General features: G+C 48.3%; 1 protein-coding gene across 1 annotated transcript; it reads right to left on the minus strand.

Annotated features, from left to right (window-relative positions):
• Nucleotides 1–3,229: 3,229 nt before the first annotated feature.
• On the minus strand, nt 3,230–65,150 carry LOC140431003 (plakophilin-3-like). Its single transcript, XM_072518893.1, has 13 exons — nt 64,727–65,150; nt 53,026–53,105; nt 49,766–50,583; nt 45,206–45,329; nt 37,577–37,781; nt 27,741–27,909; nt 24,217–24,334; nt 21,008–21,175; nt 20,400–20,579; nt 14,853–15,006; nt 13,562–13,754; nt 12,244–12,328; nt 3,230–4,939 (listed from the first exon to the last, which is right to left on the minus strand). The coding sequence occupies exons 1-13, from the start codon at nt 64,959–64,961 to the stop codon at nt 4,904–4,906; spliced, it is 2,565 nt and encodes an 854-aa protein (XP_072374994.1). The 5' UTR covers nt 64,962–65,150; the 3' UTR covers nt 3,230–4,903.
• Nucleotides 65,151–144,179: the final 79,029 nt, after the last annotated feature.

Here is a 144,179-nt window from a genome sequence, read left to right on the forward strand (position 1 = left end):
CCATGTATTTTTGTTTTGTTTGAGATTAGGTTTATTAGGTTTTAATGGTTGCTCGCTGTACTGTTTTGAGTATGTATATCTGGGTGTAGTATGGTTTGAGGGTGGAGAGAAGGGGGTGGTAGTTTGTTGACAGTGACTGCAGAGTGTGCATTGTTTAGTCTTGCTAGTGGGTTTGGAGGTCATCTTGGGTGGATCAGGTTGCTGTACTTTCCATGGAACTGTTGGATAATCCCTCCATGTGGAAATGGCTGACTTTCAGATTGAGTGCGTCTGGGAGGCCCCCAACTTTTTTGGTCACCTGGAATGACAAGGGGTTGAATGGGCCAGTGAAAAGGGCAAGGGTACTCACTTCCCTTAAAAGTTTGAATACTGATATGGTTGTCTCTGCAGGATCAGGGACGAGACAAGGTTGCGGAACGGAAGGATAGGGCAAGTTTTTCTTTAATATCTTATAATAATCTTTATTATTATTGTCACAAGTAGGCTGACATTAACACTGCAATTAAGTTACGGTGAAAAGCCCCTAGTCACCACATTCCAGCCCGTTCGTGTACACAGTGGGAGAATTCAGAATGTCCAAATTACCTAACAGCACATCTTTCAGGACTTGTGGGAGGAAACCGGAGCACCCAGAGGAAATCCACGTAGACACAGGGAGAACGTGCAGACTCCACACAGACAGTAACCCAAGCAGGAGTCGAACCGGGGACCCTGGCGCTGTGAAGCAACAGTGTCAACCACTGTGCTACCATGCCGCCACATTTTTCACTCTGGCTTTGATGATGGGGCCCACGGCACAGCAATTTTAATTCATAAAAGGGTTAACTTTTCTGCCACTAAGATCTTGGTGGACCCCAATGGTAGACATATTATTGTTTGTGGGTCTTTGGCAGGCACCTCCGTGGTCCTGGTTAATGTCTACGCTCCAAACTGGAACGATACTGGTTTTATTAACAAACTGCTCGCCTCCATCCCCGATTTGGATTCACAGCAGCTAATCTTGGGGTGGATCCTGTGTGCTGGATCCTAGGATGAATCGTTCCATGCCCAAATCTGACTCCATCAGGCGTGACTAAGGTATTGGATAAAAGCAAATTACTGCAGATGCTGGAATATGAAAATATAGGGGCTGGTTTAGCACACTGGGCTAAATCGCTGGCTTTTAAAGCAGACCAAGGCAGGCCAGCAGCACGGTTCAATTCCCGTACCAGCCTCCCCGAATAGGCGCCGGAATGTGGCGACTAGGGGGCTTTTCACAGTAACTTAATTTGAAGCCTACTTGTGACAATAAGCGATTTTCATTTCATTTAAAGAGAAAGGCGCCGATCCATGTCATTTTTTTGGGAGGTGACCTGGATGATAAAGATTTTTCTTTTTTCTCCCATGTCCACCAGGTATACTCACGCATTGACTTTTCTGGTAGATAATCTCTCCTAACAGCACATCTTTCGTAGTGCACTCTCCATTCAGTGGAGAGATGGGGGGGGGGGGGTTACTTGGCGATTGTGATTTCAGGGCCAGATCCTATCAGTGGAGTCAGCTCCGTTGAATGAGGTAAAAGTAAAATGGGAAGGTGAATTGTGTCCTAGTCTGGATGAGGTGGTGTGGAACGAGACTCTTCGCAGGGTCAACTCCATGTCCACTTCTGCTTGGCTCAGTCTGATCCAATTCAAGGTGGTGCACACAGCTTATTTGACAAAGGTGAGCATGAGCGTTTTTTTTCTCTGGGGTGGAGGACAAGGGTGAGTGTTGTTCATAGAATCCCTATAGTGCAGAAGGAGGCCATTTGGCCCATCGAGTCTACACTGACCCAGAGCACATTACCCAGGCCCACTCCCCTGGCCTATCCCTGTAACACCACCTACCCATTGGAGACTAAGGGACAATTTATAATGGCCAATCCACCTAACCTGCACATCTTTAGACTGTGGAAGGAAACTGGAGAACCAGGAGGAAACCCACGTAGACACAGGGAGAATGTTTGTGCAAACTCCACACAAACAGTCACCCAACGCTGCAATTGAACTTGGGTCCCTGGTGCTGACAGTAGTGCTAACCATTTTGCCATATAGCACCCGTGTTCTTGGGGACTGGCTAACCACACACATGTTCTGGTCTTGCCCAAGGTGGTGAACTTCTTGGTCTCCTTCTTTAGCACCATGTCAAAGATACTTAATGTCGATCTGAAGCCATGTTCGTTGGTGGCCGTTTTGGGGGATCAACTAGCCAGTGCTGCAGGCGTGGATAATGGCAGATGTCCTCACCTTTTGTCTCATTAATAGCACGGAGGGGAGTTTTTGGCAGCACAATGGTTAGCACTGCTGCCTCAGTGCCAGGGACCGGGGGCCTTTCTAGCCTCAGGTGACTGTGTGGAGTTTGCATATTCTTCCCGTGTCTGCATGGGTTTCCTCCGGGTGCTCTGGTTTTGTCCCACAGTCCAACAATGTGCAGGTTAGGTGGATTGGCTATGCTAAATTGCCCCTTATTGTCCAAAGGTTAGGTGGGGTTACAGGGATAGGGTGGCCTAGTTAGGAGGCTCGACTCATTGGGCCAAATGGCCCCCTTCTGTACTGTAGAGATTCTATGATTCTGCTTGGGTGGAGGCCTCCTACTCTGCCCAGTGCCTTGGCTTGGTTGGGTGAACTCATGTTGTTCTTACATTTGGAGAAGGTCAAGTACTCCATTAGCAGCCTCCATTAGCAGCCATTTATTTCCTTTTTCAAAGAGTTAGTCATCCTTAAGTTGTTAAGGGGTTTAGCTTAATGTTGGGGGATGGGGAGAGGTTAAGTTAATTTGGTCTCTTGATTGTTTTCTTTTTTCATTGCAACTTAAACTAAATAATACAAAAGTTAATTCACAATTTTAAAATGTCAATAAAAATATTTTTTCAAAGATTTACTCTCCCCTCATGTCCATTTCATACTTGGTTCTGACTCAGGCCCTCACCCACTTTTGCATTTTTTTTGTCCTTCGCATCTGCCTCCTAATTTCCCAGTCTCAGCATTACATCTCCTGCTCTCCCTGACAGAAGATGCAGAACATCTGCCAATGGCAAAGCAGCCCCCACCCCCACCATCTGGGATCATGCATTTCAAATTCCCACAGTTCTCCAAATACAAACAATAAAGGAATGAGACTTGTTTGGGAAGTGATGGGAAAGAGACATTATTGGACAGATATACATTCAACATACAGCATTCACTCCAAAATAAATTTACTCTTAACGCTCTTTCTTAAAAAAGAAAATTATTTCAGTGATTTATTTATTTGAAAAGGGTAACAAATCCAAATACATTTAAAATCCCATTTCCCGGAATATATTTTATCTAAACATGATCTGTACAAATTCTGATCTGACAACCATCACCAAAGGTCTTAGCCTCCTATGACTTCCTGAACATACATCTTTATCTGTGTCCTATGTGGTTGTGCCACTTCAGCCCAAAGATCATAGCCCAGCAACTTAAAACTCTCACTCACTGTGGAATGAATACTCATGGGGTCTGTGTAAAGTTTGCATTTTCTCCCTGCGTTTGTATGGGTTTTCTTTGGTTGCTCCAGTTTCCTCCCACAGTCCAAAGAAGTGTGTGTCTGGTGGATTGGCCATACTAAATTTCCCCTTAGTGTACAAAGATGTGCAGGTTAGGTGGGGCTGCGGGGATAGGGTGGGAGAGTGGGCCTAGGTAGGGTGCTCTTTCGGAGGGTCGCTGCAGACTTGACGGACCAAATGGCCTCCTTCTGCACTGTAGAAATTCCATGGGGTGGGATTTTCTGGCCATTCCCATTGATGGCAACTCCCCTGCTGCGGATTCCCTGGCGGAGCAGGGCATGAACGGGAAACCCCGTTGACAGCAGCAGGAAGATCATGCAGCCAAACGGCAGGCCAATTCCATGACTGCAGCACATGCTGTGGTGGGGTGGGGCAGGAAATCCCACCCATGGTTTGTAAGAGCTTCCTCTGCTCTTTTGTAACTACCTAGCTGAAGGCCGGTGTTGGAATTGATGACATTGAACTCCCTGACAACTTACTAATGAATAAAGTGTAAGTAAATTTATGTATACTGCCCTAAGAATTTGACATTACCCTTTGGGATATTAGCATACGAGCCTTGCCATTAATGTTTTTTTTAGACGCTGTAATACTGCTTCATCTTGATCCTAGTTTACGGTCTGCATTTGGGGCCAATCCACATCACCTAATTACCCACATAGATAACAGATAGATGAGAAATCTAATAGATGCGAGGAAGAGAACAAAGCAAATAATTTTAAAAATTTGAACTTTGCATTGTCAACAAACTAGCTAAGTGAATCATGTATAACCAACAGTGTAATTTACAGAGGTTGGGGCACCTTGGAAGTTACAAAGATTTTATACCTCAGTTGTACAGAAAATGGCACTTGTTAGTTTGCTAAACAAATTGACCCATCGGTTAAAATGATTTAGAGCCTGTTAACCCAACTCAGCTTGTTGGAGTATCTGACTGCTCAGAGTCGAGACAAGACTTTGAGGTTTCACTGATAAAAGTAGTAAAATCATTTTTGGTGCAGTGTTACTTCGAAAATGAACAAAGTTAAAAGCGACTGACACATTTTGGAGCAGTGTAGACAAATCTTCTTCAGATAAAAGGAATAGGCTCGTCATACATATATAAACATTTTGATATATATACAAGTTTCACACAGCCAGTGTACCTCGATGTTGCTTGCGATGATGATCAGTTCCAATTGGTATATTCAGACACAAGCAGAGAGGTTTCCGTTAACACGAGAGCAGTTTACAACAATTATAAAGGAAAAGGGAATAGATAAAGTTTTTCTTTATTCTCTTTTTAGAGAGGTGCAGCCAGTAGAATCTACTTCTCTGCAGCTTTGATTGAAGCATGTGGTACCAGGATAGACCTCAGTTGGACAAAAAATCATATTTTTGGTAACCTTTCTGTAGAAAGAAAGAAGAAAATCACACAATTCGCATTTTGATTTTTTGAAAAGAAATTAGCAATGAAAACAGCTTGCATTAATGTGTCTTAAAAACATTCCACTTAGCAGTGGGTTAATCAGGTTAAAATGTACACAGGTTAAAAAGGACAGATATTAAAGGAGGGCCATAAAAGGAGAAGCAGGAGAGGGAGGAGGCTTTAGTGATTGTGAATGTGGGGTGTAGATAATTAAAGGTTTGGCTAATAATGGTGGGGTGGATGCACAAGGCGGCAGAATGGGAGCAATGGAGATTACTGGGCATGGTTGGGGAGGAAGAGGGAGAGACATGAAGGGATTTCAATGGGAGGTTGACAATTTAAAATCGGAGGCACTGGGACCACCAGAAAGAAAGGGATGGCGGTTGAGAGAAACATGGTACATGACAGCATAATTTTGGATGAAGTGAAAGTTAATTTTACTGCAGTGGCAGTCAGCATCGCCACCAGGGGTAGCGGCTTGGTTGGGTGACTTGTACAACTTCCTGCGGTTAGAGAAAATAAAGCACGAGTTAAGGGTCTCGGCAGGAGTGTTTGAGAAAAGGTGGGGGATGTTTGTGACCATGTTTGAGGAGCTGTTCATCGTGTGGGGGGAGGGGGGCGGGGAATCTGCACAGATGTATAGTTGATTGCTGGGAAGTATGCTTCCTGGGGTGTTTATCTGTTGTAACTTGTTTTGATACATGTTTGTAATAAAATACATCTTTTTTTTTAAAACTTGTGAAATGCTGCCCAACTGCCAATGTCAAGAATGTTTAACCGTTTCCAAAAATTTCTGGTGGTAGGTTTTCACATGCAGGATTGCAACAGATTTAAAAAAAAAATAAGATCATGGACAGGATTCTCCCTACCCGGCTGGGCGGGCCATACCGGGGCCGAGGAGTGGCATGAATCACTCCAGCGTCGGGCCGCCCTGAAGGTGCGGAATCCTCGCCACGCCGGCCATGACGGACCGTTACACCGTCCGACGCGGAGGGAAAGAGTGCCCCACGGCACAGGCCCACCCGTGGATCGGTGGGCCCCAATCGCCGGCTAGGCCACTGTGGGGGCCTCCCCCGGGGCCAGATCCCCAACGCCCCCCCCCCCCCCCCCCCCCCCAGGCCGCATGCTCGGCCCATCGCGGGTCGGAGAATCGCCGGGGGAGGCGCTGTCAACAGCCCCTGACCGGCACGTCGTGATTCCCGCTCCTGGAGTATCCGGCAGCAGGTGGTGGGGAGGGATTCACGGTGCCCCCCCGGCAATTCTCCGCCCGGCAGAGGGTCGCAGAATCCCGCCCCATTTCTATTCCCTTCCCTTGCTGAAATCATCTCATTACTGAGAGGAAGGTCCAGTAATCCATCAAAGTGGTATTTCGACCAAAACAGCCAAATCAAACAAAGTCATGAATATTTGCTCTACAGCAAAGCTCATTTTGATGTCAGTAAAGAATCTGATAGAAGTTTAGACTTGTTCTATGCACGCATGTACACACAAATACAAAACTCTAAAATGTCAAATATCCCCAGGTTGCTAAAGAGGAAGAATGATTCCGAGGGGGTGGGGGAACAGTTGACTGCATTGCACACACCCCGAATTTTTAAAAGCAGAAATGGACTAGTTTGGGATAGGATGACATAATTGCATACAAATGAATTACACTGGAGTGAGAGTTGGGATGAAAAGTTTTACGACTGTTGCAGAAAGTCAATCATCTGTATATTGAACAGAAGCTGGGAATTCTGCAGCATGTAACTCACTAACTCGCCACATCTACAAGGCATATGTCCAGGCTCTGAAGGGATAAAAACACTCAAATGCTCAACACCATCCAAACCAACTCAGATACTTTGCACCCTATCTGCCACCTTAAAACATTTGTTTCCTTCACCAACAGCGCACTGCGATAGCAATGTGTACCAACTACAAGAGCACTGCAGCAACTCACCAGGGTTCTTTCAACAGCACATTCCAAACCCCCAACCTCTACCACCTAGGAAAACAAGCGCAGCAGAAGCATGAGAACACCACCACCTCCAAGTTCACTCCATGTCACACACTATCCTAACTGAATCGTTGTTCCTTCACGGTCACTGGATCAAAAAGCTCGCTCCTGACAGCACTGTGGGCGTACCTACACCACATAGACTGCAGCGGTTCAAGAAGACCCCACCACCTTCTCAAGGAATTATGGATGCGCAATGAAGGCTGGCCTGAACAGCAATGCGCACATATGAGGAACGAATATTAGAACAATATGCACATTGAGGAATAATTAATCTGTAGCACATTGGTTTCAAATTCCTAAAATGCAAATTTTACTTACAAATCTTTGTTAGATGCAAAAGGTTACATTAACATGATTTGACAAAATTCGCCGTAGTTGTTTATTGAAGCAGCTAATTAGCAAGCAGCTAATTAGCAATCAACAAAAACATTGATAAATTATTTCATCTTTGTAAATTTAATTGCAGTGTTATGAAGGTAAATTAAGTACATTGTAGTTATAATCTGCAACTTCAAAATGGGCAATACAGTAATTTATGGGTCACACCGTGGAATGGTGGTTAGCACTGCAACCTCACAGCAGCAATGACCTGGGTTCAATTCCAGTCTTGGGTAGGCTATATGGAGTTTGTATGTTCTCGCAGTGTCCTTGTGGGTTTCCTCCGGGTGCTCCGGTTTCCTCCCACAGTCCAAAGATGTGCAGGTTAGATGGATTGGCCATACTAAAATTTCCGGCAGGGGGTCGGAGAATGACGCCCAGAGTGTTCGCGCCGTTGTGAACGCCGTCGAGGTTCACGACGGCGCCAAACGGACCCTTATCCTGACCGATTCAGGGCCCGAAAATGGGCTAGGAGCGGCGCCGCGTCATTTACGCACGCCAGGCCTTGGCACCGCGTAAAGGCAACGCCGCATACATGACGCGGCCAGCGCCGCATAACTGCCGTCACCCACACATGCGCGGGTTGGCCGGCGCCAACCTGCGCATGCGTGGCTGCCGTCCTCCCCGAGTCCTACCCGCAAGAAGATGTCCGACAGATCTTGCAGGGCTGCGGGCGGGGCTGCGGCAGAAAGAAGGTCCTCCTTCAGAGAGGATGGCCCGACGATCGGTGGGCACCGATCGCGGGCCAGACCCCATTTGAGGCCCCCCACCCGGTGCAGGATCCCCCCTCGCCCCGCCCCCCCCCCCCCCCCGCAGGCTGCCCCCCCCCCCCAGCGTTCCCGCGCTGTTCCTGCCGGCAGCAACCAAGTGTGGACGGCGCTGGGGGAACCCGCCGTTTTGGGCAGGCTGCTCAGCCCAACTGGCACTGAGAATCGCGGGGGGTACCGGTGAATTGCCATTTTGGCTGTCTCGGGCGATTCACTTGACCGCGCCGCACAAAACGCGATTGTGCCGATCTGGCCGCTTCCGTGAATCGCGGGAGGGCGTCGGGCCGACGTCGTGGGAAAATTTGGCAACCCAGGCGATTCTCCAAACCGGCGCGGGAGCGGAGAATCGCGCCCAGGAAGAGCAAACCTCTCAAAACCTTCTCATGAACCTCTGGTGGACCATGGATCCCTGGTCGAGAACCCCTGCAGTGCTGTCGGTCTTCAGCACTCCAACAATTCTTTTTGCAGAGGTAGATAGATTCTTGATTAACAAGTGTTATTGAGGGTCGGCAGAATGTGGAATTGATGCCACAATCCAATCAGCTGTGATCTCATTGAATGGTGCAACAGGGTTGCGGGGCCATATGACCTACTCCTACTCCTGGTTTGTAGGTTTGTACTTGCATTGATAAGCGCTGCACTTGCTTAAGTGGTTGACAAAAAGCTTTAATAACAGAACCGCACCCCTGACACTCCAATATAACAGCAGTAAAAATGCCTTTGGGCAAAAAGCAAGAGATTGTTTATCCATCAAATAAAACCAAACATCTGGAACAGGGCAGGGGAAGGAGGAGATCGAAGAAGCGAATGACCAGATTTTTCCACTTTGTTTCAGAGCAAAAAGCCGAAAATGAGAAGAAAAAAATATTTTTGTAGCTGCTCGCTGTATAAATTTGGATACGTGCACATTATTTGTCAGCCTGGGGATCAATTGATGTGACAGAAAGCCCTCAATCGCTGGACCTTGTAGACAAGCTTATACTTGCTGAGCCTTTAAAATGAGCTTCCCCACCTCACTGAGTGTGGGGTTACTATATTACGCTAAGCCTAAAAGCCTCCAGGAGGTAGTCTAGGGACACAGTCAGATTTGGGAGCATGGCTAAAATTCCAAAGTTCACTCTTTTAAAATTTAACTAAAATTCTGCAGATAATTAATATTTAATGTTAATTACATAAAACCAGGTTTCGGCTTTGAAACAAAATCAAAACGTGGCCACACAGTTTTTACATTCAGAAATATTTAAATGCCCCTCTCAAACACTTAAGTCACTGCGCATTAAGCCATCTCAAGTTATTGGGGCTGGCTGGCAACCTCTAACTCACCACCATGAGACATGGCAAAATGACTTGTGAGCTTATCTTCCTAATTTTCTTCCTCTGCCTTTTGTGGTGCCGTCCAGTGCCCATTCCGTGGGCGAGATTAGATTGATGATCATTCCATGCACTTCTTGTTGCATTTCTCAAATGCCGAGAGCTTTACAACTCACTCGTTGACTGTTATCTTTGATAACTTGTGAATTTATCGTCCAATAATGCCTTTTGAATTATTCAAATAAATATTGCCACCATTCTTCTTATTTATTGCTGAAAATAAACAGTACTGTGAACTGAAATTTCCTCTCCTTTAATTCCTCTCTACACAGTTGTGCTGGAGTATATATTGCCACCTTGAGGCTTCGCTCATCTCTATGTTTGTAGCTGAATATAGAGGGTCATTAGACTATTTGAGAATCAGGACCCAAGAATTCAAGCCACATCCTGCCACACCTGACACCTGAACATACAAGCTTCCAACAACTTCTGAGCCAGATCCAAGTTTTCTGGCTAATTTTATTCTACATCCTGCTTTTTTGTTAAGGCAGTCCATAGCGTCCCTTCATCTATTCTAATTAATCTCAAAGGACACAGCAGAAGCTGTGATAAAATCCCGAAGCCTGGGTAGTGTGTATGCCTGAGCACCACATCATTTCCTCACTGAACCAGGTGAAGACCCAGAGGAAGGGGTTAACCTATGGATTAACCTTGCTCCTACACTTGAAATAGCACCTTCCTGATCCAATAAATATACAGTGTGATCAGAACAAAGGAGCAGACAAAAAAATCTGAATGACTCTTTGACGATGCATCCCAATGACTAGAGAGGTCACATGACAATGCAGCTATTCTTTCCCCAAAAGGCAGAGAGCTACAAAATGACTGCTGGACACTTCAAATGAATACACACATTTATTTTACTTTTCTCAGTGGATCATTGCTGCTGGACCATTAACAGATTTGTTGGAAGCAATGCCATGATAAGTACATGATTTATACTCAAGGGTGGCAAGATAGCGCAGTGGTTATCAATGCTGCCTCACGCCGCTGAGGACCAGGGTTCAATCCCGACCCCAGGTCACTGTATGTGTGGAGTTTTCACATTCTCCCAGTATCTGCGTGGGTCTCACCCCTGTAACCAAAAGATGTGCAGGGCAGCTGAATTGACCACTCTAAATTGCCCCTTAGTTGGAAAAAGTTTAAAATCTTAAAGTTAAAAATGTTAAATTAAATTTTGTACTTCTGGGCACAACAAAGCCTTCCTTTGTGCAATCAGAACATTGAACACTTTCAGTAAAACCAAAAGGCGCAATTGAAGACTTGCCCTGGAGAGCAAAACAGCTCTCTTGCAATCAGCACAGCTTTAAAGAGAGTGTGACCATTTAAACATCACTTCTCGACATTTTGGCTAAGATCAGGGGTAGGATCACACGCGAGATTAGGTGCAATGCCTGTTCTCGTCAGCTAGGATCTTGTATGTCTCTCTTGTGGGGACCATGAATTGGATTCAATTTGAGTTGGTTTTGAAGCAAGCAAAGAGATGGATTACGGCTTGCCCCGTTCACTCTGCACATTGGCTTTGTAACGCTGGAGGAAGGAATAATTTTTAAAAAAAATTTTTAAAATCTGGACAACTTGCATTCATATAGCAACTTTAACACAGTAAAATACTCCAAAGTATTTCACAGGGACCAGACAAAAATCGATACCAAGGCAAGGGAGGGAATATTTGGAGAAATGGCTATAAGCTTGGGCAAAGAGGTAGATTTTAAGGAGCTTCTTAAACAAAAAAGGTAAGAGAGGTTTAAGCGGGTAATTTAAGCTAAGGCCATAGATGACTACAAGACCAATGGGGGAGTAAAGGAGTCAAGGGTGCACAGACGGTCAGAATTGATGGAACAAAGAGTTTTTGGAGGGTTATAGGGCTGGAGGAGGATCCAGATTCAGACAAGGGTGTCAGAAACTATTACGAGAGGGACATGAAAACATGAGAGGGATCTGTGGAAAACTGTATAAGGTCAATGCCCTTTAAGAGTCATGGAAAATTAAAATGCTCCACCAATGTGCAAAACTATATGACACTTTTGCAGAAAGCAAAAGATCTGGGGCGAAATTCGCCGGAAATGGCGCGAAGTCCGCCGACTGGCGCCCCGCCAGCTGGCGGAAACGGCCTTTGGTGCCCTGCCAGCTGGCGCAGAAATGACATCTCCGAGCGGCGCATGCGCGGGAGCATCAGCGGCCGCTGACAGCTTCCCACGCATGCGCAGTGGAGGGAGTCTCTTCTGCCTCCGCCGTGGAGGAGACCGTGGCGGAGGCGGAAGGGAAAGAGTGCCCCCATGGCACAGGCCCGCCCACGGATTGGTGGGCCCCGATCGCGGGCCAGGCCACCGTGGGGGCACCCCCCGGGGCCAGATCGCCCCGCGCCCCCCCCCCCCCCCCAAGACCCCGGAGCCCGCCCGCGCCGCCTTGTCCCGCCGGTAAGGTAGGTGGTTCAATTTACGCCGGCGGGACAGGCATTTTAGCGGCGGGACTTCTGCCCATCCGGGCCGGAGAATCGAGCGGGGGGGGCCCGCCAACTGGCGCGGCGCGATTCCCGCCCCCGCCGCATCTCCGGTGCTGGAGACTTCGGCAACCGGCGGGGGCAGGATTCACGCCAGCCCCCGGCGATTCTCCGACCCAGCGGGGGGGGGTCGGAGAATTTCGCCCCTGCTGTTAATTTGCTGCTTTGTTGCTGTCATCAAATACTTTGGCCAACGGGCTGAAGTGACAGAACTAGTAAAACTGGTCTGGGTGTATCCATTATTTTAATTGCACCGATACTTACCGATCTGTATTCACGATGCATGGACTTGTAATACCACATATTTCCCAAAAGACTGGAGGCAGCTTTCACAGCTTTCTCAGCTTCACTGAAAACAAAAAGTAAGCAGGTATGAGCCCATGTTTATTTATTTCTGGGAGTTGTTAGGAAAAAAAAACATCACTCTTATCATCATGGAAGTTTATTTTGGCCAAGCGCCATCTTCTCAAATCAACTGGAGTCAGAGTATAGGGTCAACAAAACTCCAGTTTATGCTCGTCATCAGGGGAGTGACCAAGGAAGCTAGTAGTTGTATTGCTGACAACCTCCTTTCACGTTAAGCTAAGAGGAGTGGCCAAATCTTAGTGGATCACTCAAGTGCAAATAACATGAAATTCCACACCCAGAAATTCATTGGAAGGTAACTGGTCTCCTTTTAAAATGAGATTCAGAAGCTTAAATGCTGCATATTTCTTGAGCTGCAACAGATCTTGATGTTCTGATTCAATGTTGATTCACCAAAGAAAAAAATGTAAATGTTGTACTCCAGTTGGTATTCTCAACATAGATTAGAACCAAGAAATAGGAGCTAGAGTAGGCCATTTGGGGTCCTTTGAGTCTGTTTTGCCATTCAACAACATCATGGCTGATCTTCTATCACAACGCCACCCTCCCGCATTGCCCCATACTGTACCCCTCAGTACTCGAACATTGAATGCCTCTGTCTTGAATAAACTCAATTAAATGAGCATTCACAACTCTCTGGGGTGGAGAATTCCAAAGATTCACAGTGAAGACATTTCTCCTCATCTTGGTCCTAAATGGCCGATCCCGTATTCTGAAAGCATGCCCCAAGACGATCCCTCAACAAGGGGAAATGTTTTCACAGCATCTATCCTGCCAAATGGCTTAAGAATTTTATGTTTCAATTGGATAACCTCCCATTCTTCTGAGGTGAATGGAATGTAGGCCTAGGCTACTCAACCTCTCCATATAGGACAACCCCCTCTTCCCAGAAACCATCACTGGGGAAAGTCCTTTCTTGGGCAAGTAGAGCAAAATTGGACTTGGTACTCCAGGCCTCATCGATCCCTGTATTGTAGCAAGACATTACATTACTCTTCTACTCCACTGATTCAGAAAACTATCTTGTATTCAAAGGCTATTGGACGTAGGCAGATTGTGGAGTTGAGGTCACAATTAGGTCAGCCATGAACGTATTGAATAGTGGAGGAGGCTCAAGGGACCGAAGGGCCTACTCCTGCTCCTAATTCCGACGTATATATTTATTCCATGAACTTTCTCGCCACACTATTAATGCAAATATACTTGACCCACTTACCTATCCCTCCTATTTTTAACGCTCATGAGTTTTGTTAATCCATTATGGTTTACAATTTGTCTGGGAGCTTCACTGGTCTCCACTACCAGATTGTTAAGTATCGAGCAAATGTTGGCGGCCACCTCACTTGATGGTGAAGAGGAGTAACTGTCCACTGGTAAGATTTGCAAGAGGGGACCAATGGCTTTGATTGCTAAGAAGAGGGGAAAAGGTATTTGTTAAAAGTTATTTTTAGAACAAATTTATAATTGTAATGATGTTCCACATTTATATAGTGCAAGACAGTACTTTTAGTGGAAGCATGCATCACATTTAAAACACAAACTTATGCGGGCAGAGAGCCAGCATGTCTCATTTGTGGCTCTTTTTTGAGAGGAGTGCAGAAAGAAGGGTTAAAGCTAGGTCAGCAATTTTTCAATGATTTCTGATAATAGTTCCTCTGAACCATGTTATTATGACTAAGTGATTACACAGGTAGCCACCTTGTAACTGTTTCCAGCAGCTAGCAGAGTAGGAGATCATCGCTTGTATTCTGTACCCAAACCTTATTACATGCTCTATCCCTCTTCTTTCTCTTCCATTCATCTCTTTTTCATTAAGACATTTGCTTATTCTGGTTCCATAAGTAACAGGGATGCTTTGGTAATTTGCCCATGTGTCTGAAGAGACAGCGTTGACGGACTATTTACTCATAGGGGATTCACACTAGTTACCTAGTAGTTCGAAAATTCCATGTGTAATACGGAGTCATAGGAAACAACAGGCAGGATTCTCCGGCCACGTCCACCCAGCAACAGGAGAACCCTGCCCGAGGTCAATGGAGCTCTCCACTGTATGCGGCTCGCCCGTGGCATTCTTGGGGTGGGCGGGGCAGGAGAATCTAGCCTAACATCTGCCATTCTGATTGAGAGACAGTATTACAAATTAACAAAATAGGGCTGGGAAAGGATTTTTAAACAACATTCTTGGAAGTTTCCTTAGCATAGGATTGTCCTCGGGGAATCCACCATATGGTATCTTCAATCAGGAAAAGGTTCAGTTGGCGGACAAATCCATCAGATTTCTCCCAAACTGGCTTCCATGTATCTACAGAAGCAGTGACATTTTTCTCCCTCTTCTCCTGCCACCTCCAACCTAGTCTCAAAAAAATGTTCCCCATTCTGCTCATGTTCAAGAATCAAAATTGGGAATGCAGGCCAAAGCCTAGCGAGACTGGAGGTGTTGGATAAATCATCAAACCCTCTTATTTATGTAAACAATGATTTCTATTTCAGGTGATCTGGTTACTTACAAACATCTTCCTTGTTCCTTGCATGAAGTGTAAGATTTCGAAGAAGGCCCGTCAAAGACTTTAATACATTATCATTACTGCTCTTTAGATAGCCCATGAGGATGTACCAAGTTCTATCCTGATCCATTGTCAATCGACTCATCACAGAGGCCCACTGGAAAACAGAGGTACAGATATAACCAGAGTTCACGACCAGAGATCTAGGGCGGGATTCTTCGGAAATCCTCCGCACCTTCAGGGGCTAGGCCGGCAGCGGAGTGGTTTGCGCCGCGCTGGTCGGCGCGGAGGAGCTTGGCGCCGCGCAGACCGGCGCGAAGGGCCTCTGCCCGCCGGCGTGCATTGGCGCATGCGCGGGAGTGCCAGCGTGTTCTGGCGTCATCCCAGTGCATGCGCAGGAGGGTTCTTCTCCGCACCGGCCATCATGGACCGTTACACCGGCCGGAGCAGAGGAATAGAGTGCCCCCACGGCACAGGCCCGCCTGCGGATCAGTGGGCCCCGATCGCGGGCCATGCCACCGTGGGGGCACCCCCTGGGGCCAAATCGCCCCCCCCCCCCGAGGCCGTCCACGGAGCCAGGTCCTGCCGGTAAATACCTGTCGGAACATACGCCGGCGGGATCCGCCGAAAACGGGTGGCCACTCGGCCCATCGCGGGCCGGAGAATGACCGGGAGGGGGCCGCCCCGACCGGCGCAGCGCGATCCCTGCCCCCGGCGGGGGCGGGATTCACGCCCCCCCCCCGGTGACTCTCCGACAGGGGGGGGGGGGGGGGGGCGGCGGCGGGGGGGGGCGGAGAATCCCGCCCCCAAGGTCCATTTGAACCAAGCACAAATTAATCTCCATTCTCAGAATAGAATCTTGCATCTGTTTTTTGGGGCCTGTTGTACACAGTTATGGTAAAAGTAAGCTCACGGTTTAACTATGAGGAGAAAGCAAAGAGAGCTATAATGCGAAGGGTAGTAACAGGAGACTTCCAGAATCCCAGCAGTAAATGAACCTTCAGTGATATGGGGAGGGATTTTCCGGCCGCGTTTGCCCGGCGACTGAAAAATCCTGCCAGGGGTCAATGGATTTTTCTACTCTTGGTATCTTGCCCATGGTGTTCTTGTCATGGGCAGGGCAGAAGAATCCAGCCCATAAGTGTAGCCTTGACTGCAGGAGTTGAGGGGAAGGCTTCAGGGTTAGGGGAAATAGCAGACAAGATAAGGAAAGAAAATAGAGCTTTGCATTTTGAGCAAATAAAGTAGAAAAAGAAAGAATTAGCCTTCATAGACAACGTAAAACCCATTTGTGGGTATACATGGATAGTCAAATCAGTATTAGTTGGGCAAAATGAGTCATTTTAGAGCTGAACAACAGAGGAAATAATCTCTCTCAACTAAATTTTGTAGAAAACCTGTAAGCTGGTTTATTTTCTGAAAAAAAAATGATGAACAAAAGTAGCCATACACCAAAAAAACCCATGTGATAGATAAGAGCTTAATATGTACCTTTGACTGGCTCTGTGCTCTGGCACTTGGAAACAGGCTTTTGCCGAATCTGCTTTTCCATGCCATGCCATGGCAAACCAGGGTCTGTGCTGCAACTGGTGGGGAATGGGGAAAGACGGGACCTAATCTCTCGGACAGGTCCCGCACCTCTTGATATCGGAGCGCCCTAAAGCTGCTGCAGCCCCACTCTAATCGCTGGCAAGTGCTCCCCACCCTCTGAATCCCCCCATTCCAGCTGCTCCCGTCTCCCCTGAATTCAGTACCCTCCTTTTGAGGCCCCATTCCCACTTCCCACCACGGATATAACCTAGCCGTATTTTGGGCTTCCCCACGGAAGTTCAATCTTCGTACCAGTCTAAAAATGGAAGCTGGGCAGGAAACGGCTCTAAACAGTCATTGATTGGTCACCGAGGGCCTCAACTGGGGCAAGGGCAGTCTCCCTATCAGAGGGCTTGCCCATCCCAACAGAAATTTGCTGTGTGGTCAGGGCGAGTGGGACCCCCAGAGGGAATCTGGGTTCAATTTCATCCTTCCCCATCCCCCAGCCTTAAATGCCACCTGTGATGGGACCATGAAATTCTGGTCCACCTTTCACTGATGAGGCTCAGCAGGTAGTTGTGACCATGAAATTCTGGTCCACCTTTCACTGATGGGCTCAGCAGGTAGTTGTAATCATTCATGTGGAATGATATATTCCCACTGGCTAGACTCCAATAGATACAGCAGCCAATTAACAGGTTAGTGGTTACAGAGAGAAAATGATGGGCCAACCATCACACCGCACAAACATAAAATTGTTAGATATACAAGGCTCTGGAACAAAGACCAAGATGTATTTACAAGAGCAGCAATAGGCATACCAAAAACTGACACTCCTGCATTATATTTCAAAACCTCCCAGGTCATAGGAATGGTGCCAGATTATTGGAAGACTGGCAACGTTATACTGTTCTTTACGGAAGGAAAAGATAATCCGACTAATTCCAGGCCAGTTAGCTCGACCCTAGCAGTGAGGAAATTATTGAATCAATGCTAAGGGACAGTATAACCCTTCATTTAAAAAGGCATTGATTGATCAAGGAACGTCAGCATTAATTTCTTAACAGCAGATTGTGTCAGGCTAACATGATTGTATATTTTTAGAAAAGGTGACAAGTAGGGCTGATAGGGGAAGTGGATGTGATCTACATAGAGCTTAGCAAGGTTTTTGACAAAGTTCCACTTGCCAGTCTGGTCAAAAACGTTAAAGCCCTTGGGATGCAAGGGAAAGTGGCAAATCGGACTTAGTGGTCGGAAACAAAAGATAATGGCTGAAGATTGTTTTTAAGATTGGACGGCTGCTGCTAATGGGGTTCTGTAGGGCTCATTACTTGGCCCCTTGTTCTTTGTAGTTTATAATAATAATTTAGATACAAAAGGAGACATGATAAAGAAGCTGGCAGATGGTACAAAAGTTGTTCATATGATTAGACAGTGAGGAAACATGCTCTAAACTGCAGGAAGGTATAGATAGCCGAGTCAGTTGAGTAGAAAAGGTGGAAAATGTAATTCAATCTGGAAGAAAATTAGCTACTGCATTTTGGGAGGAGCAACAGGACAAGAAAATACACAATAAATGTAGTGCAGAGGAACAGAGGGATCTCTCAGTGTAAATGGCCACAGCTTCTTAAAGATAGGGCGACAGGAGCGATTCTCCAGCCGTGTTGAGCTCTGGCTCACGGACGTAGGTCATAAACCTACTTACGACCTACCTGCGTGGGATCTGCCAGCCTCCCTGAATTCTTTGATAGCGTGAGGGAGGCTACAGCCATGCGCTGATCAGTGCTCTCCACATTTGGAACGGCACCCGTGGGGGGGGGGGGGGGCTCCCAGGCCACCTGAGACCCCAGGGTGGACAGGGTAAGTACAGGGTGGCCCCCGTGCCTGCTTCCTGGAATTTAGGCATCTTGGCAGTGCCAAGGTACCCAGATGGCACTGTAAAACCAGGAGCATTGCTTGCATGCCAGCACAAGGGTGCCCACATACCAGGGTGGCCCTGCTAGGTCGGCCATGCCCATGAAATGAAGGTGGAGAGGGGTTTCAAGGGTGGGGGTCCCTGAAGGCAGGGGGTGCTGTAAGAAGGCTTGGGGGCATGAAGAGGGGGAATCCCACAGGGGGTGGGGGGGGGGGGGGGGGGGGGGAGGAGACCCACAAGCTAACTTAAGAGATCGGGCACCCATTCAAAGTGGCAGCCCGATCACGGAGTTCAGCTCCCCAGTGCTAAAAAAAAATCCAAGGACAGGATTCTCCAGCTGCGCTTGCCCGGCGACTGGAGAATCCCACCCGAGGTCAATGGATTTTTCCATTGTCGGTGTCTCGTGCATGGCGCTCGTATGACAGGCAGAGTGCAAGAATCCAACTCCAAATGTGGACGAAACCGGTGACAAACTCCCCAGGGTCCAAAAACATTACTACGTGTCACTGAATAACGGTGGAAAAGTTGCCAGCAGAGCTGGTATGAAACTCCCTAAAAAACCCTCCACAAATTAATTTAGAAACTTTTTGGGAGAATCGCGCTTGACAGGTCGAGAAGACAGTCAAGGTAACACATGGCGCGCTTTCCTTTATCGGCCAAGGTATAGAATATAAGGGCAGGAGGTAATGCTAGAATGATTAAAAGACAGCTTGAGTACTGCATACAGTCCTGGTCACCACATTACAGGGAGGATACAAATACACTGGAGAAGACATTGCTTGGAAAATCTAATCGATTATGGAAGATTGGATAGTCTGGGTTCTTCTGCTTGAAACAGGGGAGGCTGAGGGGCGACTGAGTTACTGTAAAAAATGAAGGGCCTAGGTGTAGTAAATAGGGCTGCACTATTTACTTTTGCAGAGGGGTCAAAAAACAAGAGATTTTAAATAATTGGTGGAAAAATTTGACAGGAAATGAGTAAATATTTGTGTCATCCACAGGGTGGAAGGGACTTGCAACTCACTGCCTAAAAGGAACATTGGAACTAGGAACAGGAGTTGGCCATTCAGCCCATCAAGCCTGTTCTGCCATTCAATCACATCATGGCAGATCACCTACCTTTACACAATTTATCCCCCAATATCCCCATATCCCTTGATGTCATTACGAGACAGAAACCTATTGATTTTGTTCTTTAACAAGGTCTTCCACAGCCTTAGAGTAGTGTTTAACAGCACAAAAAGCGGCTCTTCGGACCATTGTGTCTGTGTCAGTCATCAAGAGCCATTAATAGGAACCTAGCATATCATTGCAAACGGCAAGGTTGGAGGACTTGCAACCAACTTCCGCCAAAAGTGCCGCGATGACAATCCATTTTATACTGAGGCCCCAGCATTTGAGGTTCAAGTCTTAAAACTAATTCTCGTCACTTCACATGATATTGTGAAATTGCTGAATGCCATAGAAATATATGGCTATAAAGCAGGTCAGAGGTTGGCAATTTTGCAGTGAGCATCTCATTTCCTCACTCCGTAAAACCTGTTCATCATTTACATGGTGCAAGTCAGGATTGTGACGGAATACTTTCTACATGGATGAGTGCGGCTTCAACAAAACTCAAAGAGGTTCAACACTATCCAGGAAAAAATTTAACTTGCTTGATCTGCCATCCATAACTTTCAACATTCACTCCTTTAACCCATCCGTGCACAGTGGTAGCAGTGTGCACCATTTACAAGATGAATGACAGCAACTTGCTCAGGCTCCTTGGACAGGACCTTTCAAACACATGGTCCCTACCACCTCCATGAACAAGGGCAGAAAAATGCATGGGAGCACACCACCTGCACGTTCCCCTCCAAGTCCCATTTTGACTGAGAAATCTTATCACTGTTCCTTCACTGTCACTGGGTCAAAAACCTGGAAGTCCCTTACCAGCATTATGGGTGCGCCAACAACACAAAAACTAAAGCAGTTCAAGAAGGTAGCACATTTAGGGATAGGCAATCAATGCTGGCCATGCCAGTAATACTCATATCCCACAAAACGAGACACAGGTTAGCTGTTAAATGGAATAATCGAGAACGCTCTAGGCGCTACCTTACCCGGAAGTCTCCTGCCGTAATATTTTGTAGTGCCCCCAAGGCAGCTTCAGTGGTCTGCTGGTTGGCCTCACTCTTATCCAAGAGCCTACTATACAACTTCACTATAGCTGGGTTCCACAGCCACTCAATTCCTTTAGGGTCTTTTGACACTTCTGAAAATATAGCTGAGTCTGTATTGACCTAAGAGAACAAGATATATAGTAAATGTGTAACATGCGCATGTTTAATCTAATACTTAGGCAGAAGGAAGTGAATTAAAATTTTTACCGTAGCAGTAAAACTTAGCACCAGTTGCATTGAAAAGAAATCTACTTCTGTTTATGTTATAGAATTAAAACCCATGGGAGACTTCAAACGATAACAGCACCCTGCTCTTTTAAACCTCATTGGTGAAGGTTCTTTCTCCCTTCTATGTGTAATAAAACCTTTTTGATAAACTGGTTAACATTTTAGTGCACCAGACAACAGCTGAAAAAAAAATTCACGCCTGCCATTCTCCCCAGTCATTACGTCCTGTCAGAAGTAGTTACATTTCTGTGAAAAGAGTATTGAATTATGTTACACAGGAATGGCTTCTGTTGACCTCCAGAATATAGGAAATGCCTTACCTCTTTAACCTTCCTGCCCTGAGGAGTGAAACATCCCACAACATCATCTTTCTTTATACTTCTATCATTCCTGCCAGGGCCCTCCAATCGATTCTGATAATATGATGGTATTTCTTCGTAAAGACGATAGGACAAGTTGCGCAGGATACAGGCGGAGTTCTCTACACTCTATTTGAGATGGAGAAGCAACACAAAATATAACGAGCTGAGTTTATGTCTACAGTGATACACCTTTAAGAAATCTTCTTCCTGGCAAATGCAATTTATTCTGATGGGGTGGAAACAGTGCTGCCTGTTGTGTGGTTAACATCTGTTCTTTCTCAATACCTCAGCTGGTTATCTGTGTTTACAAATGGAGGGAAAGGTCTTCCATAATATTATTAGCTCCCTGTCTGAAGACAATCACTGCCTTCCAGAGATAACCAAAACATTTTAGGTCAGCAATTCCATTAGCTGCCTTGCCCACAGAGAGGAAAGTCCCTGTTCATCGTCTTCAGTGAAATGGTGTATGATCTCAGGATTCAGGCCTGAAACGTCAACCAGGGATTCTCTTTTCCCGCCGGCAGCACCCCACTGCCTGTGGGTTTCACAGTGGCGCAGGGTGGTTTGAATGGGAAATCTCATTAATAAGGGGTGGAAACATAGAATCCAGCCTCCAGCGAATGGCCTGCGACCAAGAAACACATGGCTGGGGTCTGAAGAAGCCAGCCAAATGGCTCACCGTGTTAAGCAGCCGGATCTAGATTGGTTTCAAATTAATGGGATCAACAACAAAATAAACTGGATTGAAATTACATGTATGCCACTCCAAGCTAAAACTTAGCCTACACATGACATCATGCTCTATTCTCACTCCTAGTCGCCATTCTTCTATGACTATGGACTAGTGATGGGCAACCGTTCACTGCCTCTCCTTCACTAAAACAGAATGCATCATATAGAACATAGAACATTACAGCGCAGTACAGGCCTTTCGGCCCTCGATGTTGCGCCGACCTGTGAAACCACTCTAAAGCCCATCTATACTATTCCCTTATTGTCCATATGTCTATCCAATGACCATTTGAATGCCCTTGGTGTTGGCGAGTCCACTACTGTTGCAGGCAGGGCATTCCACGCCCTTACTATTCTCGGAGTAAAGAACCTACATCTGACACCTGTCTTATATCTATCTCCCCTCAATTTAAAGCTATGTCCCCCTCGTGCTAGACATCACCATCCGAGGAAAAAGGCTCTCACTGTCCACCCTATCCAATCCTCTGATCATCTTGCATGCCTCAATTAAGCCATCTCTTAACCTTCTTCTCTCTTAACGAAAACAGCCTCAAGTCCCTTAGCCTTTCCTCATAAGATCTTCCCTCCATACCAGGCAACATTCTGGTAAATCTCCTCTGCACCCTTTCCAATGCTTCCACATCCTTCCTATAATGCGGCGACCAGAACTGCACGCAATACTCCAAATGCGGCCGCACCAGAGTTTTGTACAGCTGCGACATGACCTCATGGCTCCGAAACTCAATCCCTCTACCAATAAAAGCTAACACACTGTACGCCTTCTTAACAACCCTCTCAACCTGGGTGGCAACTATCAGGGATCTATGTACATGGACATCTCTTCCTTGGCTGAATTTTTAAAATGGCGTCACTCATAACATGGATACAATGTTACGTAATCACAGAATAATACAGTACAGAAGAGGCCCTTTAGCCCATTCAGTCTGCGCCAATGCATGAAAACCACCTGACCTGCCTAGCTAATCCCCTTTGCCAGCATTTGGCCCCATAGCCTTGAATGTTATGCTAGCATTGCCAACTATGGTTTTAGTTACAATATGGAAGAATGAAGCCCATTTTGAATTTTTTAAAAATTAAAAAATTCAAGACAACCCCAAGATTTCTCAACATTTTGTATACAGTGCTTCATTACCAGATCGAGAGAAGCCAAGCTTTCTAATGAAAGCAATCCTTGTAGTTTTGAAGTGATCAACTCAGCATCCACCATTCAAAGTCAAAGGACATAGCTGTTTAACTTTTTTAATAAATTGGAATTGACAGCTCGCAGTTTAACCTTTGCCTGTCTGAGCCAATTGATTTGGGATTTTTAAATTTTTTTTAAAGTTCTTCACTACAAATAGATCCCAAAAATCCACCACAGCTTTACACCAAAAGATACTAATAAAAAATACACAAGCTCATAAGGACAGACTTATAGGCATGTGCATTTTTTAAAAACACATCCTTTAAATTACCTAGTTACTCAGCAACTGTTACTCAGCAACTGTGCAGTAGTTACTGATTGATGATAATACTGGAGACTGGCCCAAGGATCACCTCTACCCAGCCAATTATCCAAAGTATGTATACCCTTAAAGCTGCCAATCATAGTGTTCATTAGAACTCTAGATGGTCATACTGAAAGAAAGATACCACAAACCACTCCAGTGAAAAGCAGATGTATATTCCTCAAATTTAATACACAGTCACAAGGAAAGACAGAATAGAGACAGAACAGAGTTGGAAGAGAAAATCATGCAACTGCAGTTTTTAAACGTTCTATTGCAAAAGTGAAAAAAAAGTAATGCAGCTCGTCAATGGGGAGGCACTGTTAACACTTTTGGAATTTATGTTGTACTTATGATTTCTCATAACATGCTGTTGACAGACATGGTATTTAGTCTCCCTCCACCCCAGTACTAACAAACAACAAAGTCATCCGCACCACTGAGGAACTGCAGAAGAAGATACAAACACAAAATAGAACCAAAACACAACCTAGTATCTGTGGGATGTGTATTACAGCCATCCTTTTTGCATCCTGCAAAAGTTCTGATCCCAGTGAAATGAGGAAAAGAATCACAAACTGAATTAGCTGTTACATCTATCCGAACAACATTAGATGTAAAGGACATCCATGCATTTGTTGCAATCGGCAGTAATAAAAGGTCTGACGCACAGTGGCTTTAAATGACAAAGTGGTTTAATGCACAAAAAAACATTTTTGTTTAAACTGACAAAACTTCAAAAATGTATATACTTTTTAAAACAAAAACCAATGAGTGACAAATATAGAAATGCTTCAAGGACACAAAAATGGACTGGGGTTACAGTCCAAACAAGGGGTGCCTTGAAGTTTATTAAACGCAACCCAAAGATGGTTTGCACTCCCAGTTAAAGTATTTTTTCGCCAATGCAATACTGAGACTCCCTACCTTGCCAGCTCCATTGTTGTCATCCAGAGAGCGCTGGATGAAATAGACTAGCGAGTCCACTAAACCTTTACATTCCCGCATTTTCTGACGCGTTTCCTCTTTTGCAGAGCTCAAGTTTCTGTACAAAATATGGAATTAACATGAGGATTATTGTTCATACCAAAGCAAATATTGAGAAACAAAAAAAATATTGAAAAGGGACTATTGATTAAATACTGCCCAGTGACATTACTGTCACAGTATTTCCAGGTACCACATGGTAAAACATCGCTCAGTAACTCATCTTTCCTTACTACAATCAGTCTAATTGGGGCAGACAAGTTAGAGCTTCTATTTCTCTATAGCCAATTACCAATGGTATTCCCAGCTTTGGTTCACAAACCACACATTCTATAGAACCGGTCTGTTCATGTAAAGCTCCCTAAGTTTATAGCTCATCCACTGATTAATTTCACCATTCCAGAACAAGCTATCAAGTGCCCCCTCCGTCACCACAGGCTGCAAATTGTTGCATTGCTGGTTAAAGAGGAACTTAACGTAATAGTGAGTAAGGATATTAGCTGCGACAATGCAGAATCTGTATGGGCAGAGTTGAGAAACACCAAGGGACAAAAAATGTTTGTGGTGATATTGGGAATAGCATTAAAACAGGAAATTAGATGCATGCGATAAAAGGACCATCTGTAATAATGGGTGACTTTAATCTGCATATAGATTGGGCTAATCAAATTAGTAATAATGCCGTAGAGGAGGAATTCCTGGAGTGTATGTGGGATGGTTTTCTGGACCAATACATTGAGGAACCAACTACAGAACATGCCATCCAAGACTGGGTATTGTGTAACGAGAACGGAATAATTGACAATCTAGTTGTCTGAGGTTCCTTGGGGATGAGCGAATATAATATGACAGAATTCTTACCAAGATGAAGAGTGATGGAGTTGATTCTGAGATGTGGCTCCTGAATTTAAATAAAAGAAACTATGATGGTATGAGGTGTGAGTTGACTATGATGGATTGGGGAACATTTACTTAAAGGGATGATGGTGGGCAGGCAATAGCGAACATTCAAGGAGCACATGGGTGAAATGCAACAATTGTTCATTCCAGATTGTGAAAAAGTGTAACAGGAAAAGTGGCCAAATCATGGCTTACAAGGGAAATTATAGAGATAATATTAGCTCCAAGGAAGAGGCATACGCATTGGCCAGAAGAAACAGCAGACCCGAGGATTGGGAACAGTTTAGAATTCAGCAAAGGAAGACAAATGGCTTTATTAATTAGGGTGGTATGGCGGGTAGCACTGCTGCCTAACAGCACCAGGGATCCAGATCTGATTCCAGTCTTGGGTGACTGTCTGTGTGGATCTCACCTGTTCTCCCAGTGTATGTCTGTGTGGAGATTGCATGTTCTCCCAATGTCTGTGTGGGATTCCTCTGGGTGCTCCGGTTTTCTCCCACAGTCCAAAGATGTGCCGATTAGGTGGACTGACCTTGATCAATGCATGGGATTACAGGGATGGGGTGGAGGAGTGGGGCGAGGTGGAGTGGCTCTTTCAGAGGGCCGGTGCAGACTCAATGGGCCAAATAGCCTTTGTCTGTCACCATAGGGATTCTATGGATTAAGAAGGGGTAAATTGAGTATGAGTATAAGCCTGCGGGGAACTGATAACTGACTGTAAGAGTTTCTATTGGTATGCAAAGAGAAAAAGATTGGTGAACACAAACGTAGGTCCCTTACAGTCAGAAGCAGGGAAATTTAGAATCGGGAACAAAGAAATGGCTGACCAACTAAATACATACTTTGGTTTTCTTCACAAAGGAGGATCGAATAACGTACCAAAAATGTTGGGGACCACAGGGTTTAGGGAGAGGAAGGAACTGAAGGAAATCAATTGTGTTGGGAAAATTAATGGGATTGAAGGTCAATAAAACCCAGGGCCTGATAATCTCCTTAAGGATGTGGCCCTAGATGCATTGGTGGTCATTTCCCCAAGACTCTATACTCTAGAACAGTTTCTACAGATTTGAGGATAGCTAATGTAACCCCACTAATTAAAAAGGGAGTTGGAGAGAAAGCAAGGAATCATAGGCTAATCAGCCTGACATCGGTAGTGGAGAAAGTTCTAGAGTTCATCATAAAAGATTTAATAACAGAGCACTTGGAAACAGTGGAAGGATCAGACAGAGCATGAATTTACGAAAGGGAAATCCCATCTGATAAATCTACTGAAATTCTTTAGGAGGTAACTGGTAGATTAGATGAGGGGGAGTTAGTAGAAGTGGACTTACAAAAGGTTTTCAGCAAAGTCCCACGTAAGATATTACCATGTAAAATTAAAGCACATTGGAATGGGGTCTTGTATTCAGACAGATAGAAAACTGGTTGGCAGACAGGAAACAAAAACGGTTAGAATAAATTGGCCTTTTTCCAAATGGCAAACTGTGACTAGTGGTGTACTGTAGTGATGTACTGCAGGGATCAATGCTAGGACCCCAGCTATTCACAATATATATTAATAATTTAGATGAGGGAACTAAATGTAATATCTCCAAATTTACATGTGACACAAAGCTGGGAGGAAGGTGAACTGTTAGGAGGATGCAGAGATCCTTCAGTGTGATTTGGTAAGTGGAGTGAGTGGGCAAATGCATGGCAGATGCAGTATAATGTTGATAAGTGCCAAGTTAATCACTTAGGTAGCAAAATCAGGAAGACAGATTATTACCTGAATGGCGACAGATTGAGAGGGGGCAATGTGCAATGGGACCTGGGTGTCATCGTACACCAGTCGCTGAAGGTAAGCATGCAGGTGCAGCAGGTGGTAAAGATGACAAATGGTATGATGGCCTTCATAGCGAGCGGACTAGAGTACAGGAGCAGGGATGTCTTGCTGCAATTATACAAGGCCTTGGTGTGATCACACCTGGAATATTGTATGCGGTTTTGGTCTCCTTATCTGAGGAAGGATGTTCTTACTATAGAGAGAGTGCAGCGAAGGTTGACCAGACTGATTCGTGGGGTGGCAGGACTGATGTAGATCATAGAGTTGGTTAGAAATATATTTACTGGAGTTTAGAAGAATGACTTGGGGGGAGGGAGAAATAATTGTTTGATGATTTTGCAGTGGGTTGGTGGTCAAGACCTATGCCATAGATTGATATCCTCCAGATTTATGTCCACCATCATCAAACTTGGCTCCAGCTCTTGCTCAAGTTGTCAAAAACCTGATGTCTTAGTCGGAAGACATTTTCTTAGGAGGAAGAAGGATAATGGGGAATATATTTTGCCGTGGCTAGGATGGCAACCCAAGAGATTGTTGTCTGTCCTTTATAAATGGGGAAATGGGATGGGGATAGAAATTTAAAAGGCATAGAATTTTGTAAACTACTTGAATTTCTGCATTCAGTTCCAGAGATGTGAGAGTTTACAAATTTAAGCGCTTGATTTACATTAAAAATGCTTATGGCATTGGTGAAAGCAGCAAGTTATAAGTTCCAAAAATACACGCCATGAAACAGTACCGAACGTAGCCAGTGGTATTGTAGAAGATATCATCGTCAGATTGCTGGACATTCACATTACTACACCAGCCAGATGTTGGCGCAAGGATTTCTTCTGTAATTTCCTCTAATGTATCTTGAGCTAGACTTTTCTTCAGATTCTCACTGGAAGACAGATTCCACAGGATTCCTAAACAGAGAGAAATATTAAGGTCAACATATTAGTCCTCCCAAGTGCCTCATTTCACACTTGCCTACACGGAGGTCTATCTGCCATATTCTGCCTATTTGACCATCCTGAAGTGTACAATGATCCGCACCATGATCTACTGTGCTGCAAAGTTTCATATCATCTGCTCGATTAAGACCAATGAACACTGTATCCAGTTGGACAGCCTTTTCCAATTGTCTGCAGATCATTCTACGGAAATTCCAACTTGGCCTGACTGTGTTGGGGGTGGAAGTCAAAGATACCCATTTCTTGGCGGCACGGTGGCGCAGATGCTAGCACTGGTTCGATACTGTCCATATGGAGTTTGCACATTCTTCACATAGAATCTCTCTACAGTGCAGAAGGAGGCCATTCGGCCCATCGAGTCTGCACTGGCCCTCTAAAAGAGCACCCAACCTAGGCCCGCTTCACTGCCCCATAACTGCACCTATCCTGTACATCCCTGGACAATAAGGTGCACTTTTATCATGGCCAACCCATGTTACCTGTCCATTGATAACGTGGGAGGAAACTGGACCACCCGGAGGAAACCCACGCAGATACGGGGAGAAAGTGTAAACTTCACACAGTCACCCAAACCAGAATTGAACCCTGATTTCTGGCGCTATGAGGCAGCAATGCAAGGGGAAAGCAAACCTTGGTAAGGGTAAAGGATGCAAACCCATGGACTTAATTAGGTAACATTGGTATGTGCTGCAGACTCTTTTAAAAAAAATATATTTATTAAAGTTTTTTAACACAATTTTTCTCCCTTACAAACAATAACCCACCCCCCGTAACAAAATAACGAGAAATCGCACAGAGCATTGCTGCTGCTGACCGACCTTCCTCTAACGCTCCGCGAGATAGTCTAGGAACGGTTGCCACCGCCTGTAGAACCCCTGCGCAGACCCTCTCGAGGCAAACTTAATCCTCTCCAGCTTTATGAACCCAGCCATATCGTTTATCCAGGCCTCCACGCTGGGGGGCTTCGCCTCTTTCCACATTAGCAAGATCCTTCGCCGGGCTACTAGGGACGCAAAGGCCAGAATGCCGGCCTCTTTCGCCTCCTGCACCTCCGGTTTGTCCACTACTCCAAATATTGCTAGCCCCCAGCTTGGCTTGACCCAGACTTTCACCACCTGAGATATTGCTCCCACCACTCCTCTCCAGAACCCCTCCAGTGTCGGGCATGACCAAAACATATGGACATGGTTCGCCGGGCTCCCTGAGCACCTTCCACATCTGTCCTCTACCCCAAAGAACCTGCTCAACCTCGCCCCCGTCAAGTGAGCTCTGTGAACCACCTTAAATTATTTCAGGCTGAGCCTGGCACACGAGGAGGAGGAGTTAACCCTACCTAGGGCATCAGCCCACAGACTTTCCTCGATCTCCTCCCCAGCTCCTCCTCCCATTTACCCTTCAACTCTTCTACCAGCGCTTCCCCCTCTTCTTTCATCTCCTGGTGTATTGCCGACACCTTGCCCTCCCCAACCCATACACCCGAGATCACCGTCTTGAATTTCTTGTGCCGGGAGCAACGGCAATTCCCTCACCTGTCGCCTCACAAAAGCCCTCACCTGTATATATCTAAAGGCATTTCCCGGGGGTAACTCAAACTCCTCCTCCAGTGCCCCTAGGCTCGCAAACGTCCCGTCAATGAAATGAAATGAAATGAAAATCACTTATTGTCACAAGTAGACTTCAAATGAAGCTACTGTGAAATGCCCTTAGTCACCACATTCCGGCGCCTGTTCGGGGAGGCTGTTACGGGAATTGAACCGTGCTGCTGGCCTGCCTTGGTCTGCTTTCAAAGCCAGCGATTTAGCCCTGTGCTAAACAGCCCCTCGAACAGGTCCCCCATTCTTCTAATCCCTGCCCGATGCCAGTTCTGGAACCCCCCGTCCATCTTCCCCGGGACAAACCGGTGGTTACCCCTGACCGGGGACCACACCGATGCTCCCATTGCACTCCTGTGCCGTCTCCACTGGCCCCAGATCCTTAACGTTGCCGCCACCACCGGGCTCGTGGTATACTTTGACGGCGAGAGCGGCAGCGGTGCCGTCACCAACGCCCCCAGGCTCGTTCCTTTACAGGACGCCATCTCCATCCTCTTCCATGCCGCCCCCTCTCCCTCCATAACCCACTTGCGGATCATCGCCACATTTGCTGCCCAGTAGTAGCTCCCTAGGTTTGGCAGCGCCAACCCTCCTCGGTCCCTACTGCGTTCCAGGAACCCGCTCCTTACCCTCGGCCTTGGTGATCACGATGGGAAGGCACTGAAACACAAACAGAAACTTCGGAAGGACCACCATTTTGACCGACTGCACTCTACCCGCCAGCGAGAGCGGTAACATGTCCCATCTTTTGAAATCCTCCTCCATTTGCTCCACCAACCTCGTCAGATTCAGTTTATGTAGGGCCCCCCAACTCCTGGCTATCTGGATCCCCAGATACCGAAAGCTCCCCTCCGCCCTCCTCAGCGGTAGGTCCCCTATCTCTCTTTCTTGGTCCCCTGCCTGTAATACAAAGAGCTCACTCTTCCCTACATTGAGCTTATAGCCCGAAAACCTGCTGCAGACTCTTTTGAGACAGATGAACTGAGATGGGTGATATAGCGTTTCTAATGTAAGAATATGGTATAATATGTACTAAATGTGGTTGTATCATCTAAAGACAATTAAATCAAAATCGGTTGTGCAGCAACCATTTGATTTTATGGGATGGTTCTCTTGTTTAGATAACACACAAATCTTTCTCCTGTGGTACACAAGTAGAACTTCGGTTTTCTATTGGGCAATTCAGTTATGACTCTTTATTTAAAGTATCTTGTAGAGATGTAAATTGCTCATGTTTCCTGTAATTGCTTGAATGTCATGAGAAGCGAGAATTCAAATTTTATAAGCAACACCTGAACATGAATCGTGGAGCCTCAGATTAAAGTCCAATACTCCACATACTTAGCAACCCAGGCTCCTGTTCCTAGGTATACCAAAAATCATAGAGTCCAGTGCCGAATTCGACTCATTGAGTCCGTACCGACCCTCCGAAAGAGCCCCCTGCCTTGGCCCACTCCCCCACCCTATCCCACAACCCCATAACCTGCACATCCCTGAACACTAAGGGGCAGTTCAGCACCGAACCTGTACATCTTTGGACTATGGGAGGAAACCTCCGCAGGCACGGGGAGAATGTGCAAACTCCACAGTCACCTAAGAAGTAATCCCAGATCCATCGTGCCATGAGGCAGCAGTGCTACCACTGTGCCATCATGTCTCTTTTTGCCGTACCAATTGTGAAACCAATTAAGAGCATCATTTGAACAAGACACTACCACTCCATCTTGACAAAAAAAAAAAAATCAACCCCTTTAATCACCGTTTAAGTTTCCTTTGCGATTTATTTTTGTTTGGTGTAGTATCCATTTAAAGTGCTGCTGTTTCATTTTGTTCCTTGATTTGGTTTAACTAGTTGTCCAAAATGGGATAACTAAAAAAGCAACCCAAAACTTTAAAGGAAACTTAATAAATTAAAAGTAATTTCTGGGGTCGATAATGCACTCTGTACTCTCTCAATGCCCACCAGTTGCAGAAGGCCTCGAGCGTATCATTACATATTGCCTTTCCAGGGACACCCAAACATGGACACAATAATTCAGTTTATTGCTCAATCCATTAAATGATCCAGACAGATTTTTAGCTGATCCCTCACATACCATCTATCCTCAAACGGATCATTATAACTAGTCTGACCAACAATTTGCAAGTGCAACAAGAGACACAAACTGGACATAGATAGAACATGGATATCTGTTGCCTAATTGTGCATGATTAATGTTGGCACCCATATTCCAGTTATTAGAGCATACAGAAAAAGCACAATTTGGCAGAAAAACTATGAGGCTTTAGATGGCCGGCCTTCGCTAAAATTAATGTAAAATTGAAGCTCTTTGCACCACATTTCAACAGCCTCTCATACTGTGGTGTGTACAAGGTTGTTTTGCATTAACCTACATCTGCACATTGAAAATGCAAAACATTTACAGCATAGTAGTTCATTTGGCCTGTTCGGTCTGTGCCAGCTGAAAAAGAACTATCCAGCTTAATCCGACTTTTCAACTGGTCCATATCTCTGCAAGCATTTTTTTTAAAATGCTGTTGCATATAGGGAGCACATCTTGGGAAAAAGCTGTTTCACTGGTCTATGTGAAGCAAGCCATGGCACTTCAGAAACTCAAAACTACAGCCATCCATTTTTTAAAAATAAATTTGGCATATCCAATACTTTTATTCCCAATTCACCTACATCTTTGTGTTGTGGGGGTGAGACCCACGCAGAGACAGAGAGAATGTGCCAACTCCACACGGACAGTGACTCAGGGCCAGGATTGAACCTCCTCGGCGGCGTGAGACAGCAGTGCTAATCACTGCGTCACCATGTCGCCCTTCACGACTGCCATCCCTGAGGCAACTTGAAATTTACATTACTCGAAAGTTCAAGGCAAAGCTAACCCCTTTGCGAGCAGGTACTTCCTTAGAATACATGAGCAGCACCTTGTTTGCATTATCACATTGGAGCTACTGTTGAAGGGGCACAACAATACATGTGCACCCTAAAATGACATAGGGTTCATTACCAACAATCCCTAGCATGGAGAAAACACCCCATCCTGGGGTACCCAAGATCAGAGTTATCTTACAAGGAAAGACAGAGTGGGCCTGTATCCATTGGAGTTTAAACGATTGAGAGGTGATCTTATTGAGGCATACAAAATCCTGAGAGGACTTTAATCTTTATTCGTGTCACAAGTAGGCTTACATTAACACTGCAATGAAGTTACTGTGAAAATCCCCTCGTCGCCACACTCCAGTGCCTGTTCAGGCACACGGAGGGGGAATTCAAAATATCCAATTCAACTAACAAGCACGTTTTTCGGGACTTGTGGGAGAAAACCGGAGCACCCGGAGGAAGCCCACGCAGACACAGGGAGAATGTGCAAACTCCGCACAGACGGTGACCCAAGCAGGGAATCAAACCCGGATCCCTGGCACTGTGAAGCTTGTTACCACTGAAAGATATGTTACCACATGTGGAAAAGAATAGAACTGGGGACATGATTTAAAAATAATGGTTTTCCCCATTTAAGATGGCGATGAGAGGAAATGTTTTGAAACGCAAGCTAGAGGATTTTCAAGGGCTTTAAGGTGACATTGGAGGTGGCCAATGAGGCTAAGGGAAGGGTATAGAGACAGAGGGACAATTCCATAGAAGAGTCAAAATTTGGGCAAGCATCTTGGAGATTATAGAAACTCAAAAAAAGGCAGCCAAGATGGGATCTTCAGTAGGCCTATCCCACATTGGTTCCCGCCTTGGGTTAGATGATTGAGACAGAAGAGCCACTTTCGGGCACAAAGTGGGGCCTTCTACTGGGAAAGTCCCATTTCCCCACAGCCTGATGACAGAGACAGAATTGTGAATTAGTCAAGCCTCCCAATTCCCATCTCTGATGTGAAAATCTTGCCCTGAAAGTGTTTGACTGAAAATCGATTGATTAACACAAAAGAGGGGAAGGCAATCTAAGACTTAACCCCAATGCCATGCCATTTTTGTTGGCTTTGTAATGTTAGACTTATAAATACACCCGCCCCTCTACCTCATTGATATTTAAAGCAACCATCTACATATAGGTTTCTGTCATGTCTCAGTCGGCAATATCATAGGGATATCACCATATCCAACAGACTGAAGATGACCCAACTTTGATCCCTGGTCTGTGTACAGTTAACATCTATCAGCAGTGGGCCTGCTATTTGAAACTAGCGAGGTGGCAGGGGCGCCCTGGGTGGTTAGGGAAAGAATGGACAGTGAAAAGATCCAACTGTTTCAGAGATCACTTCCTTGAAAAGAGAAAAGTGATTACAAAGCAGTAACAATCTCAATTAGCAGGGACATAAACCAGAACAGAGAAACTTTAGCAATTTAAAAAAAATTCAATCTTAAGATTAGATTGGGTTCTTGAAATTTCTGAGCCTTCATGGTGAATAAGCAGTCCTGTACTGCTCAACACATTTAGTTTTCAAAGTGATAAAAAAAATTAGGGCATGAACATTAGTTTGCACAGTGAGGTCAAGACGAAGTCTGTGCGGGTCTCACAATGGAGGGCAGAACATTAGGCACAATCAGGCACTTCTTTCTTTCAGGCATAGCCGAAGATGATTGTGTTGACTCACCTGGCTCTAATAGTAAAAGAGATTGAAAGAAGCTTCCCTTACTCCTGTTCAATGCACACCCCACCCAGTGATTAAGGAACTGAATGAAGCTGCCACTGCTGTGTGTACAAAGTCTACTGATTTGCCCTCGCTGAGCAATTTTACTGGGACGCTGCCCAGAACAATTCAAGTTTCCACCCCCTCTCCCCACCACAACACAACTGGCACAAACAGTTGGAAGTACCGAAGAACACAAGGTGACAGAAAAGACTTTTCAATCTGACAAATAGATTCCTGGTTGAATTCATACTTCGGAATCTCATCCCTCAACTGGCTTCTCTCAACTGCTTCAGGCAGTTCTATATTATCAGCGTCCTCTCTGGTCTAGACATTACATATGACTAATATTGTCTACTGGGCAAGGTGGCATATTTGATGTTTTAGGGCACAAAGGTCAGAATTTTAACTGGCATGGGTGAAGGGAGGTTGGAGTTTAAACAGTGGGAGGGATTAAACAGAAACTCTGCCCCCCCACCCCCCCCCCCCCCAAAAGAAAAAATGGGAACCTGTCTGTAATCCTATTTATAGCCTTTACTCATCTTCCACTCTGGTAATGCCACTTTTCTCATGTCCTTATAGAAGAGGGAAGACAACAATGACCAGTGAACTAATTCACTTACATTTTCCAACACATTGATACGGTGACAATCTTATAAATCACCTAAGCGAATTCCTTGGCTCAACTAAAAAGTCTTTAATTTCTTTCTATTTGACACTACCTCTGACTTCAGCACAGCTAGAGACAAGCTGTGCATTCCCCTGCTCTAACAGTGGAGATGTCCATGGCGAACATCTTCTGGGATTTTTTTTAAGCCCAGGTGGTCCCTTGCCAAACAATGCCCCGTTCACATCAACACAGGGGGGCAGACTCAGTCACCGAGGACAGGGGGGCCAGCATGAGGGGACTGGAATGAGGAGTGGGTGGTCCTTGAAGCAGGTTCCACCTTCATGTGCCCTCTTCTCCACTTTCCCAGTCACGGCTCACTGACCGTTCCTTACCAGCCAAAAACTGGAAAGACACTTTGCTGCACTTCAGTGAGGTGCTGAACAACCATGACGAGACTCTCCTCAATTATCTGCAGGTCACTGGGTCAGTACAAACATGCACTCAGTTGTTTGCCTCCTCTGAGGTGTCCATGGGGGTGCGTATCAGCACAAAGGCCAAAGATGACATGGTGCTCAACGTTTGAGATGGATTCCCCACACTTTTTCCCAAGGGAACGCCAATGCCTCTGGAAACCATGATAGGACCGCACATTTTCTGTTACTGCTCCAGAATTGTCCTCTTTTTATCTGACCCCAGTGGCTCAGCATCTGCGAGTTTGCAGTGTGCCCTGCCAATTGACACAGACTCTCTTTTGCTATCAGTGTCTCCAAAAACTGCTCCTATGCACATTGGAGACACAATGGCTAACTACAGCACACCAACTTCTGCAGAGTTGAAACCAGACTCAAATTAGCTGTTCTGACCAAGTATATTTTAAATTAGAGTACATTGAGACAATTTCACAAACAAGGTACGTCTAACAACTCTGGGGTGAATAAAGAGTGACTGTTCCAGGGATTGAACCTCTCAACATCATTACTCAAACTGAAGATTCCTTAAATTATTTCTGAGACTTTTAATATATCTCTTTTCAAAGTGAATTAATCCTGGATTCTTTCCACTTTTACCAAGTTGCAGTGAAGTACTCATTCAGGAATTTTAGAAACCAAACATGTCCAATGTATGACTGCATCAATTGGCCTGAAGCTAAATACACCCCACCCACCCTCTCAATCTGTTACCTAACATAGTGCATGACCTTGAGAAAGCATTGCTCTGTTGTGACTGCAATGTTTTTGCAGCAGGATCCTGGCTGCTCTCATCAGTTTTCTTTGAACCTGCCTCCTCAATCTTCACAAACGAAACCCCAGCAGAATGACGGGATGGTTTACGAGGGTGCGATGTTTGCATTGATGTGCCTCTATGCAGAAGTAGCAGTATAACTCACGAGACGACCAAGAACACGAAAGCACCGAGGTGGGAGACCCTTCCAGAAGGCAGTCCCACCAGTAAAAGCTCCAACCCTGCCCAGTACAACTCCAGCCCGAGGTGCAATTCCTACTAAACAATTGCACACAGAGAGGAGTGTCATTCTGGAGAAATGTGATCTATTGCTGGCAAAAGATTCTCTTCTAACAGTATGATACTCAATACTGCTGTTACGATCACTACAATTAACAATTAAGGTGATTCAGGTCACATTACATAAAGAGAGAGAGAGAGAGAGAGAGAGAGAGTAGTGAAGTGTTGCTACAAGCTGTTTTGAAGAAGAGATAATGGTATATATTGGCGAGGAGAGGTTGCAGGGATGTAATAGGCTCGAAGGAAGGGGAGACTGTGGGCTATAGTTACAAACTAGAGAAAAGAGTATTTGGCAGTGGTGTAGTTAGAATGGATAAGTCACTAATTGGTGGTTGTCGTCCATGGCTAGAATGGAGGGATCATTATAGGTTAGAGTGGAGAGGGATTGGCAGGATGTAGTTATAGACTCAAGTGGAGGGAAGAAGGATGGAAGGTTACAGGCTAAAGAGGGAATAGGAAATATGAAGTTATAGGTCAGGCAGAGGAGACGGATGGGGGAGACTCGTGGGGGTATAATTACCAATTAGGGAAATAGACAATAGGGGATGTAGTTAATGCTAGGTGAGGAGCATTGATGCAGCATTGCTCTAATCTGGAGAGAAAAAGATTGGTGAAGATGCAGTTACAGACTATAAGAGGATGGAAGGTGGTTGGGCATATTTGCAGACGGGCTTGCTGGCCGCATGGTTACACATTAGAGACGAGAGTGGTGGAAAGGGTGTACTTTGCACACTAAAGCGACGGCAGTGTGGAATAACAAAAATGCACAACCAATCTTTACAAGCTACGGTTCAAAACAATAAAACCAAGAGGGTTATCGTTCCAGTTTCAACATTCCTTTTTTTTCTTGAAACCACATAAAATATGGAATGCAACTCCATACACAGCAATAAATTAAGCTAGTCAATGCGCATGAAAATTGGCACAGAAGGACCAAGAGATAACATGCAAATGTAATTACTTTTAATTTGTGCGAATGAAATAAATGTTTCTGACACCCACCCAGGGACATTGATCACACATGAAACACAACACATATGAAATCCGCAGGTTTTTAACCCTTTTCAATCCTTGGGCTGGCATTAGTAATTACAAACCTCTGGTGTTATTCCAGTCAGGCTCGTACAGATCCTCAACAGGTTTAGTTGCAAACGGTATTTGTACTTTGGCCATTGTTGCAATGCCCTTGACAGATTACCACTTATTTAGTCTGCGAGAAGCTAACAATCTTACAAAGGATTGAACGTACCAGTGATGTTTCCCTTCAGTTCTTCATCAATGCTTTTGATTGCCTGCATCATCTTGGGGACCCCATTCTGCTGTACCAGCTCCTGTTTATTTAAGGTGTTGTTGTAGATCAGGTTACGCATCGCTGCTGTGGCACTCCGCTGCACTTCCACAGAATCGTGGTTGAAGAGGTTCACAAGCTTACTGATGGCCTTCAAGCTATAGGCCTATTGGGAGGGAAATTTACAAATTTGGTAACTGCAATACTGAGCGCAGTAATCAGAACCCTCTAACTTTGTAAAATTCAGGGCTATTAATACACAAGAATTATGTACTCTACATCACCACTGCCCAGTTTCAATTATATCAGATTAAATCAAATGGAAAAGTGCCGAGTTTTGTGGTACAGTACTGAAGTACCTAATGCTCTCAGCCTGTTGGAACTCAGCCCCATTTTACAAATGGGGAGCTTTGCTCAGTGAATTGGACTAAAACTTCAACAGCAGAATTCCAGCCAGTATGTAGGCAAAACACAGGGAGACCATCTTTCCGGTTTGGTGACAGGTCATCAACTTACATCGACTGTTTCTCTCTCCACAGGTGCTAGCTGGGGCGCGATTCCCCGACACCCCACCGGGTTGGAGAATCGCCGGGGGCTGGCGTGAATCCCGCCCCCGCTGTGTCCCGAATTCTCCGCCACCAGAGATTCGGCGGGGCGGGATACGCGCTGCGCCGGTCGGCGGGCCCACCCCTGGAGATTCTCCGGCCCGCGATGGGACGAAGTCCCGCCGCTGTCAACCCTCTCCCGCCAGCATGGATTAAACCACCTTTTGAACGGCGGGACAAGGCGGCGCGGGCAGGCTCCGGGGTCCTGGAGGGGGCACGGGGCGATCTGGCCCTGTGGGGTGCCCTACAGTGGCCTGGCCCACAATCGGAGCCCATCGATCCACGGGCGGGCCTGTGCTGTGGGGGCACTCTTTTTCTTCCACCTTCGCCATGGTCTTCACTATGGCGGAGGTAGAAGAGACCCCCCTCCCCTGCGCATGCGCGGGGATGACGTCAGCAGCCGCTGACGCTCCCGCGCATGTGTCGCCCGCCGAAGACCTTTCGGCGCCGGCTGGCGTGGCGCCAAAGGCCTTTCCCGCCAGCCAGCGGAGCGGAAACCACTCCGGCGCTGGCCTTGCCCCTCAAGGTGAGGGCTTGGCCCCTAAAGGTGCGGAGACTTCCGCACCTTTGGGGCGGCCCGACACCGGAGTGGTTCCCGCCACTCCATTACGCCGGAACCCTCTGCCCCGCCGGGTAGGGGAGAAAGCAGCGCAACATTTGCTTCTGGACATCGCTCCACACCCTTGGAAGGATATTGTGTGGAAGGAAGTCAAAAAAACCCAGTTCAAATCATGAGAGGATACGACTGCTACACCCAATAACAATTGTGCTTTGAATAATGCAAATTATCCCCAGGAGCATTATCAGAAAATAAATTCAGACACGGAGTCACATGGAAGGCATTCAAGGAGATCCCAAAAACTTGTTCAAAGAGGCTGAGGGAGTGTCTTTAAGGAGGGAAGAGAGGTGGAGGGGTTAAAACAGGGAATGCCAGGAGCTTAAGGCCTAGGCAGCTGATGGCACGGCTTATCATGAAGCAATTAAAATCAGCAACGTTCCAGAGGCCAGAACTGGAGCAGCACGGATATTTTGGAGGATTATAGGACCTGCAGAAGTACGAATGAGTGAGACCACTGGAGAGATTTGAAAACAAGGATGAGAGTTTAAATGTTAGGGGGCGGGATCCTCTGTTTGCGGATGCCAGAATCGCCAAACGCGATTAGGCGGAGAATAGGTAGACACCAAAATTGCAGCGGGCACCGATTTGACACCAAATCACAATTCTCCATCACATCCCATTGCAGCGTCAATGCAATCCAGTGAATGCCGTCTGCATATTAGCGGGCCTGACCGGTATTCTCCAGGACCCCCGCGATTCTCTCCTCCGATGGGCGGAGTTCCCGATGGCGCGGTTCACTTGTGCTTTCAAAAATCGTGAAACCGGCATGATGACTGATGAAGGAGAGAGAGAGAGAGAGAAAGAGAAAGAGAGAGGGAGAGGGAGGAGAAGGAGGTAGGACACAGAGGCGTGACTGTGGGCTTCCGGCCAGGACACTGGCTAGAGTGGGGGGGTGGGGGGGCGTTGACGAGGAGGGACAAGCCGAGTGGCAGGGGTGAGCCCCAACGGGACTGGGGCAGTGCCCGGACACGGACCGTCATTACCACGGCCATCTTGCTGCAGTGACACTGGCCATATGGGGGCCCCTACCCCTGTAGCCTACTCTCCAGTCACCCCTCCCACCTGGCTGCCACCCACCGGCAGCCCATCCAGTCAACACCCATAGTAGTCATGGGGCCAGGCAAGGGCAGTGCCAGCCGATAGTACCTCTGGCATCAGGAATGGACGCCAGGGCCAAGGCCCCCATGGTGCTGGCCACCGACGGGGCCAAAGGGCAGGGTGGAGACATGCGGGGGCAGAGCCTGCAGTGCCAACTGGGAACACCATGTGGCCATTGGTAGTGCACAGGTATGCACCATGATAACAAATCAGTCTTTCAACCCCTGCAGACAATGGATATTGGAAACAATCAGCGATTGTGGCCTTCCTGCTAGACGCTGCAACCCTGTGGGGTGCCCTGCAGTTGTACGAGTGGGGGCTGCTCGGGGAGAAGGAAGAAGCTGCAGCAGTGGAGTGTGCTGCAAAAGGGACAGGTGGCAGCTGCCCAGGATGGAGAGCAAGCCGCCGGAGGAGGAGGAGATGCCGCATGAGGCCTCGTGTGTACCGGCATCGCCTATCATTCAAGGACCTGCAGGACCGGGCATGCCAAAGACTCTGGCTGAGCAAAGAGACAGTGCAACGTATCTGCCAGATGATGGCACATCTGGCATCGCAGGAGTATGGGGGAGAACACCTACTCCTGGTGGCCGTCAAGGTAACGGTCACCCTGAACCTTTATGCAATGGAGTCCTTTCAGGTGCCGAGTGGGGCCTGTCAGGGATCTCACAGAACTCGGTGCACAGGTACATCTGTGCCGTCATGTGAGCCGTGGATGCCCAGGCGGCTCAATACATCAATTTCAACGTGGACTGGGCCCACCAGGATGCCCAGGCAGAGGGGTTCACCGCATCCCCAGATGCCCTGGGTCTAGAGGGTGATCGACGAGATGCATGTCCTCCTGCAAGCACCTGCAGATAACAGGCCACTCTACACAAACCGAAAGGGATTCCACTCGATCAACGTGCAGCTGATATGTGACCATCAACTGCGCATCACAAACGTCAAATTTGAATGATGAATACAGGGTTAAAGGCAGGATTCTTGGAAGTGTGGAGGAACAGAAGGATCTTGGGGTCCATATACATAGATCCCTCAAAGTTGCCACCCAGGTTGATAGGGTTGTTAAGAAGGCGTATTGTGTGTTGGCTTTCATTAACAGCGGGATTGAGTTTAAGAGCCGCAAGGTTTTGCTGCGGCTTTATAAAACTCTAGTTAGACCACATTTGGAATATTTTGTCCAGTTCTGGTCGCCTCATTATAGGAAGGATGTGGATGCTTTGGAGAGGGTACAGGAGATTTACCAGGATGCTGCCTGGACTGGAGGGCATGTCTTATCATAGAATTTACAGTGCAGAAGGAGGCCATTCGGCCCATCGAGTCTGCACTGGCTCTTGGAAAGAGCGCCCCACCCAAGGTCAACACCTCCCCACAACCCAGTAACCCCACCCAACACCAAGGGCAATTTTGGACACTAAGGGCAATTTAGCATGGCCAATCCACCTAACCTGCACATCTTTGGACTGTGGGAGGAAACCGGAGCACCCGGAGAAAACCCACGCACACACGGGGAGGATGTGCAGACTCGACACAGACAGTGACCCAAGCCGGAATCGAACCTGGGACCCTGGAGCTGTGAAGCAATTGTGCTATCCACAATGCTACCGTGCTGCCCCGGTTATGAAGATTGGTTGAGGGAGCTAGGGCTTTTCTCACTGGAGCGAAGAAGGCAGAGAGGTGACTTGATAGAGGTGTACAAGGTGATGAGAGGCTTGGATAGAGTGGACAGCCGGAGACTTTTCCCCAGGGTGGAAATGGCTGTCACAAGGGGACATCATTTTAAAGGTGATTGGAGGAAGGTATAGGGGAGATGTCAGAGGTAGGTTCTTTACACAGAGTGGTGGGTGCGTGGAATGCACTGCCAATAGAGGTGCTGGAGTCAGAGTCATTAGGGACATTTAAACGACTCTTAGACAGGCACATGGACAGCAGTAAATTGAAGGGGTGTAGGTTAGGCTGATCTTAAGATTAGGATAAATGGTCGGCACAACATCGTGGGTTGAAGGGCCTGTACTGTGCTGTACTGTTCTATGTTCTATGTCTGTGCCCGATACCCGGGCAGTGTGCACGAGTGCTTCATTCTGGCACACTCAACGATTCCCGACATGTTCAAGATGCCCCTCCAGCTGAGGGGTTGGCTCCTGGGTGACAGGGGTTATTCACTGCGGTCGTGGCTGATGCCACCTATCCGGAGGCCACAGACCAACGTTGAGACCCGTTACACCATTACGTCGAAGCCCATGCAGTGTCCAGGAGTGTGACTGAGCGGTGTGGCGGCCTCCTGAAGGTGTGGTTCAAGTGCCTGGACCACTCAGGCGTGGCCCTCCAGTATGATGCAGAGGTGGTGGCCCGCACCGTAGAGGCCCTCTGCATCCTCCACAACATCACGCAGCAGAGGAACAATGTGCTGGAGGAGGAATGCAAGGCTCATCCGACAAGGAGAATGTGGGGCAGGGCAAGGATGGGTAGGACATGGGCCCAGGCAGGCAGGGGAGGCCGCATGGCGTGAGCGCCAGGGTCAACGCGTACAGAATGCTCTGATCGCCTCCAGGCTCACCGACTAGGGGGTGGGGGTGGAAGGGGGAGAATGGCCAGGGGCATGGACACCACAACCCAGTCCCACATCCCCTCCCACCGCCACCCCCCACCTGCAACTCCCTCTGTGATACATACCGGTCACATTACGAGGTGGGTCCCTGGGTTGGCAGTAACAGCGGGTCTGGTTCATGGAATGGAGGATGATGACAACCCGCTCTTCCATGAGCTCTGGTGCTCCCCATCGTTTGACAACGTCGGACTCCTGCCCACGGTAGCACTTTTCACCATCCACCTGTGTAATCCATGCATGCTAGCTAGCCGTTCCATCACACGGTCCCATCGAACCCTGGTGTGGCGATGATGGGGAAGGTCAGGGAGAGGGAGCACGGGCCACCCACAGGTGGCAACGTGTTCAATGTGAACGAATATTTACAGATTTGTGCCCTAGCCCTCATAACTAAACTGTTCCCTATACCCGTGCCAACTTAACTAGTGTCCAACTTCTTCACCTTACAGGCCCCAACGCTACGTCTTGGTGGTTCCCAGATGGCACAGCAGGAGTGGAGGCAGCCTGTTGTGATTTCTGCACTGCGACCTGGGTCCCCATTGTCGGGCGTCATCTGGGGCGACCGGGCCTGGATGGCCCAGCTAATCAGATATCCCAGATGGCATGGTACTGCCCAGTTCTGGCCGCTGCCCATCAGATGCATCAGGGACAGGAGGAGGGTGGGTGGGGAAAAGAGACAGAGTCTGAGGTGCTAAGTGTTCTGGCACCTCCCTCGCAGGAATCACTGGCATGGACCCATCACCTCCTCTTCACTCAGGGTACCCAATAGTCCCCGGTCTACTCCACGGCATTGCCAGACCTGGAGGCCCACTCTGGTCTCAACCAGGGTCTGTGTGCTGGTGGCTGTGGAGCACAGAGAGTGGACCACCTGCCTCTGGGACCGGGCCACTCACTCTGTGTCTGTGCCATGTCGGCCAGTTCCAAGCCATGGCCCGCTGTGACTGGCCCACACTCAAGAGCACAGCTGTAATTTCCAGGTGGCTCTGGGACATCTGTGAGGTGGCAACCCTGTCCTGTGCCTCGGCCAGCGCCTGCACAGAATGCCCCACCCACCGCCTCCCGATGCCTTCACCATGGACACATGTGTGGTGTTGGCCTGGGTGGCATGCATTGCCGGCACCACCTCCTGCTATTGCACACGGTTGGTCTCACTCCTCCAACTGCACCTGCAGGTGCTGCATGCTCATCAACAACCCCTCATGTAGTCCCTGGCTCTGCGACTGCTTTTCCGTGATTGATGGCACGGTTTGTTCCAGAAGCTAGAGACCTGTCTGGGTGGCAGCTAGCTCCTCGGGTTGGTCTGCCCTCCGACCATCCGCCTCCTCGGGGCTTTCCTCCCTCCACCTGCTGTACCGGATCAGCTATGTGGTGAGTCCACTGTGATAGCGTCCTAGAAGCCTCTTCACAAACATGTCCAACCAAGGCGGTTGTCTCTGGGATGGTGGAGGGTGTTGGACACAGCTGTGATGGACAATCACTGTCATCATCTGACCCGAGCTCGGGGTCTCCCGCGTCTCAGACAGAGGACTGGGGCCTGAGCTGTTTTCAGCGTTGGGCCCAGCTTACGGGAGAGTTCCAGCTGTGGCACAGGCTAGTGGCAGGGGACGCCTGATGGACCCGCACCATCCCCAGTAGACACAAGACAAGATGCGTGATTAGACCCCGGACCGGGGTTGAGGGTGGTGTGGGGGTGAGTGTTGACACACGTATCATGGGAACCGCAACTAAGCGGGGTTTCATTTCCTGGCCTGAGCTCCACCTCAGCGACCTCCCATTCTCTGGGCCACCAACCCTCCAGGACCCTCTGTTCGGCCACGGTGAGGGACCACAGATCCTGGGGTACCCCTCCTCTCTTCTCCTGCTCCCCGTGGTTGTGCACAGCCTTCTCCTGGGGCGGGGTGGGGAACAGAAAACAACAGTGTTAGGTAGTCCAACTCATGCAGCCCAGGAGGTGGGTGGCTGGTGGCCTGTGGCCAAGGCACCCAGCCATAGTGGCCGGCATGGGTGCAGACATGTGGGGTAGGGTGAGGCTGCCCTCTGGGCTGGGGAAGGGGTCGGATTAAGAGTGTGTGGGATGGGGATTGGTGCCCAGGGCACAGTGCTGCCTACACATCCTGGCTGCCCCGAGGAGGTCCTGCAGTTTCTCCCTGCACTGCTGGTCGGTCCGGACGATGTTGCTGGTGGCGCTGACAGCCTTTGCCACCTGCATCCAGGCGAGCAGCGGCAGCTGGTGCCTCCTTCCCGGGCCAGGGTTCAGGGTCATCCTCCTCTCCTCCACCACGTCCAGGAGGGTCTCCAGCTCAATGCCAGTGAATCTTGGGGCCGCTCATCTGGCTGCCATCTTGTTGGCTGGGATAGTGTGTGTGGGGAGTGAAGTGTGTATATACAGCTGTCACTATCAGCCGTGAAACCGGCGAATCCCGCATTGTTTCTCATTGGAATAGATAATGATTTGAATCGTGTAGGCAAACCTCCAAACACAAAGCCCCTGACTGCTTCTAGTAGTACACTGTTACATGCAAGAGAATATCCAGCAGAACTTGGAATTTAATACAAATGCATAGTATATCAGGATAATTAGTGAAATTAAGTTAAGGAAAATTCTGGAATGATTTCTATCTATTCTGCCTCTCCCACCCACCCTTCCATTTTCCCAATTCTCTTACATGCTTTTTAGCATCCGCATCATGGTAGCATTTATGTTGAATGTATCCAGCTCCAACCACTTGATTATTAACATCCAAGCTGCTCAGGAGATTGACGGCTGTCGGCAGGTCCAACTCTTCATTCCTAGAGAGAGCATTATCAAGAGTTCAGGATCATTAATGTATCTGCAAAAACATATCATTCTTAATCGAGGAACCATGGTGGGATTCTCCATCAACCGACGGCAGAATGATCGGGAAACACGGAGAATTGGTCGGGAGGCCAAAAACAAAAAGGATGCCATGTTCCGGTGCCTCGACAGTGGCGTCAATGCACGCACAGTAAACGCTGTTGGCAAATCATTAGCGGAACGGACCCGGTATTCTCCGGGGCTTCCACAATGCTCCGCCTCCAGCAGGGGCAATTACCAACTGTAAGTTTCCCAATTCAAATCGGAAATATGCGCCCTGGCTGTTGAGAGAGAGAGAGAGCGAGCGAGAGTGAGAACGGTAGGACATGCAGAGCTACGACCGGGGTTGGTGGACAATGTTACCTCGGGGGAAGGGGATGGGGGGGCGGGGGGGGGGGGGGGGGGGGGGGGGGGGGGGGATGACCACCCCACGGGACCGGGATCTCCATTGCTGCCGCCTGCAAGGCAGCCATCCTGTAGCACACCCCACTGACCACCCATCGTGGCTGCGCAGAGTGACACCGCTGTATGTGTGCATCCGCCACTTCACCCCCCCCCCCCCCCCCCCATCCACCACTTCACCCCCCCCCCTGCATTTTCCAACCAGGAATGGTGGCCTTCATCCTGGCCACCGCAGCTCTGCGGGATGCACTGAAGCTGTTCGAGCTAGAGCTGCTTGAGGAGGACCCAGCAGCAGCAGAGCCTGCCCGTGAGGAACAGGAGGCAGTCAGTGGGGATGGAAAGCTAGCTGCCCAACAGGCTGGGGGAGGGTGATGGGAAGGGGGTGCTGCATGAGGCCTTGTGTGTACCACAGCGCCTGTCAGTCGAGGCCCTTCCGAGGCGCTATGGTGTTCCGGCACGTCCCCTGCGGCAGTCACCGGCATAGGCCCCATCTCCTCCTCCTCCCTCAGGGTGCCCGATGACGCCCAAGCTACTCCTTGGGACAAGAGCGCGAGCAGAGCTAACCCCCGAGGGTATCCAGCCACCTGGCGCTGCCAGTTCCTCAAGCACGCTCCTAACTCGACCAGGGTCTCAATGCTCATGTCCATGGAGCACAAGGAATGGACCACCGATCTCAGGGACTGTGCCTCATCACCCAGTGACTGTGTCACCTCCCTCTGTGACTGGCTCAGCTCGGCCAGCGCCTGTACAATGCCGATGATGCCCTCAGCCATGGCCAGTTGCGACTGGGCCACGTTCTGGAGTGTCGCGACCATGTCCAGGTGGCTCAGTTACATGGCTGCCTATCATAGAATAGACGTGTCTTGTGCCTCGGCCACCGCCCGCACAGAGTTCCCCAGGCCTTGGGACATCCTGACCCATGGTCGCCACCAAGGCCTCCACCACGACGTTGACCTGGGTAGCATGCATGGTCGGCACCACCTCATGCCCCTGCAGGCAGTTGGACTCCAATTGGACCTGCAGGCGCTGGATAGTTGCTGACAACCCTTCATGCAGTCTCTGGCTCTGTGACTGTATTTCTACTATCGATGGGGCCGCTGCCCATCAGATGCGCCAGGGACTGGGGGGAGGAAAAGAAAAAAAAGAGTTTGTGGCGCTGTGGTGTTCTGCTACCTCCCCTGAGGGAGTCACTGGCATCTGCCCCATCACCCCCTCCTCCCTCCAAAAGCCCAAAACCCATTTGGACAGCAGCTAGTCCCTGGGGCCAGGTTGCCCTCTGACTATCCGCTCTCTTGGGGGTTCCTACCTCCACCTGCTAGATGTGTGTACTGCTAGATGTGTGTGGTGCGCACCAGATAGAAGGTGCCCAGCGGAGGGGAGTGTCTCTGGGTTGGTGGAGGGTGTTGGGGTCAGCTGTCAGTATAGTCCCTGGACTGGTACTCCGGGGTCTCTTGGGCTGCTCTCTGTAGGCTCTCATCACTGTCCGTGTCCTCTTCCTCGCTGCTATCGGCGTGGGGTTGGAGGTCACATGATTAGATTGCATGTTGAGTGGTGGCGACACACGTGCCATGGGGAATCACTATTCAGTGGGGTCTCACTTGCTCGCCCGATGCCAACCTCAGCCTCGGCGACAACCCTCTCTCTGGGCCCACCAGCCAGGACCAGTACCGGCTACAGTGAGGGGGCCACAGGTGTAGTGGTCCCACTCCAGTCTTTTCCCTCTCCCGGCGGTTGTCGGCCGCCTCTCCCGTTTGGTGTGTCGGCTGGGGGGTGGGGTAAGCGCACAGTGTTAGTCAGACAGACACATGCAGCACAGGGGATGGTTAGCTGGTGGTATTTGTGGCCAGGGCACCTGGCCATGGTGGCTGGTATGGGTGCTGGCATTTGGTGCAGAGTGGGGAGTGCACACACTGCTGGCGGGTGGGGTCCGGTCTACCTCTAGTTAGGGGATACGGGTGTGTGGGATAGGGGTTAGTGCCAGGTGCACGGTGCTGCCTGCTCACCCTGGCCAGCACTTAGTCTCTGAAATGGAGAATCCCACCCCATAGGCTAGATTTGGTGAAGCGGTGCTCAAAGAATGCAGAGTGTGCTATTGGGCATCTTTGGTCTTGATAGGATTTTGGCTCATTAAAAAAGTTAATGGGCAGGAAGATTCTGCAAGATGCATCGATTGTCCATAGTCCCAAAATGGGCTCTCAGCGAGCGTCGCACCTGGAGCTAGATTAATTCCTCTCTGTGTAGTCACATAAAAGCGTGCTTGCTATCAAGGAACAGGAGCAGACACTGTCCTTTCATAGACTAGAGGCACCGTGGCTGATTGCACATCTCCAAGATCTCCCTAAACAGGAGATCATTTAACTGATCATAGACCATCATCTGAAGCTAGGACTGGACAGGTTCCTGTACATCAGTGCAATTAAGTAAGTTATCTCACTAACATTCAGTTCGAGAGAGCAAAATGGCTTCTCTACCACTGTGACATTGCATGCCAACGTGCTAGAAATGGCATTACTGTAACACAGAATGGGTTAGCAAATGGATAGCATCACAACATGGCAGATTTTGAAAGTGGAAAAGAAGGCATCACTCTTTAACTGGCAAATGAATTCAAGAATACAGAATAGATTGAATGATATAGCATGATGTCACATTCCATGCCTCCCTCCCTTTCTCTTCACCCTCTGGTCGGTTGTTGAGCCAGGCCCTTTGCAACAACTTGGATACTTTGGTTGTAAAGAACCATGGATTTGTTCCAGTTCTTGAGAGATGGCAAATAATTTAGAAAGCAAAACAGTTTAATACCCAGCTTCTTGAAAAGGATCTACGAAGGATTATTTTAAAAAAAACAAGAGATGGGATTCGGTCCTCCAACTGCTTGTTCTTTGGTGGCACACCCTTGCCGGCATTGGGATTGTCTGTTCTCACCAGCTGCCAATGGGATACCCGCAAGCATGGGTACACTGCTGGTGGAACGGAGAATCCCGCCCATTACCTTATTCTGAGCTACATTAAAAATGGGAAATATACTTTGTTGCTTTCAAAACGAGAACTGAAACAATCAGTAATAAATAAAATCACAGAATGATAGTTTTTACAGGTGCTAATGGTACATTTCAGTGGGGGCAGCATTAAATGTTAATCAAGGAAGTTCTTTTTAAAGACTGACTTCTCTTTAAAGAACTAAATTTCACCAAAATGTACGCAAATGCTCCATAATAAATGAAAAGTAGCTTTAGAATATCTGGGAGAATTCACAGTAATAGATTCCCCATTCCACAGTCCCGAACTTGCAAATGATATACCTACTGATCCAACCAGAAATTGGGTCATATGAAATATCATGGGCTCAAAACATTAAACTATTGACGTGCTGAGTATTGCCAGCATTTTGTATTTATTTCAAATGCAAGCCAATAGGAAGGAAAGATTTATAAATGCCCCATTCATGTCTTTCACCACCAACAGTAAATCGACCACCTTAGTAATACAGTTGCAGTGTCTCAAAACCAGCTATCTGAAAACTGGCCATTTTTTACAAGCTGCTATGCATCAACTTCAATTGTTATTAAGTAAGTAAAATAATTTACTGGAACATTTCACCTAGGTGATGCAATTGTGTGATAGTGTGCTGCCCCCCGCTTATCAGCTTTTCGCACTGGTTGCTTCCCATGCTTAGAGTGGCCTGAGGAGCCCCATACCTCACCCAACCTGACTTCACTCGCATGACTGCATTTTGAATCCAGCACAGCCCAAGAGTCAGCATCATTTAACATTTTTGCAAACATTATTTCTTCACAGTTTTACATTTTTCCTCCAAACTTATTCACTGGATTTCATGTGTCTCCAATTAATTGAATTACGATTCTGATTTTTTTTTTTTCATTGAAAGCTGGCAAGATCCGAAATCCGCCAGGGACATGGTCCCATGCTTGCTGGTTTTGTGACACTGTACCTGTATACCCCCACTCAAGATCAATTTCAGACTTACTGTGCCATTGCAAACATGTCAAGCGGCATAGTTTGAAAATCTTGCGCTTGCAGGTTTCCCACTTCTTGGACACCAGCATCTACTTTGCCCAAGCTGCGAAGGGATGCAGTGCGTTGCATTTGCACCATGTTAGATCCGGAGTGGGAACCTGCAGACATTCTTTCTCGAGCTGCTTTACTGGTTTGCTGGACTCTCTGCAGTGTGCGCTGGGCTGGGGGTCTGATTGGTCGCCGGACAGGCATCTCTTCCATCCCTTCCACTGCATAACTAGTCATGCCCATTGAGCCACTTACTGACCGTGGCAGGCTTTTCACAGAGCCACCAATGTTCATGTTACTCAATCGCTTGCTTGAAGGTTGACTCATCATGTAGCTCGTAGTGTAGGTGCTGCTATAGTCATTACCCCCAGAAGACAAATAGCCATTATCAACCTGATCCGAAGTCAAACTCATCTCGCCATCATCTGCTCTTTGGTACATGGCTTGTCCATTCATTTGTCCTCCAGACCAAGACTTTTTCCTCAAGATCTGTGCATGTTTCCCAGGCAATTGCATTGAGCTTAGGGACAGGTTATCAATGTCTAGCGGCGGATCCAGCTGTGCTTGGTTGACATATCTGTAACTTGTAGACTGATGATAAGACCTTGGTCTAGAGGCAGTGTGGTGAATGAAAGCAGGCCTGTAGGAAGTGTTACTCTCCTCTCTTGATTTGCTGTATTGATTTGCTGCAGTTGTGCCTTTAAAGGCAAAATCCCCCACAGCCGAGCGAGACGACCAGTTTTGACTGCTCCCCCGTTTGTACCCAGATGGCTGGATAGTCTGAGGGAAAAACAATAACTCTGAAACACCTCTTATTAAGCAAAGCACAACAAAATCAGAGGAATAAAATTCAATTATCAAGTGCATAACTGTTTGATGATTAAGTCACTTCCCCACCCCACACCTCTGAAAAGTACTGACTTGTGCTGGGCTTTGGTTTTACAGTTGTTGGCAGCTCTGCAGTATCTTGTCCAGGAGGCGTTTCCTCATGGGTAAGGACAGACCATGAATGTTGGCAGGCTGTTTGACTGGTGGACTTTGTGGTGCAGCTTTGCCCTGTTCTCAACCAATTGCCATATTCAGCTTTTAGCCAAAAAAATTGAAAGGGTGGGTCCCATGACGTAACGCTGATGGGGCAGCCTCAACCAGCATTTTAGTTTTTAAAAAGATAGGGGTACCGATTGAACAGTAGAGCCCCCCTCCGCCCCCCACAATACACAACAGGCTCCTCCCCTGACGCTACCCAGCCAGTGCCAGTGGGCATTGCCCAGGTATGACCCTTTTTCCCTTGAGCGACGTACTCACCTGAACTCCTCTGGTGTGTTCTGCTCACCAGGCGCACACTTATGGGGAGATCTGTCGTAATTCATGCCGACATCAATGGATTATGTAACGGGGGGGGGGCGAATTATCAGGAATAGGGGCCTGGCAATTTGACGTAAAATTTATTGTAAGAGCTTCCTGACGTTGAACATCAGGATTTCCATTATACCACTGGTTGGGGGAAAAAAAAAAAAGAATTCAATGGGAAATCCCACCGATGTAAAACTGGGACCGATGATTTGGGCCTCTTACGATATTTTGTGCCCCAGGTGCCATTCATGCCCACTGCAAATGAGCATAAAATCCTGGCCAGGCACCTCTGCCCATCAAACCTACACCGATTAATTTGGTATAGACCATCGAGTGTAATCCCACTCATCTGCTAATCCTCCACATCCTTTAATAATTCTCTTTTCCAAAAATTGATTTCAATTTTCAATTGAAATTCAATTGATTTCAGGATGATAATGGCATAGTGTAGGTTAGATGGCTTTTGTTTCGGTGCAACATCGTGGGCCGAAGGGCCTGTACTGCGCTGTATTGTTCTATGTTCTATTTACTTTTATTAAAAACAATAGCTCATCGCAAGATATTTGAATGTTAGAAATTTTTCAAATCTCCTGTCCAAAATGCATGAGAAATGAATTGTCGCAAATCAATCACATTTGCCAACCAGTAAGATCAATTTCTCATTAATCTACCAGATCAACCTTTCACTTTCCCAGCTTTAGTGAAGAAGGTAGTTACTTTTCCAAGTTTCTCTTCAGAATTGTGAACTTCCATCCCTGGTTAAAAAAAAAGTGCACTGCACTTTCCCCATTGCTTTTGTATCCTTCCTATGTTAGATGGAAAAGACCACATACCATAGTACTGATCCCCAGAACTGTCCCTTCTGTCAAAAAGCAGTGTTTACAGGGAGACTTGACTAGCAAGCTCTGGAGGAGGTTTGTTACCCAAGCCCATGATTTCCCAATCCATGAAGATTGCTCCTTGCTGCAAGTTACCAATCAAGGAACATAGGAACAGGACTAAGTCATTCAGTTCCTTGAACGCATTCCGCCTTTTAATTAGATCATGGTTGATCTACATTGAAAAGTCCAGTCTATTCAGGGAAACAAGTGTTCTAACTGGGGCCGACCATCTGAAGCAGTGGGAGCTTTGGCTTTTGCCTTTTCTTCCTCATGAGTGCTGAGGCCAATTACAATGACCCAGTTGCTCTGTTGGCTGGAATCAGCTTACTCAACATGGACCAAATCAAGGGATCTTCAGCAGCAGTGCCTACACATTAAAATGGCCACTTCATTGTGAAACATTCATGGCCTGATTAGGAAAGTCATCAAGACGACTAGGTCAACTGCGCAGTCACATTAACAACTTTTGAAAACCGGCATGTGTACAGATCTTGTCCCTGGTGGCTCTGGTGTTTTGGGATCCACCCTAAAATGTGAATGACGCAAGCCCAATGCATGAAGAATGCCTTTTCTCAGCCCAAAGCTGCTCAATTCAAATAACTGAATAGTTCAACATCATTCACGCACAAGAATTCCAAATTATGTGTAAATGTGCTGTATGCCGAGAATTTGCATTGTGCGTACATGCTGTAATCCCTGAAGGGACAGCAGTTTCTAAATGTTTGATAGGCAGTGTTTAGAACCTATCACTCCAAGGCTCTTGTTTTTACAGTCAACATAATATTTTCAGCCGCACAAAGTTAAATTCCACCCTGAGAAAACTATAGCTGTTGCTCCCCCCCCCGCTAAGGAATGTGGAGACCAACTCGTGACTCTGCTGCGATCCTGGTTGAGTTTGAGCTGCCAGGCTGCTCACGAAAGCAAGGGCATGGTTGGCAGAAAGTAAACATCTCAAGTTATTACAACACAGAAGATCATATATACTCACCGAGTACTTTTTATCTGTTATAAAAGCTTGAGACTTGGAGCTGAAGTTTGGCATGGTAGATGTTGGATATCTCATCACTCCTAAAGATTGGGTTGCAATACAAAAAGGCAAAAAATTCATTTGAATCAAGTTTAAAAAAATTCCTTGCCAATTTCTTACCCTCGTCCGAGTGTGCTTACTCTGCCATGTGTTATTAGAATTACCTGGGAAGGCCTTTGACACCTTGCTGAAGTAACCACCCTTCAGCAAAGAGACTAGACATTGTTGCCAATAATCTTAGTGACGGTCCCAATCTCACATCATAACTTCCGGCAGAAATGATCTAAACAGCTGTTCACTCCGGGGTTGCCGCAGATCATCCTCAAATTCATGACAATAAAAGCAACCTACTGCAGCTGCTGGAGATCGGAGATAAAAACAGAAAATGCTGGAAAAACTCAGCTCCAAAGCAGAGTCATATTGGACTCGAAATGTTAGCCTGGTTGTGACAGCAGGATTTACTTTTGGCATGACCAGACAATCCCTGCGGCAGGCTGGCTAGAAAATCCCACCCAACTCCATCTTCTCTCTCCAGAGATGCTGCCAGAACTGCTAAATTTTCCAGCGCATTCGGTCTGCATATCTGTAAATGTATGAGGGGGAGCAGGAAAGCCTTGTAGAAATTCAATGTTTGAATGTCAATGGGCCATTCTATAATGAGGACCATCACAGACTTTGACATAGCTTGCCAGACAGGCCTCCCTGGATACACTGCTTCTTGACAGTAAGAGTCTGATGGTGTTCACACCCATGTCAACATGCCTTGCAACAGGAATCTCAGACCGGCAATTAGAAGCAGGAACGCACACTGATTTTCTCATCAGCCCAGGCTGGTGCACTTGGTATTAGCTATTCCAGCACAGAGCCGAGTCCCAAATCAGGGATTCTCTTGTCTGTATGTCTCAGTGTTACACTGGGAGGTCCCTCAAGCACCACCTCATGAGGTTTCAACAACATTTGCTGCTTAGTCAACTATTCCTCCTTGTCACCAAAGTGCAAAACAAAAATTACAATGAATTATTAACTATTTAAAGAATTCCATAGCAGTCAATGTCAAACTAGCACATATATAAAAATTAAGTCCAAGGAAGTGACTGGCAGTCTTCATTAAGTATGGGCATCTAGGTATGGTTCCATAATTTCAAAAAGATGGAGAAATATTATAAATGATTCAAAGGACAACATTAATAATTGTACTGGCAGGTGGACAAAGGCCGAAGAAATACCTAAAAAAAAGATTTGGCTAGAATCTTCCATTCTGGAGTCTAGGTTTCGTGGCAGGAGCAGAACTGAGAGTGATTTTCACAGGGCATTATTTAATGGAGTCAAAAGTCCTGGCACCATATTTAAAGGGCACTCGGACAGCTTACACAGCCCCTCCCCAGACAGCCCACGCTGTCCCTCCTACTTTTGTTCAGCCACTATTCACTCTTCCCCACTGACCCTTCCTTGCAACTTGCACTGTCAGCATTCAGTCTGAAGCTTAGGCTGGCATTTACAGATGCACCCCAAAGAGGGCAATGCAGCGGCAACTCACCAGTTAATCACGCAAAATGTCTACATTGCCAAGTGCACGACCCTTATAGGCAGCCATGAATGTGAGCGCTGGAATTTCCTCGCTGACGGGGAACAACTTAATTGTTGATTCGAGTCCAATATGGACTTTTAATGAGCATGCATTGTTTGTTTATAAGTTTGAGCCGACTTTAAAGTCCCCGGAGCATAATTGTTCACATTTACCCCATCGTCTGGGAACTGATTTCTGGCCTCACAACAAATGAAGTTCCTCCACGAGCTTACCTTCCCATTGCTGGCGGACCAGAAGATTCTGCCCAAAGCATTATAGCTGACTGCTCACAATGTAGTATCATTCTGAAGTATTTTATTTCTAATTATGTTGAATGTTCATAACAATTTACACAAACACAACACCCAGTCATATGATGTTGGTAAGTCAACTTTATCAAAAATTAATTTGCCTTCTAGTCTATTATGCCTTAAAAATAATTTGCTAGTTAAGATCAGTAACATTTGAACAAATAAAACTGTATGCTACTTGCTTAAATAGCAAGTCTTACGAAGTGCCAATTATGATTCCAAGAACTATCTGGTAGCACAGTGGTTAGCAATGTTGCTTCACAGCGCCAGGGTCCCAGGTTAGATTCCCGCTTGGGTCACTGTCAGTGCAGAGTCTGCACATTCTCCGTGTCTGTGTGGATTTCCTCCGGGTGCTCCGGTTTCCTTCCACAAGTCCTGAAAGACATGCTGTTAGGTAATTTGGATATTCTGAATTCTCCCTCTGTCTACCCGAATAGGTGCTGGAATGTGGCGATTAGGGGCTTTTCACAGTAACTTCATTGCAGTGTTAATGGAAGCCTACTTGTGACAATAAAGATTATTTCAAATAAGAGCAAGTCTTATGAAGTGCCACGTATTTTTTTTTCCAATTAAGGGGCAATTTTAGCTTGGCCAAGTCACCTACCCTGCACTTTGGGCTGTCGGTGAGACCCACACGGACAGGGGGACAATGTGTAAGCTCCATGTGGACAGTGACCCGGAGCTGGGTTCGAACCAGGGTCCTTGATACCGTGAGACAGCTGTGATAACCAGTGTGCCACTCGCAAATTATGATTCCAAGAACTATCTGAAGCAAAACCAAAAGAGTAAGGAAATAAGTTGCACGGAGGAAGGGGAACAGAAGGAGATTTATATAGCCTGAAAGAATACTCAATAGGCGAACCGGTATTTATTTTATGGCAATGGGTTATCTAATTGCATGATTACACTTGGCAATGACCCCTGTTGAGTTCAAATGAAAATAATTGTTGTAGGAGTAACAAGCGTAAAATTATTGTTGATTTTCCACAGGTTGACCTCATCTACTCACGCAAGACTTGTTGCTTTGTGAATTTGACCCCTCTAAATGGAGTTCAGCATTAGAAATTTTAAACATAAGTTATGTCAAGGTGTGACCATGCAATCCCAAAAGATTAAGCTAGATAAATAAAAAGACATTATTAGATAATGTCACACTTAGCTTTTCAAAGCAAGCAGGTTGTTGGAAAAGGGCAAGTAAGAACAGTTTATATGTACCACAAAATGTGCTAGAATTGGAAGAGGAGAGTATGGAGTTAAACATAGCAAGGATTTGAGGAGAAAAAGGATATATAACCTAGTATCCTGCACCCAAAGGTGGAAAATAGGGGCCAGGGAGAAACATCTTTGACAGAGTCACTCTCAGACTCCAAACGTTAGCTCAGTTCTCCCTCCACAGATTCCCGTATCAGCCTTCCCGAACAGGCGCCGGAATGTGGCGACTAGGGGCTTTTCACAGTAACTTCATTTGAGGCCTACTTGTGACAATAAGCGATTTTCATTTCATTTCAGATTGCCCAGCATTTCCTGTTTTTGTTTCAGATTCCAGCAATTATAGAAACATCTCCATATTGTACGGACATCAAAGAGAGGGAATGGAAGCCAAATTGGATAGATGGATCAAACATTAGTTCACAAGATTTCTTTAATACTGGTGAGATTATAAATACTTCCCCAGATAAAGGAACATTATTGATAGTTGGAACAAATTTGAGCTTTATTAGAGATTAAAGAGCTATTGAAGTTGGTAACTCAGAGTTGTTTCCACTGTCATCTCAAAATAACTAATCTTCACACTTCGACTAACTGAATGAAACTGAATAACAGTGCAGAGTTTCAAAATCACAAAATGTATGGCATTAGACAATCCTGAACTCAATAGGAAAAAACACTTGTGACCATGGACCTTGCTTCAAAAGTTAATCGGTCACTAGTCATGAGTCAAAATACTAGGCCAAGGCAAACATTGTTCTGCTGCTGGTTGAGAATTTATCTTTTGTGTCAAAATGGAAGTTCATAGTTTATTTTCATGTGAAGTAAGTAGCTATAGGGTGGCATGTGGTTAGCACCAAGGACTCCGGTTCGAATCCCGGCCCTGGGTCACTGTCCGTGTGAAGTTTGCACATTCTCCCCATGACTGCAAGGGTTTCACCCCCACAACCCAAAGATGTGCTGGTTAGGTGGATTGGCCATGCTAAATTGCCCCTTAATTGGAAAAGAAAAATAATTGGCTACTCTAAATTTTAAAAAAAGTTGCTATAATCTTGTAATAATAAAAATGATAAGAGGACAATTCAAAGTGCTGACATATTTCTGACAGACCTCAAAACACTAATTACGGATCTCAGAATATTTGTAGTGAAGCCAAGCTGGGAACTCACAGCAGAGAAATCTGAATGAGTCAACTCAAAGTCCACAGGCATTATGAGCTAGGGAATTAATTTAAAGCTATAAAGCCTGGAATATTTCTTGAAGCTCTCAGAATTTGCAGGAGCTTCACTGTTATGAAATGTAATGAGATATTTTTGTCTCATAATGGAAGGCAAGTTGAAATGTGCAGTAACGTGAGAGCTTATAGTTTAGCATCAAATACTTCCACTCTGGTGCCACTACATTTGATTCAACAGATAAATTAGATAGCAACATTACTGAAGGTGGAAAGTTGTTGTCTCAGCCATTCTTTAGATCATAGCTTAATAAATTGGACAAATGAATATTGCTGCCTTATTAATTGGAAAAAGTTGTGGGTAGTATTATCAGGTATTGCAGTACCAGAGAGGCTGAAGACCATTGGTTAAACCTAGGAGTTTACCATTGGCTGTTTGGTATGTAGCTCCGCCCTGATAGGCGGGGTATAAGAACCGGTGCCATCCCAGCAGCCCTCATTCTGTACCAAAGCTGCTGGGGAACAGTCCTAGTCTATTAAAGCCTTCAGTTATGTTACTATCTCGTCTTTTAATTGTAATTGATCGCGCATCAATTTAATAGACTACACTTAAGCTGAAAGGATGGACCTCCGAATCAAGCCGGAGTGTCTACAACTCAGCCCCCATGCGGAGAACTCGGCGGCGATATTTAAGCACTGGCCGACGTGTTTTAAAGGCTACCTCGAGACGGCCGGAGGCACCCCCTCAGGAGAACAGAAACTGCATCTCCTGCACTCAAGGGTAAGCCCTGGGATCTACACCCTCATCAAGGAGGCGGAGACTTCGATGCTGCGATCGAACTGTTAAAAGGACATTATATCCGCCCTGTAAATCAGGTCTACGCATATCACCTGCTTGCAACTAGACGGCAAAGCCCCGGGGAATCGTCGGAGGAGTTCTATCGTGCGCTACTGGTGCTGGGCAGAAACTGCGGCTGCCCGCAAGTTTCGGGGAGCGAGCACACGGAACTCCTAATCCGGGATGACTTCATAGCAGGTATGAGCTCCTCAGGGATCCGCCAAAGACTCTTAGAAAAAGACACCCTGGGACTTAGAGAGGCACGGGCCCTGGCAGGGTCCATGGACGTTGCCTCCAGAAACGTGCAGTCCTATGCGCCCGACCGCGCGGCGGCCCCCTGGGGCATCCCGCAGCGGCAGCCCCACAGACCTGCCCCGTAACCCCGCAGGCCTGCGCTGTGAGACGGCCCGCTAACTCCATCGGGCCCCGCTGTTTCTTCTGCGGGCAGGCGAAGCACCCCCGCCAGCGCTGCCTGGCCCGCATCTCCACCTGCAAAGGGTGTGGCAAGAAGGGCCATTTTGTGGGGGTCTGCCAGTCACGAGCTGTGGCAGCGGTCTATAGCAGCTCCGGACCGCCGCGGCAACCTTCCCTTCGGGCCCCAGGCGGCCAGCACTCACCGCCACCCCCCTACCCTAGGGCCACGTACGACCCACGTGCGCGGCCATCTTGCCCCTCAGACACCACGCTGGACGGATGGGCGCCGCCATTTTGTCCATCCCCACCGCCATTTTGTCCATCCCCGACCACCATATGCGACCCATGGGAGACGCCATCTTGGATGGGGCCCCAGGCCCTCAGCTCGGCCGACTACACACTGCCCGATCAAAACCCACAACTACTCCATCTGGCCTCGGTGACTCTGGATCAAAATCGACCTCAGACACTCGCAACAGCAACGACGACGGTCTTCATCAACGGCCACGAGACGTCCTGCCTGATCGACTCTGGGAGCACGGAAAGCTTTATACACCCCGACACGGTAAGGCACTGTTCACTTGTTACCCACACTGTAAACCAAAGAATCTCCCTGGCCTCTGGGTCACACTCGGTGGAGATAAAGGGGTTCTGCTTAGCAAACCTCACTGTCCAAGGCAGAAAATTCAATTTATGTCCTGCCGCACCTCTGCACGGCTACACTCCTGGGGTTGGACTTCCAATGTAACTTGCAAAGCCTGACCTTCAAATTCGGCGGCCCTATACCCCCCCTTACTGTCTGCGGCCTCGCGACCCTTAAGGTCGACCCGCCTTCCCAGTTTGCGAACCTCACCCCGTATTGCAAACCTGTCGCCACCAGGAGCAGACGGTACAGTGCCCAGGACCGGACCTTCATCAGGTCAGAGGTCCAAAGGCTACTGAGGGAAGGGGTCATTGAAGCTAGCAACAGTCCCTGGAGAGCTCAAGTAGTGGTGGTAAAAACCGGGGAGAAACATAGGATGATCATTGACTACAGTCTGACCATCAACAGGTTTACGCAGCTGGATGCGTACCCTCTCCCCCGCATATCCGACCTGGTGAACAGGATCGCGCAATACAAGGTCTTCGCCACGGTGGATCTCAAGTCCGCCTACCATTAGCTACCCCTCTGTACTAGTGGCCACAAATACACTGCCTTCGAAGCAGATGGGCGGCTCTATCAATTTTTGAGGGTTCCCTTTGGTGTCACTAACGGGGTCTCGGTCTTCCAACGCGAGATGGACCGAATGGTTGACTGGTACGGCTTACGCGCAACGTTCCCGTATCTTGATAACGTCGCCATCTGCGGCCTAGACCAGCCAGACCACAACACCAACCTCCGAAAATTTCTCCAGACCGCGAAAATCCTTAACCTTACATACAACAAGGATAAATGCGTATTTAGCATCGACCATCTAGCCATCCTCGGCTGCGTAGTGCGAAATGGAGTTCTAGGCCCTGACCCTGAACACATGCGCCTGATGGAGTCCCCCCTCCCTCACTGCTTCAAGGCCCTGAAGCGCTGCCTCAGGTTTTTCAGTTATTACGCCCAGTGGGTCCCGAACTACGCAGACAAAGCCCGACCCCTAATCCAGTCCACAACCTTCCCCCTGTCGTCGGAGGCCCGCCAGGCCTTCAGCCGCATCAAAGCAGACATTGCAAAGGCCACGATGCGTGCCATCGACGAGTCCCTCCCCTTCCAGTTCGTGAGCGATGCGTCCGACGTAGCTCTGGCCACCACCCTCAACCAAGCGGGCAGACCCATGGCCTTCTTCTCCTGTACCCTCCATGCTTCCGAAATTCGCCATTCCTCGGTCGAAAAAGAGGCACAAGCCATAGTAGAAGCTGTGCGACATTTGAGGCATTACCTGGCCAGCAGGAGATTCACTCTCCTCACTGACCAATGGTCAGTGGCGTTCATGTTTGATAATGCACAGCGGGGCAAGATAAAAAACGACAAGATCTTGCGGTGGAGGATAGAACTCTCCACCTATAACTATGAGATCTTGTATCATCCCGGGAAGCTAAACGAGCCTCCTGACGCCCTGTCCCGCGGCACATGTGCCACCGCACAAGTGGACCGCCTCCGAGCCCTCCACGGGGACCTCTGCCACCCGTGGTCACTTGTTTTTTCCACTTCATTAAGACCCGCAACCTGCCCTACTCCATCGAGGAGGTCAGGACTGCCAAATCTGCGTGGAGTGCGAACCGCACTTCTACCGGCCAGAGAGGGCGCAGCTGATAAAGGCTTCCCGTCCCTTTGAACGCCTCAGCATGGACTTCAAAGCCCCCCACCCCTCCACCGACCGCAACACGTACTTCTTGAATGTGATTGACGAGTACTCCCGGTTCCCATTCGCCATCCCCCGCCCAGACATGACCGCAACCACAGTCATCAAGGCCCTCCAGGGTATCTTTACACTGTTCGGTTTCCCCGCATACATACACAGTGATAGGGGGCCCTCCTTTATGAGTGACGAACTGCGTCAATTCCTGCTCAACAGGGGTATTGCGTCAAGCAGGATGACCAGTTACAACCCCCGGGGAAATGGGCAGGTAGAGAGGGAGAACGGAACGGTCTGGAAGACAGTTCTACTGGCCCTGTGATCCAGGAATCTCCCAGTCTCCCGCTGGCAAGAAGTCCTCCCGGAGGCCCTCCACGCCATCCGGTCTCTGCTCTGTACAACTACCAACCAGACACCTCATGATGTCTCCTTGGCTTCCCCAGGAAGTCCTCCTCCGGGACTTCGCTCCCAACCTGGCTAGCAACACCCGGACCCAACTGTCTTCGGATGCACGTGCGGGCGCACAAGTCGGACCCGTTGGTCGAGAGGGTCCACCTGCTGCACACTAACCCCCAGTACACCTACGTGCCATTCCCTAACGGCCGGCAAGATACAGTCTCCCTTCGGGACCTGTCACCCGCCGGAACCCCACGTGCACCCGAACCATTAAGCCCCCCCCTCCCCCACCACAGCACCTCACAGGAGGGTCAGTCCTCCCGCCGCTCCTGCCTAGGCCCTCCCACCCACCGACACCCCCGACAGGCACCCCCCCTCTCGTGTCAACCATTTGCCCCACCAGCGCCGTCTAGGGGCGACGAAGCTGCCATGGAGGCCGAAGCCAGGCTCCCGGAGTCGCAGACGCCCAGACCCCCACCAGAATCATCACCGAACGATCCAAGAGGACGACCAGGCCACCCGACCGACTGATTGCTTCACTGTAACTGTAAACGAACACTGAATGTATATATATCTTACACGCTTGTAAATATTCTCAACAACCCTGTAAGGAGGTATCACGGTACCTCCATATCTGATCATACCATGTTAGATGCAACCACTGGCCACCACCCCCACCGGACTCTTTTTTGTAATGGGGGTGAATGTGGCATTATCAGGTATTGCAGTACCCGAGAGGCTGAAGACCATTGGTTAAACCTAGGAGGTTACCATTGGCTCCTTGGTATGTAGCTCCGCCCTGACAGACGGGGTACAAGAACCGGTGTCACCCCAGCAGCCCTCATTCTGTACCGAAGCTGCTGGGGAACAGTTCTGGTCTATTAAAGCCTTCAGTTATGTTACTACCTCATCTTTAATTGTAATTGATCGTGCATCATGGAGCTAGACATTTTAATCAAAAAGCATGCAACAAATATAGAATATCTCATCCCTCTAAAGTTTATATTCTGAATATCATAGCTCCACTGATCTTATAGCTGCTGAAAAGGTGCCACATACAATGGCAGCAACGAAAAGGTATGTGTGAACTACCCTGCTGTGACGATTAGTAGAATACTTACCGATAAAGATAGCAACACAATATACCCTATGAAATTAAATGAAATGAAAATCGCTCATTGTCACAAGTAGGCTTCAATTAAGTTACTGTGAAAAGCCCCTTGTCGCCACATTCCGGCGCCTGTTCGGGGAGGCTGGTACCGGAATTGAACCGTGCTGCTGGCCTGCCTTGGTCTGCTTTCAAAGCCAGCGATTTAGCCCAGTGTGCTAAACCAGCCCCTATGAAAATCCTGTGTGAAAAAGATCTTATCTACGCACACTTAGGTCCTTTCTAAATTTCCTAAATGCATAATTTCAATGAAACCCAGAGTATTTTGATATTATTTAAATGCTTAGGGAATTTGTCTTTATTTTTTATTTCCTATCCTACTCCGTACTTCCAATATAAAACAAATGGAGATATGCAAGTTGTATACTGAGAATTGTTTGCCAGTATTTACCAGAAAAAAAACTGCATAATGAAAATTACAAGACTTTCAAAGACAAAATTGTTTTCTTCTTTTTCCTTTCTTGTTCTGTATTTAAAGATGCTGCGGGTTGTTTGGGGGAAGAGTAGGATAAAGGGGTTGTTGGTCAGGGAATTGCCATTGTATTGGTTATTGTTGGTGGGTGTATATTTGACGAAAATGTGAAAAAGGAGAATAAAAATACTTTTTTTTTTAAAAAAAGAAAAAAAACCAGACAAGACTTTTTCTTTAATGTAGACAATGTGATTGACCTACACATATGTGCCTTGAATTCAGTTTGTTTATACTTCTTAGTGGATTTTATGTCAACTACTGAATGAGGTTACACAGTGAATGCATCAAAAGGCTGACGTACTTGTTGATTTCCAAATTAATTTTCAGAAAAACATTTTTCCACACTATATCTAATGGCTTAAAAGCCATAATGAGTTTCAGATGATAACATTAAAAAACAGCAAAATTCAAGAGTAAAAAAATTATCGTAACTCCATGATGTCGTTGATACAAAAAGATCCAAAGTTTACCGAAAGATGATTTAATTTTTTTTTTTAAAAACAGGTGGAGGCCTGTACAGGGCCTTTCGTGCTAAAAAGTAGCAAAATGAAGAGAGAATTTCAGTCAGCTGCATAAACATAACACAGTTTGATTACCATAACTATTGATGTGAGATGTTGATCTATTCCATGCATAAATTGTACCCCAACTAAAATAACTGTCTTCATGGACTATAGATTCTCTTCCAGTCCTTTGTTTTCATATATACATCCGGACATGCCTCACACCATGAGGCATGTTCATAAGCATAACTTCAGGGCTAAATCGCTGGCTTTTAAACCAGACCAAGGCAGGCCAGAAGCACGGTTCAATTCCTGTACCAGCCTCCCCGAACAGGCGCCGGAATGTGGCGACTAGGGGCTTTCATTTGAAGCCTACTTGTGACAATAAGCGATTTTCATTTCATTTAGTACTGAAATTGGGTTTTAAATTGTGAACAAAGGCTTCCTCTGGATGAGATAACTTCAGGATGACCCGTTCTTCACACCATTATGAAGGGTTGACAAAGATGCACCAGGCACATGTGACACATATAAAATGGCTTTAAGAGGCAAGTAAAAAAGAGGGAGAAGGAACTGAGGGTAAAAACATAGACAAGTGGTATTGATCTACACAACGTGGACAGGCTTTTTGTGTCTTGAATTCCCTTCATTTATATTGTTAAGTGACTTAGATGTAAAATAATGGTCACTATTCGCAAGTCATAACACATAGTTCAGGTGATGTTAAAAAGAAAATGGAATGTCATTGCCATAGGGAAAATCAAACTGTACATCACAGAATCTGCAGCATGCTAATAAGAGTAAGGCTGCCCAGAAAGGATTCGGAACTGGCGGCGCAACCGGCAATTGACACCCCGACATGCAAGATGGAATCTGCCCACCATCCTGAACTTTACACGGCAAGGCCACACCCAAAAGTTGCCTTCTTGCGCTATACATAATTTCCACAGTTCCAGGGTGGAATAGTCCGGGCAAGTTTTCGCGCTCGGTTTCATCAGAAGTAGGAGATTTAACCCACTTTGCCCTCAGCGTTAGAAGGGGAATCCTGCTGAGAGCCATTAGCAGGGACAGCTCTACAACCGCAAACACACCTCGGGAGCATTAAATAGAAAGGAAGGGCGCTCCTTTGGACCGGAGCTGATTTAAAAGTGGAAAGGTAGAAGAGGGAAACGAATACTTCTTAAAACATCAGCACTCGGGGTGACGGCGGAGAAAGTTCCCGGCACAAGTTGGAGAGGAGAGGGGGTAATTTGCGCCGCAGGGTTTTGATTTAAGATAATTTTTACCTCCAGCGAAGGAGCTTCCGTACATCGAGCTGGCCCGGCTGCTGCTGCCGCCGCCGCCGCTGCTCTTGAGCATAGTGCGGACCTGCTCCTGGACCCTCATGTTCTGCTGCTGAGTCCGCTGCTGGTAGCCGTTCCTATGGTCCAACTCCGTGTCCGAGGGCATGGCCAGGGTGGAGACCGGCGCGTCCGTGGGCAAGGCGGACTTGAGGAAATAATTCTCGTGCGTCACGTTCATCTTTACAATTTACCTTCTTCCGCCAGGAATCTCTCCGGATAAATCTCTCTATTTGTGTGATCAGTCCATGTGTGACGGGGGAAACTGAAGTCGCCCCACCTCAGGATCCACACGACCACCTCAGTGCTCTGAACTCCTCGGCTGCCCGTCACCTTAAAGCTCGTCGTGGGCGAGGTGGAGGTGACACCAGGAAAGAGGCTGGAGAGTAGCCCCGCCCTAACTTTCAACCCCACCTTCCCTCAGGTGAGTCAGCCTCCTGCCTCCTGGTGGAGACACATCACTCGCCAGTGCGAGTGGGGAGTAAATGTAGATAAATGTCGCCACTCTCCTATACGCTGCTCTCCTCTTTTGGGAGAGAACTGACTGGTGGTGATTTAACCTGAGGGTCACCACGTCGAAGGTGAGGGGGTAAGGTTGAGGAGACAGGGGCCTTCATGGATACCTCAGCTGGTGTATGGGGATTGAACCTGTGGCACTGCATTCCATCGCAAACCAGCCAACTGAGCTAACCGACCCCCTCCCAGAGTGTATTTTCCAGCATTACATTCAGGTTTTGGTCTTCTCCGATTGCATTAAGCGACATTATGGTGTTCAGTCAAATTTCGGGCATAATTTGAGTGCTTGGTTTATTTTCGAGGGTGGGGACAGCAGACTAAAATCACCCTCGCCCCATTCATTTCTACAACATTGCTTAATTTTATACACTTTAAATTTATTTTAAAACCTTTCTCATGGCTTCTTTATAATTGTGTCCTTTGTAATGGTGTTTCTGCAGAGCTTATTGAGTAAGGAAGGGAGCATGAATTCTTGATTTACATAATTCAAGCCCTCCCAGCAATAATAGGTTGGCACTTGGAAATCACTGGCATTTAATGACAGAAATCCTACCAACTGTCCTGACTTGACACAATTCACACCTCTTTAACCTGGGGTTACCCTATCTCTGGATCTGTAAAGATTTAATCACCTGCTAATGCTCGCATTCCAAGCATTGTCTGGCATCTTTGAATCTGTCTATATATATGTTTCTGGAACATACCTCTTCATTCACCTGATGAAGGAGCAGCGCTCCGAAAGCTAGTGACATCGAAACAAACCTGTTGGACTTTAACCTGGTGTTGTAGAACTTCTTACTAGTCTTAGTTAGGTAAGATCTACCTGTTGCTACACTCAGAGCGGCATTTGTTATCCTCCCATATTTGAGGTGATTGATAGTGGCTTGATCTTGATAATATTTATCTTTCAGCCAATATTAGAACAGATTATTTGACAAAACAACAGTGATCACACTGCAAATGTACTTAGTTGACTGTCAAGAGCTTTGGGATGTCCTGAGGTTGTGAAAGCCTCTCTACAAATACAAGCCTTTATTTTTCTTTGTGGTCCCACACCCTGTGAAGAAGTGTAAAAAAGAGCTAACATTTTACAAAATGAGAGCAGAAACAAGGACAAAAGGGCACAGTGAGTTGGAGAGGTAGGAGTGCAGTGAAGAAAAAAGCCTTTGCTTGTTTACCCAAACTGGCAGGCAGATAAGGTAATGTGTCAAGGATTTGGGGGTGGGTGAGGGGGGGGGGGGGGAGCAGTATACCTGACCATGAGTCAGGTGAGAACTGATACAAGAAAGGTCTGAAAAGGTACTAAATGAGTATTGGAACCATGAGGAGAGAGGGAAGATTCCAGGAGAACGCAATGAAATGAATGATTAAAGTACAACAACAGTTGCCAGATGAATAACAAGCGATATGTTGGGGTCACATCTTGAGAAGACCTGTATGTAATATGGTGTGGATGCAGGGAAGAGTTCAGGTTGGAACTTGGGGGAAAAGCAAGGTTGTCCTGGCCAGTATACAGAAACCAGCAAGATTTCTGGTGGAAATAATGAATGGTTGCTGCTGAAACATCTAAATGTATCGATCAGGACTTGGGAAAGAATTAAAGCAACAGAGCATAGAGTGCAATGCTCTTGTTTCTTTTTTTTTAAATGTTTTTATTCAAGGTTTTTCAATAATTTTACAGAACACCCCAAAAAAGAAAATAATACAAAGAAAACAGGGCAATATGCCAACAAAACAAAACAACTTCACCCTTTAAACGATTAACAATTTAACACCCAAAGCAAAGCAAAGTGGGGCATGCGCCCCTTACGGAAAGAAAAATAAATCAGCACCCCCCCCCCCCCCCCCCCCCGGGATGCTGTGCTGCTGACCTCCATCTAACGTTCCGCGAGAAAGTCAAGGGAGAACCCCTGCAAGGACCCTTGCAAGGCAAACTTTATCTTCTCCAACCTAAGAAACCCCGCCATGTCATTGACCCAAGCCTTTACGCTTGGGGGCTTCGCGTCCCTCCACATTAACAAGAGCCTTCTCCGGGCTACCAAGGAGGCAAAGGCCAGAACTCCGGCCTCTTTCGACTCCTGCACTCCCGGATCATCCGATACCCCAAATATCGCTATCCCCCAGCTCGGTTTTACCCGAGTATCCAAGACCTTGGACATAGCCTTTGCAAAGCCATTGCAAAATTCTGTAAGCGCCGGGCATGTCCAGAACATGTGGGCGTGGTTTGCTGGGCTCCCCGAACACTTCACACGCCTATCCTCTACCCCAAAAAACGTACTCATCCTCGGCCCTGTCATATGCGCCCTGTGCACCACTTTAAACTGGATCAGGCTGAGCCTGGCGCAAGATGAGGAGGAATTGACCCTGCCCATGGCGTTAGCCCACAGGCCCTCCTCACCCAGCTCCTCCTCCCACTTGCCCTTTAGCTCCTCCACCGAGGCTTCCTCCGCCTCCTGCAGCTCCTGGTATATCTCCGATATCTTACCCTCCCTGACCCACACGGCCGAAACCACCCTGTCCTGTACACTCTGGGCAGGCAGCCGTGGGAATTCCCCTACCTGCTTTCTCATGAATCCCCAAACATGCATATACCTAAAGGCATTCCCCGGAGGTTACGCAAATTTCTCCTCCAGCGCCCTCAGACTGGCAAAGGTCCCATCGATGAACAAGTCCCCCATCCTTTTGATTACCGCCCTGTGGCAGCTTAGGAACCCATCTATCCTACCTGGAGCGAACCTGTGGTTGTTTCCTATTGGTGTCCAGACTGAGGCCCCTACCTCCCCCCTATGCCATCTCCACTGCCCCCAAAGCCTCAGTGTTGCCGCCACCACCGGGCTCGTGGTATACTGCGTTGGCGGAAGCGGCAACGGTGCCGTTACCAGTGCCCCCAGGCTGGTATCTATACAGGCCGCCGCCTCTAGCCTTTTCCATGCCGCCCCCTCTCCCTCCATTACCCATTTCCGAATCATAGACACATTCGCTGCCCAGTAATAGCTGCACAGGTTTGGCAGCGCCAACGCACCAACCCCCCCCCCCCCCCCCCCCGACTGCGCTCCAAGAACAGTCTCTTAACCCTCGGGGTTTTATTTGCCCACACAAATCCCATAATGCTCCTGTTTACCCACTTAAAGAAGGCCTTTGGGATGAGAATGGGCAGGCACTGAAAGACAAACAGGAACCTAGTGAGGACCGTCATCTTTACGGACTGCACCCTACCCACCAGGGAGAGTGGCAACATGTCCCACCTCCTGAAGTCCTCCTCCATCTGGTCCACCAGCCGAGCCAGATTGAGCTTATGCAACACCCCCCAACTCTTGACCACCTGGATACCCAAATACTGAAAACTCCTCTCCACCATCTTGAGCGGTAGCTCCTCCAACCACCTTTCCTGGTCCCTCGCATGCACCACAAACAGCTCGCTCTTCCCCACATTGAGCTTGTATCCCGAGAAGTCTCCAAACTCCCTAAGGGTCTGCATGACCTCCCCCATCCCCTCCACCGGATCCGCAATGTACAGCAGCAGTGAGACACGGTGCTCTTCTCCCCCCCCCCCCCCCCCACCAACCCCCCGAACCAAACCCCTCCAGTTTCTGGACTCCCTCAACGCCATGGCCAGCGGCTCAATCGCCAGGACAAAGAGCAGGGCGGACAAAGGGCACCCCTGCCTCGTTCCACGGTACAACCTAAAATACCCTGACCGCAGCCGGTTCATCGATACACTCGCCACCGGTGCCTGGTACAACAATTTAACCCACGCTATGAACTCCTCCCCGAACCCAAACCTGCCTAACACCTCCCACAGATACTCCCACTCCACCCGGTCAAAGGCCTTCTCCGTGTCCATTGACGCTACCACTTCTGCATCCCCCCCCCCCCTCCGAGGGCATCATAATCACATTCAGGAGCCTCCGCACATTCGTGTTCAGCTGCCTGCCCTTCACAAACCTCGTCTGATTCTCATGTATCACTTCCGGGACACAATCCTCAATCCCAGTGGCCAAGACCTTCGCCAACAACTTGGCATCCACATTGAGGAGCGAAATCGGCCTATATGAGCCACACTGCAGAGGGTCCTTATCCCGCTTGAGGATAAGTGAGATCAAAGCCTGCTACATCGTCGGGGGAAGACTTCCCTTTTCCTTCGCCTCATTAAAGGTTCTCAGCAGCAACGGGCCCAACAGTTCCGAGAACTTCCTGTAGAACTCAACTGGGAACCCATCCGGCCCCGGGGCCTTGCCCGTCTGCATACTCCCCAACCCCTTAACTAGCTCCTCCATCTCAATCGGGGCCCCCAGACCCTCTACTCGCCCCTCCTCCACCCTTGGAAACCTCAGTTGGTCCAGGAACAGCCGCATCACCCCCCCCCCCCCCCCCTCCGGGGGTTCTGACTTGTACAAGTTACCATAAAAGTCCCAAAAGACCTCGTTTATTTTAGCTGGACTCCGCACCGTGTTCTCCCCCCTATCCCTGATTCACCCAATCTCCCTAGCCACCTCCCTCCTCCGCAGCTGATGCGCCAACATCCGACTCGCCTTCTCCCCATACTCATACACTGATCCCTGTACCCGCCTCCACTGGGCATCAGCTTTCCCCGTGGTCAGCAAGTCAAAATCCATTTGGAGGCTCCGGCGCTCCTTCAACAGCCCCTCCTCGGGGGATTCCGCATATCTCCAGTCCACCCTCAGTATCTCCCCCACCAGTCTCTCCTTCTCCATCCGCCCCTCTTCTCCCTGTGAGCCCTGATTGAAATTAGCTCCCCTCTGACCACTGCCTTCAGCGCCTCCCAGACCACACTCACTGACACCTTCCCATTATCATTGGCCTCCACATATCTTTGGATGCACCCCCGAACCCACCCACAAACCTCCTCGTCTGCCAACAGTCCCACATCCATGGAGGCCCCTCTCCTCCCCCAACTCCAGCTCCACCCAGTGTGGGGCGTGATCCAAAATCGCAATGGCTGAATACTCTGTCCCCTCCACTCTCGGGATCAGCGCCTTGCTTACCACAAAAAAGTATATTCGCGAGTAGGCCTTGTGCACATGGGAGAAGAAGGAGAACTCCCTCGCCCTTGGCCTGGCAAACCTCCATGGATCCACTTCTCCCCCCCCCCCCCCCCCATCTGATCCATAAACCCCCTCAGGACCTTGGCCTCAGCCGGCCTCTTACCGGACCTCGACCTAGACTGATCTAATGCCGAGTCCAGTACCGTATTGAAGTTGTCCCCCCATTATCAGATTACCTGCCTCCAGATCCGGAATCCGGCTCAACATCCACTTCATGAATCCTGCATCGTCCCAGTTTGGGGCATATACATTCACCAGCACTACCCGGGCCCCCTGCAGCCTGCCACTCACCATCACATATCGACCCCCTTTATCCGCCACAATACCCACCGCCTCAAATGTCACCCGCTTACTCACTGAGTTTGCGACCCCCCCACGATTTTCTGTGCGCAAACACCCGGGCCCTCTTGACCGGCCCATTCAACCCTCTCACGTTCCACGTGATCAGCCGGACCGGGGCACTACCCCCCCCGCCCCCTGCCAGCCACGTGCCCGGGCCTCCCGAACACTCCAGGCCCCCAGGCGGAGGCTCCCCACCCCGACTCTCCCTCTTACCTCCAACTCCCCCTCAGTCAGCACAGCAGCAACCCAGCCCCCCCAGCCACCCCCCCCCCCCCCCCGCCCACCCCCCGGCCCAGCAACTGCTTAGCCTCCCTGCTCCCCCCATTGCACTCCCATAAGTCAGCTGACTCCTGCTGACCCCGGCCGCTCCCGCCTCTGCCTCCGATCCCCTATTAATTTCCCCCTGGAAGTCTCCAGCCCTCCCCCACCAAAGTGGGGCGGCCAAAGTCCCCCCCTCTACCCCCCCTATAAACCAATGTGGACACCAAGCCAGTACCGTCTCCCGCATCAGACCCCACCCCCGCCTTTTCGTGAGAAAAAGCCCACGCTCCCTGCCTGGGCCGACCCGGCCCCCTGTGGCGCAGCTCCTTTCACCTGCAGCCTCGCCCCAGTCCCCAAAGCCCCAGGGCCACAGGCCCACACACCCCCAAGCAAGCGTGGGGAACAACCCCCCCCCCCAAACAAGCACACATACAGAAAAAATATCGCCCCCTCCCACTCACCAGCATCCCCCATAACATGCTACAAACCATTAATTTGAGTCTAACTTCTCATTTTTGATAAAGGTCCACGCCTCTTCCGGCGTATCAAAATAGTGGTGACGGTCCTGATACGTGACCCACAGCCACGCCGACTGTAACAGCCCGAACTTCACCCCCTTTCCGTGGAGAACCGCCTTGGCCCGGTTGAATCCTGCTCTCTTCTTGGCCAGCTCTGCACTCCAGTCCTGATAGATGTGGATTTTGGCATTCTCCCACCCGCTGCTCCGCTCCTTCTTCGCCCATCTCAGGACACACTCCCTGTCGGTGAAGCAGTGGAACCTCACCACCACAGCTTTCGGTGGCTCATTCGCCCTCGGCCTCCTCGCCAGGACCCCGTGCGCAACATCTAGCTCCAGGGGCCTCGGGAAGGCTCCCACGCCCATCAGTGTACTCAGCATCGTAGCCACATACGCCCAGCATCCAACCCCACCACGCCTTCACGGAGACCCAGAATCCACAGGTTCTTTCTCCACGACCTGTTCTCCAGATCCTCGAACTTCTCCTGCCATTTTTTATGCAGCGCCTCATGCGCTTCCACTTTGACAGCCAGGCCCAGGATCTCGTCCTCATTATCAGAGGCCTTCTGCTGCATCTCCTTGATCGCTGACCCCTGCATCCTCTGGGTCTCCACCAGCCTTTCAATCGACGCCTTCATAGGGGCCAACATCTCCGCCTTCAATTCCGCAAAGCAGCTTCTCAAAAATTCCTGCTGCTCCCGAGACCACTGAGCCCACGCTGCCTGGGCCTCGCCCGCCGCCATCTTGCTTTTTCACACCCGTTCTCTTCTCTTCTCTAGTGCCACTTTTTTGACCGCTCCGCTTCTGGTCCACTCCATACAGTGCTGGGAGAATCTCACTGCTTCCTTTCCACACCGGGAATCGTCGTCCAAGTGCCGCTGGGGCTCCTTAAAAGGCCCCAAAAGTCCGTTCTCGGCAGGAGCTGCCGACCATGCGAGCTACCCAGGCATACCAATGCACTTGTTTCTTAACATGTGCACGTATCCCGTATTTTTTTCAGCAATGGAAGCTGCCTGCCAGCGGGATCTACCTGTCCCACCATTGTCAATGGAATTTCCCGTTGACTGCACCCCTCGTCATCAAGAAATCCATACGCTGGTGTGGGACCCGAATGTCCCGCTAGCGTGAACTGCCGGTAAATCCCGCCCACAGTGTTTTCCCTTTGGGGAATAGTGGGGCAAGATTATCAGCCTATTGAACCATGTTATGAACACTCTTTCCATGGTTAACAAGTCCTGGTGTTGGATTCAAACCGGAGCTTCTGGCCCAGAGATGGGTGCATGACCACTGCGTCATAAGTCCTCCCAACAGGGGATCTTAGGGCATTTTAGGATACTAAGTATAATGGAAATCATTAATCCAGAACATTTTTACAAATTAAAAGTAACTGCAGAATAAGGAAATATCAAATCAAATTGATAAATGACATGTTCAGGAGTAATCTGGGGAGCAATTCTCCATACTGGAATAATCACTGGAATAACCTAGGATATAGTAGTACGGAGGATAACTCAAGATTCAAAAGGCATTCAGACTCTGTGGTGGAAAATGGAGATTGTAGATTTGTTTCCATGGAACAGTGAGTTAGATGAGCAAATCCATTCTGATCTTTCAGTTCAACACTAATTATCATTGCGTGTTCTGAGAGAACCCGCAGAGTATTTGGTCCAAATTAATCACGGTTTCATTGTTCTGTTTGCAAGTTTTGGGATAACATCATCTCTGTCTTTTGTCTTCCACCATTTCTATTTTCTTATTGCTTTGGGAACGATTTGTAATACCATCATTTTCATTCTATTGTCCTTACAGAGAACAATGGGTGGGATTCTCTCCTACCCGGCGGGCCGAGTGGTCCCGGCGCCGAGGAGTGGCCGGGTGGTCCCGGCCGCTCAGAAGGTGCGGAATCCTCCACATCTTCAGGGGCTAGGCCGGCGCCTGCGGGGTTGGCGCCACACCAGCCGCCATCAAAGGGCTTGGCGCCGCGCCAACTGGTGCCGAAGGGCCTCCGCCGGCCGGCGCGAGTTGGCACATGTGCGGGAGCACCAGCATGTGCTGCCACTATCCCAACGCATGCACAGGGGGGGTTTGTCTCCGCAGTGGCCATGGTTGAGGTCCACAGCAGCAGGTGCAGAGGGAAAGAGTGTCCCCACGGCACAGGCTCGCCCTCGGATCAGTGGGCCCCGATCGTGGGCCAGGCCACCGTGGGGGCACCCCCGGGGCCAGATCCCCCGACGACCCCGGTGGCCGCCACAGAGCCAGGTCCCGCCGGTAAGTACCTGGTCTAATTTACGCCGGCGGGACCGACCTAAAACGGGCGGCCGCTTGGCCAATCGCGGGCCGGAGAATAGCCGGGGGGGGGGGGGGCGCTGTTAGCGGCCGCCGACTGGTGCGGCGCGATTCCTGCCCCCGCCAAAACCCCGGCGCCGGAGAAATCGGCAGCCAGTGGGGGCAGGATTCATACCACCACCCGGCGATTCTCTGGTCCGGCGGGGGGTCGGAGAATCCCGCCCAATGTGTTTTTTACACTCCTCTCTATTCCATTTTCCTTTTGTACTTTGTGGTAGAAGCCTAACTTTTGCCTTGTAACTTAGTCCTCTAATTTTTAGGCTCACCATCTTTCCCTGCGCCAGTTCCAGAGCTTGGATATTTCCTTTGTATTTCGACGACCAGAGTAAATCCACTTAAAAAAAAATCAATTTAGAGTACCCAATTATTTTTTCCCAATTAAGGGAGTATTTAGAGTGGCCAATCCACCAACCTGCACATCTTTGGGTTGTGAGGGTGAGACCCACGCAGACATGGGGAGAATGTGCAAACTCCACACTGACATTGACCAGGGCCAGGATCGAAGCCAGGACCTCAGTGCCGTAGGTAGAAGTGCTAACCACTGCACCACCGTGCCATCTCAGAGTAAATCCTCTGAGCAATATGTGATCTGAACATAAAACTATAAACATACAATTTCAGAGCAGGAGTAAGCCAATCAGCCTCTCCAGCCTGCTTCGCCATTCGATAAGATCATGGCTGACCTCATTATGGCCTGAACACCACTTTCCTTCCTACCTCCATACACTAAACGAGCATACAATTTAGGGCTTTGACATTACAGCTTCATAAAAATTGAGCAATATCTTCAGTATTCTGTTTGTTTTGTTCAGTACTGCTCTGCAAGAGTGGCAGGGTGGTGCAGTGGTCAGCACTGCGGCCTCACTCCACCGAGGACTCGGTTTCGATCCCGGCCCCGGATCACTGTCCGGGCAGAGTTTGCACATTTCCTCCTTGTCTGCGTGGGTCTCACCCCCAAAGCCCAAAAGATGTGCAGGATAGGTGGATTGGCCACCCTAAATTGCCCCTTAATTGGAAAAATGTGAAAGAATTAGCATTTTTATAGCACCATCATCACCTCAAACCTCAAAAAACAACCCTTGGCCCCACTGTCCTTACAAACAATCATTTCATCTCTAAACTCTCTTTTCTCTTCAAAGATCTTCAATATGCTGTCACCTCACAAATCTGGTCCCATCTTTTCCGCAGCTCCATGTTTGATCCCTAAGATCAGGTGTCCGCCCATTACAGTATCAAAACAGTGCTTGTCAAAGTTACAAATATCATCCTATGTGGCCGTGACAAAGTTAAACTTTCCATCTTCATCCTTCTTGACTTATCTGCAGCCTTTGCTGACCACACCATTCTCCTCCAATGCCTCTAAATGTCACTCAGCTGAGTTAGGCTTCCCTCACTGGCTTCCATTCTTATCTGTCAAATCATAGTCAGAGAACTATTGCAATGGTTTCTTTTCCCACTCCCTCAAGTATCTAGCTATGGCCCTCTCTTGAGTTGCATGTAAATGTTGCTCCTCTGTGACACCATCTGAAAGTACAGAATTAGTTTTCACATGTGCACTGATGACACCCAGCAGTATCTCACCAACAACTCTCTCAGCTCCCCTCATATTGCTAAATTATCAGGCTGCATGTCCAACATCCAATATTGGATGGGCAGAAATTTGTCCCAGTTAATCATTGGGCAGACTGAAGCAATCGTTGAAGCAAGCTCTGCTCCAAGCTCCTTTCCTAGACTACTGACTCCATCCCTCTCCTTGCCAACAGTCTGAGATTAAGTCAAATGAGATGAGCTCATCATCTTTGTATATTACAAAGACAATCTACTTCCATCTCTGTAACATCATCCGACTTCTCCCACCTCATCTCATCTGCCACAGAGCCCTCAATCATGCTGTAGTTACCTCCAGACTTGGCTAGTCCAAAGCACTCCTGGCAGGTCATCCACACTCTACCATCCGCAAACTTGAGATCACCCAAAACTCCTCTGCCCATGTCTTAACTTGCAACAAATTATTTCACCTATCGCCCTCTATTATTTGGCTCTTGATCAAGCAACATCTTGACTTTAAATTTCTCCTCCTAACTTTCAAATCCCTCCATTCTTTGCTCCTCCCCATCTCTGTAATCTCCTCCGGCCCCAAACCCACCTGTGCTTTTCTAATTCTGGTGTCCTGAACATCCTCAATTATAATCTCCCAATCATTGGTGGTCATGTCTTCACTTGCCTAGGAATGCCCTCCTTATTACTCTTCACCTTGCTTTCTTCCTTTGAGAAATGCCTTAAAACGTATTTCTTTCATCAAGCTGTGGCCACAAACGAGACTCCAGGATGGTATGTTGCCTCCCTGGTGCTAGGGTCAAGGATGTCTCGGAGCAGGTACAGGACATTCTGGAGGGGGAGGGTAAACAGCCAGTGGTCGTGGTACACATCGGTACAAACGACATCGGTAAAAAAAGGGATGAGGTCCTTAAAGCAGAATACAGGGAATTAGGAAGGAGGTTAAGAAATCCAACCTCCAAGGTAGTGATCTCAGGGTTACTATAGGTGCCACGTGCTAGTCAGAGTAGAAATGAGAGGATATATAGGATGAATACATGGCTGAAGAGACGGTGCGAGGGGGAGGGTTTCAGATTCCTGGGGCACTGGGACCAGTTCTGGGGGAGATGGGACCTGTACAAACTGGATGGGTTACACCTGGGACTGATGTCCTAGGGGGGCTATTTGCTAGAGCGGTTGGGGAGGGTTTAAACTAATATGCCAGGGAACCTGTGCAAGGAGTCAGAGAAAGAGGGAGCAAGGACAAAAGCAAAAGGTAGGAAAGTTAAGAAGAAAAGTGATAGGTGGAGAAACCAAGGGCAAAATTCAAACAGGGCAATGAGAAAAATATTGGGAGCAAGACAAACATTGTGAAAAAGACAAACTTAAAGGCTCTGTGCCTTTAAGGGTATGATATAATTGGGATTACGGAGGCATGGCTGCAGGGTGAACAGGGATGGGAACTGAATGTCCCAGGGTTTTCAGTATTTAGGAAGGACAGGCATAAAAGAAAAGGTGGTGGCATGGCACTGCTGGTTAAAGAGGAAATTAACACAATAGTGAGAAAGGATATTAGCTCTCACAATGTGGAATCTGTATGGGTAGAGTTGAGAAATACCAAGGGACAAAAAACATTAGTAGGTGTCATATATAGACCCCCAAACTGCAGTGGTGAGATTGGGAATGGCATTAAACAAGAAATTAGAGGTGCATGGAACAAGGGAATTTCGGTGATCATTTTAATCTTCATGTAGATTGGGCAAATCAAATTAGACACAATACCGTAGAGGAGGAATTCCTGGAGTGTATATGGGATGGTTTTCTTGACCAATATGTGGAGGCACTAACTAGAGAGCAGGCCATCTTAGACTGGGTACTAGTAATGAGAAGGGAGTCATTGCCAATCTGACTGCACAAGACCCCTTGGGAATGAGCAACCATAACATGATCGAATTTTTTATCAAGATGGAGAGTGAAGTAGTTGATTTGGAGACTAGGGAGCTGAATCTTAATAAAAGGAACTATGAGGATATGAGGCGTGAGTTGGCCTTCATAGATTGGGGAGAGTTACTTAAAGGGATGACAGTGGATAGACAATGGCAAACATTCAAAGAAAGCATGGGGGAATTACAGCAACTGTTCATTCCTGTCTGGCACAAAATCAAAGGGGGTAAGAGGGCCAATCCATGGCTTACAAAGGAAATTATAAATAATATCCAATACAAGGAAGAAGCACACAGATTTGCCAAGAAAAATAATAGGTCTGAGGATTGGGAGCAGTTTAGAATTTAGCAAAGAAGGACGAGGGGATTCATTAAGAAGAGGAAAGTACACTACGAAAGGAAGCTTGCATGGAACATAAAGACTGACACTAAGAGTTTCTATAGATAGGTGAAGAGAAAGAGATTGGTAAAGAGAAATGTCGGCCCCTACAGACAGAAACAGGGGAATGCATAATAAGGGACAAAGAAATGGCTGAGCAATTGAATACATACTTTGGTTCTGTCTTCACAAAAGAGGACACAAATCAGATACCAGAAATGTTGGAGAATGAAAGGTTTAGTGAGAGGGAAGAACTGAGGGAGATCGACATTAGTAGAGAAATGGTGCTGGGAAAATTGATGGGATTGAAGGCGGATAAATCCCCAGGGCCTGAGAATCTGCATCCCAGAGTGCTTAAGGAGATGTCTCTGGAAATAGTGGATGCATTGGTGGTCATCTTTCGGGATTCTATAGACTCTGGAACTGTCCCTGAAGATTGGAGGGTAGTTCACATCACTCCAATATTCAAAAAGGGAGGTGGAGAGAAAGCAGGGAATTATAGACCAGTAAGCCTAAAATCGGTAGTGGGGAAAATGCTTGAATCCATTATCAAGGACTTTATAGCGGAATATTTAGAAAGCGGTGGCAGGATCAGTCAGAGTCAGCATGGATTTATGAAGGGAAAATCATACTTGACAAATCTGTTGGAATTCTTTGAAGATGTAACCAGTACAGTTGACAAGGGGGAGTCAGTCGATGTGGTATATTTAGACTTTCAGAAGGTGTTTGACAAAGTCCCGCACAAGAGATTATTGTGCAAAATGAAAGCATATGGGACTGGGGGAAATGTATTGAGGTGGATAAAAAACTGGTTGGCAGAGAGGAAACAAAGAGTAGGGATTAATGGGTCCCTTTCAAATTGGCAGGCAGTAACTAGTGGGGTGCCACAGGGATCGGTGCTGGGACCCCAGCTATTCACAATATATATTAATGATTTGGATGAGGGAACAAAATGTAACATCTCAAAGTTTGCAGATGATACCAAGTTAGGTGGGAGGGTGAATTGTGACACGGATGCAGGGATCCTGCAGCATGATCTGGACAGGTTGGGCGAGTAGGCAAATCAATGGCAGATGCAGTATAATTTGGATAAGTGTGAGGTTATTCACTTTGGAAGCAAAAACAGGAAGGCAGATTACTACCTGAATGGTTGTAAATTGGGAGAGGGGAGTGTGCAGCGGAACCTGGATGTACTTGTGCACCATTCGCTGAAGGTAAGCATGCAGGTGCAGCAGGCGGTAAAGAAGGCTAATGGTATTTTGGCCTTCATTTCGAGAGGTTTCGAATATAGAAGCAGGGATGTGTTGCTGGAATTGTACAGGGCCTTGGTAAGGTCAGACCTGGAGTATTGTGTGCAGTTTTGGTCTCCTTCTCTGAGGAAGGATGTTCTTGCTCTCGAGGAAGTGCATCAAAGGTTTATTCAACTGATTCCAGGGATGGCGAGACTGTCATATGAGGAGAGCTTGACTAGGTTGGGATTGTTCTCGCTGGAGTTCAGAAGAATGAGGGGGGATCTCATAGAGACTTATAAAATTCTAACAGGACTAGACAGGGTAGATGCAGGGAAGATATTACCAATGATGGTTGTGTCCAGAACCAGGGGTCACAGTCTGAGGATTCAAGGTAAACCATTTTGGACAGATATAAGGAGACATTTCTTCACACAATGAGTGGTGAACCTGTGGAATTCATTGCCACAGGAAGTAATTGATGCTAAAACTTTGAATATATTCAAGAGGTGGCTGGATATAGCACTTGGGGAGAATGGGATCAAAGGCTATGGGGAGAAAGCAGGATTAGGCTATTGAGTTGGATGATCAGCCATGATCGTGATGGCGGAGCAGGCTCGAAGGGCCAAAATGCCTCCTCCTGCTCCTATCTTCTCTGTATGTATCTATGTAAGCTTTTGATCAACTGACTTAATGGCCGAGAATTTCCATGGAGTGGTTCAGGAGGCTTGTCAGAAGGTTGAGGGGGTAGTCAGGTGGTTGGAGGGATAGTTGGGAGGTCAGGAAGGTAGTCAGGGGATAGGTAGGGTAATTGGGGTGGGTAGTCAGGGGGTCCCATGAAGTTCCAGGAGGCTTGTTGGGGGTGTTGGGGATGAGTCAGGGGTGGAGTGAAGTTAGGGAACAGTGGGTTGGTCGGTAATTCCCATTTGAGTGTGAAGATACGCTAAAAAAATAAGATCACCTCTCTTTAGTCTTCTTTCTCCTGAAATAGTTTGGTCTCTGTTTTTTGTCCTTTATAATCTCCATTTTCTTCTTGCTTTGGAGACACTTGGGAATGTCATTGATTCAATTCCACGATCCTTACAGAGAATGATGTCTCTCTGTCACTTTCCTTTTGTACTTTGATTTTTCACACTGAAATGATCTCTGTAATAATCTTGGTCGGATATTGTCGTAGGTTTATATCTTATATCATTTTTGTTTTCTTATTGCTTTGGGAACAATTTGGAATACTATCATTTCCATTCTTTGTCCTTACAGAGAACATTTTTTTTACACTCCTCTCCATTCAATCTTCCTTCTGCCTTTTATGTTAGGAGTGCACAGTTATCTTTATTTCATCATCCTCTTTAGGAAGACTAATGATGCAATTATCTGTCAGCTATTAGGGTAATTAGGAATACAGGGGACGGGATTCTCTGATGCTGAGGCTAAGTGTTGACGCTGTCGTAAACGCCATTGCGTTTTACGACTGCGTCAAGAGGCCCCCAGTAGTAGCGATTCTGAGCCCTACAGGAGGCCAGCACGGCACTGGAGCGACCCACGCTGCTCCAGCTGCTGATACCAGCCTCAAATGGATGCTGCGGGTCTGTGCTTGCGCATTGGAAATGGCGCGAATGCGCTCATGCGCACTGCGACCGGCGCGATTGTGTACATGCGCTTCCTTCTCCGCGCCGGCCCCGACGCAACATGGCTAAGGCCTACAGAGGCCGGCGTGGAGCAAAAGAGGCCCCCAGCCCAAGAGGCCAGTCCGCCGATTGACAGGCCCCGATCGCGTGCCAGGCCACAGCGGAGCCCCCCCCCCTCGGGGCCGGAACCCACCCTTCCCTCCACCAGGCCACCCCCGACAGGATGCATGCCGAGGTCCAGCCAGGTCAGATCACACGTGGACGGCGCCGGCGGGACTCGGATTTTATTTGCGGCCACTTGGCCCATCCTGGGCGGAGAATCGCCAGGGGGGGCCGCATAGAGGGGCCCCCGACCGGCGCCGCGCCGACCGCCCCGGCGCCAATGGTGCCGATTCTCCACTCACTAGAGAATTGATGCACCAGTGTCGGGGCGGCGTTGCGCGATTCGCGCCCAACCCGGCGATTCTCCGACCCGGCGTGGGCTGAGAGAATCCCGCCCAGGATCTCCGCTCTTGGGCAATTCAGGCACTATCAACACTCATCCTTTTCAGCAGTGTTGGGCATATGGTGGTATTTGATCTCGTGGTCTTTTTTTAGGGAGATTTACATTATGCCTACCTCCTGCCTCCTGGACTGCATTTACTCTGAGTAACAAATTGTGCAATTATAAATCCTCTAATCGTTTAATTAGAATTGTTTAAAATTTTATAATGATTGTTCATGCAGTAGATTTTTACACATGCAAGTCTAAATGTCTTTGTAAAATGGATGCTACCATTTTGACATTCCACCCCCAATAATATTGTTGCACTTATGCTTAAAAAACAGAGCAGAATAGTTTCAGTGACTCCTTTTCATCTTGGGAAGCATGATAGCTACTTCAAAAGACATAGTTATAGCCCGTACAAGACCTTCGGGTCTGGAGCAATCAGTCGCCCCGTGAGTCTCGCCGAATACGAGCTCCCCGCTAAGGGGGAGGGAGCCCTAGATCATTCCTGGTTAAGATTTCTATAAAGTCGACCTGGCATGGAACCGACAGAGCAGACCCGGCTGGGAACTGATGTATATTGTAAATGTAATTACTATGCAATAAATCATGTTTTCTTTTTACAAACTCAGTTTGGACTCATTTGTGGTCTGCAAAAGACATATTTCAGTAGCACATTTAATATTGTTCACAAAGAAAAGTGCAACTAATTATCCAGGAGAAAACCTGTAAATGAAATTGGAGTGTCCCTTACTGAAAGAGCCTGTTTTCATCAGAAGTAACTTTCAGCCTTTTCTGTCACTTCAACTTCAACATTTTTGATAATGGGGTTCCTACAACTTCAAGATTATCCCATCCTGACTGAGTCTCGAATGCTGTTATTCTACAATTTGTGTCTCAAAGTAACAACGGTTAGTTGTATTTAAATCATTGTATAACACAACTCACTCCAGAATCGCTGTGGATCAATTCCATTACAAATTGTTTGCAACACAACAGCTTCATTGGGCCAAATCTTGCTGCAGCTTAGCATGTTGTGGCATGTGCTAAAGTTAGACTTTTTGGCACTGTTCAGCACACATTTTTTGCACATTTCAGTACACTGTAACTTTCTGGAAATGTGAGCTGATAATGGTCATTAGTCTGTCTCCTTAAGCAGTGAGACTTAGGGATTGAGAAAGAAACAGAAACAACAGAGAAGGAGACAAAAACAGAAAATACTGGACAATCGCAGCAGGTCTGACAGCATCTGTAGAGAGAGAAGGGGGCTAATGTTTCGGGTCTGGGTGACGCTTTGTCAAAGCTGCAATCTCATAGCTGCAATCACAGAAAAGGAGGGTTAATCAGAGTGGGTGAATTTGTTAATTAGATAAATCAGGTACAGAAATAGAAACACTGAAAGAGAAAGAGAGGTTTAGGTAAGAGAGTGAGAAACTGACGGAAAGGAAAAGTAAGAAAAAAAAAGAAAAAATTTCAAACTCTCTTTGTAAGACTACTTTATGGAGGAATAAGACCTCACAGTTTGAACTATTCTCTTTCTGGGCCAGAGAGGCTGATTAATATTGCATTAACAATTATCAGAACAGTAAAAGGATATTTATGCCCTTAATTCCTAGCTTTCTGCAGCAGGTTTAATGAGCACTTAATGTGCAAGCCTGTTGGTTTAGCTCAGTTGGCTGGACAGCTGGTTTGTGATGCAGAACAAGGCCAGCAATATGGGTTCAATTCCTATACTAGCTGAGGTTATTTTCAAAATTGCCCCTCTCCTGAAGTGTGGTGACCTTCAGATTAGATCCCCACCAGTCAGCTCTCCCCCTTAAAGGGGAAAGCAGTCGATGGTCATATGGCGACTTTACTTACCATCATTTTTTTAAAAGTAGCATGCAGGTTAAGGGGAGATCCCTTTGGGATGAAATCAACCAGTAAAATCTGGAAATTTGCAACTCATGGCATATCTCTTAATCCCCTGGAATCCCAGGATAATTGGCAATTTACTAACACCATGAGTTGTTAACATGCTGTTATTTCTCAAGCAAGCATTGGCCCATTATTTTACGGTACTATACGATTTAAAGTACAGTAATTATCTAGTTTCTTTAGGTGGGTGAATAGAGCTTGGTGTGGGACAGAATACAAGTGGCAGAGCCAGTGTAGCCATCTGGGATGGCCACTTCCAACTAGGTACAGAGAAACTCGCAAAGCCCAGCGGGTAAAATGGACAAGCCAAGACTCAGGCTGGCTCGGAGCCTGAAATGTATATTTGTAAGCAGGAAGTCCAGACGGTATCGAAACTCAGTCCAATTAGCATTTTAATGGGGCCAATTAACATTTGATGGCCCATCTTCACCAACACAAAGGACTGGTACTCGAGCAACCGGAACAGTCCCAGACATTTCGGCACCACTCCCTGTTCAAGGGAAACGCAAACAACGGGGTCAATGACCGCTTGGGACACACCCAGCCATCCAGATCCCCGCCCACTAATTGGCTAAGGAATCAAACAGAGTGATCAGAGATCACCCAATTAGCAAGGCCCAAATCGAAGGACCGCCCAAAAGAGCGTGAAAACCCCCTGAGTATAAGAAGAAGAGTTCGCCATATGTTCGCTCTCTCATGGTCCTGGTACCCCGGTCACGGCCATCTCCAAGTGCAGCAACACCAGAAGCAAGTACAAGTTTAACGCTCGCTACCAGACGGATGAGCCTAGCTGAGCAGCAGTTACTCCTTTGAACCCGATAGATCCAGAATCGAACAGCGGCCACTGTTTTCTGACCTAAGCCGGGTGCCTGAAGTTAAGTACAGGTTGTCTTAGTCGATAGGTGTAGTTAACTAGTAGTGTTTATGTTGCATGACTAATTGTGTGTAAATAAAGTACCCTTGACCTTGAACTAACTAACTGATGTTTGGCTCTTTGATCGATAGCCGGTTGAAACTTGTGGTGGTATCACTTGATACCTGGCGACTCTAAGCATTAGGACATAGATAACATAGAAAGAGGGCAAATTCACTGATTGCCATAATTGGAACAGAGCCACAGAAAAGACAAAGTAAAAGAAAGCACAACAGTTATTGGCGACATCTGACGGGACTCGACCCAAAACTGTCACTCCGAGAGAACCCACAAAAGCATTTGAATCAGAATCCAAATTGGCAAAGTGAAAAAAACCACAAGCGAAACTAGTATCGATCAAACCTCCAGAATTCGGAAGTGTGTAATTTGCATTCATACTAACAAAGGGATATAAGGTAAACTCGATAGACTTTGTTGCGTGAAACTTTTGGGAGTTGTGTAAACCGGAAAATAGCTTGAGCCGTACCCGTGTTCGCACCACCGCTTTATTCCCCCTTGTTCCAAATTTCTGGTAAGAGACAGAAGTAATTGTAGGGATGGCCATGAAGGTAATGGAACGCCTTATGCATCCACAAGAGCCCGAGGTCGCAGCGACCAATAGATCAGAACAGTGTCCCGTACGGGAAGAAGAAATGAGGACATACCTCAAGGGGAAAGGATGGCCCCTGTGGTCGAAATTTTGTGCCAATGAAGAGACAGGTGCTGGCAGCATAGGACAGACTTGGTGGGACAGCCTGACCAAGATATATAAGAAGAGTTTGACTAAGGTTCGTAAGCCGATGGCAATCGTGTCCTGTCTGGCAAAATTGTGAGGCACAGAGGAGGTCGTGAGGATGCCCCGCAAGCAGCTTGAGGAGAAGGAGAGAGGTAGAGAGGGAGATTTAAGTGAAAGCGAGAGATTAAATGTACAACTCCGGGAGCAGTTAACGACAAAGGATAAGGAAATGGATGATGTCAAGAGGGCACATCAATCCTGTCTCCCCCATCTTAGCAGCTTCCAACTCCAGTACGATAAGGCCTACCAGGACACATAACGTGCTGTAATGGTAAGAGAAGAGACAAGAGAATCAGGTACAACAGTTAAGGAAACAGTGCGATGATCTAAAGGCAGCCCTCCGAGCACTCCAAAGTTCCACCACGGAACAGAGGCAGAGTTCAGTGGATCATGCCAAATGCAGGCAGCAAATTGCAAAGTTGCAATCCCTGCTATCGGTTCAAAATGGATTTAGGGACACCTTTGGCCCACAGCTAGACCAGGAAGACGGCCCCGATTGGCAGGAACTCAGTGAAACGGCCCAATGTACGTAAGTGAGACTGAGAATCAAAATAGAGCCCCACAGGCCCCGAAAGGAAAAGCACCCGCACCACCAACTGCACAGGGAGCACCCAATCCAATGAACCCCATTACCACACAACGCAGGGTTACCACGGAAGGCCAACCTGATTTCATGTACACCACCCCATTACCTATCACCAGTTACAAGATGACCGCGAGAAGATAAGAGACTTTCCACCCCACATCTGACCCACATCACCTTTTCGAATTAGTAAAACAACAGGCCCTCGTGCACGGTTTAGATGAGCCGGAAGAGGTAAAGCTCGTAGTTAGGTGCTTAGACCCCTCAGTTAGTTCAGCCCTTCCCGACCCACAAAATGTAGGAGGAGGTAACCTCCAAGAAATGAAAATGGCCATTTTAGACGCAGTAGGATATAATAGAGGAGATCCGGTAGATGGACTCAACTGGTGCAGGCAGAAAAAGGGAGAGCATCCAACAGCGTTTGCTGGACACCTCTGGATCTATTTTACTGCAGTATTTAGTGAGTTAGCCCCCGCCCAGTTATCGGTAGACAATACGGCCAAATGACCCGTACGTTAGTATCCCATGCCACAGAAGCAGGACAGAAGGCATGTGCCAGTTACGACCCCTCAGACCCAGCACACAATGAAGAGTGGGTTCTAAAACGATTGTCCAGAGCTTGGGAACAGTCTGTACAGAAAAAGACAGAGCATGAGAGAGTAGACGCCACAATGAATCCAGTAAGGGCACACATTACAAAATGGACACTTGCAAAGAATGCAGGGAAAATTGGACAATGCTAAGAAACAAGCAGGTGCAAGCTCTGTCTGTTGATTAGAACCTTAAACTCGCAGACAGGACAGAAACTGCCAAGCAATCTACATACTAATGAGCCATCTCCGGGGACAAAAGGGTAACATTTAGATACACAATGTTAAGGCAGACTCCCCGGCGCCAGAGGAGACTAAGACAAAGTAGACCAACGGTCACCAGGACACGCCCAGAAATCAGGGAACCACCCCTCTATTGGAGGAAGATCTATACGACTGATTGGGAAAGACCCAATTAGTTGAGGCCAAGTTCAAGGTCCGCCCAAAAGAGCGCAAAGCCCTTTTTCGTATAAAAGATATTTCCCAAGGGAGAATCTTGCTCCTTTGGCTTTGGCTCTCAGCGAAGAGAGAGACCAGCCTAGCAGCTGCACCAGACCAAGTAAGTTCCAAGTCAACGCACACTATGAGAAAAACGCTCCTAGTTGCTACCCTGTAAACAGCTCAACCCAGCAGCCTCACAACCGAGCAACGGCCATTGTTCCTCTGACTGAGTGGGCACCCGAAGCTAAGTATAGGCTTTAGTAATAGTGGTAGTTTAGTTTGTAGAGTTTATGCATGAGTAGATTTGACTGTGTGTAAATAAATGAGCATTGCTTTTGAACTTACTAACTGGTGTATCGAGTCTTTGATCAGTATTCTGTTCTGAACCTTGTGGCGGTGTCGAAAGATACCTGGCGACTCTTGAGCAAACGTGATTGAACATTGCCAAATTAAGAGCCAACCAAAGAGAGCAACAGTATCCCATGCCACAGAAGCAGGACAGAAGGCATGTGCCAGGTACGACCCCTCAGACCCAGCATACTATGAAGTGTGGGTTCTAAAACGATTGTCCAGAGCTTGGGAACAGTCTGTACAGAAAAAGACAGAGCATGAGAGAGTAGACGCCACAATGAATCCAGTAAGGGCATACCAAGACCCTGCATGGGTAAATGAAGGCAGAGGTACAGCGCCCACACTCCAGGACACACAAATGTTATAACTGTGGACACGAAGGTCATTATGCCCGAGAATACAATGCCCCCCCCCCCCAAAGCAGCAAAGGAATCAGCACCCAATCACCCCCCCCCCCCACCCCCCACCCCCCCTCCCCAGACACAATACCAGACCCATCCACGGTGTTAGCGCCCAACCAGATAATCCGGCCATGAATGTCACCGATTGATGGTGTTCGGGCTCCCCAACTTGGGTCTGCGATACCCTTTGGCACAAGTCCGGAAGACCGGTAGTTGCAGGCAGAGTCCGGGGACACCCTGTTGAGTTCCTATGGGACACAGGAGGGTCCAGAACCACATTAAACTCCTCCATCATGTACCAGAAAGAGATATGGCCCACTACGGACACCATTACCCTTAGTGGCTTTACAGGTCACCTCCAGCAGGGACACATCACAGCCCCTGTGGACGTACAGCTCGCTAATATTAGGACAAAACATTTGGTTGTATTGGTAGACTTGCCCCAGGCAGCAGAACACATCCTCGGCATCGATTTCATGAGCGCACACATCCTTTCATTCGACCCAGTCAACCGATGCATATGGAAAATGGCTAGAGCAGAGCGAGCCCCCGCCATACTCACAGTAGGAGATTATGCCCATAGAATCAGCTCAATAGGAGAGTAGGAGAGTACCTGTTTGATCCACAAACCATTACCACAGACAAAGTGGTTAGAGAGGTCTTGAAAAGACATAAGGCAGCATTTGCCCAGCACAAGCATGACTGCGGCAAACTCCCAGGAGTAGTAAACATTACAGGTCCCGATCCCAAGCCCCAGAAACAGTACGGCTTCCCCCAGCAAGCCGAGGGAGAGATAGCCAAAGTAATTCAAAGTTTATTGAATCAGAGTGTGATTTGACCCGTCGCATCGACGAATAATGCCCCGATTTGGCCAGTAAGAAAACTTGATGGATCATGGCGACTGACCATCGACGACAGAGAATTGAACAAAGTGACTCCTCTAGCAGCCCCCACCGTTGCCACGAGTCCCGAGACCATGTTGAGACAGGGACTCCAGTCGAAATTTTTTATGGTAATAGATATCAGTAATTGCTTTTGGTCTATACCACTGGACAAAGCATGCCAGTATAAATTTGCGTTCACTTTCCAGGGACAGCAGTACACGTGGACGTGCCTTCCACAAGGCTTCCACAACTCCCACAACAATTGTCTATTTTTCATAGACAATTGGCAAACGGATTATCTACATTTTCCCACCCTGAATGCCTTGTTCAGTATGTGGACGACTTGCTCCTACAGACGGACACCAAGGAAGAGCACATTTCGCTTCTTTCTGAATTATTAGAACTGCTCACAACGATTGGATGCAAAATTAACCGAAAACCCAAATCCTTCAGGATAAAGTCACATATTTAGGTACGGTCATCACGCATGGGAAGCGTGAAATAAAACTCAAACGCATTGATTCCATTGTAAATTTGCCCTTGCCCCAAAACGTTACAGCACTCCGGTCATTTTTAGGACTGGTTGGTTATTGCAGGAACCACATAGACGGATTCGCCACAAAAGCAGCCCCACTTTCTGAGCTCCTAAAGAAGCAGGCCCATGGCAATGGCTCCCACAGCACACGGATGCCGTGGATGCGTTGAAACGCGCCCTGAGCACAGCCCCCGCTTTGGAAGCCCCAGACCCACACTCTCCATACGTGATAGAGGTAGCGACCACAGACCGAACCCTTTCGGCCGTACTCCTGCAGAAAAGGCACGATCGTCTAGGACCCGTAGCCTATGCCTCACGAATCTTAGATCCGGTGGAACAAGGATTTTCAGCCTGCGAGAGGCACCTATTAGCAGTTTTCTGGGCGGTACAATTCTTCTCGTACATAACCGGACTCAACCCAGTAACTAATTTGACCGAGCACACCCCGAAACAGCTTTTATTGGACGGCAGACGAAAAGACGGCACAGTAAGCCAAATTCGAGCAGCGCGATGGACCCTACTCCTACAGGAGCGACATCACTGTAAAACGGACAAAAATGCACACGTTTCTGGCCGATAATTTGCACTATGCAGGAACCCCACATGAGTGCGAGATCATAGCCCCCAAGCACAGCACAGGCCCCTTTGTTCCCAAGTCTGTACCAAGAAAGACAGGTATCGGACCCCACAGACAAAGCACTGAGAATTTACGTAGATGGCTCCTCCACAGTCCTTGAGGGAAAAAGGAAGTCTGGCTGTGGTATTTATGTAGAGGACGCACAGGGACGCTCTTTAGAAGAGATAGCTTTAAAGTTGCCTGGACACTTAGGTTCGCAGGCAGCCGAGTTAGCGGCCATTGCTTACATTGTCCAGCACCCCGATTCATTCCCGACCCCTGCAGACATGTATTCGGACAGTTTGTACGTGCAGCAGTTGAACGGAATTCCTAGCCCTGTGGAAATCGAGAGGATTTATTTCCGCTGACGGAAAACCTCTACCCTCAGCCCCACTGCTCAAACACATCCTTCAGACAGCTAAAGGCAGGAAATGGGGCATCATTAAAGTAAGAAGTCACCATCATTCCTCCCCACACGGTAACGTGAAAGCAGACGCCCCAGCGAAGGCAGCCTCACGACATGGCCACTTTTGGCAACCCCCTGAGAGTGCCCCAGTACACGCAGTTTAGGTCTCACAGACCAACATCCAAGACTTAGCCCAGGCACAGAAAGAAGACGAAGCATTAAAGGAAATTTTAAAAGGAAACTTCCCAGCTCCCTACGAAAAGTTTAGGAATTCTTTGATGGTCCATGAGGGAATCGTTTTAAAAGATGGAATTTATGTAGTCCCCACCCATGACAGGAATGAGATAATTTGTAAGTTCCATGACGGACATGGACACCTAGGGATTGAATCCACCCTTGCCCACCTCAGACAACTCTGCTGGTGGCCTGATTTGAAAATCGACGTATCCCATTACGTCGAAAACTGTTTAATTTGTGCTCAAAACAACCCCGATAGTTACGCGAAAAAAGCCCAGCTACAACACACCCGCCCTGTAAATGACCCAAGGACAACCCTTCAATTGGATTATATTGGTCCTCTCCCCCCCTGCAGAAATGGATACAAGTATGTGTTAGTGGTGATAGATACATTTACGAAATGGGTCGAAGCGTTCCCCTCGAGAACAAATACAGCCAAGGCCTCGGCAAAGATCTTAACAGAGCAAATTTTTACGAGATGGGGACTCCCCCGTAGTATTGAGTCAGACCAAGGTTCCCACTTTACGGGAAGGGTCATGAAAAATGTGATGACGATATTTGGGATTAAACAAAAGTTCCACATTGCCTATCACCCGCAGTCCAGCAGCATTGTGGAGCGCACAAATCGGACACTAAAGGCCACACTTAGAAAAATGGTGCAGCAGCACAACACAACATGGGACACAGTGCTCCCATTCACACTGATGTTTATTATGAACACAGTGTCGAGCTCAATAGTATATAGCCCCCATACCCTCATGACCGGACGACCCATGAAGGGTACCGAATACTTATTCGGACTTGATTTGGCCAGCCCCGCAGTCACAGCCCTTACCCAGTCCAGCACATGGTAGAAAATGTTAAAGCAGCACAGCTCGCTGCAGCTGTTCGGCTAGGCGCTAAACAAAAGCAGAGTAAGGCCTGCTTTGATAAGACAGTACACCCGACAGAATATACAGTTGGACAGCAAATAATGATCACCTTATACAACCCCAGCTCATTCCTATCCCCTAAATTTGCAGGACCCTATTCAATCTCGGACAAAGTAAGCCCCTCAGTTTATAAAATCACGTTTCCAAACGGAAAATCTGGATGGCTCCATGTAAATCAACTTAAGGTTTATGGAACACAGTGCAGCCACTCGCACCAACTCTCATTGGCGATGGCAGACAATGAGGACCCTCCCACTGACAACCCAAGTTCCCCCTCCCCCAGCAGCAGCAGCACATCGACAGAAACGACCTTGATCACGCCCCCAGAAACAAATTTGACCCTGACGCTTAATTCGGCTGCTAGCGACAGCGACAGCACAACTGAAGCCCCTGAGAGACCCGAACAAAGCTCCCACAAACCAGGCCCCAGTCACTACAGGCCCAGAGACCCCGACCACAATGCGCTCAGCCTCTTTGAGATGATTTATTTGCCCACACCAGAACCTGACCCACCATCCGATGATAGCGACAGCCCCCTTGCAACCTCCCTACGGAACATGAAACACTGGCACCGTGATAATTCCTGTTGTCTGACAAGGAATGATTAAATGGACCCCACATCGGCACACGCCGCGTTAGCACGCAAACTCCATGAGCGAGTTTGGCACCCGGGAGATGGTGACAACTCCAAGTCTGACTCCCACCATGGTAACCCCTTTGAAAATCTTTTTGGAATGGAACCTTGAGATGTCCAGATGATGAGAGTCAGGAACCGATTGAGATTTACGGTATCCTATACTCTGATGGAATCTGCCCGCTTTTATGTTTAGTTTGTTTTAAATGTTGTTCATTCTCTCTTGTACGATTTTGTGTGTCGTCCTCACGGCTGCTTTCTTAATGCAGTCATAACTACTCTTCCGACGCCACATGGCAGTTAAAGAAACAAGTTTGTCTGGAGCCCATATATTTACAAATTCTTACCGCTCTTGGAATGTCACTCAGGCAGTGGAGTAACGGCACTTATCCCCGCCCTGCCTGAGGACCCCCTATACATTTGGTCAGCCAAGCTTGGGTAATGGAGCAACGGCACTGATCACCGCCCTACTCGGGATTCCACCCATTCTTGCCCTGCCGCAGATCATACACACCACCCCATTTGGATACTTGTTTTCAAAACTCTTTTGCTGTTCTTTTCCAGTCCTATGGCTTAAAAAACGCATTTTGCCACACCTTTTGAACTTTCCGGCAACCTTTCGGTTGCTATCCCACACATACTATTTACATGTTAGAAACACTTGGTTGGAAAAACAAGTTTGGAGAGGACGGAGAAATTGTCCGCCCACTCAGCCCATCGACCACAGGCTGCGAGAGTGCTCGCACTGTGACACAGAATTTTTTTTTTTGATGTCTTGCCTCCGCAAATGGTTGGTTTAAAAAAAAAATGAGGGAGTCACATGTGGTGACGATTCTAATGGGAAATTGACGTTAAGGAGAAACAGACAGACGAACGAGATGTTAAGCAACAAGAAAGTGACAGACACTATGCTTGTTCTCCTAGGAAGATACGAAGATACTCAAAGGCGAAGGAAAACCTAACAAAATGAAGACGACCCTGATGATCGGCATCATGATCGTCACTGGAACAGTACAGTTGCGCGCATTACCCACCTCTATGACCCTCACCACACAGGCCCCGAACATGACTAAACAACACAATACCCCCAGCCCGGACACTACACCACACATAGACCCAGCCACCGATACCCCCACATGGTATGAGAATCTCGTTAAGTGGTATTCCCTGTCATACACAGTGGAAGCCTTACTCATGAAAGTCATATTGTGCAGTGTCAGCCAGACAATTAGATTGCGGAAATGGAGAAGGAGAGCCTCCCGCTCTCCAGTATACACCTTTAGAGCCCCTTTCCTCGAACTCCAGCAAACCCCACACTCTTTCTGAACCTTTCCCTTTAATAAATTCCGCGGTTTTTGTTAATAAAGCTTATTTTTCTGTGTATGAATGTTACTAATAAGAAGAAATGTGATGCTGCTATCGGATTTTTGGATTGTAAGATAAGTTCTTTGATTGTTAAATAGCAGCATGAGTGTAGTCTAGTTAGAGACAGTTAGAGGTTCCCCTTTTTACTGACTGTTAAATGGTCCCCTAGAAATTTTTAGATATGTGTTGTTCAGGGAAAATTAGGTAAATGGTTTTGACCCATAGGACAGAGTAGATTAGAACCTGTCGTTAGTTAAGGATACCCGGCATTTCAGAGAACCAAGAAGACCCAGTGTTGTGACCCTTCGCGCTTTGCGTTGAGGATCAGGAGGACGGAGTGTAGCCATCTGGGATGGCCATTTCCAACTAGGTACAGAGAAACTCGCAAAGCCTAGCGGGTAAAATGGACAAGCCAAGACTCAGGCAGGCTCAGAGCCTGAAATGCATATTTGTAAGCAAGAAGTCCAGACGGTATCAAAACTCCGTCCAATTAGCATTTTAATGGGGCTGATTAGCATGTGATGGCCCATCTTCACCAAAACAAAGGACTGATACTCGAGCAACCAGGACAGTCCCAGGCATTTCGGCGCCACTCCCTGTTCAAGGGAAACGCAAACAACAGGGTCAGTGACCACTTGGAACACGCCCAGCCATCCAGATCCCCACCCACTTATTGGCTAAGGAATCAAACAGAGTGATCAGGGATCACCCAATTAGTAAGGCCCAAATCGAAGGACCGCCCAGAAGAGCGTGAAAACCCCCTGAGTATAAGAAGAAGTCTCCCTCATATGTTCGTTCTCTCTTGGTCCTGGTACCCCGGTCACGGCCATCTCCAAGTGCAGCAACACCAGAAGCAAGTACAAGTTTAACGCTCGCTACCAGACGGATGAGCCTAGCTGAGCAGCAGTTACTCCTTCGGACTCGATACATCCAGAATCGAACAGCGGCCACTATTTTCTGACCTAAGCCAGGTGCCCGAAGTTAAGTACAGGTTGTCTTAGTCAATAGGTGTAGTTAACTAGTAGTGGTGATGTTGCAAGACTAATTGTGTGTAAATAAAATATCCTTGACCTTGAACTAACTAACTGAAGTTTGGCTCTTTGATCGATAGCCGGTTGAAACTTGTGGTGGTATCATTTGATACCTGGCGACTCTAAGCATTAGGACATAGACAATATAGAAAAAAGGCAAATCCACTGTTTGCTCTAATTGGAACAGAGCCACAGAACAGATAAAGTAAAAGAAAGCACAACACCATATAGTGGCTGGGACGGACCTGGAAATTGTGGCTGGGGGACAAAGTCTGTGGAGGAGAAATTCATTTGTGTGGTGCCCTGGAGGCATTCAGGCAGGCAGCCAGCCATTGAAGAATGGGGCCAAGCAAGTAGTCGTGCTGACTACCCCCCCCCCCCCCCCCCCCCCCGCCAACCACCACCACCCTCCCTGTGAAGAACTGAGGTAAGTCTACAAAAAGCAAATTATTTTTTCCCCTCGATGCCTTTGGTTTAACTAGATGAAATTACACCTTGTTTAATCATGTATGTGGGACAAGCAGTCTGAGAACACAGAGATAGTTGAAGAGTTAAAAAAGGGTACTGCTGAGTGAAAGCTGGTTGCATGAGGGGAGTTTTAATGGGAGAAGGGGTTACCGAGACTGCGCAGGGAACTGTGAAGTTAATGCCACGTGGCTATCAATGGCGTTTTCACCCAGTCATTGCGTTAACACCTAACTTCCATGTGTCCTGACCAACTAACATTTGCAGAAAAGGGGGCGGCACGGTGGTGTAGTGGTTAGCGCTGCTACCTCAAGGCACCAAGTATCCGGGTTCGATCCCTGCCCTGGGTCACTGACCGTGTGGCATCTGCACATTCTCCCCGTGTCTGTGTGGGTCTCATCTCCAAAACCCAAAGATGTGCAGAGTAGGTGGATTGGCGACGCCAATTTGCCCTTTAATTGGAAACATTGAAAAAAAATGTGCAGACAAGATGATGACCTGCATGAGTTGCCTTCAGCTGAACTGTTTAAAGGGGCACTGCAAAATACACAGTTAATGGATTGTGGACATGGTGGAATAGAGGAAGCAACTGGCATTTTGGAGTCCCAGTGTGACAGGACTTCTCTTATCTCTCTATATTTTATGCTGTGGTCTGTAAGGGCCTGCAGAGAGATCCCTGCCCCTTGCCCGAAGAGCAGGAATCCTACCACTGCGAACAAGAAGGCATGGCTCTGGATCTGGACTTGGGTGGGCAGAGCATAATTTCAAAATTTTCAGATGACACCAAACTTGGAAGTATTGTGCGCTGTGAGGAGACTAATGATAGACTGCAAGAAGACATAAGCAAGCTGGAGGAACAGGCCAACACATGGCAGATTAAGTTAAATGCAGCAAAGTGGAAAGCAATACATTTTGGACATAAGAATGGGGAGATACAGTATAAAAGGTATTGCATAATTCTAAAGGGCGTTCAGGAGCAGAGAGAACTGGGGGGATATGTACACCAACCATTGAAGGTGGTAGGGCAGTTCGAGAAAATGGTTTCAATTGCTCTGGATCATGGGCTTTATAAATAGAGACATAGGGTGGAATTTTCGACAGAGTGGGGCAGCTGGTGGGATAAAGAGCGGGGAAGCCGCCAACTCCAAGGGTGAAGTTAGGGGGCAAGTCTCACAACGTCACGCTGGCGGTACGGGCTGAATCGCAATTTAGTTGGATGCCCCAATACAAAGAAATAAAAATAGGACGACACCCCCGCTTCAGAGCTTCCACCCTGATAGAATAACCCGCCCACAGAAACCACGCCCCACAGAAACCACATCCCATACGACCCCACCCATGAAACACCATTCCCCCCACGAAAGCCCAACTGCCCCTCCCACAGAAGCACTCGCCCTCCACCTCACCCCCATCCCACCCCACCCCCACTGCAGAAGATCTTCTCTGTGGAAGACACCTCATAGAAGACGCCTGGTATTTTCTGGGCAGTGCCTGGGTACTGCCCGACATGACCCTTTCCTTCCTGGGGGATGCACTCACCTGCACCCCTCTGTGTGTATTCTGCTTGCCAGGTGCACCAACTGGGGGACCTGCTGTGATTCATGTTGACGTGCCCTCACACCAACATGAATGGACAATCTAACGATTGGAGTGGGGAACTATCAGGCGTAAAGGCCTGATGATAATTATAATTAAATGCATTCAAGTAGAGATCCTGACATTGAACATCAGGGAACCCGTTATGTCACTGGCGGGATTGAATGAGAAATCCCACCGCCATAAAGAGTGTTTTGGGACTCAGGCAGGATTTCCTGCTCCCACCACCAATCCTGTCCCCTGAAAACATAAGTGGACAATCCACAGAGAGGAATGTTATTAGTAGCCGTGGGAGGCTAATTAAACTAATTCAGAGACCATTGGGAACAAGTTCTGAATGCTGTCAGGATCTACCCGACATTGGACTTGCCCCTCCCTCTGAGGCCAGAGCACAGCAAGTACCTGCAGGTGGCTGCCTTGCTGCAGGCTCGAGGCCCATCAGATCATCCTCATAATTGTCCAATCAAAGAGTTGCTGAGATAAGAAGGCCACAATGGCACAATCAATGCTGTGCAGGGAGAAACCCTCCACAACGATGTCTGACAGCAATGCTTTGCTTAAGGCTTCCTAAAGCACCTCCATCTTGAAATGCCTTCACAGCCCCTACTTTCCTCAGCAGCTCCCACTTCAACCCTGTGGGATTACTGGCCATTCAGAGTTTTGGGCACTCTGATTGGGCCTCTGCCTTGGGAAACTGTCCGCAATCCACAATTGGCTGAAGAACGTGGAGATGGCCTCTGACCTGACCACCTCGCCAAAGATTGTGATGCTGTGTGGCCAACTGACCGACTTTCGATCCCGATGGTGGAAACATTTCAAACATGCTAAGATTACAACCACAGAGTGCAAAAGCAAAGAAGCTATGATTCTATTTTATAAAACATTTGGTTCAGCATCAACTAAGGTGTTGAATCTAATTCTGGACAACACACGTTTTAGGGAGGAAGTGAAGACTTCAGAGCGGATGCAGAAAAAATTACAAGAATAATTTAGTTACATTGGAGAAGCTGGGTTGTTCTCCTTCGAGAAGACAGTTGAGAGGATATTTGATCAAGGTGTCAAAATCTTGAAGGGTCTAGACCAGAATAGATAGGGAGATATTGTTCCCATTGGTAGGAGGGTCAAAACGAGAATATTCTGAGTTAAGGTGGTTAGCAAAAGAACCAACAGCAATATGAGGGAAACCTTTTTAAGCAACAGGAACACACTGCCTGCGCATATGTTGGAGCCCAAATTCAATCATGGCCTTCAGAAGGGAATTTGATAAGCACCCAAAAAGAAAATAAATTGCAGGGCTGAGGGGACAGAGTGGAAGGGTGAGACTATTTTTGGAACATCAACAAAAAAAGGTGCAAGGTGCTGGCACATTTTCCAGCTGCACTATGCACACTTGCAGAGATACAGAAGGAATATGTGTCAGGCATAAGTGGCATGATGTTGACCCATGCTGGTATGTTACCAGTGGCATGGGGTGGCCCTTGCCATGCAGGGAGCCCAGCAGTTTCAGCTGCGTGGACTCTGCCCAGAGGCACCCTCCACCACCACCGCTGCCCCAATAAAGTTACACCTACTTTACCCCTCCTTCCCCCGGCCTCTTGAACCTGGCCCCGCAACCCTCTAACCAGAACAGGTTGACAGGTCTCTGCAAGACCCCCGACCCCAGCCTTATCTGGATTCCTTAACATGGTGAGATTGTCGAGAGCCAGCATTGGCCACAATTAAGCCTCTATGGGGGAGCTGTCGGGCATGGGTGGGAGACGTTTTAGTCATATGAGTGGGGACCACAGAACTTTGTAACATCCAGCCCATAGCCTCTGATTCTAATATTTAAACTCCAAAATATAATCTAATCCCACATTTTTGTTGTTCAATACCTGCTTTGCATCTTTCTGCTTTACACACAAAAATGAAATCAAACCTTGCACCCCAAGCTGTGCCAAAGCTTCATCTCAATGGAAATATATTCAACTACATAATGGAAATAAATCATATTGAATTCTTAGAGCATTGCACCTCTGTCTCCATTATGTTAAAGAAGCAGTGTTACAAGAAAACAACACCAGGTTAAAGCGAAGAATCACTGAAACGACTACACAATGACATTAATAAGTTCCATCCAACCATCAGACTCACCATGGACTACTCTCCAAAATCAGTTGCATTCTTGGACACACTCGTCTCCATCAAGGACGGTCACCTCAGCACTTCGCTTTACCGCAAACCCACGGATAACCTCACGATGCTCCACTTCTCCAGCTTCCACCCTAAACACATTAAAGAAGCCATCCCCTATGGACAAGCTGTCCGTATACACAGGATCTGCTCAGACGAGGAGGAGCGTAACAGACATCTACACCTGTTGGACTTTAACCTGGTGTTGTAAGACTTCGTACTGTGCTCACCCCAGTCCAACGCCGGCATCTCCACATCACAAGAAAACAAGGCATCTTTATTAAGAGTGCCAGAGCTGAGAAACAGTTAAATCATCAGATGGGAAATCAAATAGCACTTTACAAAATACATCGAGAAACTAAACCTACCTGTGTTGTAAATTCATCAGGCGCAAGGGAGTCTGTAATTAAAAATACCCCTTTTACTCCAGTAAATAAATTGCCTACAAACTCCCTCTACTGACCAGTGGCATTCTCGCAAACAACGCCTGTGTGGAAAAGTAGTGTGTTTTCATTCCTGGCATGCCTCTGAATTCTACCGCAGGAGTCTCATCAGTATTCTGTCATAGTTGATCTCACCCCCTGATTTTACAATTTGTACCTGGTAAGTAGGATGCTCTTGACTACTCCTTGAGAAATCGATGTTAAGGGAAAGCAGTGTTGACGTGATAAATGAAGAAAATGATTGGGGTGATGGGAAATAAAGTAGGAACATTGCTGTGTACAACCCCATTGAAGGGGGATAACAAGAGTCTGAAGTGTCATCATGGGAAAGAACATCATGTTGAGCATCAGCCTTTCCTCCTGTAAATGCAGTTGTAGCTCACTCCTATTATGATCCCAGACCAGACCCCCAACAGTTGCTAGGAAACCGGACAGAAACCCCGATATTTAACTTAATTTGTAAGACTGTGAGACAGGATACTTCACTCCAGGAATGATTCCATGCACAGCTAAGAATATGGGATGGAATTCTCCGTTTGGGAGACATGTTCTCACACTGGAGCTGAATTGTACCAATTTTATGATCCCCTTGGGATGCAGTTCAGTGTTCCATGCCATGCAAATTTATGCATGGCATGGCATACGAGGGATAGGGGCAGCATGGTGGCGCAGTGGGTTAGCCCTGCAGCCTCACGGCGCCGAGGTCCCAGGTTCGGTCCCGGCTCTGGGTCACTGTCCGTGTAGAGTTTGCACATTCTCCCCGTGTTTGCGTGGGTTTCGCCCCCACAACCCAAAGATGTGCAGGGTAGATGGATTGGCCACGTTAAATTGCCCCTAAATTGGAAAAAATTAATTGGGTACTCTAAATTTAGAAAAAAAATGGAATACGAGGGATTCCCGCTATCGGGACGCCATCTTGAGCGGGTGGCCCGACAGCAAGGACCCACGGCCAGCCACCCCCCCCCCCCCCCAACCGCAAATCAGCTCCGCCCTCCTACCCTCTACACAGCAGCCCCCACCCCAGGATTGTCTGGGTGCCCCCCTATCCCCAAGTACTGGGGTGACCTGATTCACATCCCCCGCTGGCACTCATCATGGTCCTTGTTAACGCTGTTAATGGGGAATCAAAGCATTGTGTTCAGTTTGGCACTGGGCACTGATCCCAATTTTTCCCCGACGCCCAATTCTCCATCCCATCAGGGAAACATCCCAGGAGTCCTGGGAGGTAGAATTCCACCCAAGCCGTATTTTATAAATTATTATTTAGCGGCGACTATAGCAATGGCCAGGAAGTGGGTAGTGGTGGAGGGTCGGTTTCGGAGCGGGTGGAGGCAGCCTCATGTAAAGACATGAGTTTGTGGGCACAGTTAACCGCACCTCTGCCGTTCTCGTCTGCCAGATACTCCACATGCCTGGTAGTAGTGGCAGCCCTGAGGGTGTGGGGACAGTGGCGGCAGCAAATAGGGCTGGAAGGGGCATCGGTATGGGCACCGACATGTGGTAACCACCGGTTCACTCTGGGGGGCTAGATGGGGGATTCCGGAGGTGGCAGCAGGCATGGATCGAGAGATTTGAAGATCTCTTTATTGATGACGGCTTCCCGTGCGTGGAAGATTTGGAGGAGGAGATGGAGTTGCCAGGTGGGAATGGGTTCCGGTATCTGCAAGAAAGGGACTTTGTGCAGAGGCAGGTTTTGACCTTCCTGCACCTGCCGCCGCAGGGGCTACAGGATAAGGTGGTGTCAAGAGTAGGAGTAGGGGAGGGGAAGCTTTCAGAGATCTACAAGGAACTGATGGAGTGTGAGGGAGCGCCGATAGGGGAGGTGAAGGGAAAGTGGGAAGACAAGTTGGATGGGGAGTTGGAGACCAGATTATGGGAGGAGGCCCTGAGGCATGTCAATGCATCCTTGTGTACCAGGCTCAGCCTGATACAATTTAAGGTGGTCCACAGGACGCACATGACGGTAGCCCGGATGAGCAGGTTCTTTGAGGGTGTGGATGGTAGGTGTGGGCACGTTCGAGGCTGAGGGGTTTCTGGCAGGGATTTGCTGACACCATGTCAGAAGTATTAAAAGTGCGAGTGGTTCCGAGTCCAAAGTGTATCAGAAGACCCGGGAGCCCAGGGGGTGTGAGAGGCCAATGTCCTGGCAATTGCCTCCCTGGTGGCCCGGAGACAGATCCTACTAGGATGGAGGGACTCAGAATCCCCGAAGTCAGGGGCATGGGTAAACGACATGGCAGGGTTTCTCAGACTCAAGAAAATCAAACTCGCCTCGAGGGGATTGCTGTAGGGGTTTGCCCGGAGGTGCCAGCCGTTCATTGACTTCCTCGAGAAAAATTAAGCTGTCAGCAGCAGGGGGGAGGGGATGGGAGGCATGCGGGGGGGTGGGGGGGGTCGAGTAAGGTCCGGAAAACCAGTGGAAATGGAGGCTGGGGAAGGGGGTCCTGTTTGTGAAAGCCATGTTGGCTGGGGTTCTTGTTTTCTTGTTGATACCTCATGGTTAAAATTATAAATGCCTTAATAAAGTATTTAAAAAAAAATACTACATCATCTTACTAAAGCTAAACACACCTCCAATTTTCTACTCCCCAGGAGACCTTCTCCACATGAACCAAGTTCCATTAGCCCAACTTTGAAATTGATAGCAACTTCTGGTATCCACAAATGCACAGTCAGACACAAAGATTCAGAAGTTACTTTCACTAATTCTATGCTTTTCCAGAGGATGTGCTGTAGAGGTTTCCCCAATGAGCAGTCAATGCAAAATCATTGACTAGGTGAGAACTTCTCTTACACTTTAGAATCTCCCTGTAAAAAAGCCTGAAAAGTTACACCTTGTTGAACGAGCTGTCACTGGCTGTGAAAGAGTCATTTTATATTTGTTGATGGTCAGGTTTTGCTTCTTACGAAATATTTAAATAAAATGTTATTGTAATAATCTTTATTAGTGTAACAAGTAGGCCTACATTAACACTGCAATCAAGTTACTGTGAAAATCCCCTTGTCGCACACTCCAGCGCCTGTTCAGGTACACTTGAGGGAGAATTCAGAATGTCCAATTGAAATGAAATGAAAATCGTTTATTGTCAAAGAAAAGTCAATGCGTGAGTATACCTGGTGGACATGGGAGAAAAAAGAAAAATCTTTATCATCCAGGTCACCTCCCAAAAAAATGACATGGATCGGCGCCTTTCTCTTTAAATGAAATGAAAATCGCTTATTGTCACAAGTAGGCTTCAAATGAAGTTACTGTGAAAAGCCCCTAGTCGCCACATTCCGGCACCTGTTCGGGGAGGCTGGTACGGGAATCGAACCGTGCTGCTGGCCTGCCTTGGTCTGCTTTGAAAGCCAGCGATTTAGCCCAGTGAGCTAAACCAGCCCCTAACAATTCACCTAACAAGCACATGAAATGAAAATCGCTTATTGTCACAAGTAGGCTTCAAATGAAGTTACTGTGAAAAGCCCCTAGTCGCCACATTCCAGTGCCTATTCAGGGAGGCTGGTATGGGAAGTGAACCCACGCTGCTGGCCTGCCTTGGTCTGCTTTCAAAGCCAGCGATTTAGCCCTGTGCTAAACAGCCCTGCGGGAGGAAACCAGAGCACCTGGAGGAAATCCACACAGACACGGGGAGAATGTGAGGACTTTGCACAGATAGTGACCCAAGCTGGGAATCGAACCCAGGTCCCTGGTACTGTGAAGCAACAGTGCTAACCACTGTGCTACCATGCCGCTCAAAAATAGATTTTTAAAGTTTTTAAATGATATTTTAGCTTCTATTTTAATCCCATGGGCATGTCCCAATCATTTATTTTATTATCTATAATCTTTTTAACATAAAAACAAAGGGATTCAGTGATTTCTACTTCCTGGTTTGCTGTCAGTGAGAATACTTGGCTGTGATTAGTCACTTGATGACATCACTGCTGCTGGATGCTTGGAAATCCAATTGACTTAACAGATTCAAACTGACATAGAGGGAGGGGAATTCCACGTCATAGAGCACAGTACTTTGTAGGCAGCTTCAAGGACAGTGACAATCACCGTTGCTCAACTGACCTCAAAATCCAGCCCAAAAGCTTTCAGGTATTGAGACTTCTGTGATCACTCAGGATCAGAATTAACTATCTACAGTATGCTGGTCTTGTATTATATCGACATATAATGTGCATATCAATAAACCCAGTGTATTTATCTTATAAATGTGTGTGTGTATTTTGTGTATGTAGATATGTGCTGTGTGTGTACATTTTGATTATATAAATATATGCAGTGTGTACATATTTTGTGGAAATAGATATGTATAGAATATGTATATTGTGTGTATATAGATATGTGCTGTGTGTGTATATTTTGTGTATATAGATATGTACAGCATACCTATGTTGGAGTGATCTACCAAAAGGAGTTTGACAGTAGTTTCCAAAATGTGGGATTGGTCCTTGGACTCTAGGTTGCGGGTGTTCCTTTCTCATGCTTCTTTTCTGGGCCTGCTCTTATCATCAGATGTTCTCAAAGAATTGTGTCACTTCAATCAGGAGGTTTCTCCAAATAGGTCTCTTCTGAGCAAGGGTCTTCCAGGCATTGATGTCTATGTTCCATTTCTTGAGGTAATCCTTCAAGGTGCCTTTGAAGAGCTTTCTTTGTCCTCCTCTTGTTCGGGATCCTTCTTTGAGCTGGGTGAAGAAGATTTGCTTTGGCAGTCGGGACTCTGACATCCTAAGCATATGGGTGGCGCAATAGAGTTGGTTTTGGGGATGATCATGGCCTCGATACTCATGCTATTGACTCCCTTGCGGGTGCTAATGTTAGGAGGTCTGTCCTCCCAGCTGATTTAGAGCTAAAGTACTTTTAGATTTTGCAATGTCTTTTAAGCTGCGTTGTTTAAGAGTCTCCCTGATGTAACGTTCATCCTTACAATCCTCAGTGATTACTTCAAATGTTTTAACGAAGTTTAATGTCCTAATTGCCATATGCAAGTCGCCTGTAAGGTAATGTGAAGTATCTCTCTGACAGGTATTGCAGAATCCAGTACAGATTCAAAATCTGTATTCATGCTTCACATCCGCTGGGGCACCACAGTTATAGCTTGACTTCTTAAAATCTTTGAAGTTCTTTTGAGGCTTCGACGTAGGCGCAGGGATCATGAGAAGAGTCAGACTACATCTCTGCCTGGTGAGGAAACAAATCAACTACCCACCCCTAAGTGTGTACAGGTGAGATTGCGGAACTTGCTACCAGAGGGAATAGTGGAAGCAAATAGCATAGATGCATTTAAAAGGAAGTTAGACAAGCATAAAAGAGAGAAGTGAATGGACAATTCCAGAAGAAGAACAATGGGACAATGTTGGAGTGGAGAATAAACACTGGCATGGACTGGTTGGGCCTGGTGGCCTGTTCAGTGACATATATCCTATCTAATCGAATATAAAAATATAATACAACCCTACTCACACCCAAAATTGAAAAACAAAGTCTACCAAATATGTTTTCACAAGGGAAGTGGCTCTTTAAGCAGCAGCCATTTTAACCTCCAACCCTGGACATGTATGAACTTAAACAGTTATTCAAAAATAGTCATAAAACTGCATAACTAGGTCACTTGGAAGTCTTAGCACCATGGGCATGTGATGCATTTCAGACACTTGCAATCCAGAAACTGCTTGCTCAGTGACACCTGTTCAGGTTTCCAGCTCAGGATCATGCATAATGAATGGCTACTGTATAAGAAACTGGATGGTTGCCAGTTCCTGCACAATTTCCTGTACACCTCTGTGAAACGCCTTGGGACATTTTCTATGATAAGGGTGTGACAAAAATAAATTTGGTGTGTTGAGTAGCTGAGTCATTCAGTGTCAGGTTTTGCATGACTCTATTGAGTACTTTCATGGCCAGTTTGGTTCCCATCTCACCATGATGTAGCATCATGGAAGTCTACAGGATGCAGTTCAGGCACTGGCAACTCTGAAAGCCGAACTTTTCCCCTGTTCACAGCACAGCGACCATCCATACATTATCTATCCTCGCCCTCCTCAATCTCTCCACAGTGTTTGATATTGTTGATCATACCATCTCCCTTCATTGCTTCTTCTAGTGTGCAGCTCTATGGATTTTCCTCCTCTTGTTTCACTCCTACCTAAAATCATAGAATCCCTACAGTGCAGAAGGAGGCCATTTGACCCATCCGGTCTGCACTGACCCTCTGAAAGAGCACCCTATCGAGGCCAATTCTCCTACCCTATCGCCGTAACCCCACCTAAACTGCACATCTTTGGACATTAAGGGGCAATTTATCATGGCCAATCCACCTAACCTGCACATTTTTGTACTGTGGGAGGAAACCGGAGCACCCGGAGGAAACCCCGTAGACACAGGGAGAAAGTGCAAACACCACACAGTCACCCAAGGCTGGAATTGAACCTGGGTCCCTGGCGCTGTGCGGCAGCAATGCAAACTATTGTGCATCCATGCTGTCCATATGCTGAGTTGTAATTTGATTTTTATTCAATCAAAATTATCTTGTTAAGAACAAAGAAATTGATGTTCAGTAATTTTCCCCAAGGGCTGTTTGAATATTTTTTTGTTATGGCATTATTTGTGAATTGAGAGATTACTCCCATCCAAGGGCTTCACAGAGTGCCACATCAGAACATGTATTTGATCTGCTACTCATCAAATGCTGCTAATCTTTCAATTGTCGCCAACAATGATTTTGATTTGCCTGGGAGGGAGCAACCCCAACAATTCTCAAGAAACTCGCCACATCAGGGACAAAGCAGCACAGCTGATTAAACACCACCTTAAACATTCGCTCCCTCCATTACTGGCATACCGGTCTGGTGATATGCCTATGGGCTACATCATAGATGGATGGTGTGTGACCTCCAACAGCAGGTGGCGGTGCAGACACACCATGCAGTCTTAAGACCAAGGTCATGTGATCAGTGACTCACATATAGGGAAGACACATCTGGCCATCTTCAGAAGAAGATTGAGAGGGTAATAAGACATACAAGTGAATGGTCAGTGCTAGGTGCAGATTCCAGAGGAGTAATAAGCAGACGCCATGATAAAGTGTTCTGTAACAGATTGCTATCTTACCACACGAAGCTCAATAAATGATTCTGGTTTGGACAAGTCGAGGTGTTTGGTGGATTCCTTCGTAAGGTTTAGGAGACCAAACACAACAACCGTGCCGGGTTGTATACCATCTACAAGATGCTTTGTAGTATCTTGCCAAGGCTACTTTTACAGTATCTTCCAATCCTGTAACCTAAACTGCCTAGAAAAACAATGGCAACAAAAACATGCAGAGACCATCATCTACAAATTATCCTCCCAAGTCACTGACTTGGAAATATATTGCTGTTTCTTCTCTGTTGCTTTAGAGTACTCCCTCATTTTTTAAATTCAGGGGCAATTTAGCATAGCCAATCCACCAACTCTGCACATCTTTGTTGTAAAGGCGAGACACATGCAGACACGGGGAGAATGTGCAAGCTCCACACGGACAATGACCTGGGGCCGGGATCAAACCTAGGTCCTTGGCGCTGCGAGCCAGCAGTGCTCACCATAAGACCACAAGACATAGGAGCAGAATTAGGCCACTTGGCCCATCGAGTCTGCTCCGCCATTCAATCATGGCTGATATTTTTCTCATCCCCATTCTCCTGCCTTCTCCCCATAACCCCTGATTCCCTTATTGACTATGAACCTATCTATCTCTGTCTTAAAGACACTCAGTGATTTGGCCTCCACAGCCTTCTGCAGCAAAGAGTTCCACAGATTCACCACCCTCTGGCTGAAGAAATTCCACTTCATCTTGTTTTAAATGATCGTCCCTTTCGCCTGAGATTGTGTCCTCTGCCTCTAGTTTTTCCTCCAAGTGGAAACATCCTCTCCACATCCACTCTATCCAGGCATCCTGTAAAGTTCAATAAGATTCCCCCTCATCCTTCTTAACTCCAATGAGTACAAACCCAGAGTCCTCAACAATTCCTCATACAACAAGCTCTTCATTCCAGGGATCATTCTTGTGAACCTCCTCTGGACTCTTTCCAAGCACATCCTTCCTTAGATACGGGGCCCAAAACTGCTCGCAATACTCTAAATGGGGTCTGACCAGAGCCTTATATAGCCTCAAAATTACATCCCTGACTCGTATTCTAGCCCTCTCGACATGAATGCTAACATTGCATTTGCCTTCCTAACTGTCGACAGAACCTGCATGTTAAGCTGTAGAGAATCGTGAACATAGGCGCCCAAGTCCCTTTGTACTTCTGATTTCCTAAGCATCTCCCCATTTAGAAAATAGTCTATGCCTCCATTTCTCCTTCCAAAGTGCATAATCTCACACTTTTCCACATTGTATTCCATCTGCCACTTCTTTGCCCACTCTCCTCACCTGTCCAAATCCTTCTGCTGCCTGCCTATTTCCTCAATACTACCTGTCCATCTACAGATCTTTGTATCATCTGAAAACTTAGCAACAGTGCCTTCAGTTCCTTCTTCCAGATCATGAATGTATATTGCGAAAACTTGTGGTCCCAGCACCGACCCCTGAGGCACACCACTAGTCACCGACAGCCATCCTGAAAAAGACCCTTTTATCCCCTTTATCATGCTGCAGAACCCTTTCTGAAGGGGATTCTGTGAGTCCAACTGTGACTAATGAGGAGCCATCCTATTTATATTGTGGCAGCGGTTTATCCAGTATGCTGATTCTAATGTAAAACAATGAATATACATGTGCGCAGATGTTTCAAGTGACAGTTTGCATAGCAGGAACAAAACCTGTGGAGCAGTGAGTTTAAAACTGCTTCCCGGGCCTGTTTCAGCAGGTTAGGTTACTCTGTCAACAGTGCCCAAACATGAATTCCACTGCCCCACCCTCATGCTTATACCATTACTTGCTGAACACATCAGTCCTCACTGCACAACACTTTCCCATTGTATTTGGAAAGCAAAAAGAATTTTCATTGGTTGATTATATGATCCTTAGCAGTCAGTCAAACAACTTTTCCCCACTTATGAATGTTTCCAAAGTAAATTAAAATGCACAACTTATTGCCCCTATGATTTTTGGATGCAGCAGTGTGCAGGAGATTTCTGAAGACTCAACGACAATTCACGAGGGTTGGCAATCCCAATGACAACTCTGTTGGCAGATACATCAAAGGGAACCCCCTCCTTTGGTGGTGCGCAGAGTCTTTGCATGCAACCGCACTAACTCACTGGGACCAGGATTAGGGAGCCACGAGTCTGTTGGTTGCACCTCTGGTGGCAATTTTTGTATCCACAAACCTAAAGCAGCACTTGGCCTGCATTAGCGGTCAACAGCAGTCCAGTGAGGAAATTCAGGAAAACTCAGCCCACTTTGGTGATAATTTCAGTCTTGAGTTTTCGTGCCTCAAACCAGATGGTAGCTTAGGTGCCCAGCCCATTAAGGCCTACCTCATCGCAGGTTGGAGGTCACTCCCAGAGCTTTCACAACAGGGCAACCTACTGATGCAATTTTCTATGAGGGGAAGGTATCAGCCTTACTCGCGGCTGAGCTCATATCTCATTATGTGGGTGAACCCAAAGCCTTGTGAGTGACAGAGATGGGAGGGATGGGCTCTCGATATGTGGGTGTCATTTGCAGGTGAATTTGCTCTAACATGATGAGTCGGACACACCCTGTTGTTACAAAGTTCACCCTTTTCCACTTTTATGATGAGAAGGCAAGGTATCATGTTTTAAAACTTTAAATGTATTGCTTTCGATAGAGGGAGGCTCACTATCAATAATCAAAACAGGAACTAAAGAATTATAACCATCTTTATTGTGCTTTGGTTTTATTCTGTCCATTTCCATTTCTTCCTCTTTCCCCTTTCCCGCCTTGCAATTTTCCTCCTTTCCTGCTGGAGTAAAATTTTGTAAGTGTGAGCTTTCCTCCAATATTCCCATCCCTCTCTCATCTGACATCAAATCACACATTATCTATTGGAGGGTCATCGGGCACGTTGATTTTTTCCACAACCTGACTCATTGGAACACTCAAAACAGGTGCCCTTGGAGAGAACAGTTGACATAGACATGGACATAGAATTTACAGTGCAGAAAAAGGCCATTCGGCCCATTGAGTCTGCACTGGCCCATGGAAATGTCATTCTCCTTAAGCCCACGCCTCCACCCTATCCCTACAGTAACCCCATCTAACCTTTTTGGACACTAAGGGCAATTTAGCATGGCCAATCCACCTAACCTGCACATCTTTGGACTGTGGGAGGAAACCGGAACAGCCGGAGGAAACCCACACAGACACAGGGAGAACGTGCAGACTCCGCACAGCCAGTGACCCAAGCCGGGAATCAAACCTGGGACCCTGGAGCTGTGAAGCAACTGTACTATCCACTTGGCTGCCGTGACGCCGTCCACTGTACTACCGTGACGGCCAAACATGTGCTGGACTGCCAGTCGGTAACGCAAAGCAAAACACATCAACTGAACTGCACTGAGTCTGTAGGACTGCTCACATTAGGTGTGACACGTAAAACCTGCTTTCAAGATTCAGGACAGCACTTGGTGCTTGGAGGTTTTGTGCTCACCGAGGTAAGGGATGTTGGTACTGGGGATGAAACTCTTCTCTGTTGCAGACATGTTGGTATTGAACACATCCTGTCCCCAATAAAATACCCTTACCCAAATCTCACCCACACTCGCCCTCCCACTACAGCAAAATCCCTGTATTTATTTGCATGTGAACATATGGCTGCCACAGGGTCATACATGTCAACAAAGATTTCTTATGGTCAAACAATGTTGCGTAGTAATCATGTAACTACTTAGCATCTTCCCACCTGAAAGCAGTTCACACTACAAATGACTTCTGAAGTTCCGTTCTACCTTTTTCTGAAGCAAGGTTTTAACAGACAAACCTCATAATAGTGTCATCTAAAAAACAAATCTGTTTTACTTACTCATGTCGCCTGTTGAAGATCTTTCTGCTTTAACGTTCTGTGCTTTATGCTTTTCAAGAGCAGCACACTGCATTGATTGAGTCAATGTATTTTATAGCTTTTATAGGTGTGGAGTGTTTCGGTGATATCATGGGTGTGTGTTTAATTTAATAAATCTGTCATAATGTATAATAACAGGGGACAGAACACAGCATCAGTGAAATATATTTGTGTAGTGTATCTAGACCTGTCCATTGTAACAATTTGGAATAATGCCAATCCATAGTGTACCAAGTCCAAAGGCAGAGGGTGGGACACTGGAGTGGCAGGGAGTGGGAGCAGTTTAAGTTCTGACGTGTGCATTGACGAAACTCAATGAAAAGCTCATCAAAAAGTTTAGTGATTGATCCCTTCATGTCTTAAGGCACAGAAGGGAGATGCACTGAGGCTACAAATCTCGACAACCCCCACAAACAGTGGTGCAGGGTAGAAAGGGTTAAGGTGGTCATTCCTGATGCAGGCAGTGCCAACTTTATTCTGTCTGCTAATTTCAATGACTGTAATGTGCAGCCAGTGCTCAGTGTACTGTTGCGTGGCTGCACCGTGAGAGGGGAGTAGGTTAGGCTGCAGTACTATTACGATCCCGGACCAGATCACAACAGGGCTAGGATGCTGGACAGAAACCCCAATGTTTTCAAGGCAGCACGGTTATGCAGTGGTTAGCACTGCTACCTCGCGGTGCTGAGTACCCGGGTTCTATCCCGGGTCACTGTCTGTGTGACGTTTTCACATTCTTCCCATGTCTGCGTGGGTCTCACCCCCATGGCCCAAAGATGTGCAAGGTAGGTGGATTGGCCATGCCAATTTGACGCTTCATTGGGAAAAAAACAATTAGGTACTTTAAATTTATAAAAGAAAACCCCAATATTTTATTTTACTTTTGTTAAACTGTGAGGAAAGGGAGTGATTTAACAAAGAAATAGGGATATTGTGTTTTAAATCAAACGTTATTACTAACACAGCATGAAAATATCTTTAACTTCACACAAGAAAATAAATAACAATTACCCCTTAAACAATGCTATTCAATAAAATGACACAGTAACCCTCACAGCTATTTTTATTTCCACTCAAACAACAAAACTATCTCAGGTCCTAATCTTTTGAGACTGCTTGAAAGAAAGAGACCTGACACCCTGTCAGAATAATGCTGAATTTTGGGGCAGCACGGTGACGCAGTGTTTAGCTCTGCTGCCTCACGCCACTGAGGACCCAGGTTCAATCCCGGCCCCGGGTCACTGTCCGTGTGGAGTTTGCACATTCTCCCCGTGTTTGCGTGGGTTTCGGGTTTCGCGCCCACAACCCAAAGATGTGCAGTGTAGGTGGATTGGCCACGCTAAATTGCCCCTTAATTGGAAAAAATTAATTGGGTACTTTAAATTTATAAAAAAGAAAAAAAAAGTTTATCCTCATGTCTCCATTGCCTCTTTTGCCAATTACCTTAAATCTGTACCATTGTGTTCTCAATCCTTCCGCCAATGGTAGCAGTTTCTTTCTGTGCAGAACCTTTGTGATTTTGAATACCTCTTTCAAATCTACCTTCGACCTTCTCTTCTCCAAGAAAAACAGTCCCAACCTCTCCAATCTATCTACATGACCGATGTTTCTCATCTCTGAAACTAATTTCATAAATCTTTTCTGCATTCTCTCCAATGCCTTCATATATTTCCTACGGTGTGATGCCCAGAATTAGACACAATTCCCAAATTTTAAAACTCAAACAAACATGGACTAAACATTATTTAGTAGGTAACCAATACACTAAACTACAGTAAAGGTATTTTCCTCATTAAGTAATTCGCACAACCAAAAACCCCATGCCATATTTGCGCTTAACACTTTGGGCAGAATTCACCGCAATCGGCGAATTGGCCCGATGCCGGTGTCAAGAACGGCGCAAAACTCCGGCGTCGGGCCAACCGGAATTCTCCGGACTGGCCGGCTGGACTGGCCAGAAACCGATGGCTGCTCAGCCTATCAGGGCCCAGAGAATTGTCAGGGGGACAGTTGCCAATGGCCGCCGACCAGCGTGGCATGATCCCCGCCCGAAAACCGGCTCCGGAGAATACGGCAGCAGGCGTCGGAGCGGCGGGGCAGAATTCGTGCCACTCCCCGGGGATTCTCCGACCCCAGGGCGGGGGGGGTGTGGGGGGGTGTCGGAGAATCAATCACGCCTTTTATGCCACACTCTCAACAGATATGTCGCCTTCTGAGAAAGTCCAAAATTCTTCCAGGTTATTCAACAGACTCATTTACCCCTGCCCCACCAGGAAGAATCTTCTAATGCCCGGCGTCATGGTGGCACCGTGGTTAGCACTGTTGCCTCACAATGCATGGGACCTAGGTTCAATTCCAGCCTTGGGTCACTGCCTGTGTGGAGTTTGTACGTTCTCCCTCTGTCTGCGTGGGTTTCCGCCGGGTGCTCCGGTTTCCTACCATCCAAAGCTGTGCAGTTTAGATGCATTGGCATGGTAAATTGCTCCTTATTGCTTCAAGGTTATGTGGAGATACTGGGATTTGGGGATAGGACAGGAGCCTAGGTAGGGTGCTCTTTCAGAGGGTCAGTGCAGACTCCATCGGCCAAATGGCTTCTTTCTGCACTGTTGTGATTCTATGATTCTATTCTATGATTCTTTTAACTATCCTATCACTCAATCTTCCTGAGTATAATCAAATGGATTTCTACAACAGGGCACCCTCTGGTGACTTGTGGGTATTTAAATTTCCATAGGTCTCATATCTTCCAACAGGGAAGCTGTTCTCACTAGCATTGTGCTTGGTGATTAACACAAAAAAAAGTCTCTCCCTCTGTTTGACACAGCAGCCGCTGCTTTCGATCAGCCCCTCCAGGTGTCTTTGTCTGACTGTGACTGCAAGCTTACCTTCAACAAAACCAACTGCTCCTCTTTTGTGTCAAGGTGTGAAATCTAGTACTTGGGTTTCCGATGGGTTTTATTGGTTCTCTGTCCCCGTGGCAAATGACATGGGCTTGTGTCTGGGCAGACATCAGCATGATTATCATCCCCCATTCCAAGAAATTTCAGTACGCACTTGGGGATCTTCCTCCGAGGCCCGTGGAGTGGGTCTGATGACCTGACTCGACCCGACCCGGCAGAACTCCTCGAACGACCCGACCCGGACGTTGAAGAGCTCTGAACCGGAAGTGCAGCCCCGTCCTTGATTTCGACCCGACCTGTACCTCGGAGCGCCCGACGTGGCCTAGGAACCAATGCCACCCCCCAGACCACCCGATCCAGCCGCTGGAGCACCCGACCCGGCAACCGACCATGAGACCTGGCCCGCCCCAGCCCGGAGAGACCCGCCCAACAACCCGACCCGGAGAAGCCCGCCCAGCGATCTTCAAACCTGCAAGAGAAGATATAAGAGAACGATTTGTGATGGTGTTTGTGTTAGAATTAAGTTTTAAGAGATTAGTCAGTTAATAATAATAATAATCTTTATTGGCACAAGTAGGCTTACATACACTGCAATGAAGTTACTGTGAAAAGCCCCTAGTCGCTACATTCTAGCGCCTGTTCGGGTACACAGAGGGAGAATTCAGAATGTCCAATTCACCTAACAGCACATCTTTCAGGACTTGTGGGAGGAAACCGGAGCACCCGGAGGAAAGCCACACAGTTACAGGGAGAACGTGCAGACTCCGCACAGACAGTGATCCAATCTGGGAATCGAACCTGGGACCCTGGCACTGTGAAGCAACATTGCTAACCACTGTGCTACTGTGCCACCCAATAGGAGATGTAAAAAGAGGATCTGTGTGAGAGAGCTCGCAGAGAGTTGGAACGTGCCGGCGCCATCTTGGATCTTAGATTCAACAGGACCAAGACAGTGCTGTACCGAAGGAAGATTCGGTTTGGGGGTGCTGTACCCAGCAAAACTTGGGTCACATTTGAAGGCCAGGAGTATTATTTTGAAACGCCAGAAGAGGAAAATGACCTTTTAAGAGACCATAAATTGGGGGAGAACTGAGAGTTGGTGTGAGATGGAGGAGCTATATCTGAAAGGTTGGATGTTATGGCTATTGTGTGTGGCTGGAAGGTGTGTTTTTTTTCTTTGGGGAGTTATAAGTTTGTAAGGGGGTAATCCCCCCTCCCGCTGTTTGTGGTGTTTTTCTTTTCGGAGAGGGCGATTTGTGATTTTGGGTGTTCTTTCTTTACAGGTAAGGGTGTGTTTGATGGGGCCCGTTGGGTGGGGTTGCCAGCAGAGGGGCATTCAGATGGGAAGGGGGCCATTTGCGCAGGCTATGGAGGAACTGGTGGGGGGGGGGGGGGGTGTGGGGAGGGCCTTCGGGCGGGAGCAGCCAAGCTGGCAGGTAATGCTGGTGAATGGAGGTGAGGTGGGGGAAGAGGCTGTGAGAGGTGGCCAGGTGGAGGGAGAAAGGGAGTGGGGAGGGGGTATCATGACATGGCAGAGTTGGAGATTGAGCATTGTCATGAGCAGAGAGGAGGGGCCATCTTGGATGGGCCCGGTTTAGGGTGGCATTAGGGAGATGATGGTGGATGGAAGGTGTAGTGATATCATGGTTGTGTTGTAATTCACCGACTGACCACTAGGAGTCTCATTAGTATATCAGTGAATGTTCCTTCTTGAGCTGCAAACTCAATGTGAGCAAAAGCGAGATCTTCCCGGTGAACCCACAAGGGAGAGGGGCAGTGTTGAGGGGAATGCAGTTTAAACAATCCCAACATAAATTCCACTTTCTGGGGATACAAATCGCTCATGACTTGGTGGGGGTTCACAAGTGGAACCTCACCAGTCAGACAGAGGAAGTCAAAAAGGACCTGCAGAGATGGAATGCACTCCCACTCTCCCTTGCGGGGAGAGTTACGATGATCAAAATGAACGTGCTTCCCAGGTACCTCTTCCTACTCAGATCCATCCCGATCTACATCCCCAAGGCCTTTTTCAACTTACTGGACAAACTAATCATGGGTTTGTATGGGGGAGGGGAAGAATGCTAGAATCACAAAGAATGTCCTACAAAAAACAAAGTCCAGGGGAGGGCTAGCCCTGCCAAACCTACAATACTACCTTTGGGTGGTGACAGTAGAACAAGTAATGGGATGGATCAAGGAGCCAGAAGCCGAGTGGGTGCTTGCGGAGGAGGCCTCCTGCAGGGGGACCTCGCTCCAGGCCCTCACCAGGGCGGTACTCCCATCCCCACCCAAAAAACACTCCAGCAGCCCAGTGGTGGTTGCCACTCCCCCAGACCTGGAACCAATTACGGCAACAATTTGGCCTGACCGAAATGTCCGACAAAGCCCCCATCTGATACAACCATAGGTTTGTACCAGCGCTCACCGACACCACCTTTCAAAGGTGGAGATAAGGGGGGGGGGGGGGGAGACACTGGCAGTCAGGGACCTACACACTGACGGTAGGGTCACAACACTGGACGAACTGACGGAGAGATTTCAGCTAGCTAAAGGCAACAAACTCGGGTACCTGCAGCTTACAAACTTGCTGCGGAAGGAGACAAGGACGTACACACGACCACAACGAGACAGACACTGCTAGACGGGTTATTGGACGCAAACATTCTAGACAAAGGAAACTGTAGTAACATGTACGAACGACTGGTAGAGAGGACTGACACTGTACTGGGCACGACGAGGAAGAAATGGGAGTAAGACCTGGGGCTCAAAATAGGGGCTGGACTCTGGAGTGAAGCACTGCATAGGGTCAACTCCACATCCAACGTGCGCAAGACTCAATTTAACACAACTAAAGGTGGAACATAGAGCCCACTTAACAAGAACCCGAATGAGCAGGTTCTTCCCGGAGGTGGAGGATAGATGTGAACGGTGCCAAGGAGGCCCAGCCAACCACACCCACATGTTCTGGTCTTGCCCCAGACTTGCTGGGTACTGGACAGCCTTCTTCAAGGCAATGTCCAAAGTGGTGGGGGTAAGGGTGGAGCCGTACCTGATCATGGCGGTCTTCCGGGTATCAGACCAGCCAGATCTATTCCTGGGAGGAGGGCGGACGCCCTTGCCTTTGCCTCCCTGATCGCCCGCCACAGAATCCTGCTTGGCTGGCGGTCAGCAGCACCACCCAAAGCTGCAGACTGGCTGTCCGACCTATCGGAATCTCTCCAAATGGAGAAAATCAACTTCGCCATCCGAGGATCAGAAGATGGCTTCTTCAGAACATAAGAGCCATTCACCCAACTGTTCCGGGATCTGTTGGTGGCCAATGAACAAACAGATAAATAACCAAGTAGCCAAGAGCCAGGGGAAAGTAGCCAACTCATGAGAAAAGAGAGGGAATGAGGGAAAACCCGGGGTGTTGGGGAGACACAGTGCAAGAGAGGGTAGCCAAACACAACATAAAAGAAAGGGGAGCTGCAGGGAGGGAGAGGGGGGAGAATGGGGGGGGGGGGGGGGAAGGGGGGCAGGAAGGCTGGGGAAGGAAGAAAGAAGGACAGGGGGAAAAGAACAATAGAGAGGAGCCAGAGGGGAGAAAGACGAGGGAACACAAACTGGAAGGAGAGCACGGAAAATGACAATGACCATGGCGAACACAGCAGAGCAACCGAGAGTAAGAAAGTACAGGAGGAAGGAATGACGGACGGCTGAAGCAGTGCCAAACGCACAACAACAATAACGAAAAACCGACCGGGTGAAGCAAGCAACATCGGGGCGCCCCCCCCCCCCCCACACCCAGATCTATTTTTGTATCACTGGTGTTGTATGTACTGTCTTTGTTAAAAAAAACAAAGGAAAAGAAGGGGTGTCTTCACCTCCCCCCCCCCCCCCCCCGCAAAGACATGTATACATGTATAATGTAATTGTCTTTCCAGTGCTTCAACGTATGTACACTTCCCCAGTTTTCACTTACCCACCCCTTGGATTTTTTTTTAATCACATGATTTTTCTAATTATATAGTGTTTTTATTTTTATTATCTTCTCTTTTTTTCATTCTCATCTTTGAGTACACCTGTAAATATACTGTGGGCAAAAAACCCAATAAAAAACATTTTTAAAAAAATAAGTGAATGTTAGAGTCAGGTGAACTCAGACTGGCGACGGAACTGGGGAGAGAGGTTGCTTGTGTATGTTCATGCTGTTATTTATCTGTTGTTTTGTATATATTTGACCCCAGTTAATGTTAATAAATTGTTTATAACTTTAGCTACAAGTATTCTTGTAATATAAGCACCCGGGTTTCCTCCGGGTGCTCCGGTTTCCTCCCACAGTCCAAAGGTGTGCAGGTTAGGTGGATTGGCCATGATAAATTGCCCTTAGTGTCCAAAATTGCGCTTAGTGTTGGGTGGAGGTGTTGACCTTGGGTAGGGTGCGCTTTCCAAGAGCCGGTGCAGACTCAATGGGCCGAATGGCCTCCTTCTGCACTGTACATTCTATGATAATCTATGATTAATCTAGGACAAAGGTTCGGCACAACATCGTGGGCCGAAGGGCCTGTTCTGTGCTGTATTTTTCTATGTTCTATAAGTCAGGCCAGGAACATTACAGTAGGGAGGAATAAAGACGTAAGCCTCCGGTAAGAATTGTAATATGGAACGTTCATGCGTTAAACGGGTTGATTAAGAGGTCTTGGGTTTTTGCAGACCTGAGGAGTTTGAAGGCAAAGGTGATCTTTTTATCGGAGACTCACCTCCGGGTGAAGAATCAGGTTAGGTTGAGGAAGGGATGGGTGAGACGAGGGGTGGCCATTTTGTTGAACAAAAGGACAGGGTTGTGGAGGCCAAGGAAATGCGGAAACTAGGGGGTAAATATATGACAATGAGTGGGGTGCTGGGATTTTCCGGTGGCGGCCATGGAGTGAGAGGTCGTTTATTTGGTCGCTCCCGCTCGTGGTGGACTATTGGGACCTTTTCCCCTGATTTATGGGGGATTTGACCAGTAAAATTGGAGACTGGTGAGGCAGAGAAGAGGAACCCCCACCAGTTTATGGAGTCGTGGACCAGAAGTGGTCTGCAAAGAAGAGATTGTTGGGCAAAGAAGAGAGTGGAGCTTGCAGCCCAGGAAAACAAGGCAGAGGTTCAGGAGCTGAGAGTGCCGGCCCAGTGGTCAACGGAGCAGCCGGTGAAATTCCTCCAGGAGAGTTTCGCCAAGCAAAGACCTGAATACCTGGACCCGATTAAGACGGGGATTGATCGGGTAGAGCAAAGGTTGGAAGCCCAGGGATTGGCGATCCAGAAGTGGAAGAGAAGGTGGCTGAGCACAAGGACCGGCTAACGGCGATGGCAATGGAAATGGATCTGATGAGCGACCATCAGAAAAGGCTGCAGGAGAAGGCGGAGGATTTGGAGAACAGGTGATGCAGGCAGAATTTGGGGATTGTTGGCCTCCCGAAGGGTATCGAGGGATCAGACGCAGTGGCATATGTGGCGCATACGTTTGAGAAGCTGCTTGGCGAAAGTGCGTTTGCCCAACCCCTGGAAGTGGACAGAGTGCATACAGAACTTGCGAGGAAACCGCGGGTGAATGAGCCGCTGAGGGCAATGGTGGTACAAATGCACCGGTTCCTGAATAAGGAACAGATCTTGAGGTGGGTCAGGCAGACGAGGAGCTTCAAATGGGAAGACAACGAGCTGCTTATTTACCAGGACTTGGGTACGGAACTGGCCAAAAGAAGAGCGAGCTTTAACAAAGTTAAATCGGCCCTCTTCAAGAAGGGGGTGAAGTTCGGCATGTTGGACCCAGCACGTTTGTGGGTCTCATATGAGGGCCAAGAACTTTATTTCGGATCGCCAGATGAAGTGATGAACTTTGCCAAGGACAGGAGACTGGCAGGTGATTGAGGACATTGAACTTAGGGGCGAGTAATTCTGTGCCAGTGCTGCTAAATTTATTTTCTTTTTGAGCTGTGCATGCATGTTTTTTTGGACCAATTTTATGGGCAGGTGCTCAGTTTTATGTGCGGGTTAACTTTGTTCTTGTGGGGGGATGGTGGGTGATATTTTCTTCTTTGTGTTTGGTGGGGATTGTGATGTTTTGCATATGTATGTTCAAGTGGGGGGGGAGGGAGAACAATAGGGGCTAGGATGCTTGACACCATGGGTGGGGGCTACCAGGCTAGCTGGGGGGAAGCGCAATGGGGGGGTGAGCAGGTGACTATTTTGCTATGGGGGGTTGGGATTGTTCTTTTGTTAGTGGGGAGGAGGGGATGGGAGAGGGGGAATTGTTCTGCTGACAGAGGAGCGACTGGCGTTGGGAGACAAATTGGAGGTCGAGGACCGTGGGCCTGAAGAGGTGTGGGACGCGAGCTGGAGGTTGGCCTAAGAAGGGTGTTGGTTGATTCATGGGGGGAGGAGTGGAGGGGGGGGGGTTGCCCCCCGACCAGGCTGATCACATGGAATGTGAGAGGGCTGAATGGGCCGGTCAAGAGGGCTCGGCTGTTCGCGCTCTTAAGGAGGTTGACGTGGCAATGTGACAAGAGACCACCTGAGGGTAGTGGATCAGACTGGACTGAGGAAGGGGTGGGCCGGGCAGGTATTTCACTCGGGGCTAGACTCTAAAACTAGGGGGGTTGCGATCTGATTAATAAGCCGGTGTCAGTTGAGGTAATGAATATAGTGGCGGACTCAGGGGGTAGGTATATCATGGTGAGCGGGAAGCTGGAGGGGATGCCGGTGGTATCAGTGAATATATACGCACAAAATTGGAACGACGCGGAGTTTATGAGGCAGGTGTTAGGGAAGATCCCGGATCTGGACTTGCATAAGCTGATCATGGGGTGGGGGGGGGATCTTCAACACGATCATTGATCTGTGGTTGGATCGGTCGAGTTCAAGGACAGGGAGGGTGCCAGCCGCGGCGAATGTACGAAAGGGGTTCATGGAGCAGATGGGGGGGGGGGGGTGGTGGGGGGGGGGGGGGGGGGGGGGGTTAGACCCGCGGATGTTCGGACGACCAAGGGTGAAGGAGTTTTCTTTTTTTCCCACGTGCACAGAGTTGACTCTCGGATTAATTTTTTCATTTTAAACAGGGCTTTACTGGCGGGGGTGGTGGATACCGAGTATACGCCGATTGTTGTGTCGGATCATGCCCCACACAGGGTGGATCTATGAGTGACGAAGGAGGGGGGGTCAGCACCCGCAACAAAGATTGGATGTACTACTGTTAGCAGATGAGGGGGGGTGTGGACGGGTGAGGGTCGCAGGTGGCGAGGATCAAAAACAAATGGGAGGAGGGGTTTGGTGGGAAATAGGCTGGGGTCTGAAGTGCGAGGCGATGCGTAGGATGAATTCAACTTACACTTGGGTGAGGATGAGTTTGATCCAGTTCAAGTTGGCACTCCCCCTCCTCACGCTCTCCCAACCAACCGTGTATATCTCCACTCCCCTCTCCCAACTCATCTGGGAGCAGAAGTTGCTCCAATAAGGTGTACTCCGGCAACTCTTTCCGTGCAAAGTCCCTCACCTGCATATATCTAAATTCACTCTGTGCGAAGATGAGTGGGTTCTTCCAAGGGGTGGTTGATGAGTGCAAGACGTGTGGGCGAGGGCCGGCGAATCATGCGCACATGTTCTGGGGTTGCGAGAAGTTGGAGGGTTACTGGGAAGCAGTGGTTGAGATGTTATCTGAGATTCTAGGGGTGGAGGTCTGGCCGGACCAATGGTGGTGATCTTTGGGGTATGGGAAATGCCAGAGCTGCTGGAGGGGCGGCATGGCTGGGGGACTTGTACAACTTTCTCCAGTTGGAAAATATTAAATTTGAGTTGAGAGGGTCAGCGGAGAGCTTCGCGACACGGTGGGGGTTGTCCATGACAATGGTTGAGGAACTGTTTGTCACGGCCGGGAGGAAGAGGGAGGGGGAAAGGGAGGGGGTAGGAAGGAAACTGTGAGTTTGTGGAGTGTGTTTTTGTACATGTTGCTGTTTTTTTACACATATTTGGAATAAAATACATTTTTTTTTAAAAAAACAGATTATCTGGTGATTATCACATTGCTGTTCGTTCGAATTTGCTGCATGCATATTGGCCACCGTTTTTTCCGTTTTACGTTATAACGGTGCATCAAAAGTGAGTGTATATCAGGGACAGGAAAGAGGAGGTGCTGCACTATTGGATGTACCATCTTTTGAATGAGACATGAACCTGAGGTGCACCCAGGTGAATGTAAGACAGCCCATGGCACTACTTTACAGATTAGCAGGGGAGTTATTCCCAGTGTCAATATTTATATCTCAATCAACGTCACTCAAACAGCGTATTTGGTCATTATCACAGAGTTGTTTGGGAGAGCTTACTGAGTGCAAATTGGCTGAGAAGTTCATTTCATTACAACAATGGCTGCTCTTCGATAGTACTTAATTGGCAGTAAAGTGCTTTGGGCTACCCTGTCGATGTGAAAAATTGCAAGTCTTTCTTCTGTCTTCTGCCTTTAATGTCTAATGTTACATCCTCTAAGTCAAGGTTTTCCAAGTGTGGCTTGTGACCCGCGGGTGGGTCACAGGTGAGTGTCAGGAGGAGCGTGGCGTTCCTGCAGTGGTCCCGATCACAAGAGAAGTGCCCAACAGTCGCTACCGGCATTCTTATTGAGAATGGTGGCCTTTTAAATGAGAAGGAATTGAGGCTATGTGCAGTCATTCGACCATAAGCGACAGCAGTGAGCAGGTCATGGGCTCCGCACATACACTTGATGTCAAGCACCCAATATGTACGTCCTTTTGGCACTAAATCACTGAGGAGAGCCTCTCCCATTTTCTAGTTGCAGGCAAGCAACGCAAGGGTACTGTGAAGATGAAGAAGTTTCTTACAAGTAGGAGATGGTCAGAGACACAAAATAGGCAGTGCACCTGCTGGCCAGAGAATGTCACATCTGAATCTGCCAGAGAGAGCTGAACAGGAGAATCCATGACAGGACAGAGCAGTGCTTGTGTTAGCTTTGTAGAGAGCTTCAGGACCTCTGGTTAACAGCCTACAAAGAAGAAACGTAACTCGGGAACAAAGCAATACAAACGTGATTTCTTGAGGTATGATTTTGCCAATTGTATCAATGCAAATAAGGATGCAACACCCATGTATGTTATATGCAGGAAACTACTGGCAAATGAGAGAGGTTTCAAATTTTCAAAGAGAAGCAGTGGGTGAAAAATTACTTTTGAGGTTGAGACCCCAGAGTCAGTTATTACTTACAGCTGACTCCAAATTAAAAGACTACACTGCTGTACCTGACCTGTGACAGCACATTAAAAACAAGCCAAAATCCTATGATAGCATTCTGGAGTAACATTTCCCAGAAGCTGAGTAAAACAAGTATTTTGTTGTTATTGTCCTTCACGGCGTACATGTGCAACGTTAGATTTTCTGTTCTCACACAGATGAAGAAGGCACAAAGGAATTGGCTGAATTCTGAACCTGATATGCACATTGCCCTCTCCTGTGAATTTGACTGGAGTAAGATTGTGAGGACAAAGCAGACTCCCCTTTCACATTAAAGGTAAGCAAATGCTGCGTGTGTCTGTAAGGTCGGCTGATAGGCAAAAGTGAATCCCAGGAAAAAATTTTTGAAAAACATTGCTCCAAGTGGACCACCTTAATACTGTTCTTGCAGAAATTAAGACCTGAGGTGCTAATAATTGTCCCATTTACAACAGTCTGCCCACTGATTTTAATGTAATGTGCTTTAAAATGGTGGATACTTCAAACCAGAAAAAATACAAAAATGTTTACATGGACGATGCCATAACTGAGAGCGTACAACTGTTAAGAAAATCAAAATTATTGAAACGTTTGAGAGGGTGGCCGTAGTGCAGATGTTTCCATTTGTGGGGATCCCAAAACTCGGGGGCCTTCAATATAATACAGTCTCTACTAAATCCAATAAGTAATTGAGAATAAACTTTTTCATTCAAGTGTATAGAACCCGCTATTACATGGAGTGGTTGAGGCAAATAAGGTATATTTAAAGGGACATTAGATAAGTACATGAAGGAGAAAGGAAAGTAGGATATTTTGGTAGGGTGAGATAAAGCAAGTTGGGAGGAGGCTTCTTGGAACATTAACAATAGCATTGAGGTGTTGGGCTGAATGGTCTGCTTCTGTGTTGCTAAATGCAATGTAAGGCAAGAAATAATCATCATCCTTATTTCAAATATTAAAAATCAACAGTAAATACTCTATTAGTATAAAAAATATAACCTGATATTGAAAATATGGAAAGATGTGTCATTTGAAACATGGAAGTCTGGCAATATCTGGTCTGAGAGAAACATGAGAGGATACAGGGAAAGATCCCACAAAGGGTTAGCAGCAGCTGCAAAGAGCAGGATTGTAAAATGCAGATATCCTTGGTCAAGCAGGCTTAGCAAACAAGACAAACAGGATTTTTGTTTGAAGACAAAAACAATGGCTCACACCTTCATTGAAAGTAACTATCTTAGTAAGCAGCTGAAAAGGAAAGGATGAGGTTCAGTTGAATTTGGTGACAATTCTAGGTGTGAAATTCTGCGGATACCAGGTAAATTAAAGAAAACTGGAGACTATCAGTCTACGAGAAACATAATTCAAAGCCAAAATCAAAGTCAAAATTATGAGCTGAGGACACAATTGGAAAATAAAACTATAGAAATCACAGGAATTCAAAGTAACACCTCTTGAAGTCAAAGCATTTTGAACATCACAAAGGAAACAATATAATCAGATCTATCAGATGAGGTTATGTCAAAATGAATACTTAGTTGGATTAGAAAGGTTAGATCAAAGATACTTTTTACAATCAAAGAAAATAAGAGTTACTTTACAATAAAGTCATAAAAACTTAATAACTGTTAGAAAGAGAATATAAACCTAGAGACTAGAGCAGAACCAGAACTCAGAGGCAGAGAGGCGGAGAAGCAGAGAAGGAACAAGCAGCTCAGAATCAGATTACAGTCAGCTCGGCCATGGGAAAGGGACAGGGCATAGCAGCCGAGCTAAAATAGCTGATACACCTAAGGAAGACTAGAATTTAAAGAGTACGCAGAGTCAGCTCAGAGTCAGCTCAGAGACAGCCAGCAGAGCCAGCAGAGCCAGCTCTCACAGCTCGGTACATGGGAAAGATAGGACACAGCAACCAAGCTAACGAGCGAATACATCTAAAGAAGACCAGACTTTAAAGAAGATTGATTGTCAAGGTGGGCCTGAAGGTCCCTTCAACCAACCAGAAGGATCCAGAAGCAAGATCTTTTACTTTTCTGTAAAGACAGTAATTGCAGCTTTTAAAAGAAAAAAAATATAATAAGAAAAAAACTTAATTTAACCTGAAATAGTGATTATTCCAAAGTTTACTTTACTTGCTTAGCAATGCGGGACCCAGGATCGATGCTACTATGTGGTAAGGAGATGAAATCTTTAGTGAAGGTATGGGTTATACCGGGGGATAACTTGTAAACATAGTGTGGTAGTATGTATTGGGGGTCATGTGGGACTGGAAGCCCTAATGTCATTGGCTGACAGATCCCGGGTCCTGGTTGGCCGTTGACCTCAAGCTCCGCCCTGAAGGCGAAGTATAAGAAGCCGGTGTCTTCCCCCGCAGGCCAGTTTACTATCGGGCTGCTGGGGAACAGACACGCTTAATAAAGCCTCATCGACTTCACTCTATTCGTCTCACGGAGTCTTTGTGCGCTACAATTTATTAAGCGTGCCTAAAAAGGACTATGGAGCTCAGGATCATTCCAGAATGCCTGAGGATCAGCCCCCACGCAGTGAATGCGGCAGCAGCCTTCAAACACTGGCAGACTTGCTTCGAGGCCTACATCAGATCGACCACAGGCCGAGTCTCAGACAAACAAAAACTGCAGGTCCTGCACTCGAGGGTGAGCACGGAGATTTTCACCCTCATTGAAGACACCGACGATTTCCAGACGGCGTTCACAGCACTGAGAAATCTCTACGTTCGCCCAGTTAACCAAATCTACGCTCGCTACCAGCTCGCGGCAAGACGGCAAGCTCCCGGAGAATCGATGGACGAGTTCTACGCCGCGCTGCTGATTTTGGGACGAGCCTGCAGCTGCCCGTCGGTGAATGCAAACGAACATACGGACATGTTAATGTGTGACGCTTTTGTGGCAGGTATGCAATCCTCCCAAATCCGCCAAAGACTTCTAGAAAAAGAGTCGCTAGGACTCTCAGAGGCCCGGGCCCTAGCAGCCTCCCTCGACATGGCCGCGCGTAATACCCGCGCCTACGGCCCCGACCGCGCGGCAGGCCATTGGGCCCCGTACTTACCCGTCGCAGCAAACCCCCTACCCCCCCCCCCCCGGACACCCCACAGGCTTGCGCAGTCCAAACGCCGAGTCGCACCGGGGGCGCCCGCTGTTATTTCTGCGGCCAGGCGAAGCACCCCCGACAACGCTGTCCGGCCCGCGCAGCCATCTGCAAAAGCTGCGGGAAAAAGGGCCACTATGCGGTGGTGTGCCGATCCCGCGAGGTCGCCGCCGTCCCGGGGCCACAGGGAGCCCTACAAGCAGTCTATGCCTCCCAAACCCCCCAGCACGCCTTGTACGACACGCAGGCGCAGCCGCTCTGGGTCCCGACCACCGCGGCCCCGGGAGAACTGGGAGCCCTGCACGCCGCCTACGCTCCCCAACCCCCCTCCCCGCAGTCCATGTACGACCCGCCGCCGGCGCTCCCGCTTTGGGTCCCGGCCAACACTCTCCACAGAGAGGAAGGGGTCTTTCGCGTCCCGAACGCCACCCTCACCCCCGTCCCGCGCCCCACGCCTGACCCACCGGCGCCACCTACTTGGACCCCGACCACCGCTGTCCCCGGTGAGGGAGCCCCTCGCGCTCCTTGCGCACGCGGCTCCACGCCTGACCCGCCGGCGCCGCCGACTTGGGCCCCGACCACCGCTGTCCCCGGAGAGGGAGCTCCGCGCGTTCGTAGCGCCCGCGGCCCTGGCGCTCGCAGTGAAGGAACTCCGCGCGGTCCTAGCACTCCCCAGAACCCCCGGACACCATGTGCGACCCGCAGACGCCGCCATTTTGGGTCCCAACCACCACGAGGGGAGGAGGGGCGCCGTTGTGCGACCCGCAGACGCCGCCATTTTGGGTCCCGACCACCACGAGGGGAGGAGGGGCGCCGCCATCTTGGACCGCCCCCGACCTGTACGACGCATGGGGCGGCCATTTTGTCCACCCCCGACGCCATCTTGTGACCCCCCAGCCACGTGCGATGTATGGGGGTGGCCATTTTGTCCATCCCCGACGCCATCTTGGACGGCAACAATGGACCCCACCCCACTACTACAACCACGGCTCGCTTCGGTTACGCTCGATCAGGCTCGGCCCCGGACTCTCCAGACGACGACGACAACGGTCCTAATTAACGGCCACGAGACGCCATGCCTAGTCGACTCCGGGAGCACGGAAAGTTTTATACACCCCGACACAGTAAGACGCTGTTCCTTAACTACCTACCCCAGCGCACAAAAGATTTGCCTAGCTGCAGGATCCCACTCCGTACAGATCCAGGGATTCTGCAGAATTACCCTAACGGTACAGGGGAGGGAATTTAAAAACTACAAACTTAACGTCCTTCCCCAACTCTGTGCCCCCACCTTGTTGGGATTAGATTTCCAATGTAACCTACAGAGCCTTACGTTTAAATTCGGCGGCCCCATACCCCCACTCACTATCTGCGGCCTCGCTACCCTCAAGGTGCAACCCCTGTCCTTGTTTGAGAACCTCACCCCGGGTTGCAAACCCGTCGCCACTAGGAGCAGACGGTACAGCGCCCAGGACCGGACCTTCATTCGGTCCGAAGTCCAGCGACTACTAAAGGAGGGCATAATCCAGGCCAGCAATAGTCCCTGGAGAGCGCAGGTGGTAGTAGTGAAGACAGGGGAGAAACAAAGGATGGTCATTGACTATAGCCAGACCGTCAACAGGTACACACAACTAGACGCGTACCCTCTCCCCCGCATATCCGACATGGTCAATCGGATTGCCCAGTATTAAGTCTTCTCCACCGTGGACCTCAAGTCCGCCTACCATCAGCTCCCCATCCGCCCAAGTGACCGCAAGTACACAGCCTTCGAGGCAGACGGGCGATTATACCATTTCCTAAGGGTCCCATTTGGCGTCACAAACGGGGTCTCGGTCTTCCAACGGGAGATGGACCGAATGGTTGATCAACATGGGTTACGGGCCACGTTCCCGTACCTCGACAATGTAACCATCTGCGGCCACGATCAGCAGGACCACGACGCCAACCTCCAAAAATTCCTCCAGACTGCCAAAGCCTTGAACCTCACGTACAACGAGGACAAGTGCGTTTTTAGCACCGATCGGCTAGCCATTCTGGGCTACATAGTGCGCAATGGGATAATAGGCCCCGACCCCGAACGTGTGCGCGCACTCATGGAATTTCCCCCCCGCACTGCCCAAAAGCCCTGAAACGCTGCCTGGGGTTCTTTTCGTACTACGCCCAGTGGGTCCCCCAGTACGCAGACAAGGCCCGCCCCCTAATACAGACCACGACCTTCCCTCTGTCGACAGAGGCTTGCCAGGCCTTCAGCCGCATCAAAGCGGACATCGCAAAGGCCACGATGCGCGCCATCGACGAGTTCCTCCCCTTCCAGGTCGAGAGCGACGCCTCCGACGTAGCTCTAGCGGCTACCCTTAACCAAGCGGGCAGACCCGTGGCCTTCTTCTCCCGAACCCTCCACGCCTCAGAAATCCGCCACTCCTCAGTGGAAAAGGAAGCCCAAGCCATAGTGGAAGCTGTGCGACATTGGAGGCATTACCTGGCCGGCAGGAGATTCACTCTCCTCACTGACCAACGGTCGGTAGCCTTCATGTTCGATAATGCACAGCGGGGCAAGATTAAAAATGACAAGATCTTAAGGTGGAGGATCGAGCTCTCCACCTTCAACTATGAGATCTTGTACCGGCCCGGAAAGCTGAACGAGCCGTCCGATGCCCTATCCTGCGGCACATGTGCCAACGCACAAATTGACCGCCTCCAAACCCTCCACGAGGACCTCGGCCACCCGGGGGTCACTCGGTTTTACCACTTTATCAAGTCCCGCAATCTCCCATACTCTTTAGAAGAGGTCCGTACAGTCACAAGGGACTGCCACATCTGCGCGGAATGCAAGCCGCATTTTTTCAGGCCAGATGGAGCGCACCTGATTAAGGCTTCCCGCCCCTTTGAACGCCTCAGTCTCGATTTCAAAGGGCCCCTCCCCTCCACCGACCGCAACGCATATTTCCTTAATGTAGTGGACGAATACTCCCGCTTCCCTTTTGCCATTCCCTGCTCTGACATGACCGCGGCCACAGTCATTAAAGCCCTGAACAGCATCTTCACGCTGTTCGGTTACCCCGCATACGTCCACAGCGACAGGGGGTCCTCTTTCATGAGTGACGAGCTGCGCCAGTTCCTGCTCAGCAAGGGCATAGCCTCAAGCAGGACGACCAGCTACAACCCCCGGGGGAACGGGCAAGTAGAAAGGGAGAACGGCACGGTCTGGAAGGCCGTCCTACTGGCCCTATGGTCCAGGGATCTCCCAGTTTCACGGTGGCAGGAGGTCCTCCCGGACGCTCTCCATTCCATCCGGTCGTTATTATGTACAAGCACTAATCAAACGCCTCACGAGCGTCTCCTTGTCTTCCCTAGGAGATCCTCCTCTGGAACGTCGCTGCCGACCTGGCTGGCGGCCCCAGGACCCATCCTGCTCCGAAAGCACGTGCGGGCACATAAGGCGGACCCGTTGGTCGAAAGGGTTCACCTCCTCCACGCAAACCCCCAGTACGCCTACGTGGAGTACCCTGACGGCCGACAGGACATGGTCTCCCTGCGGGATCTGGCGCCCGCCGGCACCACGCACACCCCCCCGACACCATCAACCCAACCGCCCCCCTTCCTGCCACCGCCGCACCCTGCGACCGCCCCCTTCCCAGGAGGATCAGTCCCCCTCCCCTTTGCACCGACAGCTGAAACCGTGCGGCTCGCGGAGGCGACAACACTGGTACAAGCACCACCACCACCGCCGGGGCCGAGGCGATCGACACGGACGACCAGACCGCCCAACCGACTCGTGGCGTCGATGTAAAACAAAGATGGACAGTTCAATGAACATTTTGTTTTTCCTATACCCTCTGTAAATAGTTGTAACAGGACGACACTGTCCAATACTGTACTACCATGTAACTGTTCTATCCTCCCAGGACCAGCCCTGTAAACCCTTACCACCATACGAAGCATCACCCCGCCGGGTTCATTTTTGACAAGGGGTGAATGTGGTAGTATGTATTGGGGGTCATGTGGGACTGGAAGTCCTAATGTCATTGGCTGACAGATCCCGGGTCCTGGTTGGCCGTTGACCTCAAGCTCCGCCCTGAAGGCGAAGTATAAGAAGCCGGTGTCTTCCCCCGCAGGCCAGTTTACTATCGGGCTGCTGGGGAACAGACACGCTTAATAAAGCCTCATCGACTTCACTCTATTCGTCTCACGGAGTCTTTGTGCGCTACACATAGTTTGACCTGAATAGCACCCACTGAAGCCTGAGTCCGAGTCGGAGTGAGAATCCCTGTTCACTATTTAGAATGTCGGCCCTTTTTGGTATCGGGGAACTTCTAAGAATAGTGGTGAGTTTTCAAAAACAAACCACATTTCCAATGAGATAGTAACCCATAATATATCAATAATCTTTTCTAATAACAACTTTCCAGTTTCATTGAAGCAACAATCAAGATTAATACAGTCACATCTTGTCAAGATTTGTTTCAGTCAGGGTTTATGTTTGCCTGAGCGTTTGCACTCAGTTTAAGCACCAGTTTTTTCAAAACGTGCAGTGCTCGAGCAAATGTTCAACCCCTTAGGTATCAAATCATCACTTTCCTGGCCATGGAGTTTCCCAGACAAATACCATACTTAAGTGAATTGTAGCATGTGGGCCATTGTGCATGCTGGAATAATGACTATCAAGATGTCTATCAGCCTCTGCATGGTAGCACACTTGCACTGCCCTTTTTACTTCCTGGTCACGCTCTTCATCCTCTTTAAGCAGCATTTAAAGGATTGACCCTTCACATACACTCTGGTTAAGTGAGGTTGTAATTTGTGATCTTGCACTATGGTACCATGTATGGTATGGATGGTATTGTCACTGGACTAATAATCCTAGGTTGCTAGGATTCGCCGAATGGTCCTGCAAAGGGACCGGCAGTCAGGGCGTTTGGCGTTGCTGAGCATGATCTACTGCTATTGGGCGGCGAACGCGGAGAAGGTGTTGGGTTAGTTTGGAGATCAGGAGGCAGTGTGTGTCAGGATGGAGTCAGGATCATGTAAGGGGATGGGGCTGTGGTCGCTGGCGATGGCCTTGATGTCGTTCTCTGCAAGGAAGTATTCAGGTAAACCGGTGGTGGTTACGATGTTGAAAATCTGGCGTCAATTTCGGCAGCATTTTAAATTAGGAGGATGTCAAGTGGGCGCCAATTTGTGATAATATGTTTTTTTTTAAATCTTTTTATTGGCTTTTCTCATATTTATAAACAGTTGTGTATGTACATTACATTTTTCTTGCCCACGCTAATCTACTTTATTTTACATAGAGGTTAATTTTGTCCTTCATTTAACTACCTTTTTTTATTCTTAGCTTACTCCTTGTTGCTGGCCTCGAACAGGTTTTGGAACAGGCCGACAAACTGCCCCCAAGTATCCAGGAAGCCTTCCTCTGACCCTCGGATGGCGTACTTAATCTTCTCCAGGTGGAGAAATTCCGAGAGGTCAGCGAGCCAGTCTGCAGCTTTGGGTGGTGCTGCCAATCGCCAGCCGAGCAGGAATCTCCGGCGTGCGATTAGGGAAGCAAAAGCAACAGCTTTGGCCCCCTTCCCCATGTGTAACTCTGGCTGCTCCGATATCCCGAAAATTGCCACTATTGGGCACAGCTTCACCCTCAACCCCACAGCCTTGCACATTGCCTCGGAGAAGGCCTCCAGAACCCAGCAAGTTTGGGGCAAGCCCAAAACATGTGCGTGTGGTTGGCCGGGCCCCTATGGTATCGTTCACATTTGTCCCCCACCTCTGGGAAGAACCTGCTCATTCGGGTTCTGGTCAGGTGTGCTCTGTGCACCACTTTGAGCTGCATTAGTGCATTAGGCTTCGCTTTGCGCAGGAGGACGTGGAGTTCTCACTGCTCAGTGTTGCGCTCCAGAGATCCCACTCTACTTCTGTCCCCAGTTTATCCTCCCATTTTTGTCTGGTCTCGTCCAGTGGTGTTCGAACTCTGTCCAGTAGCTGTCCGTATATTTTCCCACATAGCCCCCCCCTTCTCGCTGCTTGTGCCTATCAGGTCCTCTAGTAGTGTGTTTTCTGGGGCCCCGGGGTACTCTACTGTCTCTTTGCGGAGGAAGCATTTTATTTGGAGGTGTCTCAAGTCCTGTCCTTGTGCTGGTTTCCACTTCCTCGTCAGTTCATCCAGTGTTGCACCCTACGTAGAAGTCCCCGACCGTCAGTGTGCCCCCGTCCCGCCTCCATCTTTTGAAGGTGGTGTCTAGCATTGCTGAAGGTAATCTGTGATTGCCGTAGATGGGAGCCATGGGGGACATTTTAGTTATTCCAAAGTGCTGTCTCAATTGGGTGGCCGCTACCACTGGGCTCGTTGTGTATCTTGCTGAGGAGGATGGGCTTGCTGTTGTAGCCAGGGCCCAGAGGGTCATTCCTTTACAGGATGCCTCCTCCATTTATACCCAATCTGTGTCGGGTTCTTGTACCCATCCCCTCACTCTTTCTGCCATTGCTGCCCAATGGTAGTATTGTAGGTTTGGTAAGGCCAAGCCCCCTTTGATTTTTCTTCTTTGCAATGTCAGTTTGGGAATTCTCGGGTTCTTGCCCCCCCCACACAAATGCCATGGTTAGACTGTCTACGTTTTGGAAAAATGCCTTGGGGATGAAGATCGGAATGGATCTAAACAGGAAGAGGAACCTTGGCAGTACGTTCATCTTGATCATCTGCACTCTCCCCGCCAGGGAGAGTGGGAGTGAGCCCCACTTTTGTAGGTCCTTTTTAACTTCCTCCACCAGGCTGGCCAGGTTCCACTTGTGGATCTGTGTCTGGACTCTGGCTATCTGGATCCCCAGGGAACGGAATCTGTTCTGGGACGTTTTAAATGGGAGCCCCTCCAGCTCTGTCTCTCCCCCCTTTGGGTTCACTAGAAATGTCTCGCTTTTGCCCAGGTTAAGTTTGTAGCCCGAGAAGGTTCCAAACTCTTTCAGTATTTGCAGTATTGCCTCCAGTCCCTCCTGTGGCTTTGAGATGTAGAGAAGCAGGTCATCTGCATAGAGTGAAACTCTGTGCTCTCTCTCTCTCCTCTCTGGATTTCCTTCCAGCTTTTCGCATCCCGCAGGGCTATCGCCAGGGGTTCGATCGCTAGCGCGAACAAGAGTGGGGACAGGGGGCAACCCTGTCTCGTTTCTCTCCGTAGCTGGAAGTATTCAAAGCTGGTGGTGTTAGTTCAGATACTCGCTTTGGGAGCGTTGTACAGGAGCCTCACCCAGGCGGTGAACCCCGCTCCTAGGTCAAACCGTTCCAGTACCTTGAGGAGCTAGTTCCATTCGACTCTGTCGAAGGCCTTTTCTGCGTCCAGGGAGACGATCATCTCTGTTGTTCTCTCCCCGGTGGGGATCATTATTACATTCAGCAGCCGCCTGATGTTTGCTGTGAGCTGCCTACCCTTGATGAAACCCGTTTGGTCCTCTGCGGCCCCCTCTGGTACGCAGCCCTCCAGCATTTTGGCCAGGACCTTTGCGAGCATTTTCGCATCCACGTTCCATAGTGAAATGGGTCTGTATGATCCACATTCCGTCAGGTCTTTATCTTTTTTGGGTATGAGTGTAATTGTGGCCTGCGCTAGCATGGGGGCAGGGTGCCCCTTCCTAGTGAGTCCGCAAACATGTCCCTTAGGTGTGGGGCCAGGACTGGTGCAAATGTTTTGTAGAAGTCCGCCGGGAACCCATTGGGTCCCGGTGCCTTCCCCGCCTGCATGGAGCTGATGCTCTCCATGATTTCTCCCAGGTCTATTGGTGTTTCCAGCTCCCCCCATCTTCTTCCCCCACAACTGGTAGTTCCAGTCTGTCTAGGAACTGTTTCATTCACGCATCCCCATTGGGGGGCTCTGAGGTGTCCAGTCCCCGATAGGAGGTCTCAAATGCCCGATTGACCTCTTTTGGCTCTGTTATCAGTCTGCCTCTGCTATCCTTAACCTGCGCTATTTCCCTCGTGGCTGCCTGCTTTCTCAGTTGTGAGCCAATAGGCGACCAGCCCTGTCTCCGTGCTCGTAGAAGGTCCCCCGTGTCTGGTGGAGTTGGTACACTGCTTTCCTCGTGGATAGCAGGTTAAAGTCCATTTGCAGCTTTTTGCTCTCCGCCAGCAGCCCTACGGTCGGGACCTCGAAGTATTTTCTATCGACTTCCAGAATGGAGCCCACTAGCTGTTGCCTGGCCACCCTCTCTTCCTTATCTCTGCTTGCCTTTAGGCTATAATCTCTCCTCTAATCATGGCCTTCAGTGCTTCCCAAAACGGGGAGGGTGAGACCTCCCCATTTTGGTTGTTATTAATGTAGTCGCCTACGGCTCGCGATATTTTTTGGCAGAAGGCCTTGTCGGCCAGGATATCTGTGTCCAGCCTCCATGTGGGGCGCTGGGCCCGGCCTGTCTCCAACCTCACATCCATATAGTGTGGAGTGTGGTCGGAGATAACAATCGCGGAGTATTCCGTTCCCTGATCCCTGGAAGCACCAATTTCCCCAGTACAAAGATATCGATACGGGTGTATACCTTGTGCACCTGCAAAAAGAACGAGATCTTCTTTTCTCCCGGGTGCAGGAACCTCCATGGGTCTACTGCCCCCATCTGTTCCATGAAGACCCCTAGCTCCCTAGCCATGCCGGATTATTTCCCCGTTCTGGGATTTGATCGGTCGGTCAGTGGGTCCAGCACGCAGTTAAGGTCGCCCCCCATAATCAGTCGGCGTGTGTCAAGGTCGGGGATTTCCGCCATGGTCTTCTTTATGAATTCTGTGTCGTCCCAGTTGGGAGTGTACACATTTACCAGTACGACCAGTGCCCCTTCCGTAACTGTACCAGTTTCCGTAAACCTCGGCCTCGTGCTAATTAATATTGCTACCCCCGTAGCCCTCGTCCTGTAGCATGAGTGGTACGTCTGTCCCACCCAGCCCTTCCTTACCAGCAGTCGGACTTTCTCCTTCAGGTGCATCTCTTGTAGGTAGATTATGTCTGCTTTTAGGCTTCTTCGGTGGGCGAAGACTCTGCATCTTTTCACTGGGCTGAGCTCTTTTGGCTCCATTACCAGTCTGCCTCTGCTATCCTTAACCTTCACATTTCAGGTAACAATCCTGGTGGGGGGGTTTCCCCCCCCCGGTCTTGTGGGATCACCCATACTTACCTGGTGGACGTGCCCCTGCACTTCGGGGTTTCCCTTTGTTAGGGGGCTGCCCAAAGTGGCCAGGGTCACCACTCTCACCATGGGGTCGGGCCCCAGCGCCCCGGGGTTTCTCTTTGTCCAGGGGGCACCCAATATGGCCGTCAGCTATGTGTACAGCACGTGGGTGTGCCCCTGCCCTCCGGGGTCTCCCTTCGCCCTGATGTCCTCCCAAGTGGCTGTTTGCGGCGCCATCTTGGTTCCTCGCCCTGCTCCATGCCCGCCGAGGCCTGTATCTGTACTGCTTCGCTTTCTCACCCTCCTTTTTGCTTCTCTTTTGTTCTGCGCTCACCCCCCAAGTCCTCTCCCCCCCCCCCCCCAGCCCCCGTCCCCCTGTCCACCCATTGTGTTCTCCCCCCCCCCCCCTTGTGCCAGGCACTCCCTCTCCCCTGAGAGGCATGCCGCGACCCTCCTTCCTTCCTGCCCTCCTGCGCTGGCTATCCTCGCTAGTACGGTGGCCCTCCTCCCCGTATTCGCCCAGTTCTGGCCTTGTTTAACCTTCGTCCTACTGGCCCTTGTCTCGCCTTCCTGTCCGCTTTTCTCATCCTCATTTCCCTCGCTGCACTCCCCCCATCGCATTGAGAGAGGAGACAAGCCCAGAAATGAGGCAGCACAGTCCCACGCCAGACATAAAATACATGTGCACAGTTTATGATCTTATTGTCTTTGTTTGTGGTCTGTCCTCCGCTATTTGTTCTGGTTTTCCCTTTCTTTTCCATCCCCGTGGCTTTCATCGTGGTTACGGCTGCTCCTCCCCAGTTTGTTCGATCTAACAAACTCATCAGCCGCCGCTGGGGGTGTTAAAAGACAGCTCTTTCCCCTGAAATGTTACCCAGAGTTTGGTTGGGAATAACAACCCAAATTTCACCTTGCTTTTGTAGAGTGCTGATTTTGCCTTGTTGAAATCAGCCCTTCTTTTGGCAAGGTCCGCCCCAATGTCCTGATACACCCTTATGTTCTTATCTTCCCACGTGCTCCGTTTCATTTGCCGGGCCCACTTCAGGATTTTATCCCGGTCTTGGAACCGGTGCAGCTTCGCGATAATCGCTCTGGGCTGCACCCCAGCTTTGGGCTTGGGTCGGAGCGACCTGTGCGCCCTGTCTATTTCTGTGAGGTTTGGAAATTCCTCCCTTCCCACTAGCTTGACCATCATTTGGGTGATGTAGCCTGTTGGGTCTCTGCCCTCTAGCCCCTCTGGCAGACCCACCATTCTAATGTTCTGCCATCTGGGCCTATTTTCTTGGTCCTCCACTTTCCCTCTTAGGCTCCCCTGGGATGTTACCAACCTTTTCATCTCGGCTTTTGTGATAATATGTTTGATTCGGCAAGACTGGATGTCAGGTTTCGGGGTTGGATGGATAAGGGATGGCATAGAGGACTCGTTTCTGGATGGGCAGTTCGTGAGCCTTGTCGAGCTGACAGAGAAGTTTGAGTTTCCGCAGGCGGAACGTTTTAGCTATCTGCAGGTGAGGGACTTTGCAAGGAAGGTTTTCCCATCGTTTCCGGTAGCGCCGCCATCCTCACTGTTGGAAAGGGTATTGACCCTTGCAGGGCTAGAAGAGGGGAACCTCTGGAATTTACGTGAGGATAGTGGTGGAGTATACTGTGTCCCTGGTGGGATTAAGGCCAAGTGAGATGAATCATCGAATCATAGAATTTACAATGCAGGAGGAGGCCACTCGGCCCATCGAGTCTGCACTGGCCACCGGAAAGAGCACCCCACCCAAGCCCACACCTCCATCCTATCCCCACACCTCCACCCTCTACACGCACCTCCACCCTATCCCCGTAACGCCACCTAACCTTTTTTGGACACTAAGGGCAATTTAGCGTCGCCAATCCACCTAACCCTGCACATCTTTGGATTGTGGGAGGAAATCGGAGCACCCGGAGACAACCCATGCAGACTCGTGCACAGATAATGACCCAACCTGGGAATCGAACCTCAGACCCTGGCGCTGTGAAGCCATAGTGCTGACCACTATGCTACCGCGCTGCCCCGAGGAGGAAGAGTTGAGGATGGCATTAGAAGTGGAGGTATGATGTGAGGCCTTGCGTTGGGTGAATGCCATTTCATCGTACGCAAGACTGAGGTGATACAGTTAAAGGTGGTACACTGGGCACACTTTACTAGGGCTAGGTTGTTTTTCAAGGAGGTGGATAAGTTGATCACCTCGTTTATTTGGGGAGGATGGTAGCCAGGGTTAGGAAGGTGGTTCTGCAGAGAGGGCGGGAGGCAGAGGGGTTGGGCCTCCCAAATTTATTATACTATTATTGGGCAGCGAATGCCGAAAAGGTGAGGTGTTGGGTTCGAGGTGGGGGAGTCCCAGTGGGTTAGACTGGAGGACAGTCGGTGCAGGGGGCCAGGGCTGAGGGCATTGGCAACAGCGCTGCTCCCAATGGCTCCAGGTAAATACTCTAGGAGTTTGGTGGTGGTGACAACGCTGAAGATTTGTAGGCAGTTGAGGCAGCACTTCAAGCTGTGGCAGGGTCAAGGGAGATGCCGATTTGGGGGAACCATAGGTTTAAGCCAGGAAAGTTGGACGAGAGGTTTCGGAGATAGGAGGGGAGGGGAGTCAGGGTATTAAAAGACCTGTTCCTGGGAGGTCGTTTTGCAAGGCTTGAGGAGCTATGGACTGGGGCGAGGAAGGGTTTAGGTACCTGCAGCTCCAGGACTTTGCTAGGAAAGAGGTTCAGAGATTCCCGATAGCGCCTGCCCCCTCGTTGTTGGAAGAGGTACTAACGGCAGGGGGACTGGAGAAGGGAGTGGTGTTGGTGTTCTACGCGAGGATTTTGGGGGAGGACATGGTACCTTGGAGGGGATTAAATCAAAGTGGGAGGAAGAGTTGGGGAAGGTTAAGGAAGACGCTCTGTGGTGGGAGGTGCTCCGCAGGGTAAACGCCTCAGGGTAAATGGGTTGATACAGCTGAAGGTCATGTATAGGGCGCACCTCACGAGGGCGAGGATGAGCCGACTCTTTGAAGGGGTGAAGGATGTATGTGAGCGCTGTGGGCGGGCCCCCCGCAAACCATGTCCATATGTTTTGGTCCTGTCCGAAGTTGGAGAATTATTGGAGGGATGTTTTCAGTGTAATCTCGGGGGTAGTGCACGTGAGCTTGGAGCCAGGGCCCCTGGAAACCATTTTTGGGGTGTTGGACCGGCTAGGGCTGCAGGCAGGTACTGGTGCAGATGTTTTAGCCTTCGCCTCGCTGATTGCCTGGAGACGGGTCCTGTTGGGGTGGAGGTCGGCTTCTCCACCCTGGGCCTCGGCTGGCGGAGGACCTACTGGAATTTTTGACTCTCGAGAAGGTGAAGTTTCAGCTGAGGGAGATGAAGGAAGGGTTCTACAATTCATTGGCATTGTTTATCCTGCACTTTCAAGAATTGTTGCCATCAAACATTAGGGATGGGGGGGTTTTGGCGGTGTTAAGCACATTGTTTACAGGATGATTGTTAATTTTCTTTTGTTTTTTTACTTGGAATGTACGGGTGATGTTTGGGTTTGTATATTGAAGGGGATGCTGTTTGGGGGATTGGTACTGTATTTGTTATTGTTGTTTTTCTCTTGTGTATTTGATGAAAATGTGGAAAATGAGGAGAGTAAAAAGATCTTTTTAAAAACGAGCGATAGATTGAGTTGGTTGTTAGAGGGCTTGGATGGTAAGTTTGGGCGCTGTGGGAGGGGCCCGGCAAACCATGTACATATGTTTTGGGCTTGTCCTGAGCTAGTGCGATTTTAGGTCCCCTTCTTCAGCACCATGTTAGAGATTTGACCCATAGATTTGGAGCCCAGTCCCCTAGTGGCCATATTTGGGGTGCGAGACATGCCAGAGGTATTTTTTTCAATTTGTTGGCTACTGATGGGCGCACTGGTCAGCCTGTCGCAGCCAATGCGCCGAGAAGCCAGTGATTGGAAGAGCTGGAAACAGCAGCAAATTCAGGGCGAGAGTGAAGACAAATGGATGGTGGAGCTGTGGTAGTCACTATTGTTTGTATATATGACGTATATGAGAAGTAATACGGTAAGGCTCCTGTACTACAGGTAGGGGGGGTAGACCCCTGCCTGCTGGCTCCGCCCAGTAGGCGGAGTATAAATGTGTGTGCTCACCGAGCTGGAGCCATTTCGGCAGCAGCTGGAGGAGGCAACACATCTTTGCTTAATAAAGCCTCGATTACTCTCTACTCTCGTCTCGTCATAATTTATAGTGCATCAGGAGCTAGGCATGCCACATCTGCAGGGCAGAAGGGAGACCAAGGTAGGGGGCCGGGAGTCCAAGGCCGGGGGAATGGGAGTCTGAGCCTGGGAGAATGGGAGCCGGGAGTCCGAGGCCAGGGAGCAGATGCCGGGGAGCAGGCAGCAAAAGAAAGCGAGGTGGTAGAATGGGTGTGAGAGAGTGAGAGATGGAAGGGTGGGTGAGAGAAAGATAGGCAGGAGCGTAAGTGATTGAAAGGGCGAGAAGTGGGTGTGTGATAGAGCGAGGGAGCTGGTAGTTTGTGTATGAGTATGTTTCTGTGTGAGAGAATGGGGGTGCATGTGTGTGAGACAGAGAATGAGTTTGTGTGTGTTTCTTTCAAGTGTGTGCCTGTGTGTGTGTGCATGTCTGATATCAGAATCTAGCTTTCCAGCAATGTTCCTAATACTGAACAGATTGGAGGGCAAAAGAAGCAACATCGCTTCATAGAATCATAGAATCCCTTCAGTGCACAAGGAGGCCTTTCAGTCCATCGAGTCCACACCAGGCCTTTGAATGAACACTCTACCCATGTCCTCCCTCCTGTCATCCCTGTAACCCCACAATCTAACTTGCACATCCTGGAACACTAATTGGCAATTTGGCATGGTCAATCCACCTAACCCACACATCTTTGGACTGTAGGAGGAAACTGGAGCACTCGGAGGAAACCCACGCAGACACGGGGATAAAGAGCAAACTCCACACAGACAGTGACCCGGATTGAACCCGGGTCCCTGGGGCTGTGAGGCAGCAGTGCTAACCACTGTGCCGCCGTGCCACTTCTCCCATTAAAAATGACAAGAAAGAGGGTAAGACTTAACTATTTGTGGAATAAGAAAACTTTTAAATTATAATAAATGCATACATAAAATAAATAGAAAAGCCTTTTAAAGCAATCAATTGTTTTGTGGCTGAACTGTTCAATATAAAAAGAATGTTTCTTCGGAGTTTTATCAGTATTCTTGGGAGGTCAAAAGGGTTCTGTGCCTGGAAAGTTTGAGAAAACCTTGCTCCAAACATTACAATCAATGACCTACTTATGAAACAATCTGGTGCTGAGTACAATGCAAAATGACAGGAATATTCTTTGTTGCAAAACAAATGGAGGTGAGGGCAGAACATGGGCTTGTTTTTATCAGTCTAGCCAAGCTATTCAGTAGTTTTGGAGTGGCACTGTTTATGATAGTTGCTGGCAGAGATGATGTCTATATAAATATAACAACATTGTTTAACAGCTGGGTGTTTGTCACAGGACTTTCTAATAATAAGCTGGGTATTCGAACTCTGAGGAGAATATCCAGCTTCTTGATTGATAGAAGGAACTAAATTCAGTGTCAGTACTGGGTGGTGGGGTGGGTGGGGTTGGGGTGTTTTGGCCCTCATCTCCAGGCGACAGGATGGTGTGTATGTAAAGGTACTGATGACCATCAATTCAGTCGAGACAGTTTGTACCAAAGAACAGTGGCTTTAATCAACTAGATGTGTGCCAACCTGTAGCTTCTCCCGCACTGAAAGCCTGTCTCAGATCGGCCGGTTATATACCTCCTCAGAGGGGGGGAGCCACAGGCGGAGCCAACAGCAGCATCAACACAACAATTCAACAGCAACAGTAACAGCAACAACAGTAAGTATATACAATAGTGGATGTCGATGACAATAGTAATAATAGAACAACAGTGAGTATATACAATAGCCATATGTGGCTCACCACAAGTATTGCTTTAATTTTAAAAAATGGTTACCATCATCTCAATGTCTCATGCAATTTCCATTATGCAAATTTGTCATTTAAAATGGGGATTGTCTTGATGAATTGAACAATTAGGTTTAACTGTTGAATTGTGTCTTTGAAGATATCATGGGGACTTTGCACCCACTGCTGGTGATTTTGAAAACAGCAGGAAGGTGGCATTTTCGAGGATTGCACAGCTCAATTTAAGGGACTTTAAAATATGCTATCTTTATTACGGATAGGAGGAACAACAAAAACAGCACTTCATGTACATCAGAATTATACAATAGGCAACAGATGCAATGACCACATGATACAGTACCAGCTTTACATAAGAGTGAGAAGCACTTGAAGCACTTTTCTTTTTTCTATCTTGAACAATTTTCTTTTCTCTCTCAACTCCTGCTGTAGTACAGTATCTTTACGGGGATAAACCTTCTTCGAGTAACCTAGAGATTTAAGGGCTAAATTTAATTGGGGCAGTAGCAAAGTTTACTCCAGTATCCCCTCTGCCATGTGTACCGAGACATTCTAGTGGGCACCCCAGGCAGTGCATAAAGCAGGTGGGAGCCTCAGTACTATGTGTAAATCAGGACGCGATTCAACGGAAACATTTCTAAGTGTCATTTGGCAGGGGGTTTCTCGATGGCCACGTTGGTGAGATCACAGCCTGTATTCAATGGCACTTTCTGCTGAAAATGAGCCCCCGGGAGCTTCTCGCCATTACTGGCTGTCTCGCATCTGATTCGCCGGATGTACACCTCAGCGTCTCGCTGCTAACAAGGGCGATCTATTTTTAAACGCTCCCTCACCGCTCACCCCCAGTCAATACACAAGCATGGCAACGCACAGACCTGCTTCTCTCTTTGGGGATAGTGACCTGGCTAGGCCTCTCGATGTTGTCAATGTGAGGCGGGACATCTGTTTCCCCGAGAGGGTCAGAGACCGAGCAGCAGGGTCAGCAATACCGCCTGGGAAGCAGTGGCAGAGGCTGTCAGTGCGGGCAACATGACCAGGAGGATCGCCGACCAATGTCGGAAGAAGACCAACAACTTCCACCGAGCTACAAGGGTAAATTACCACCTCTCTCTTGTCATCAGTTCCCCCTCCCACCCCCCAAATTCCCAAACTGCCCCCTCCAACAGATCATTGGCTGACACCACACGCCCTTCCCACCCTCCCTTCATGCTTGTTCCTCAGAACCCACTGGCACCCACCAACACAACCCCTTCATGTCCAGGTGTGGTGCTTCACACATGCCACCTGCTACAGACCCCCCTGGCCCAGGTCCAGGTCCAGGTCCGCCCCAATGTCCTGAGAGTGCCGTCTCTTTGTCCCTCCAGGAGAAGAAAGCCCATAATAATAGGGAAAGAGCAATGATGGGGGAGGTGGGGAGGGGGGGTGCAGAGTTCCAGAGATCCGAGTCCACACCCTCTTTGCGCAACAAGTGCTGGAGATCGTGGGGTTGTTCGAGGAGAGAAGAGTCACCGACAGAGAGGTTGGCCTGCACTGCAGAGTTGATGATGCACTACCCCTTCACCCAGGTGACCTGTCTCAAATGAGTTCTGTGATGTTCTTTGCTTTCTGAATGAGGATAGCTTCGAAGTGTAGTGTCTCATAAAGAACATCAAGCTAAGTTTTGAACAAAGCTCATTTATTTACACTACAACTAAACTGATTTGACTTGCTTGCTAAGGTATAAAAGGTTATAAATTCAATTAAAACCATGATTCTAATTACAATGCTCCTGATAACATAACTATTCTCTACCTCACCAAACAACCTTCTCCCCGAATCAAAACTATCACGTGATCCGCGTGTATGCACTTGATCGCCATGTAGTGGTTGGATGCAGTTACAGCAAATTGTTAATCCTTCATTATTGTTACAATAATAATAATCTTTTCAATAATAATCTTTACTGTCACAGGTAGGCTTACATTAACCCTGCAATGAAGTCACTGTGAAATGCTCCTAATCGCCACATTCCGGCGTCTGTTCAGGTACACTGATGGAGAATTCAGAATGTCCAATTCACCTGACGGCACATCTTTCGGGACTTGTGGGAGGAAACCGGAGCACCCGGAGGAAACCCACACAGACGCGGGGAGAATGTGCAGACTCTGCAAAGACAGTGATCCAAACCGGGAATCGAATCTGGGACCCTGACGCTGTGAAGCAACAGTGCTAACGACTGTGCTACCATGCAGCCTAATTACATATTGTCATAAATTCTTCATGTCAGAAAAAATGATCCTCCCCTCTCACTGGCCATTTGTGCATTGTCTCGAAGAATCACCATCTGATGGGGCCAGGCCATCTGGAGTCGATATTCCCACCCCACCCACCTTGTCAGCCCAGAGACCAGCTAGGTGGAGAGCTCCGAGGAGACCACCGGTGAGGTATCACAGCTATCACGTCCACCTTCCACCAGGGCAGAGATACACACCTCGGTGGACGACATTAGAGGTCAGGCTTCTGGGGCACATTCTGGTGAGCACCACACAGCTGCTATGCACATCAGGTGGAGGCAGGTTCTCCAAGAGCTGATGCACATGCTACGACACAGCCATAACATTTAGCAGGGGATGTCAGTGACATTCCAGCGACTGCAGAGCCAGCTGGAGGAGTCCCAAAGGCTTTGGTTGCAGGAGATGTTGCCGACGATGCATGGCACCGAGGCCAACACTGCTTTGGTGACCACAGTGGTAAATCTGGAGTACCGCGTCCACATGGGGCACCACTACAAGTAGCTAGGGGGAATGAAAATTTCAATTGTTCACTATTAGAACATGGAACATGTAAAGCCTCTGCCACGTTCATCTTCACTTGCCTACACTCCCACCTCCTGTTGCCCTCCGCTCCCGCCACCCCCCGGAACCCAGGAACAGTGGTCCAAGATCAAGCGTCCCCGATGCATATCCCATTCAGAGAATGGGTGTGAGCACGCTGTTTGCAGAAAGATAGGAGTCAGACTTTTGCAGAAGCTGAGATGCACCAGAGCTTTCCTCACAGAGTTATCATCGCTCTCCTGCATTGTGTATTGACCCGCTGACAGGGCTGACACAGGCCCATCACAGACCTTTGGAGGGTGGAATAGGGAGGGGGTAGTCTGACAGGGATGGGGTGATTGAGGGGTGGGGATCCAGAGGGAGGGGCAGATTAGGGTGAAGGAGAGAAATGGGGCGAGGGGTTGAGCTGACAGACATAGCCTTGTCCTATGTGAATCTAGCGAGAATGTTGGCCTTTCCAGTCCTCGGGGCATGTTGGACCTATGCCGTCACATGTCCTCCATCCTCTGGCTCCACCTGCGGCTCCTCCCTGGGCACGTCCTCCAGCCCTTCCTGGTCCGCCTCCGCGTCAGGTGAAGCCACATGTCCCTCCTCCTCCTCCTCCTCCAGCATGTTGCCCTGCTGCTGTGCCAGGTTGTGGAGGGTACAGCAGACCATCACAAAGTGGGAACCCCTCTGGAGGTGTACTGCAGGGCACCACAAAAGGTGTCCAGGCATCGGAATCACATTTTCAGCAGTCCGATGCCTGGACAGCACGGGTGGTAGCGTGGGCCTCAATATATCGAGTCTCTGCCTCGGTCTCAAGCCTCCGCACCGGCATCATCAGCCAGGACCCCACCAGATATCCCTTGTCCCGCAATAGCCAACCCGTTATCCTTGGGTAGTCCTCGAAGATGTCAAGAATCTCTGAATGCCCCAGGATGTAGTTGTCATGCACGCTCCGACATGTGCATGATACAGAGGCGGTGGTCACACACATTCTAAACATTCAGAGACTGCAAACCTTTCTTGTTTTTTTTAATCTTTAAAATAAATTCAGAGTGCTCAATTCTTAATTTTTTCCAATTAAGCGGCAATTTAGTACGGCCAATTCACTTATCCTCCACATCTTTTTGGGTTGCTGGGGTGAGGCTCATGCAGACATGGGGAGAATGTGCAAACTCCACATACAGTGACAACGGCCAGGATCGAACCCAGGGCTGTGGCGCTGTGAAGCAGCAGAGCTAACCACCGTGCCACAATGCTGCCCTAACCCCTTCCTGGTAATAAAGAACATTCCTTGATGCCTCGGTCCCCGCAAGGTGACATGCGTGCCATCCATTACCCTTTGGACCTGGGGCAGCCTGGCATTGGCAGAGAATCTCGCAGCCTGGGCATCTTGGTGGCCCTGGTACAGCTCAAAGGTGATGTAGTTGGATGTCCAAGCATGCAGGGCATCCGTGGCTCCCCGGATACACCTGTGGGCTGTAGCTTGAGAAATGCTGCATAGGTCCCCACTTGAGCCCTGGAATGAGCTGGTTACATAAACGTTCAGGGCTGCGGTGAACTTCACAGCACCGGGAGCAGGTGTCCTCCTCCTCCACAAGGTGCAATGCCTGCAACGACGTGGCACAGGTTCCTTACTGTCTGTTTATTGAGATGGAGTTTCCTGTGGCACATGCTGTCTGT

The sequence above is a fragment of the Scyliorhinus torazame genome, chromosome 10 (assembly GCF_047496885.1).
Source record: "Scyliorhinus torazame isolate Kashiwa2021f chromosome 10, sScyTor2.1, whole genome shotgun sequence".
Classification (NCBI taxonomy): Eukaryota; Metazoa; Chordata; class Chondrichthyes; order Carcharhiniformes; family Scyliorhinidae; genus Scyliorhinus; species Scyliorhinus torazame.

Excerpts from the sequence above, each read along its gene's own strand:
- LOC140431003 (XM_072518893.1), bottom strand. The coding sequence starts at position 64,961 with ATGAACGTGACGCACGAGAATTATTTCCTCAAGTCCGCCTTGCCCACG. Across the intron at positions 50,584-53,025 it reads TAACAGATAAAAAGTACTCG|ACTATCCAGCCATCTGGGTA; the intron begins GTGAGTATATAT and ends TTTTTCCCTCAG. Across the intron at positions 4,940-12,243 it reads TGCATCGTGAATACAGATCG|AAAGGTTACCAAAAATATGA; the intron begins GTAAGTATCGGT and ends TTCTTTCTACAG.